Source organism: Equus caballus, chromosome 3 (genome assembly GCF_041296265.1).
Source record: "Equus caballus isolate H_3958 breed thoroughbred chromosome 3, TB-T2T, whole genome shotgun sequence".
Taxonomy (NCBI): Eukaryota; Metazoa; Chordata; class Mammalia; order Perissodactyla; family Equidae; genus Equus; species Equus caballus.
Window position 1 is genome coordinate 33,794,770 of NC_091686.1, and position 143,578 is coordinate 33,938,347.

At 52.1% G+C, this 143,578-nt stretch overlaps 2 long non-coding RNA genes across 9 annotated transcripts; one reads left to right on the forward strand and one right to left on the reverse strand.

The window, feature by feature from the left end:
* Window positions 1-22,697: 22,697 nt before the first annotated feature.
* Window positions 22,698-116,199, reverse strand: LOC106782976 (uncharacterized). Of its 8 annotated transcripts, none has more exons than XR_011436965.1 (8): window positions 35,001-37,215; window positions 34,702-34,838; window positions 34,020-34,123; window positions 32,876-32,936; window positions 31,638-32,477; window positions 26,354-26,520; window positions 25,049-25,542; window positions 22,698-24,215 (listed from the first exon to the last, which is right to left on the reverse strand). It is a non-coding gene; the product is annotated as an uncharacterized lncRNA (long non-coding RNA). The 8 variants fall into 8 exon arrangements; XR_011436964.1 differs by having other exon boundaries at window positions 22,698-25,542; window positions 31,638-31,747; window positions 32,201-32,477; window positions 35,001-37,211; XR_001380425.3 differs by having other exon boundaries at window positions 22,698-23,687; window positions 23,999-25,542; window positions 35,001-36,440.
* On the forward strand, window positions 108,702-114,998 carry LOC138923407 (uncharacterized). The gene is made up of 2 exons (XR_011436968.1): window positions 108,702-108,846; window positions 111,482-114,998. It is a non-coding gene; the product is annotated as an uncharacterized lncRNA (long non-coding RNA).
* Window positions 116,200-143,578: the final 27,379 nt, after the last annotated feature.

Here is a 143,578-nt window from a genome sequence, read left to right on the forward strand (position 1 = left end):
GGCCCAGAGAGGTTGAGTGACCAGCCCAAGGCCCCACAGCTGTTTGACAGCAAATGTAGCCCTGGACCCAGGTCTACCAGGGAGCTCCCCTCTACCAGGCTCGTGGGCCGCTCGATGCATCGGGTAGGAGACACAAAGTCGGGGCTGAGGCCTGTGCCTTCTGCCGGCCGTGGTTTATTTCTGGAGGAGTGAACCAGCTCCGGCTGAGGAGGGAATCATAAATTCCGCTGGGAAGGAGGCTGGAGCTCCTGAGCCACGGCCAGGGCTGCCCCTGGGGAGCACAAGGCTGGCCGGGGAGAAATCGCAGCCAGTGCCCCTTCCGCCTCCCCACGCCTGCGCCCGGCATTTTTAGGCAGTGACATCACAGTGCAGGGAGCAGAGACCACCCTTGAAAGGAAAAACAAGTCACAAAGAGGGCGGGTGGGGGGGTGCGGTGGCGGGAGGGGGTGGGGCCGGCCCTCCTTTGCCTTGGCAAAGGCAGTCAACTCAAGAATAAAAATATTCTCTACTTAGAAAAGGGCGTTGCTTTTTAAGCCCATTGCTGGGTACCCGGCCCCGGACTGACCATGAAAGGCATGAGATCATTTAAGCCCTTCCGAGGAAGGTGTTATTTTATTCCCATTTTACACCTGAGGGGACTGAGGCTAAGAGAGGTTCTATGATTTGCCCAAAGTCTGTCACTCAGTGATGGAGCCAGGATTCAAAGGCAGGCTGCCAGAATTCCCCAACACCCTCGTGAGCGGATGGGCGATGACTCCAATTGAAGGATCCCCATCTTCTGACCATAGGAGGCCCCAGCATCTGTGACAGAAGTCACCGTCATGTTCCCCAAGCCCCAGACTCCAAGAGTCCCAACACCCCAAACCCCCGTCCCTCCAAGGGGGTGGCCCGTCCCCGCCTCCCACGGGCCCCTCTCTTCTCTCCCTCTTGCTCCCCACCTCCTGCCCATCAGGCTCCCAGACGCCCCTCCTTTCCCAGATTCTTTTACCAAATCATTTGAAATATCCGGTGGCTGGGTCTGTGCTCCAAGCTTGCACCCTTCGTGCCAGAAAGAAGTTGGCCCCGAGTGGATGAAACTCAAGATAGATGTGTCCACCCACGTGTGAGATTCCTGCAGAGTTATGTGCATTTTTTGGTGGGGAGAGGGGGGCTCAAATATTTCTGACCCCAGGCTGGCTGGAACTGTGCTCTGAATGGGCTATCCACCCAGACGCTCCAGCTCAGCACTTCTCAATTAACCGTCAGCGAGGAACCCACAGCATGGCTCAGCCAAGAAGCGCACCGCCTCGAGAACGGACGCAGGAGCGCTTTCCACAGCCGGAGAAGCAGCCTTCCCGCTGCGAAGCCCATTTCCTCCAGCTCAGACCAGGTGGAAAATCTGCTAAACTCAAAAGGTCAAACCCAGTTGAATTTTATACCCTTTTGTTAAGAATGTTCCCTAAAAAAAAAAAAAAACACCTCATGTTTCTTTCCAACTTTTCAAAAGTTAATTCATGTGGAAGAAAAAAAAAAAGATTAGGATAAAATTTCAAATATTAAATTCAAATGCAGGATTAATGACTTTTATTTCTAAGCCCCAGAGGTTGTCTGGAATTTAGGACATTTTTGGAGCAGTCGAGACCAGACATAACCAGATGCGGTTGTGTTTTGGACCAAGTCAGCACAAATTTCATACCTTGAAAGACTATATCCATGTCCGTCTTAATTCACACAGTTCCCCATTTTCCAAAACTCTCCTTCCAAAGCGAATTCAGAGCCACCAGCTTAAAGACAAAGACTAAGCAGTTTTCAAATGTGAGCGAAAGCAGCTGACAAGCGTAAAGCTTTATCAAATGCTCCCTGGGCCCCGGGCCCCTTTCTCCCCATCCCGTCGCATGCTCCACACCCACACAGAGGCCAGAGGGATGGGCAGAAACGACCCGTTTGAAAGAAGAAAGAAAAACCCTTTCAGTAATGTACAATTTCTCTGGAGTTGCTACCTACCGTGATCACACACGTGGCGAGGTGTCTCAAGTTCTGCTGAACCCAAAAGTCCCAAAAATTGCACGCGAGGGCCCTCGCTGGGGAATCCTCCAGCCCAAGGTGGTTCAGATTCCTTAGGGTCAAGCCTGGAGCCTAGATGACTCGTCTCAGTCCAGGGGCCAGCGTCATAAAACACTATCCCAGCAGGCGGGGACGTCGACACAGACAGGGTGGACATGAAACAGTGCGAAGGCGCCCAACTGAGCACCAAGGGTTGTTGGAAAGAAGAGTGTGATCTGCGGGACGTGAGCACTTCTTGAAAAAAGAACTCCACGTTCCAATACATTTGGAAAAAACTCCATCTCCAAGACGGGGCCAGCAAACTACGGCCTGTAGGCCAACTCTGGCCTGCTGCTTGTTTTTGTAAATAAAGTTTTATTAGAACAGGGCCACACATTCACTTACATGTTGTCCACGGCTCCTCTCAGGTTACGACAGCAGGGTTGAGTAGTGCAATGGAGATCACGTGACCCACAAAGCCTGAAATACTTGGTAGCCAGTGCTTTACAGATAAAGTTTGCCGACCCCTGCTCTAATGCCATCTGAGAGATTCACACGTCACATAGCGTATTAGAGATTCCAAGAAATCCTGCAGCAAGGAAGTCTATTCTATATTGTTTACGTAATACTTCACAACCGTATTTGGTTGAAAAAAAACCTCCCTCCATGGGATGCACATTAATTGCTCTCATAGGATGTGCTCCATACGCATTTTGGGAAATACTGGGTGGGGGGGGGGGTGGGTGTGTTTGCACGTGCGAGGAAGGAGCCCTTGAGAGCCACCACCACGAGGGAAAAGCCGCATGTCTGTTGTCAGAGCCTCCTGGTCTCACCCACGGTGGACACAAGAACATCATCGCAGTGGTTCTTCAGCCAGCTCCGGCGCGGATCCCGCACCGCACCCACACAACCAGGACGAGCGGTTCTGTTTGTTCAGAGGGAGAGACGGTTTGATTGCAAATGATTTGATTGTTTCCAACACAGACGTCTCCTTATTGTTAAAACAGGATAAGAAATAGATTCATGGGAGCTCCCCAGGGTGAGGAGGAAGAGAGAGAAAGCAGATGTCACAGGCTGGGTTGCTTCATGCGTTGAAGTCCTAACCCCCTGACCCTCAGAACGTGACCGTGTTTGGAGACAGGGTCTTTAAAGAGATAAGAAGTTAAGACGAGGTCAGGCGGGCCCTAAGCCACTAGGACTGGGGTTCTTATAAGGAGGCGAGATCAGGACACAGACACGCACAGAGGGACGACCGCGCGAGGACACCGGGCGAAGGCAGCCGTCCACACGCCGAGGAGAGAGGCCTCAGGAGAAACCCACCCTCCCCACACCTTGATCTCTGACTTCCCGGCGTCTACAATCGTGAGAAAACAAACTTCTGCTGTTAGAACCCTGCAAGCTGTGGTTCTTTGTCACGGCAGCCCTCGCAGACTGATACAGCACGTAAGGCCGTTAGCAGCGCGCTCCTGAAAAACGCCTGACGTTTCATAGCTACATTTTACGAAAAATTCTTCATTGCTCGTGTTTAAGCATTCAGCCCACAGCAGATCTGAGTTGAAATTCAAAATCGACCACTTCCTAGCTGTGTGAGTTTGGGGAAGCTACTTACCCTCTCTGATTGTACGCTTCCCCACCTGTAACATGGAAACCACACCTGCTCACCCATGAGCCCTCCCCGCAGGTGTTCGTGAAGGTTGAGTGAGAAAACGGCCATTAAAGCAGCACAGAGAGGGCCACCAATGGGTAGTGGTCCTCGTGAGTACGTATTTCATCCATCCTAGGGCAACGCCAGTTGTGACCCATCCCCAATTTACCAAGAGTTTTTAAGGGAGAAAAGAGACTGGCTATTCGTGCTCCTCGGTGACAAGATGCGTTCCGATTACAGGGACACTCGGACGGAGGGGACACAGAAATGTGTTTCTCGGCTTTGAGAAGATGTGACCCTCCTCTTGGTTTTGTACATAGAGAGGCGCACAGCTTGCCAGGATGGAGAAGGGACCAGGACAGACTCTGCAGGGCTCTGCCGCGTGGCCTTGGACAGAGAAGCCCTGAGTCTGGGGCTGGTGTGACACACAGCAATAGGCGAGGGAGCAGGGAGCTGTTCCCAGTGTGACTGCCCTGCCCGGGGACAGGGTTCTAACAGGATCTATTGGTTGCCGGTAACCAGGGCAGCCACAGTTCCTGCCTTCCAGGAGCTCACAGAGCACGCAGGTGCCCAGCAGAGTGGGGCGTGAAAGTGGGGGACTGAACCCCATACTGGGGGTCAGAGAAGGCGTCTCTGAGGAAGGGGCATTCGAGCGGAGGTCCAGAGGATGAGCACTACAGTGTGGATGTGGGGGAAGAGAGAGCTGAGCAGCTGGAACAGCCTGTGCAAAGGCCCTGAGGCAGGAGAGAGCCGTCTGGATGGGAGGGACTGAGAGGAACCCCTTCAATCAGAGAGAAGGAGTGGGGGAGAGGAGGACTGAGATGTGGCTGGAGAAGTAAACACTGCTTCCCCCGCTTCCTGGATCCCATTGTTATTTTCAGTTAAATATCAACAAAACCGAACGGCACAGACTCTGCAGCCGGGAAGGGGTCTGAGATCTTCCTTCTCGCACGCACCAAGGTGCTGGGTGGTTTCGTCAGCCGGGACAGGCGACGTGCTCTGACGACTCTGAGTCTTGGCACGGGGAGAGCTGACTTCTTGCTCACCTCATGTCCTGTGGGATCAGGGCAGTGCTCTGCTCCAAGGAGTCATTCGGGGCCCGCACTCCTTCCATCCTGTGGATCTGCCCTCCTCCGCCTCCTGGGGGCCTCACCAGCACACTTCACTTGCAGATGTGAGTCAGTCAATGGCCACATCCAGACCCCAGGAGGCCAGGCTGTGCAGACTGACTTGTCCCAGGAGGAAGAGAGCTTCTGTTTCTGCTCACGTGGCACCGATGGCCTCTCCCGACCCCTGCCGGTGGGGCAGGCGGGATCCGCGTCTTTCCTCTCCGTCAGGGAGTGAGTCTTCAGGGCACGGTGGCAGGCCCTGGGAAACAGCCCCCCGGGGAGGGGTCCGCCAGGCCCGCCCACCCCAGCCCACAAGTCGCACCCCACACAGCGGGTGCCCTCTTCCTGCTGACAAAGTCAGCCCCTGGTCCAGGCTGGCAGACTCTCTGCAGACGGGGCTCCGAGTGCCCCTGGATCCCAATCCTGGACCCACTAATCGTACCTACTAGGTGGCCTTGGGCAGGCGAGCTCACCTCCCGTTAAACAGGTGCTGGTGAGTTGATACTCGTGAAGCACTTAACACAGCACCCCACACAGAGTAAGTGCTGGATAAGCACCTGATGCGCTAAGTAGTAGGATGTAAATCCACCAACGTCATCTAATGGTCTGACGGGAGGATCGTTTTTTGTTTTTCTTGTTTTTGCTTAAATCTAAAGGCAGGCTATGGGGTTTTCCCATCTCGCCATTGGCCCCAGGAAGCCTCCCGGTGAATACGCTCTTTTCCCATCTGAGCACCAGCCTCTAGTAATAAGATCCACAGCATGGTCTTGCCCCAAATGTTGCTTGAATGCTGCAGACACGGAAAAGGTTAGTGGTTAAAGTATGAACTCTGGATGGAGACTGACCAGGTGAAATTCTAGCTCTGGACACACACCAGCTGTGTGACCTTGGGCAAGTCACTTAACCCCTCTGAGGCCCATTTCCTCATCTGCAAAGTGAGGATGATTAAGTATCTCCCTCGTAGGGCTGTCACTGGGGTTGAGAGTCACTCCATGTCAGGCTCCTGGAAGAGGCACAGAGGAGGCGTGGGGCGTTTTATTGCTATTATTCCATGGAGCTGTTAGGAAATTTGCTTAGATAATATACATACAGCGCCTGGCACAGAATGAGGTCTCCAAGAGCAAGCACCAGTGTCGTATTTATCACAGTTACAGGTGTCCCTTGCTACCTGAATCGGTTTCATTTCTGAGTTTGGACAGTGAGGGTGGATAGCAGATAACCACCATTTTATCATCATTATCAGGAAGGAGGGACCCAGCCTGGCTCCTCTGAGCATCAGCAAGTAGATGGTAAAGAAACAGCCATTCTTCTCGATGGACCAGTCAGGGGCCAGGGGACCACATGCCCACCCGCAGGGGTCTTTCGCATCCTGGGCACCGGAGGAAGAAGCGGCCTGTTCCCCATGTGCTTCAGCCAGCTGTGGGCCCGGCAGCCTGCCAACTGGATGACACGCTCCCCTGGGACCCATGAGGCCAAACAGGCTCTCAGGGCAGGAGAGATGGGCCTGGGCTCCTCTGCGGGGGGTGACATTCCCACAGGCGCCGCCAGCAGGTGGAGGCCGGGGGCCCTGGAGTCAGGCCAGGCCAGGGCAGGGGAAGTCTGCGACGTGTCCATCTGCTCTCCTGCCTCGGGGTCACAGGAGCTGGAACCAGCCGGCACGCCTCGAGCCATAGACCCTCAATCTGTCATGACGCCCCAGGAAAAAATACAGTGAAATACTGTTTTTTCATCCCATTTATTACCTTAACGAGACTTAACCTGGAAGCACCCTTGGCACCGAGTGGCAGCGCGCAGAGAGCACGAAAATGCCCACAGTGCCCCAGGCTCGCCCACGGCACGAGAGTGGTCACCACGGACCCCAAGGTCACGGAGGCCCAGGCCTCGCAGGTGAGACCACAGGGACAAGCGTGAGGGGGCCATGGAGAGATGTCTGCTGCGATGACAGCTTTACGCCCCACACCCGCTCCCACGAAAATCGCCGCTGTCACAGTGATGTCAGCCGGCCTCCCTGGCCTGACGTCACCGGGCTGGACTGCCGCCCGCTCTGGAACCCAGAACCAGGAATCAGCTGTTTCTGGTTACAAGGGGTTGTGACCCTTGGGAGTCCTTGGGCAGGATTCAAGGGGGACTGTCCAAAAGCTGTGCCGCCTTCCCACCTCGGGCGGATCTCCACCATTACAGAGTCACGTCTCTGGACACTGTGGACTCAGGATCCTGGGCGGAAACGCAAAGGTCCCCGGAGTGGACAAACAACGCTCATCACCAGCCATTGACCTCCAGGTATCCGAGGGGTCCTGCCTCTTCCTGGGCTCTCCGTGGGCCGTGACGTAAGCATTCCAGGGACTCCAGCGAGTGTAAGATGGCACACAGCGCCCCGCTCGGAGGGACCCCACACCTGGCTCGATGCGCTGCTGCTGCCAACTTGAAATTCTTCGTGATTTTTGAACAAGGGGCCCCATTTCCATCTTGCACCAGGCCCCCCAGGTAACACAGCCAGCACTGCCCACGCCCCACACCTGGTCCTGCCCCAGCGCCGACCCTTCCCAGGCCCACGGACGCCCTGCAGGACCTCCTCTCTGCCCACATCTCCCGACATCCTCCAGACCACCCCAGCTGTGGGGGGCTAGCTTTGATCCCCCTCTTACACACATGGACACCGGGATGCGGGGATAGTAAGCGACTCCTGACCCTCACCACCTGTAAGCCACAGACCCGAGGACCCTGGGCACGCTTTTCTAAACCCAGAGCCCACTGTCCTCCCCCACATCTTTCCTGCCCCGAGTGGGGAGGAAGACCCAGACGAGCAGAGAGGGGGTCCCAGGCCAGCTCAGCGGTGCTGGGAGAGGCCTCGTAGGGGAAGGAGGAACCGAGTCATTGTCCCAGAAGAGAAATTCCGGGCGAGGCCCCCGTGGGGAGCATCAGTGGGGCAGGAGGCTGAGGCACAGACACCCCACGGCTCTGCAAGTGTTGGGGGTTCTCCTCTCACCTGTCCTCCTAATTTCCACTTTTCCCCCCTCAAGATGTGCCCCATGAGGTCAGGTCCTGTGGCCCTGGGCCATTGCCCAGGGTCACCAGGCCCCCCAGGAGCCTCTGATTTCCAAAGGGGTTGGCCTCACAAGGATGAGGAACAGCGAGCTCCCGGCCCTGCACCACTCGGGCCTGTGCCACGTGCTCCCAGACTCTGCGGCCCCGGTAACTGGATCAGGTCTCCATGGGAAGGAGGAGCAGCCCGACTCCAGCCTGTGCCTTGCCGGGCAGCATCAGAAACACAGCCAAGAACCCCAAGCAAACGGGGCGGGGGGCCTCATGCAGAGGCAGTGGGGTCATATGCAAAGGACGAGGAAGTCAGGAGCGTCCATTCCGAGGGGCTGTGAAGATCGGAAGAGCACCCAGTGAGGACGGCTGGCCCGCAGCCGCCCGGGTAAGGCTCTCCAGGGGCGAGCAGCAGGAACCCGGATGGAAACTGGCATGAGGACTGATCCCAGGAGAGGCCAGTGTGCAGGAGGGTCGTGAGGAGAGCTCAGCAAAGGCCTTCGGGACCTTCCTTCCTCCCACTCTGCCGAGCAGGACGCCAGCCTCCCGCTCTCGCCGGGTGCAGATCCCCAGGCCGCTGCCAGCAGGACGGCCAGGAAGGTGGGGAGAAGAGAGTGGAGCATCTGCAGCTTGGCAGGAGCATCTCTGCCGACCCACGCCCTCCTCAGCACAGGCAGGACTCCCGCGAGAGGACCAGGGCCTCGCGCTCACCTCCAAGCCCTGGCTCTGCCCTTCGCGGCCCGTGGGACCGTCAGCTGGTCCCCCAGCCTCTCGTCGGCTTCCAGTGGGTCTCAGGGAAAATATCAGAGTTTGTGTCCTGACCCAGAAGGCTGTATCAGACAAGAGTATTATTGCCACATAACTGGAGATCCCTTGGGCCGAATTAAGTAAAAGAGCCACTTAAGAGGATGCTGCATGGCTCGCACTGTCTCCAGGAGCGCTGGGGTGGGCCTGGAGGCTCAGTGGCCAGGAGGAATTCCCAGAGCAGGCCACAGAGCGGTGTGGGGGGATTCCCGGCCCGGCCTCCAGCCCCACCAGCAGAGCCTGCCCTGGGCTACGAGATGCCTCGGCTGCACCCAACAGAAGCCAAGATGTCAGTGGCGGAAACCAGATGTTCATAGAATTTGTTTCTCACATGCAGCTCTGAGTTCCGCCCTCTAAACCGCCGGGGTTCTTTCTGTCCTGTAAGTTGCGGGGTCCACCCACGGGGGCTGTGACAATCCATCACCCTGTCTGCATGGAGCCACTGGGAGGACACAAAAGGGAGCAGAGGAAGGCCGCCCATCCCTTTATGGAGACACACGTGTCCCCTCTCACATCACATTGGCGGGGGCTTGTCCCATGCCCATCACAGCTGCAGCAGAGGCCGGGAAAAGCAGTGCACATTCCGAGTTCCTGTGGACCTCATTAAACATTTCATTACTATGTGGGGGGGAGTCGATGGTGGGAGACGATCAGCAGCGGCGTCTCCCTCCCTCTCTGCATCCCAGCTGCCTTACAAGCGCCCCCCTTTTATTTCTCTGGACAGGATAAGTTCTTCCCATAGGCTGTTCCCTCTGCCTGGGATACTGTTCCTCTCCTTTTTCCCAGCCAACTCCTACACAGCCCTCAGATCCCATCATTTGGTCTCCAACAGGCTTCCTGCTATATGCTCTCCTCTCCCTGGTCTCGCCCGTCCTGGAAGCTTCCGGATTTTGCGATTATCTGTCTGCATGATCATTTGACTGACGGCTGCCCCCTCGGGAGATGGAGAACTTCAAAAGGGCAGGAATCTTGTTTTGTTTCCTGTCAGGCACCACTGCCTGGTCCAGAGCTGGAACTAGTGGCTGCAGGACTGAATAAGAGATGCGCTTGCCTGAGCGCCACGTCCCCACCTGCAAGTGGAGACGGCTCAGAGTGGTCATCAGAAAAGCAGTTCCCATCATAAAAAGAGCCTCGTAACTAAGCGGCAGTTGCTGTTACCTCTTTAACTTGTTTAATCCTCCCGGCAGCTCTGTAAAGCAGGCTATGCTATTACCCCATTTTACAGAAGAGGAAACTGAGGCACACAAGCTTATCAGCCACGTGGCAGGCGGGGAGTGAACCCAGGGCTCTGGTGCCCACAGGAGGGGCCCAGACCCACTGCCGCTGTCCTCAGGACCCAGTGTCCTACAGCAGGTCCCCAAGGCCCCACCAGCCCGGACCCACGCTTCCACAACACCAGCGCCTCGAGAGAGGCCGTGTGGCCCAGTCCCCTGCAGTGGCTTCCAGAGACACACAGCTGAGTGACACACACCCGTCCTCTCCAGGGCCACAGGCCAGAAACAGGCAGGCGTGTGCTCCCCGGGCGAGGCAGAGGGGCGTCCAGCCCTCCCGGGCCGCAGGACGTCCAGGCAGTGTTAAAACCTGCCCCAGGGAAGCATCTGCCTGCGGTGACTCAGCCAACGTTTATATCATTCTTCAAAAACAAATAACTGTATGGGGCTAGCTGATGGTGCAGCGGTTAAGTTTGAGTGCTCTGCTTCAGCAGCCCGGGGTTTGTGGGTTCGGATCCCGGGCACAGACCTACACAACGCTCATCAAGTCACGCTGTGGCAGGCGTCCCACGTGTAGAGGAAGACGGGCACAGAGGTTAGCTCAGGGCCAGTCTTCCTCAGCACAAAGGGGAGGACCGGCGGCAGCTGTTAGCTCAGGGCTGATCTTTCTCAAAAAAATAAATTAAAAAAAATTTTAAAAACCGACTATGTTTTATCACAAAAGGGGCACACATTCGGGGCAGGAGGAAAAGGGGGAAGACACACAATACAGGACAACACGAGGCTCATCTGCCAGCCGGCCAGCACCCACGCAGGCCAGTGCCACCCCGCGCCTCGCGCTCCTCCTCTTTCTCCACTGAGAAAACCATGTTGCGATGACACCACAGATGCTGTGCGCATCCCCCTATGACTTCCAGACCCCAGTGTCATGGTTTACCTGTGATCAGAACGAGTCGAGGTCGGGATGCCCCTCATGGGGGTGGGGGGGGGCGCTGGCAGTGGACACCTTGGACCGAGGGTGCTCTGTCCCTCCCACAGAAATTCCCTGAGGCCCCTCTGTGCCCTGGGGAGACACTGAGCTCACTCAGACTCAGCCTCTGTCTCCCACCCCTACCCCCACCCAGCATCTCCCCACCTGGGGGTAAATATACAAGACAGTTACTTTATTTCTAACAGACACTTTTTTCACACCCTTCATGTGCCAGGTATTGTTCTAAGGACTTTACAAACGTTAGCTCGGTTAATAACAATCTTAGCAGGTAGGTCCTCTCATTATCCACATTTTACACGAGAAAACTGAGGCCCAGAGAGGTCGAGTGATTTTCCTGAGGTTACACAGCAAGCGCGTGGTGGAGTCTGGATTTGAACCCAGGCCTGTGTTGGGAGTCCCATAAACACAAGCTCATTGACAGTGGATGTGAGGGTCACCTTGGAGCAGGCTCCTCCAGGGGAAAGGTGGGAAGATGGGAGGTGACACAGGAGCCCTGAGCCCCTGCTAAGCCATCACTTTTTTCAAAAAGAATTCCAGCAAGTGGAATTGTGTAGAAAGCAGTGGTCTGGAACCCTGACTCTCTGTGAAAGTCACCTGGGGCCCCTTGAAAACTGCGGCCTGGGTTCTCATCCCCTTGGGTTGGGGTGCTTTTTAAGACTTCCTAAGCGATTCCACTGTGCAGCCAGGTTTGAGAGCCCAGCTCTCAGACACAGGCTCCCTCCACACATTCCAGCCGTGGGATCCTGGGCTATTTGCTCAGCCTCTCTGGGCCTCAGTTTCGACATCTGTGAAGTGGGAAGTCTGTTGCTTTGGTGAGCACAAGGAGCCATACACAATGTACACACCTCGCAGGGACCTGGCACGGACCATCCACCCCGGCACTGTCAGTGCTTAATATAAGCACATGCCGCTCTCTGCACACGGGCAGACCTAGGGGACCGGCCAGCTCGGGCCGCCGTGACAAAGGCCCACAGGCTGGGGGCTTAGCAGAGATTTCTCTCCTCCTGGTCCTGGAGGCTGGAGGTCTGAGGTCGAGGTGTCAGCGGGTGGGTTTCTCCTGAGGCCTCTCCTTGGCGGGTGGACGCCCCGCCGTCTTCTCCGTGGGTCCTCACGTGCTCGTCCCTCTGTGCGTTTCTGCGTCCTGATCTCCTCTTCCTATTAGGACGGCAGTCCTAGTGGATCGGGGCCAGCCCAGTGCCCTCGTTTAACGGAATCGCCTCGTTAGAGGCCCCATCTCCAAACAGAGTCCCATTCCAGGTCGTGGGGGTCAGGGCATCAGCGTGAGAACATGGGAGGACACAGCTCCGCCCGGAGGGGTCAGGAAGCGCAGCCCGCACGCACCTGTTTGGAAGGGCTTGCTGGCCTTGATGCTGAGAATCCAGATGCCCTCACTTAAGTGCCCTAATCAGGGCACAGCGAGGCGGCTCCTGGCACTTAGTGGTGGGAGCCCTTGACAGTCCCAAGCGCGGGCTCCTGCCCGGGCCTCGCCTCCAGGCTCTCACCTCCAGGCCCTCACCCGCACCCCCGCTGGCCCCGCGAGGGTTAAGCAGAGGCCTCCGGAGCTGGGTGGATTTACTGCCCCAGACCTTTATCATCTCCCCTGACGCGAGGGCTCACATTCCCCACTTAATTACTCGTCTGGCAATCAGCAGAGATGCCCCTTCTCTGTGGAGCTGCCTGCAGCTGTCAACTGTTTATTTACTTTTCCTCGGCCCCGGGAATGGCTGTAATTTAAAGGTTCAGATCTCAGCTACCCTGCCTGGTGCAAACCCCGCTTAAACACTTCCATATTGCTCGGGTGGAATGCTGCTGGGAGCCGCCCCACCTCCCTTCCCGGCCGGGGGCGCTGGGGAGCAGGTGTTCCTGGTTATCGGGGCTGAGGGCCGGGCGAGGGCTGCCCGCCGGGGATGCCCGCTGCCGCCGTCTGTGCGGAGAGCTCGGCGCAGAGCCTCCAGCCACGGTGGGGGTGAGGACCACGACGTGCTAGGATGGGACGGCCCCCGAACCACCCCCCTGCCACAGTTCAAGCCACGGTTCTCGCTAATTCCTGCGCCAAACGGTGTAATTGCCACTTAAGTTGTCAAATGGCATCCAGATGGTCTTACCTTTCACACCAGCGGTTTAATAAGCTTTTAGGCGTGACCTTTGCCGCTTGTCCTCCACCTGCCCAGCCCCCCGGTTTGTGAAATCTGAGCCCACAATTAGATCTGATAATGAGTGCCCGGGCGACCAGCCTTGAACTCTGCGAGCTCGCTTCAAGGGGTGCCCAGCGAGTCACCCCACGCCACTGACAAATGGCATGCGTCCCACTGCAAACGGAGGGGCCTCCCGCGCACAGCCCCCCTGGAGGACTGCCTGGGGAGATCACAGAGGCCCTGAGAGGCCCGGGAGTGCATCTGGGGGGGGGCCAGGCAGCTCGAAAGCTCAGGTGGGCTGTTTCAGGAGCCAAATTCTGGCAAACCGGAGGCTCAAAGCCGACCGTGTCCCCCAAGGCTGCTGTTTAGGGCTGTCTGCCCCCAGGCAGCCCCCCAGGGAGGAGCTGTTTCTAGTGCTGCCCCCCGAAACAGCACCGACAGGTGGGCACCAGTGTGGGGATCACCGTGCTGCCACGAGGCTGCATGCAGCCCTATATCAACTCAGACCCTTCGAACACACTCGAGCTGGAATAACTCCTTGGTGAAGGTTTTGCTAGAGGGAAGAACCATCTAGAACTGCAGAGGATCAAACTGCACCGTCTGTTTTGAAAAGTTAAATGATTCTTTCCCAGCACGGGGCAACTCCTCCCACAGTCCTGGAGCTAACATACATCTACCATTGCGCATGTTAGGGACCATGCCCAGGACTTCCCAGGCATTCACTGCTCTATCCTCACGATAGCCCAGCTGCTGGTTTTATCCCCCTTTTTGTAGATTACAAAACTGGGGCCCAGAGACGCTGAGTAACTTGCCCAAGGTCCTACAGCGGGCGAGGGACAGAAATGGGATTTGAACCCAGGTAAGGGTTTGTATAAGAGTCTGGAAGATGCCGATTATTCCAAGAACAGCCCCCCACGCCAATGTTCTCAGTGCCCTGGCAAACTGAAGAAAGTGGATAGAGGCAAAGAGAAGGGCAAACCAGAAGGCTTCTCCGTGAGGGGCTGGAGCAGCCGGGGATGGAGGAGGCACCAGACACTCGAGCTCTTGGACAGGGAGAGAAGTTTCCATGGGAGAATCTTGTCCCTGATCTTTGCCAGGTTCTGGTTAGAACAGACCACAGACCAGAGAACTACGAGAGAATGCGACCCAAGAGGGAAACTGGCAAAATGTCTTTGTTCCGCCTCCTTCATTATATTTGACTCTTTTTAGGGCGTCAGTATTCCCTCTTCCTGACCCTTACAGGCATCCTGGGTTTTAACGGTCTCATCTCATGTTGTCATTGAGAACCTACTGCTAAGGTTGTGTTGCCATTCTTACTAAGGTGTGAATGACTGACATTTAGGAGCTGAGATTGCATTTCAGGCTATCTATCACCTTAAGGTCACCTTGGCTTTTCAAACGAAGAGACTATAAGAAGTCCCAAAATAAATACAATGCATGGAAAAATCACCATTTTTGCTAAAATAGTGGGAGGGGCACAATGGCTTTTTAAAATACCTCTGCCTGTAATCTGGAATGCAAAGCAAAAATGGTACGAATTTTTAATGTAAAGAGATACCAAAATGGCCCAGTTGGGGCAGGTTTCCTCTTGGTCCACACTCCCGGAAAGGGGAGCCTACTCTGTGAAAAATTCTGTGATAGAAAGTCCTGCGGAACAAGGCCTTGAATGAGGCGAGTGGTGCATTTCAATGGTGACATTATCTGGCAGGTAACAAATTTGTTTCAGCATGAGCTGGGGGTTCCTGGTGACAACTCTAGGACTCAGAAGCCACCTGTGATTTTTACAAAAAGGCCACCTGTCTTAGAACCCTCTGGGCCAGCCAAGCGTCTGCTAGCAGGGAGCTCGATGGCAGACCCATCTTGTCCCCCAGGGACCTCTTCCTACACCACGGCCACAGCTGCCACCTACAGCCCCTGATGCGCCTCACAGCTCCTGCCTCTGAGCCTTAACATCGGCCCCTCTGTAGCCTGAGGTGTCACTCTCCCTTGTTCACTGGGAGGACGCTGGCTCGGAACTGAAGGCGTCCCTCTGCACCCCCACACTGTCCTCACCTCTGCCACAGCCGCGTCCCCCTGCGACTGCCCTGGCCACGTGTCTCTGCCCATGGGGGCTGGAGCTGTCTGACTCACCCTTCTGCCCCAGGCCCAGAAAGCCACTTGGCCCCTGGTGGTCAGCACCTGGGGATGCAGGTCGCACAGCATCGTAACCGCTCATTTCCTCACTTGCTCGTACCCCCCAGAACATGGGCCCCAGGGGGCAGGGATGGGGTGTATTCTGTGCCTGGTGGGGGCAGGCGCCATCCACATGCGAACAAATGAACCTCACCAGTTCCATTCCTCAATAAGCCTTTTTCCGCAGACCTGCCGCTGAGGTCCAGGGCCCTGTTTATCCCCAAGTTAAAATGAGACCGCATTTGTTACCACAGGAGGACACAGACAGACGAAGTGACTTGCTCAACGTGTGGCTCCAGCAAAACCAGACGACCGTCAGGCTGGTGACGCGGATGAGGCTTTGGAAGAGAAGCCGGTGGGAAAGAGCAGCCGGGATGCGGCTCAGACGTGCTCACGACCTCGGGGGCCTCGGCTGGGTGGGCCACCTGTTCTCCCAGACGCTTTCCTGTCTCCACACAGCCTATGAGGTAAGGACTATTACCGTGCCCACTTTACAGAGGAGGAAACTGAGGATCAGAGACAGTCAGCAAAATGACCAAGGTCACACAGCAGTAGAACTTGAATTTCAGTGGGAACAGACCTATCGAACGCCCCTAAACACCCCTGTCCCCGAGACGAAGGAAGGACGAGCTTGGGGGTGGTGGGATGGGGAAATAGATTGACGTGCTTTCTAAGGCCCAAAGTCAGTCTCCTTCTGAGAGTGGTGTGTGTATGTGTGGGGGAGTGTGTGACCTGTGTTAACGTGTACGTGTGTACGCCTGTGTGTTGGTGCATGTGAATGAATGTGCATGTGTGCACTTACAAGTGTATGTGTGTGTGTGATGTGTGCACGTGTGTGAATGTGCGTTGGTATGTGTACATGTGTATGTGAATGGGTGGGTGCATGAGCACGTGTGTGTGTTGTGTATGCAAGTGTGTGCGTGTGAATGAACGTGTGCACGTGTGTCTATGTTCCTGCCCAAAAAACAAAAGCCTCAAGAGGGCAGAAGGAGGCCACCCGGGGGCCACCGCGTTCCCCGGGTCACTGCAGTCCTGCGTCGGGAAGACACGCCATGAGCGTCAGCCCAGCTCCAAGCCTGCAGCCTCCCGCTTCCGGTCAACAGAAACCCAGGATGAGGGGCTACTGGGGTGGGGGGGCGTCCCTGTGACAAAGTGGAAAGTTCACAAAAGACAAGGGCCCCAAACTCGGAGGGCCCCGCCGGGTTCCCCTCCATGCCGACTTTGGGAAAGGACGGCAGGAGTTGGATAAACGGAGGGGCAGACCCGTCCGAGGACCACCTCCCCCGAGAACCTGCTGGTTCGGCCCGGGAACCGGCTGCCTCCCAGGCCTCTGCCACTGTCCCCGCAGCCCTGCCCACTGCTGATATGATGGCGGTGAAGCTCTCCCGACGTGCCCAGATTGCACCACTGGTCAGCGGGGGTCCTTGGGCAAGTGAGCAATTTCTCCTCGTCTGTGAGAGACCCCACCACCGCCGTCAGCTGACTCTCAGTGCGCATCCGGCCCCGTGCGCCCTGGGCGCTTCCTACACTATATCTCACTCAGGCCTCCAAGGGCTGGTAACACCCCCATCTCCGGCAGGAGGAAACTGAGGCACAACAGGTACGTGATAGGCCCGGGGCGGAGCTGAATGAGAGCTGGAACAATGACCCCGACTCCTCAGCTCTCCTGGGCTTGCATTTTCTCTGCGTGACGAGATGCCTGAGGTCACCTCTGCAGACATTTCCAGAAGGAAGCTCATTGGTCCCGTCAGATGGGAGCGCCTCTGAGGGGTCCTGCAGGGCCCTCTCCTTGTCGTAAATTTTCTTCATGGGAAACTCAAGCATTTGTCCTAGTCCCTTTGTTACTCGCTATGTCCTGAGACAAGTCAATCCCTCTGGGGCCCCGAGGCCCTCAGCTTGAGGATCCCAGCAGCTCAGCGTTTCCTGAGGCAGGGATCCTGGACCCAGGGGCAGTGGGGAAGCTGAGTCCTTTGTATCATCTGCCAACGTGTGGCAGTTTCCACGGCAAAGAGCACTGGTACCTAAAACGAGGCTGGCCGGGTGGCACAGCGGTTAAGTGCGCACATTCCGCTTCTCGGCGGCCCCGGGTTCGCCGGTTCAGATCCCGGGTGAGGACATGGCACTGCTTGGCACGCCATGCTGTGATAGGCGTCCCACATATAAAGTAGAGGAAGATGGGCACGGATGTGAGCTCAGGGCCAGTCTTCCTCAGCAAAAAGAGGAGGATTGGCAGATGTTAGCTCAGGGTTAATCTTCCTCAAAAAATAAATAAATAAATAAACCACCCAAGGTCTCTGCTTCGGACTGCAACCTTGTCAGCTCAGTGTGGTCTGCCCAGGGTCTGCGATCATCAGAAACTTTGCCCGGGTGACATCTTTGAACGTCAGTGTTGACAGTAAGCGTTCCTCCTTTTCCGAACACCCTCTCTGTGCTTGCTGTGTGCAGAGCATCCTGGGATTCCTCCCAACAACCCTGTTAGAGAGACAACATCATCCCAGTCAGTAGAGGAGGAGGCTGAGGTTCTGAGAAGCTCCAAGATGCACAGTGACCAGGACGGGTGGCCGTGAAGGAGAAATTCGGCCTGCCTGATTCCAGAGCCTGGCCCAAGCTGCCAGGCCAGCGTTTCCCCAAACATGCCATGTCGGAAGAACTAGCCGGGTCTGGTGGAAATGAGGGACTATGGGTCCCACTCGAGTCCTAATGAGCCTGACTCTGAAACAGGTGGGCCTGAGAGTCTGCGTTTTGAAGTCACGGTCACTAGAGGTGAGATGGAGCACCACTGCCCACACTCCATCACAGAACCAGATTAATTCCCTTTCCATCCACCCGTGGCTGAGTAGAGCATCTTTCAGAAGTGGCACTGGTGGCATCGGGGAGGACAGAAGCCCAGCCCAGACAGGCAGGCCTCCCCTGCCCCGGCTGCCTGCACAGCGTCAGCACTGCCGCCCCCCCAGCCCCCTCCCCGGCCACAAAGAATGGGCGGAAAGGGCCCCGTGGGCAGGAACTCCCCCTGCCGTTTCACACCGCTGTCCTGGGATGGGCCTGCCAGCGAGGAGCCAGGGCCCGGGAGCAGCTGAAGAGGCCAGGGACACGGGGCGCCCGGCCGCGGGCGAGGGGCCTGGCAAACAACCACAGCCCCCCCAAAGCTGGACCAGAGGGCGCCAAGCAATCGCCCGCGAAATCTGCAAGCTCATCACGGCGCTTGGAAACCTCGGTGGGGACACAACACAGGCCGCATCCTGCTCGGCAGAGATAAGAGAATTCCCAGGTTCTTGCCTCCCCCTGGGGACCGCGGGGCGGGCGGGCAGGAGCTCCAGGAACGTGAGAAAGATGCCCGGGCTCGCTCGCTGCTGGGGAGCTCTCGCCCCCCTCCGCCTCCCCCACTCCGGAGGGGACCTGGGGGTAGGGGGTCTCATGCCCAGCTGGGACCCCAGTCACCTGTTTTGCCCATTCCTGCAAGCCCGCCCTCCCTCGCACTGGTTGTGGGGCCTGGGCTTCTCTGTGCCTCAGTTTCCCCACCTGCAAATGGGGCTGTGGGTGGGAACTACCTCCCGAATTCTTCCAGGATTCTTGCCGTCCTGCGTGCAGACCAACCGCTGGCGTCTGTGGAGGATCCACCGTGTCCCCAGCACGTCCCTGTGGTCCTGGGCCCCGGCGTTGGCACAAGCTCCATCATTTCAGTGAGGAAGCCAGTGTGCCGCCTGGAGAAGAAGCTGATGGAGCCAGGTGGGCCGGGCTTGGAGCCAGAGGCCACTCTCGCCACTGCCGCGGAAGGCTCCTTCTGAGAGCCCCCTGGAAGGCAGGACTCTAGTTGACTCAAATTCCATTCTCACTCTGTGGGGCTGTGCCATGAGGTTCGGTTCAACCCCAATGCTGAGTGTACATCAGAAATGATAGTGAGCTCAGGAGTGAAAGCCAGCCCCGCACAGCACGTTCCACGTGCCAGGAGCCTTCCGTGCACTTTCCATACAATGGTCCCTCACAGTGGCCCTAGGAGGGAGGTGCTGTTAGTCGCCCCATCTCGAAGGCAAGGTAATTGAGATTCAGAGAGGTTAAGTCACCTGCCCAACGTCACCCAGCGTTACTAATGGGAGTAGAGCGCCTGCACAGTGCCAGGACCTGACACTCGGGAGCTCTCTCTCTTTCTGTGAGTCCCTTTCCTTCTTGAGGGTGGGGTCTCACCATGTCCCTCTTTGTGTCCCCACAGGATGGCGGCACAGTGACCAGTGGATGGAGAGTTGAAAAGCGTAAGTCAAATGGGTTTTATTTCCCAGATTGTTTCGAGGACGTGGTGTCCAGACGGGCTGGAGGAGGCACCATGCTGTTTGAGGCATGTGGGGGTCGAGGGGCTGCCTAGTGGGTACTCAGTAGCTCCTGCCTCTACGAGGGACCCACACTGCCCCCAGATTTGTTTCCGGAACTCCAGGTCAGCTGAATGAGTTCAGGTAGAGCCGGTGTGTTTTGAGTGGAAATCAACAGTGAGGGGTCCTAGAACCCAGCCAGGAACACAGAGCTGTGTCCCGGGTTTCCAGGCAGAATACACAGGGCATTGATGTGCTAACAACCCCTAATGAGGCCACCCTGTTGGATATGTGCGTGACTCCTTTGGTAAGAACAGAACTGCCCATCAAATGGAAGCCCCCCGTGGGCAGACCCCCTTCTCCATTGCCGTGTGGAGGCCAGAACAGTTCCTGCATCTCGGGCCGGCCCGCGGCCACACCAGCCCATGGTCCCACGCCTGCCCCGGGTGGCACCTGTGCTGTACTGAGCACCCAGCAGCAACCAGACGTGCTGGGCGCCTTGCACACGGTGTCTCTCGTTCTCAAGTCAAGAAGGTGCTAGAACCCAGGACAGCCCGTTCCAAGGCCTGGAGCCTCCCCGACAGTTCCAGGGGCAGACTTTAAAGTTCCCTTGTAGGAACCCCAGAAGACCCTGGGAGTCAACTACATTCCGCTGGAAAGCTTTGCAGACGTGCCCTGGAGGCCACCGCTTCCTGCCCCCTGGGGCCCAGTCTGTGAGGATTTGCTGAAATAAGTTCGGGAGCTCAGAGGGGGCTGCAGCAGACACGGATGATGTGCCTCCTGGAGTGCTCGGTGCCCATCTTCTCCCTCACTGCCTCCTTATTTAGAGGCCAGAAGCCTACTGTGTTGCTTACCAGCCTCCCTTGCAGCTGGAGGCAGCCAAATGCCCCAGTTGTGACCCATGAGATGTAAAGGGAGTCTGCTGGGACACTTCTGGGAAGGCTTTTGCTTTCCTGACAAAAAGCACAGACCCAGCTGATATAGTCCCGGAAACCCTCTGCTCCTTTCTTCCCTTGAACGCAGACGTGATGTCTGGAGATGCAGCAGCCATCTTGAGACCATGACAGGCCAGGTAATGGCAATGTGGTGGACACAATGATGTCCTCCAAGAAGCATGCACATCCTACTCTCCAGAACCTGTGAAGTGTTAGGTTTTATAGCAAAGGGGAATTACAGTTGCAGATGGAACCAAGGTTGCTAATCAGCTGACCTTGCAATGGGGGGATTATCCTGGATTATCTGGGTGGACCCCATGTAATCAGGGGGTCCTTAACTGTGGAAGAGGGAGGTAGAGAGGAGATCAGAGAAAGAGAAGTGATGACAAAAGGAGGGCAGAGAGATGCAGCGTTGCTGGCGTGGAAGACGGAGGAAGGAGCCATGAGCCAATGACCTCTGTGTGACTTGAAGCTGAACACACTCCTGATGGGCACCTGTGTCCTCTAGGGAAGCTGTTATTTCAAAATTCCTTTCGTGACAGAGAAACAGCATCAGCAGCTAAGAACGTGAATTCAACACCTGGGACAGGAGCCTGAGGTCTGAAGATGAATTCTGGAAGGCTCTGGGCCCTCATCCGAGAAAGCAAGCTATAGGAGGGCGAGAGTTCTCGAGCAGTTCTCTGGAGAAAACGTTTTCCTCCAGATAATGCCTTAAAGCCCTCAATATGCTACAAAGAGAGCCTGATTGCTAACTCCACGTGTATCATAAAGTGGATCTAAGACAAAAAAGCTATTTCGGGGGACAGAAGAGTGCGCTTGTCTGCAGTCAAGGAGGGTCCCTGGGGTGATGGATGTGCTCCCAGCTGCCCCCGTGCAGGGCTGGGGGCGACTCTTCTCCAGGTGAAGCCCCCACGTGGGGCTGGGTTCTGGCGGGCTGTCCATCAGTGACACACTCGTTGAGAGACAGCCCTGTTTCAGGAACACAGTTTTACAGTCGCGTAATTTCTAAGTGTATTTTCCCCATCTGCTTTGTCACCCATTTTACCACTGGGTTTCTAGGAACGAGTTGCGGTACGAGGCCGGACTGCCCCTGCCCATTCACAGACGTGTGCATCAACCGTGAGCGGGGAAGGCACGGGCCGCTGGTTGGGACCCGCCTCCTGGTGCCGGGCACAGGGCACCAGGGCCAGAGAGGCTCGCTGGGCAGGAAAGAGCTGGAGAAGCTGGGCAGACATTTTTTCCTCGTGGCTCCAAGTATGGTCTGATGCCAGGACGTATGAAAGAGATGGTCCAGAGAGGTTTAGCAGAGGTCCTGGCTGATGACCAGTGCTCAGTAACTGAACTATCAAAATGGTTTTCTTTCTAGTACTCACAGTAACCCTTTGCGGGAAGTCTGGGGAACATTCTCACATACAGGCCAGGAATCCAAGGCTGAGAGGGATTAAGTGACAGCACGAGAAAGGGGCTGATCTTCCCACACCCCATAGATGCCTCCCCGTGGTACCCAAGGGTACCTGACTGTGAGTTGCCGTAGTCACCACAGATGATAACTCCCATAGATGCCTCCCCATGGTACCCAAGGGCCTGCACCTGGGCGTGCGTTGCCATGCTGACCACAGATGATAACTCTCATAGATGCCTCCTCATGGTACCCAAGGGCCTGTACCTAGGCGTGCGTTGCCATGGTGACCACAGCTCCTGTGCTCTTTCCCTGGGCCCCACTTTCCTCTTTCATTCCTCACAACATCCCTGTGAGGGGCCTTGAGCTGACCACTCACACAACGGAGGGAGACTCGGCGTCTTGCCCACCATGCTGAGACGTGTGGAGCTGGGTGTGTGTGAGCACCTGGCTGATGGCACACCTGGGGCTCTCTCCACGGCCCCACAGAGCACAGCGAGGGCAGGCGGAGGCTCTCAGCCAGAAGCACTGAGAATTCTCTCCCGGGGCCAGGCTCTGAGCTCACAGAACTGACTTGCAGGAAATCCTGGGTCACCTGGGAGCCCAGAAGAGGCATGGGGGCAGCAGGAGAGGAGGGAAGCAGTGGGCACCCCAGGGCTGTGATGCAGAGGGCCGGCACCCACCTCCTGAGCAAGCGCATGCACCCAGGGGCGCCACCCTGAGCCTTTCCCCCAGGGCGCCCTCACCACCACAGGCTGGGGTTGTAGGGCTATGGGGCGGGCGGGCGCTTGCAGTCCACACCCCACTCTGATGCTCACCCCCTGGTAACTCTGGTCAAATCCCCCAACCTTTCTGTGCCTCAGTTTCCTTCTCTGTAAAATGACAGCTATAAAAGAAGCTACCTACCTGAAGGGACGTCTTGGCCAAAAACACCGATTCCTTATTTTCCAAACTCGCAGAAACACATTAATTCATTTTATTTATAATGAGGCCGTGAGTGAAATATTCAGAATGCTAAGAGAGAAGCACCTCATCAGAAGGGTTTTTGTAAAGAGAAGTGTCACTCTCATCTTTGCATCCAGGGAGCATCGCGCAGGAGTCAGCCCTGACCCACGCCGGTCTCGGCCCTCTGCTGGTCGCCGGACCACATCTGCTCTCCACCCCATTCCTCCTTGTTGACAGGATTCCGGTTTTATTTGGCTTGGCAATGAACCCGACTGAAAATATGCAGTTTCCCAGACTCCTTTGCGGTGGAGAGTGGTCAGGTGACATGGCCCCAGCCAACGCGGTGGAGGTGAGCTGCCGAAAGACAGTCCTTGCAGAACAAGACAGTGCGTCTTCCCCCTTCACTCTATCCTTCCTGGATTGGGACATGAGCCTCCTAGCTGTGGTGCTCACCTTGTCATGTGTGCCTACAGGCACAGAGCTCAAAAGATGGATGAAGCCGGGGTCCCTGCCCGACAACCTGCCTCCAGCCTCCCCTGCCTGAGACGACCAGCCCCGCTGTCGTTTTCGGTTGAACAAGTTCCCAACTGATCTACCCACGTGCATCTGAACCTAAGGAGCTGCCACCACCCCCGCATCTTTGAGGAGCAAACACAAGGGGTTAGAGCCAGTCTCAATGGAAACAACTCCCACCCAGGCCAGGGCCCCGCCTCCCCTTTGCCTATCTGAGGTGATTGACAGCAATGCCATCCAATCACAATGTTCTCTGTCTTCTTGGCGACGCCAGAAAGTGAGCTGCCTCTACTCACTATTTATTTATTTGTTTATTTTATTTTAGTTATTTGGTTATCTCCTTGGTGAAACCAGCCTCCAGGTTTCCCAAAATGTGACACCCAGTGCAGCACCCCTGGACCTGTCCTTTCCTCCCCACGTGGTGGCTAATGGAGATGCCTCTCAGGACAGGAGAGGCTCTGGGTGTCTCCGTCTGCAGAATGGGGGCGACCAGACCTCACCTGCTTGCTCCTGCACAGTCACCCGCCCTGGCCTCTGTGCTCTGGCCTCACCAGGCCCTCCGAGCACGGCCCCTCACAGTCCACTCTCCCGTTTGGCCCACTGGGAGGTCCCAGCCCCCCTCCCCAGTGCCTGGGATACCCCTGCCCCGCCCCCCTCCAGGCTGACTCCTCACATCTCCACTCAGACGCCCACTGCCCCATCAAACAGCTCCCCCATTGCCTGCAGCGGCCCAGGCCCTGTCTGTCCTCCCGAGGGACTGTGGGCGCCACGGAATGACCTTACTGTTGTTCAGAGCTGTAAACCCAGAGCCGCCCCAGGGCCTGGCGCAGAGCAGCTGCTCCATGAAGATCCGCTGCCCGCTGAGCGGCCGGCCAGCCGAACAGTCGGTGAGTGCCGGGGCTTCCTGGCGGCCTTGTGTTTGGAGATCTGGCAGAGCAAAGTTTCGTGTTGCCACGTGAGTGTTTTTTCTGCCACAATGCTGTGGCCTTACATCTCGTACCTTCGGGGAAATGCAACCGTGAGAGTTTCATCACGTGGGCCCAGGTGTGAGAGAACTCTCACACCCCGCAACGGAGAGATGGCTAACCCAAGATGACCCAGAGTTAAAGGAAAAATATGCTCTTGCATATAACAACCCAAAAAGGACAGGAGGGAGAGTGAAATGCTCAGATAATCAACCTTCAGTTTTTCGCTGCACTTAAGTGGGGTCTTGAAGAAAGGAGGAGATTCACTAGTCGGAGGAGAAGGAATGGCATGTGCAAAGGCACTGAGGCATAAGAGTACATAGAGAGTTTGAGGAATGACAAGTTGTGGGCACGTGTCAGGGAGTGGAGAGAGGAAGTCAAAGGCTGGATTGTGGTGGTGGTTGTTTATAACAGTGTTATCATTACTTCTGCTTATAATAATGATCACATTTACTAAGTGCTAACTATGTTCTAGGTACTTTACATACATCATCTCAATCCCTACACCCCCCATGAGGTAAGTTCTATTATTATCCACATTCTAAAGAGGACAAAACCGAGGCCCAGAGAAACACCGACTGTCCCCAGGACACCCATCAGGAAGGGGCAGAGCTGGAATCCCAGTCTAGGTCTGCCTGGCTCCACACACATTGTTCTCAGTGCCAGTTTATCCCACATCTCCTGCCTCTGGAGCAATAGGAAGTGAGCTGCTCATCCCCCTGGCGATGATGCATCAGTCAGCTCTTCCCACACTCATGCTGCGTGAGAAAAGCACAAAACCTCAGGGCGTGTGAGGATGGCATTTACTGCTGGTGCATCTGGGGCGGTCAGCCAGGTGTCCCTGCTGACGTTGGCTGGGCTGACTTACTCACGCAGCCATGAGTTCCGCTGGGGTGAACGGGCGACTCCCTCTGCGTACCTCTCGTCCTTCCTCGGGCCAGCACGCGCATTTCTCACGCTGACGGCAGAGGCGCAGGATGGCTAGTGGGAACAGGTGAGTGTTTCTCCAAGCCTCTGCTCGCACGATGTCTGCACATCCCACTGCAAGTCAGATGGTGAAACCCAGACGCCGGGGACGAGGAAATCTACCCGCCTCTTGGTAGAAGGAGCAACAGAGCCCTCGGCAAAGGGCTTGACCAGGGAAGGGTGAAGACCTGAGGCCATTCATGCATTCCAGCTGCTGCGGGCCAGGACGGCCTGGGCCAGGGCCAGAGGAGGCCTCGGAGTGGGCGAGAAGGGGCCTCACTGAGCCCGGTTCCTCCCTGGGTGTCTGAAGAGTGACTTGTCCAGGGTCGCAGCACAAGTCAGCAGGACTTGTCCAAACCATGTGACTCCAAGACCCCTACCCTTTGCGGCGTGAGCCTGGGTGGAACACAAGATCCAACCAAGAAAAACAGAAACTTCGCTGAGTATTTAGAACAGAGAATTCAATACGTGGAAATTGTTGCTCTGGCAATGGAAAAGCTCAGCGGCAACCAGCAGAGCCCGGGGGACAAGCACTGTCCTGAAGCAGGTAGCGCCCCTGGGCTGGAGGGACAGAGAGCAGCCAGGGTTGGCCCGGGCCTGTCCCAGGGAGCGAGCAGCACCGTTGCTGAGAGCGAGCTGGGAGGAGGAGACGGTGGGGGGAGGGGGAGGGAGGGACCCCCCCCCCTCCTCCAGCCCTCCCTCTGGCCTCTCTCCTGTGCCTCTCAGCCCAGACCCTGCCAGAAGCGGGGTGACCCAGAGCCTCGAAATGCAGCCCCTGCGGCCAGAGCAGATGCTGGAGGATGAGGGAGGGGCTGAGGGCGGGCAGCTCGCAGAGAGGGAGCTCCAGGGCCACAGCCCCCTCAGAGACAGGTGGCCTCTGTCCCCCACTTGCTCCAGGGCATCGCATCTCCAGTGGCCAGGCCAGTGTGCGCCAGGCCCTGGTTCTGGCTCAGGAGGGCTGGTGGGGCCTGAGGCTCTGCATTTCCAACAGGCTCCCAGGCCGTGCTGACACTGCTGGTCTGTGGGCCCCGCTTCCCGTGGCAGCCATGAGCAGAGAGCGCCACAGGGATGTGGAAACGCCCTCGTGGGGCCACCGGGCGGACGTGTGCTTGGTATTTATTATGTGCCTGGCTCTCCTTCCTTCTGCCAGCCTTTGAGGCAGAAACAGAAAAGAAAACCAAGACCCAGCAAAGTCCAGAAGACTTACCCAGGGTCGCTCAGGTCGCAGGTGGCCGAGATGCGATGCCGGGCAGCCCATCTGCCCATTTATTTCCGGGCTTCCTGGAACTGGCCCAGAGACGGTGGTGACGCAGTCTTTATCCAGCACATTATATGGTCCCAGCCTCTTCATTCACAACCTTAAGGCCTCACAGTCTGAAAAAGGAAGATGACCAGCTCAATTTTATGTAGGAGGAACCGAGGCTCAGAAAATTTAAGGCATTCGCCAAGGTCACAACAAATGAGGAGTGGAGCCCTCTTTGAACCCAAATCTGCCTTGCTCTGAAAACTTCACTCCGGGCATTACACCCCACTGCCTCTCAAAGTCACCCATTCATCTAGTCACTCAACAAACACTGATTTAGCAATGCACTCGGAGGCCCTGGTTAAGAAAGTGGGGTCTGTGATCCAGCTAGCTGGATTCAGATGCCCAGTCCTCCCCACCAGGCCACATGAGCTGTGGCACTTTGGGGGTTCCACCCAACCGCCCGGGGACTCAGTTCCTGAATGTCAAATAGAGATAATGACACTCCCTACCCCAGCGACCTATTGGGAGGCGCCATCCTGTTATCCCAGGCAACACCTGTCCCATCGCAGCCTCTGGATAAATATCAACCCTTGTTGTAAGTATGCAGCGATCATGACGCCCAGATTCCAGGTGGAGGAGACAGTCAACTCACACCTCAGAAAAGTAAGGAATCTGCTAAATGACCGAGTGTCCGAGATTAGGATTCCAAGAAAGTGTGGTGCTATGGGGACATCAGGGCGTGCCACTGCCGTGTAAGAGCAGCAGGGCACTGTCTGAGCCCGTGTCCAGGCTGGGCCTCCAGCGCTGTGGAACTGGGCGAGCTCCTGCTCTGTGGACATGCGACAGCTGCCGGGACGGGGATGCGTTCCGTCTCCTCACCAAGCAGGCTCGGCCACAGCCCGGGGACAGACCTGGGTGCCCGACCCTCTCCTGGAGGAGATTCACCCTGGAATGTTTTGGGCCCTCGCATAGCTCCTGCCTGGATGCCTCCCACAGAGGCTGTGACGGCAAGGCCACTGAAAGGGTGGCCTCAAGTGCTCATTTCTCCAGACCCCTCGGAAGACGTTGGGCAAGCTCGTTTCTGAGAGACAGGCAGGCGTTTGCGTTTCTGGCGGTTGTTTGCACAAAGGATCTCAGCCTCCTTTTTCCTGACACGCAGCTTAAACACGTTAGCTGACCCTTAAACGGAATCCCCACAACTCCCCATCTCCTTCCAGGGGAATTTCACGGGAGAGGCGGGGAAACGCGTGGTGCCCGCCAGCACGACTCCCCCGCTGACGGCACTGTCTGCTCGGGATGGGAGACTGGGTACTAAATGCGTCTTCTGGTTTGTTTGGGTGTGTTTGTCTCTTCTCTTTTACCTTTTAACTAAAACACAACACAAAATAAGCACCCTGATTGCATTCAGCTGTTAAGAGAGAAATAAATATGCCCCCCATCTTCACTGGCGGAGATCAAACGTGACTTCTCAAAAAACAGAAAACGGAAAGTTTACAAATACAGGACTAGGAATTTACAATAGGGCCGTCACTCCAGCTGGTGCTGTGTGCAGTCAGTCCGACGTGCTGGCTGGTAACGCAGGCTTCCGTGCATCTCTGTAAACCCATGCGCAAAGATGGTACCCAGTCCACGTTATACCCTTCCACCAAAAACAAAACAAAGCAAAATATATATATAATATATATAGCCCAGAAGAGGCAATAATCTTTGCCTCAGCTGAGGTCCTATCAGCCTGATTGGCAAATCGAAACATAAAAATATTTTAGGCTGAAATTGGTCAAATAGGCTGGTTGAATTCATTTTCTAAAAAATCTTGCCCCGGACAAGTTTATTCATATACATGGTCTGAAAGTGCTTTTCCTTGCTGGGTTTCTGAAACCTGAAATATTTTCAACTAAATGAGAAAATGTTCGCTGTTGAATGGCCTGTTAGAGCTGTCACAAACGTGATTTCTGGAAATAAACAAGATCATAAGAAGGTTGGCCGGAGCAGAAATGTAAGTCAACATTAATGGGTGGTGTAATTAAATTATCCCGTAAGCCAAGGTGCCAAGTGACACACATTTTTTTGTGTTAATTCTAATACGATCACCTCCCTGGGCCTGCACAAGTCTGAATGGGTCTCTCTCCAGAATGACTAATTTTATTTTCTTCAGTTTCTGTGTCTCAAATGGCGCTCCCTGTTCTGCTGGGGAAACAAAGTGCTGGGGACGGGCAAGTTCAGATTTTCGTCGTATCATTTTACAGAGGTTCACTTGATACAAACATGGTTCAATAAACAGTGTTTATTTTTTATGGGTTAGTATCTTGCTCAAGAAAATTAGAACAAGTTTCAGGAAGATTTATTTTCATTTTAACTATTGTTCCCTGGTCACTGCCACTCAATACTTAAATGACTCTCTCCCCAAAGGGCAAAATCTTTAAAGCAGAACAGAATTTATTTAAACAGCTGGTTTTTTGCACGATCATTTTATTAATACGCAGACTTGAGTTATGAATAGTGGGTCACTTCCCAGTTTGGAAATACATACAGGTATAAAAGTTGGCATGTCATTCAATTAAATTTTCAAAGAACAATACATGATTAATTACTACCACACGTGCTGCAGTAAGTCGGTGTGCGGTACCCCGTTTATATATTTCTGTGTCTTAAAATAGTATTTTACATTTGGAGCCAAATGAATTCCCCTGCATCTTTTTCTTTTCCAAGGACAAATGATAGCATCATTTTTAGGAAAAGAAAGAAATCTTTTTGTTGCTGTTGCGGAATCTCAGTTTATTTAAAATAGTTGTCAACATGAGCACTATTTCTGTTTAAATTTAAAAAAATGCTATGGCAAATTATTCCATAAAACACATCGCGTTCTCCCTTGAAGGATCAAAACGTGGAAATCATGTTTTAAAATGTTTGAAAACCATTTTAGCATTAAATATGTTGACGAATGTGTTCATCATTATTTGAGATTCGCTCTAGCAAGAGATGGGGATAGAAAAATGTTTGTTTGCTTTTGAAATAAAGCAGGAACTTTTCCCAGTGGGAGCGGAGGAGGGGTTATCCTGCAGTCATTCCTGGGAGGTGGTTTAAAAGCTGTAAAAAGCTGGTGATACCATTTTAGCAGGTGCTGATACAGTGAAATACAGCATCCAGGGTGGATGTTCCCACATACGTTCACCACAACAAAAGGAGACACTTTTTTGAGAAGGGGAGACTCCAATATCATTATGTGCACATTCCTGATTTTAATTGGCCATTTGTACGCATATAAAATTCCATGAAGTACTGTAACCTGTACATCCTTCATAGCTATTATAGGAAGATCGTTAAGGATATCTTTTATTTCTTAAAACATAGACAGGCAATGGATAAAATATTGAAATAGCGGCTAAGCTTCTTCCTTCTTTATCTCGAACATTTCCGGGAAGTATTTCTTTGAACTCTAGCTGGGTGCCGTCAAGGGAGAGACACTGGTAATTAACATTTGGCTTAAATACTTAAATACTCCTGGATGGTGTGGCACGTTTCAGGCGAGGCCTCAGAAAGTTTCTCTTCTTCCCTTTAGAGCTCACTGGTCACCCTCTTAGAGAGGTGAGGGGGGACCTGACACGATTCGGGCTAAACCACCCTCCCCACCCCCACCCCCATGATCACTCTAGAAGTAACATCGCCATCTACTGGACAACAGGGGACCCTCCCTGAGAAGGAAAAGGTTTCTGTTTCGGCAATGCAAATTAGAAAGCCTAGAAAATATATTTAAGATGTACCATGACACAGCTTCACGGACCGAGAACAAGAACAAGACGCTCTTATCAAAAGTGCAGGAAAGTGGCAATAGCCTTTTTTTCACACCTCTGGTCTGGAGCAGTTTTGAAAAGTGTCTCCAGCCCATCGCCCTATCCCCGCGATAACCCCACAAAAAGGAAAAAAAGTAAGGGAAGTGCTATTTTTAATTTCTAAGAGTTTTATGTCAGTTATAAATTTCTGCAGAGAAGGGGTTTTTGCACTGGTCAGCTCTCACGTTTTTCTCCCCGCATTTCCTCAGGGCTGGGGGCGTAGAGGAGACGCACACAAACACACTCGCACAAACACACTCGCACACACATCGCGCATTTGGATTTCTTTAACCTAACAAGGCTTCTCGAACACAAGAGCACAAAACTGGGATAACCCAAATATTATTCTAAATTCTTTTTTCAGGCACTTAAGCAAAACAACTACCATTTTTGAAGTTTATGTAACTCTTCCTTATAAATATAATCACATTCCGATTATACATCTGCCTGATGTCGATTTCTGGATTTTCTTATGCAAATAAGTGTCTTGCTTCCCTCCTTCCTGCTCCTCGCTGATCACTGGATCTGCCTTGAAATTTGAGCATTAATTGCTTTCTCTTGGTAATTAAAGTCAGGGTATCTGTTTCCTGAGAGAACAACATTGTTTTACAATTTCCCATACCCCTTGGAATAGTTTCATGGAAAGGAAAGAAGTCAATTGTGGCCCAGAATATTAACATATGTTTTCTTTACAATCCTCCCTTGTAAATCCTTGACAAGATGCTCGGGAGATTTAAAAACATAGACAATTTATGTTCAATGAAAATTACAATTAAATTTTTTAAGTATCACAACTCCCCCATTTTAAAAAAGAAGCATTCTCGCTGAACCTTACTTTCCTTTATTACAGATCATAAAAATTTTTAAGCGTCCTAGGAGCCTAAAGTCAGGTTCACTGTTATGTTACAGTCACAAATTACTTCATTTCACAGATATATATTCATTTCATATATATGTGTATCTACCAAAGTATTTACATTTTGTAACTTAATTTCTCACTCAATAGAGTTTGAAAGGTCTGGACATTATAAAGGCAAACTCGTTTTCTGCTGGAATGAAATGAGAAAAGGAATATTTTAAAAATTCACTTTATTAGGCAAATTCAGTAGGGACTCACTGTTCGCCCCTGAAATAAACCAGCCTGCTCCTGTTTACTTTCTCCATCTTTCGGAGCCTTAAAATGAAAACTGAAGTCACTGCGATTGCTAAGCACGCTCGCCCGCCCTTCCTTCCCCATGTTTGTGTAGAAATTGTAGAGTCTCTTTTCCTAAGAGTGGGGAATGGCGCTGAGGGCTGACCGGAGGGGCTCCGGCGGGGAGCCCCAGGGACAGTTAACTGGTAGAGAGAGAAAGGAGAGGCAGGACAGGGCGGGCGAACGGGGTCAGAGAGGCGCAGGAGAAAGACCGGGTACTCACAATTTCCAGTGTCTGCAGCTGTCTGTCTCCTGGTCCTGATTTCAAAAGGAAATGTGGCTCTTTTGTGCAGAATCAGAAATGAACATCCAGGAAGTTGGCAAAATCACTAGCTAAACAGTCAATAGAGGAAACACCACAAATTAAAACACCAAATTTGGGGTTTTTCTCCAATAAAGGAAAAGAGAGTGCGGGAAGGAGAAGGTGGGGGGAGAGAACATATTTTAATTTTTTCCTGTGAGCTGAGCTGGGCCCCAGGTTAATCTAAGTTCGAATTTGGCTATTTCTCTCCTACAACCACAGAATATAAAGGATCATTCGACTGACTGCCACGGATGGAGGCTTATCGAAAACCCCGAAATTCCCTCTGCCAAACGGTCTGAGTTCCTGCCACGGGTCTGAATTGAGTCTTCCTATGAAAATACACTTTAAAACTCAGCGACCCCCACCTCGAACGAATGCCTTCAGTGACAGGAAATGTTAACCATTTTAAGCGATTTTTATTTGCATTTGCTCTGAAGCCGAGGGAGTGGGGGAGATTGTACATTTAATGACTGGTCGCGAACCCGAGATGGATGGAGCGAGCGTGGACGTGTGCGTGTTTCTGAGCGGGGGCGAGCATCCTCGTCCTGAATTAGCCCCAAACAAGAGTGACGCTGCCTTGAATGCCCACAGAAGCAAGACAGGGTTTGCACGTTGCTGCTGGGCCGTCTTTCAAATTCTCTCGCGTTGTTGATCCATTTAAAGGCAACACCCTTACGCTTCACAGCTGAGGAGCCTGGGGAAAAGTGCCGTCCTGCAACGTCTGTGGTGCCGAGATGTGTCTGTGAGAGTGTTTTCTCCCTGGGATCAAAAAGAGATTTAAAAAAAGGGTTTTTTCCCCCCAAATCAACTAAACACTGAAGCTCAGAAACACACAGAATGTGTATAACATTGTCCTTCAGAAATCCATCTTGAATTTTTTTTTTAAAGTCCTCTCTTTGATCAAAAGCCGACAGAGAATTACATTTTTCTCCATTCTGTTGCATTTAACATGGACTAACACGGGTGAGCTTAAACAAACAGATGGCCCGGGCGTGAATGCTCCTTTCAGTCTGCGGAGCTGGAGGTGGGCTGGACCCGAGGGGGCTGGAGGGCACTGCAGATGGAGGATTAGTTGGGGGGTGGGGGGGGGAGAAGCTGCAGAGTTAAGGGGGAAGCGGAGACAAGAATAAACTCGTGACGAAAAAAATCAAAACTACCTCTGCGCATGGAGCCTCAATCCTCTCAAAGTGTGCAGTTTAACTGTTGAAATCCTTCTGCCTAAAAGACAAATGGCCTCCTTTATTCAAGAGTGTCAAGTAGTGAAAATAAAACAAAACAAAGACCCTTCAGAGTATATTTTCAGAAGATAATCTAATGCTCAGCGAGGGCCCGGGAAGAGGGGCGTGCGGGGGAGCAGGGGAGCCCCTCGTGGGAACCTGTGCGCAGGAGCCAGGCCCCTGTCGCCTGGAGATGGGACCGGGGAGACCCCGAAAGGGCAGCCCCCGGTGGAGGGGCTTCAGGGGCGTGACCAGGCCTGCTCCCTCCGAGCCCCAATCCAAACGGCTGCTCCTGGCCTCCCGTATGCGGACTCTAAGGCACCGACACGGCCGAGAAATCCTTGGGCCTGGCGGGAACAGGCAAGAGTGTGCAAGGCTGGGGTGCAAGTTCTGGGGTGTGGGGACACTCTGAGGTCACTGCTGAGGGCAATGCAATTTACGTTGTGTCTTCCTCACGTTGAAGAACGGAGGTGCCGGCTGGTGCCAGTCTCCCCGTGGGTGAGCCAGCCACGGACGCTCCACTCGACCTCAGACACCTTCCAGAATCCTCCTCCTCCACACGTGCAAGGAGATTGCAGAAGACCGACAGCCATCCTTACCACTCCCGCATAGCCTGGGAGAGGTCTCATCGCTCCTCATCCCAGGGGTTAAAAGAAGTCCCCTAGGTCCCAGCCAACTGTTTGGATGGGGTCTGTTCACTGGCCTGGTGGCCAAGTGGGTGATTAAGCGCAGCGGACACCCCCGGGAAGGCAAGACGGCCGTCCCGTTGTCCCCCTACTGCTTGCAGAGGAAGCACCACCTCCCCTCCATGCGCCGTCCCTCCCACACTCTAGGCACGGCGGGCAGCTGGAAGGAGAGGTAGAAGCAGTTAGAGGGCGCATGGAGCCATTTATTAGCACATGCCCCGCAAGAGAGCCGTTCGTTAGAGGCGAGCTGTTTCCTGGAGGCTCCGACCAGAGAAGAGGAACCAGGACACTAATTACAAAAGCCTACAAGGCAGGGCTGTCGGGGGCACCCCAACACCCAGCGCCCGCCCCACCCACCGCCTCGCTCTGGTTCCCCGGCCGCCAGCTCATGTGGGTACCTGGAGCTCTCGGGGCTCAGTCTGGTCTTCCAACCATGTCGGGGCAGACACGGCCCCAAGCCTGGAGCAGCTGAGTCCTGACAACTCGGCGAAGGCAAGAGAGACTGCAGGGTGAAGAAAAAGAAGAATGTTCTAGAAAGACACAAGACCCAGTCCCCAGGCCCGGACGGCCAGTGACATCCACTTTTCTTCTTCACCAGTCTCTCTCTGAAACACCAAAAATGAACCAGGGAAAGCAGAAATGTATGTGTAAAAAGAATTTAGAGACTGCACACACACACACACACACACACACACCATTTTATTTTTAATTTATTTATTTTAAATACCAGACTATTTCTTCTTACTAAAAGCCTTTTTCACACTATTTTATCCCCTGTTCTGCCAGCGCTTCCCTCCTTAATGTAAACGAAGGCATTTCCCACAGCCCTTTTGCTGGAATGTTCCAAACTGCTGGCATCGACACATTTCTATTGCATTTTATTGCAGTAACATTATTTTATGGCTCGTAGTGTGTGGTGTGTGTGAGGGGCGGGCAGGGGAGGAGGGTTCCGCTGCAGAGGGGAGCTGCCCCGTGGTGCTGTCGGCCCCGTATAAATCCCGAGAAGTGACAGTTGAGCTGGCAAGAGAATTTGGGAAACCAACAGACCAAATATACAGTGCCGCCGCCCGTGGGTCTCACCTTTACGAGGCAGAGCGAACTTCTGGAATGGATGGGCTGCCGCCTCCAGGGCCACTCATTAGGAACTTGATGCACTGGACGTGGGGCTCATTGCCCTCCTGGGGCAGCGAAATGCTTGAAAACGGAGTTTTATTAACCTAATAAAGTGAAAGGGAAAAAAAGTGAGGAAAATTTCAGCTGGAAGGGCAAATGCAGGGAATATAGTAAATTAACCTATTTTTAATATTTAGAACCATTTTGGCCACCAACAGCAGCTCCCCCCACAGACCCTGCATCCCTAATGTCTGATTTCAGCTGACCTGCTAGCGACAGGCAGCCGCTGTCTGAAGAAAGCCAGGGGTGCGTGTTTTCAGGGTCTCAGGGACGAATTACGAATTCGGGCTTCTTCGTCTTACTCAACGCCAAAGCCATGGAGTGCAGGAAGGAAAAATGGCAGAGATGAATGTCTTCAAAGCACAGAGAGGTTTTGGAGAACAGTCTGGACGCTGCCCGACTGTCTCTGGGTGGGAAAGGAAGGCACCGGCACCCAGGAACCGCAGAGCCCCCGCCTCGCAGGAGAGAACTTATAATGAGTTAGAGCCGTGAGTCAGGCACACGCAGACGCGACAGGTCTCATTTACACACAAACACCACCGGGGGCCCTAAACTTTGGAAGTGGGGACTGTGGGAGTCTATTTTAGGACAGAGGCCAGCACAAGCCGAGGCTTCTTGGCTCTCCCGGAAGATGCTCCAGGAGCGGCAAGTGCCATTTCAGTGAGCCGCTGCCACGTGGACCTGAGAGCCAGCCCACCCCTCACTTCGCCTGAACCCACAGAAAGCAAGAGAGATTTGTCACCTCTCCATCCCAGAGCAAAGGCTGCTGGCGGTTCTGCGTTCGCACCGTGCCGCTGCCCGGGGAGGGAGGACACATTCCGGCAGCAGACGTGTCGCCCATGTGGCAACACGTCAACAGCAGATGCTTTGTAAACGAGAATCAGTAAGCCCCTCGCACCCCAAAAGCTCCCCTCCTAAATCCAGGAGGGCGGTGTAGCCCTCCTCCGTGGGCCAGCGCCCGCCTGCCTGAGGACGTTCCTTTCCTTTTCTTCTAAGATGAGAACATACACTAACATGATTATCTCTACGGGCCCCCATATTATTCTCCACTCCTTCCTGAGCCGGTTCCAGCCTCCGGTGGCCCCTAACACACCCTCCGGCCGGCCCCTGCTCGGCCTGTGGAGGATGGGGTCTCATGTGCGTGTTTGTCGGGTACCCAGTTCCGAGGACATTTATGTAGCTCTGAGATTGGGACAGCTCCGATTTCTTTTTTTTTAAGTTGTCTTAAAATATTGTGGGATTTTGGGGGCAGTGAAACTCATACGGCTGACACTGTAAGGGGGGGTACGTGACACCATGCGTTTGTCCAAACCCATAGAACAGACATCACCAAGAGCAAGCCCTCCAGTACACTATGGACTTGACTTTATAACTATGTATCGATCCTGCCTCGTCGTTGCACCGAATGTTCCAAACACCAACGCAGCATGTTACTGGTGGGGAAACTGAGGCAGCGGCCAGGACAGGGGTAGCAACTCCATCTCTCTGCTCGTTTTTTCTGTAACCCTAAAACCACTGCAAAAAATGAAGCCCACTGATAAACAGAAACCTCACTGCTGAAGCGCTAGGAGGAATTTTCCTTTGCCTGCTCTCCTCCCATTTGGTATTTCCTGGGAAAGGACTTTCAAAAAGTAGGAAAGTGCAAAACAAAACAACCCCCCCACACACACACACAGCTATTTGGTCTCCCCCATCGGAGGCCCTTCTGTGCTGGCTCCGGACCTGAGGGACAGGCTCTGAGACCGGATTCAGCAGACAGAGGTGGCCCGATTCTTGTGCTGCAGTCACAGCGAGAAAAGCCAGTTATTTTAATAGTCTTCTCGTTCATTTTTTATTTTCACACCAACGTCCCACTGCACTGAGTGTAGCATCATGATCTCTATAAATAAACCGAAAACCTGCTTTCCTTTCGCAGCCGGTTCTATCCAATTTACAGTCAAGTGTCAGCCTGTCCACCAGGGTCACCAGGATCACTTGGCCCTGCCCTCTGAGATCAGGCAGAAAGAAGGGCTGAGCCCACCCATGGGTCTGCAAACCCAACACAGATTACGGAGGAGGAAGCCACCTTGAGGTGCAGACTGGGAGGTGATGGCTGACCTGGGGGGGCCTGCTGCCTCAATGGGGTCCTCACTACCAGCCTTGACAAAAAAGAGGGGCCTGTCCCTGCTGAGAGACAGAGAGAGAGGTGGAGGGAGAGACGAAGAGAGAGAGACAGAGACAGAGAGAGAGAAAGAGAGATGGGAGAGTAGAGAGACAGAGAGAGGAAGAGAGAGACAGAGTGAGGAAATAGAGACAGAGAAAGAGAGAGAGAGAGAGAAAGAGATGGGGGAACAGAGACAGACAGACAGACAGAGACAGTGACAGAGAGACAGAGAGAGGTGCTCGTAAGCCAGACACGCCCTGTCCACCCGGTCCGCAAGGGTCTGCAGCCTCACGCTGGGAGGGGCCACAGTGCAGATGGCCTCATCTACACCGGCCCGCACGCCACACGCCGTGAGTCCAGGCGGCAGCAGCTGGGTCCTGCAGCCGCGGTGGCGCCACCAGGTGGCGACAGGACAAACTCAGCTTCCTGCCCTTTGGCTCCTCTGCGGGAGCTTTATGGGGGTGGCTGCCCCGTGATCTCAAACCCGCACGGAGAGAAAGACACCGTGAATCCGTGGGTTGCGCCGGTTTCCGTTCCGCCTGGAGTGAACTCACAAGCAGCCTGAGCCGCGCGCTACGGAAATCCAGCCGCAGGAGTGCAGGGAGCGAATCCACTGCCCGATGCCCCCAAGGAACTGGGCAATTAGGGGCTCCGAGCACTAGGTCTGGGGGCATCAGACCCAGCGATGTGAGTCACAGCCTCTCTCCTGGCCCTTGCTGGCTCAGACAGCACCAGCCAATCTCCAGACCTCTAAAGCTGGCTCTATCGCCTCACCCTCAGACTCATTCCTACTTCACGGGGCTAGGAGGACAGGGGAAGAGAGGATGTCTTGCAGAAAACACACGCTCCAAAGCAAAGAGGCTCGTTAACACTCAGTGCAGCTGGGGGCTTTGGGGGGCAGCAGTCAAGAGGTGCTGAGGATGAAGGATGCCCAGCACACCTGACCCCATCCCCATCCTTCCTCTGCGGTGTCCTCTAGACCGAGGCACGGATGTTTTTATGGCACTTCTTAACTGGTGGTTGGCACTGACAAATAAACTTCAGCTGGTACTAACCATGCATGAGCAGTAATTGTCACAGTTGATGTTTACCGGGGACTTCCAACAGGCCAGGCTCAGTACCTCACAGGGGTTAACACAGATGACCCGCCACACTCCGCCAGGCCCCTCTGTGGAGGTGCCATCGCACGCCCGTTTTACAGATCAGAGAGCCGAGTCTCGGTGGCTGCATGGCTAGGAAGCGGCTGAGCTGGGGTCTGAAGCCCACAGCCAGGCCCCGCCTCCACCGGCCTCCTGTCAGCCCAGGCCACATTAGGGGCGCCTCTTTCTGAGGCTGGTTATGAAAACCCAAGAGCTAAGGGGAAAAAGTTTCACTCCCTTTGTTTCTTTACCAGAACTGTTTTAGGAAACAGGAAGCCCAAGCTGAAATGCTGGAACCAGAGGAGACTGTGATGAAAATAGGCTCAGCTCAGCCAAAAATCACACAGGAGCGGGCACCAGGATGCGGGAATGCGCCGACTCCGAGGACGGGGCGGCCTCTGGCGCTGTCTTCCAGCGCCCACCCTCTCCTGGGGAGCCTGGAACAGGTTGACCCTGGAGGTGCAGTCCCTCTGTCTGGGCACTTCCATGAGAAGATGGACAGCTTTCCAGCACAATCCATGAGGAATTGTGTGAACAAGGTGGGGCAGGCACTCAGACCTCGGAGTCAGAAACGCCTGGCTTGGGCATCTGAGTTGTGCCTCTTGCTTTGCAGTGAATTGCTGACCTTGCACAGCCTCAGCTCTTTCATCAGCAAAACCAGGACCCTAACACCTGGTTTATGGCGCCTGTGTGACGGTGTGTGACGGCCTCTGCAGCGACGGGCAGAGCAGAGCAGCCGTGCCCCCACATCCTCACTCACTTCTCCTTAGCAATGAGCACTGTCCCTGCCCTGGGGTCTCGGCAGTCTCTCCCCTCGGCACGGTCCTTCCAGGATCCCAGGGGGCCTTTATCCCGACTGCCCAGCACATGTTCTCGTCAACGGGTAAAGGTGCATAAGAAAATGTTTACTGTATCAAATTTGCAACTATAAACAGTGATGCAGTTAGTAAACTCGTGCACAAGAGAGCCTGGCACCGCGGGTGAGTACACACCAGACACACCGGAGGATACAACCCACACTGCACGCCGCACCCCGTGGAGCCAGGACCAGAGCCGGGGGGAGTCGGGGTCACTTAGTTCACTTCGTTTTAAACTTCTAGGGTGACGAGGATGACAATCAGCCCGCACTGGCGGCCAGCACGACAGGCCTGGCCTCCTTGCATTCGGTCCCTTTCCTTTCCATCATCAGTCAGGGCCTCAGCTGGAGCCGCGGGACTCAGCGTAACCACCACAAACAAACGCAAAGCAGGACGAACAACACCGCGGCCTAGAAAGGGAATTCACAAGTGGAAAATGCCAGGCCCAGAAACCAACAGTGTTACCTAAACCGGATCAGGGCCACACAGCAGCAGAGCGAGTCAGGAGATGACAGTCACCCGCTGAGCTGGGACTTTGCATCTTAAGTGACCTGGCAGGCCCTACTGCCACCATCTACTAATGTCAGAGAAGACCCATGACAACTGAGACCCTTGGACGCTGTGAGCAGATGAAGGGGACGCCCCCAGGGCCTCACCCCTTCAGAACTGAGGGGCCAGACCATCACAGAACCCCCTTTTCTTCTTGCCCAACAAACTCTCTCCCCACCCAAATTATCAGCCACATTAATGTGATCAACAATATAATGACTTTCCCCGCCGTCACCTGCGTTATTCTCTTTCCTTTTTACGGGAACAAGTGTTTCTTTGCCTCTCCCCCAGCCTGCACTGTTCCGTCTGTCTCTCTCACCTCCAGCCCCACCGCACGAGGCAGGCAGGGCCCGTGGGGCAATGAGGATTCGTCCACACCTTCTTCTGACCCTGGCAACCCATCCGTGGGTCATGTATTGCTTATTTTCAAGGCCACTCAACTACTTGCTGTCTGACACACCACGTGTGCTACACCAACACGTGCAGGGCTGTTAATATTAACCCATTAACAGGAGCGCATCAGTCAATATTTTGGATGTGCCCAATCCAGCCGCCACCCCCCTAATGACAGGGACCCCCGTCGTGTCGAGCTTTGTGCCACTATGTGTACCGTGGTAGACATCCTACAGTGTCAGCACACCCTGGTGCTGTGATTGTGCAAATGAGGTTCCTCCAAGCCGGGGTGCAGGGTCACTTTTTATGTGCATTTCAAATTTCCGAGACAAATGCCAGATTTTGTTCCTTCACCAACTTGCAGCCATGTCCACAACGACAGCAACTTATGAGTGGCCGTGTCCCCACACCTCAGCCAGCCCGAGGTGTCACCATCTTTTGCATTTTCATAGGTCTGGATCAGCCCCTAATTCATATCTTAGTCACGTCTGAGCCCAGAGGCGGCACTCGCTGCCCCTGGACTAGTTTGGGCTCCGATTCCCTTCCAGCCGTGTGCAGAAGATCCCAGTGGCGGGAACGGGGCACCCGGAGGCGGCATTCCATTAATTTGGGAAATGCTGCTTCCTCCAGCACTCTTCACAGAGCTGCTTCACAGAGGGTCAAGGCTTCCGAGAGCTCTTCCTGTGAAAGCACCTGTTCACCCGTGTCCCGCGGCATCTCCGGCACAGGTCGGGCTTTTGCACTTTGGGTGGACACGAGTTTGCCGCATTAGGCAACAAGGTGCTGCACATCTTGTGAGCACTGCATGCTGCACAGTGGTGAGCAAAGCAGACCCGTCCGCTGGCCTCCTGGAATTCCGTCCAGCGACAGAAATAGATATCAATAAACTCAGACACACAGAAGTACACTTACAACTGTAGTAAGTGTTAGGATCCTAAAGTCGTCAGAGCTGACCTGACCTGAGAAATCCAGGACGGCTTCCCTGCTGAGGAAGCGATGTTGGTGGTGCAAATCAATGGAGGAGGTGGTAACTATTCAAGCCGTGGAGAGCGATACAAGCAGAGAGCTCCACGAGAGCTCAGGAGCTGGGAGGAGAGAACATGGCAGATTTGAGGACCAGCAGAGGCTGGGAAAATGGAGGCAAAGGAGTCAGGACGAGTACGGCTGGAGATGTGGCTGGAAAGGAGATGGGGCAGAGAACACGGGACTCTTAGCAACCATAGTACCCATTTTGTGCACTATTACTTTCCAGCCCCCTGTCCAGGTCCACCAGACACATGGCTACAGGCAACCATGTCGGGTTTATTAGTTTGATGAGCAAGGGAGAGCACACTGAGAGTAACTACGTGAATCTCAAACTGGGGAGTCAGGAAAGGATGCTTACAGGGTTCTGTGGGATGAGAGTTAGTAACATGATGGTCTGGGCAGGGATCTGTCACAATTTGTAAGCTACACGTGGCTGGAAGGGTCGCTGGGCAGCAGGGATGGGGTGTCACGAGATCAGACTTGCATTTGGTGGAAGGCCAGGTTATAAATATACTTTTAACTGACAAGCAGATGTTCTGGTTCTATTTCACAGTGAAATAAACCATCCCAAACTTTAATGGCTTAAAACAGTGATAATTATTCTGCTCATGAGCCTGTAATCTGGGCGAAGCTCAGCGGGGGCAGCTGTCTCTGCTCCACTTCCGCATCAGGCAGGTGGGCTGGAAGGCTGGGCCCCACACGTCTGCTGATCAGTGCTGACTGCCAGCTGGGGCCTGGCTGGCCTGCCAGTTACAACACCCATACGCGGCATCTCCACGCAGCCTGGGCTTCCTGCCTACACTGAGGCAGATTCCAAGGGCGGTTGTCCCCGGGGAAACCCAATGGAAGCCGTGTCACCTCTTGCAGGCTACACTCCGAGGTCATGCAGCATCATTTCTGCCACATTCTTCTCGCTGAGGCTGTCCCCAAGGCCAGCCCATATTCAGATGGAAGAAAATGAGATTCCACCCTTTGTTTTCACACCAGCACAGTGGAAAAGCAGGGGAGAAGGATGAGGAATCATATGAATAGACTTGCTTTACAAAGAGATGACTACGGCTGCCTTGTGGGGAACGGATGCGAAGGGAGAGCAGGGTGCCCGTGGGGACCAGGTGGGTGCTGGGACCACAGTCTAAGAAGTGAGGGTGCTCTGGACCAGGGGTGGAAACAGAGGTGAGGAGAAATGAGAGTTTTCAAGAGTCCATGATGATGAAGTTTGCTGGGGAAGAGCCAAGAGCAAAGAATAATTCGTAGGTTTCGGCTGCCCTGGTACCCGCTCTCCCCTCTTCTCTTCCTCTGGGCCTTTTCATCATGGCATGGGAGTTTCTGCTCAATTCTCACCTCCCGAAGTCCTCCCTGAAGCCTCGGTCTGATACAGCCACCCACGGACCCTAGCTGCCAGTCTACCCTCGCCAGGTGTTTGTTTTATTCATGGCACCCACCTTTCCTGACGTGAGGTGGTATGTTTGTTTCTTTGCTTGCTTAACGTTTTCTCCTCACTGGGGTATAAATTTCTTGATGACAGCAACCTTGTCCGTGGTTCGTCAGATCTTCAGTCCCTTACACAAAGTGCGTGCTCAACGAACAATTTTTTAAACGAATAAATGATGGCGGGAGTAGAATTTTCTACAATAGAGAATCCTCAAAGAAGATGAGGTTAAGGGAAGAAAGGATGACCCTTTTTTGGACATGTTGAGGTTTGAGTCACCTTTGAGATGCGCACAGGAGACAACAGTTAAGCAGTTTAGAATATGAATTAAGCTCAGAGGGGAGCTGCAGGGTGAATATACAGAGCTGTATTCTTCTGGGTAAAGGGAACGATGAAAGCTGTGGGTAGGAATGAGTTTACTTGGGGACAGAGTGTCAAGCAGAAAGTAAAATGAGCCTAGAAATGAATTTCGAAGAATCCTAACATTTCGTGGTCAAACAGAGGAGCAGAACGTGCAAAGAGAACAGAGCAGAAGTATCTAGAGAGGCAGGAGGAAAACCAGGGGAGTGCACACCATGGAAGCCGAGAGAGGGGGGTTTCAAGAAGGGTGGGATGGCCAACAGCGGCAAAAGTGGCCAGTGGTCCGAAGTCAGGTCCAAAAAATGCCTAACCGGATATGGTGACGTGAAGGTCGTTGGTGACTTCTGCAAAAGCTGTTTGATTAGAACAATGGAAGTGGAAGCCAGATTGCAATTGACTGAAGAGTCTATAGAAGGTTAGAGAATGAACACAGCAGGTAGTGAGAGGCCATACTCCTGAGAAAGGTAGCTTGAAAGGAGAGTGGGGTGATCAGGGGGTAGCTGGAGGACGGTGTGGGGCTGATGAATGTTTGTTCTTAACATGAGAGAATTGGTCAAGTTTATATATCTTTTTTAAAAAATGCAGTAGTTACCCAATATATATCTTTGTTTGATCAGAGCTTACTTTCGAATAATCTCGTATGGGTTCACGTGGAGTAAAGAGTCTTACACAGTGTACTCCCAGCCCCTCCCTCACGTTGTTTTCGCTCCTGTCGTACGTTTCACTCATATATGATATAACACACTGGACACCGTGACTGCGTTTGCTTTAGACACTCAAATATCTTTTAGAGCAATTAAACACAAGACAAAATAAAGTTCACATTTTTCTTCCTTTTTGCCGTGCCCAGTGCTTTTCACTTCTTTATTCAATCTTTTAAGATGTTTTATTTTTTTTTCCTTTTCCCCCGCAAAGTCCCCTGGTACATAGTTGTATATTTTTAGTTGTGGGTCCTTCTAGTCGTGGCATGTGGGATGCTGCCTCAGCATGGCCTGATGATTAGTGCCAAGTTCTCGCTCAGGATCCAAACAGGCGAAACCCTGGGCCACCGAAGCAGAGCACACGAACTACACCACTCAGCCACGGGGCCGGCCCCCTTTTTTTTTCAAGATTTTTAATTTTTTCCTTTATCCAATCTTTAGATCCAAGATTCTTATTGGTTTCATATACCTTCTGCCTGAAGAACTTCCTGTAATATTTCTTGTAATGCAAGTCTAGTGATGATAAATTCTGTCATTTTTTGCCTTTACTTATCCTCCATTTTTGAAAGATAATTTTCACCGGAAGTGGAATTCTAGGTTAATCCTTTTCTTCCTTTCCACCCTTTAAAGATATCACTCCATTGCCTTCTGGCTTGCACAGTTTCTGCGGAGAACTCTGCCGTCATTCTAATCTCTGCTCTTCTGTACGTGACGTGTCCTTTTTCCTTGGGTGCCTTTAAGTTTTTCTCTTTATATTCAATTCTCAGCTTTCCATGTCCTAATGAAAGTCAGGGGAGTTGGTCATGCTTAAAATGATGAGAAGGACTAGTAAATAGTAAATAGTAAAGTAAATAAAAGTACTTTACTATTTTAATTTAAAAAGTAAATAGTAAAGTAAAGTAAATAGTAAATGGTAAGGAGGTTACAAGAGAAAGAAGAGGCTCCTGATTACTAAGATTCCCAAGAAGATGAGATGCAAAGTCAAGTGGAAGGATGGGCATTAGATATGAGAACGGACCGTTCTTCGTTGTAACAGGAGGGAGTAGCAATGGAATAAATATTGGTGTGTATAGGTTGGTTTCTGTATTAGTCAAGTTTTTCTGGGATGATCAATATAGCAAACAACTCCAAAATCTCAGTGGCTTGTACCAATGGACATTTTATTTCTCACTTTTGAGTCTATGGCTTGGCTGAGTTCAGTTGGGCTCAGTTTTCAGTCTGCTCCATGTGTCCCTGATTCCAGGGAGCACCTGATACCTGGGCATGGTCTTCTCGTGGCAGACGGCAGGAGCAGAAAGGTGGAGTGAAGACTCACAGTGACTCTCACAGCCTCTTCTTGCAACTGTGCCCTGTCATTTCTGCCCACCTTCCTTTGGTCAAAGCAGGCCAGGTGACCAAGTTCAAAGTCCCTGGAGAGGGCAGTGCGCTCCAGCTGGGGGCTGGGAATGTGGAATATGAGAATTTGTGTCACAATCAAACAATCTGCCAGAACCTCTTTGGGAGCACAAGTTGAGTTTCCCACCTGATGGCTTCTGTGAAGTAGGGAACAAATCCAACTCCTGCAAATGAAGGAAGGAGGAAAGTCAAGTTTGGGGGAAAGTGACAAAGGTTTGAAATGGTGTGGAAATACTTATATCATATCCTGTGAAACACCAGCTTGAGGAATGTCACTACGGTTCACGTCCAGCGGGCTCCTCAGCAGTAGAGACGCTCACCAAGCAGACGCTCCTGGCACGATGGCTCTGGCTCCAACTCAGGCTCACATTTGTGTGTAAATCCTTTCCCAGACTTGGTGGCTCTGAGACAACACCACCTTGTCCCCCTGGGGGAGGAATGGAGCAGGAGGTGAGGACACACTTTCATCACAGTTTCCCTGCTTAGTTTCAGAAACATGAAGACTCAGTGAAATTGTGTTTTCACAATTACCTTTTGGAGTAGAAGATGTCTACCCCATCCAATCACCAAGGTAATTTTTTTCTGGTGTTGTAAAAGAGAAGCCCTTGGCCAGGTTACGCTTGGCATGAGTAGAAGCTGGAAGGTCTAGGTGGCTGATTCTATCCTGGGTTGCTTCTCGCCTGCCCCAATTTGGGTTTAGCTAGAACATTCCCAAGGTCATTTCAGAACATTTTCATTATAGCCAAACGCACTCCATGTTCACTCAGTCCCCTTCCTTGATGTTTTTAGGTGCCATGGTATCCAAGAGAAATTCAATGCCAGGGTTCCACTCACTTCGCTTAAATTGTCAAAATGCCTGTTTCTGAGCTGCACAGAGAGCTCTTTCCGCCTTCCCTTTGACCCAGGAAGTATTCCATGCCGGCTTCAAGTTGGAGTCCATCCCCAGTCCAAGTTCCAAAGGAGGGGATTCCGCTGAGAGCCCTGGAGCTGGCCGGGTTCTGTGCAATCAGAAGTTGGATGAGGGGGTTGAGTTCACTTCCAGGAGGATGAGCCATTCTTCCTCTTTCCACCAGTGCAAACACCCTTTTGGCCACTGGCTTAGTCACTCCTTCATTTGGATAAAGGAAAATTCCTGTTTTCCGGGAGGGAGCAGATGGTCACTCCCACAGCTGTGGAAGTCTGCACAACTCAGGCCCACTCTGGGACAGTGTCAGGCCCGTGAGAAGTGGCTAAGCCATCGATTATGGGATCAGATAAGTTTGTATGTAAGTGTCCCAGGAAACTGCCTCCTAGGATGCTGGCACATACAAGCCTCCAGGAGAACATGTGTTTGCTCCCTTGGGCACGACCTGCCTCTGACTTCAGGGTTCCTGATTCAGCTCAGCCAAAATGAAGGCCCCCGGTGCCAACACAGACCAAAACACAAGAGACCACAGCCAATATGGGAATGGTCAAATTCCCCTGGCGTCTTTCCCCTGGCTCCCTGGGCTGAGAAGGAGAGTTGGCAGTTCAGTGGTCTTCCTCACCCACCAATACCACCACCCACAGCCTACTCCTGAGCATTAGAACTGCCCTGGCCTCTGGCATCCGAAAGTCAGCCAGGGACCATCTCAAAATTCACATGTCCAGCTGATCATGACTAGACTCTGTGTCAGGGCTACTGCCCTGCTAGGGTGAGGAAATAGGAGTTACCATAGCTCCCTAAATGTGACATTCCGTTCTCGCTACAGGGTAAGTCAATCTGAGGTGTGCCCTGCCCACAATCTCCTAGGCAACCATGTTCTTAATCTTGCAGTCCTCTCGGCCACGACTCACTGGGCTAACCCCCTGAAAGGGTGGGGTTCAGACAGGGACAACCTGCACGTGGGATGCATTTTGAACAAGCAAGGAGCCTTTCACCACTGTCAGGTGCCTGACTAGTCCTCCAATAAGTTAACCCAGCAGGGCAACTCCTTCAGGCTCTGGGACCAGGTTGGAATGTCGTAAGAATGAGAAGTCAACAAGTACGTGGAAAACAGGAAAGGGCGAGGTACTCCTGCTAAATGGATGGGGTGAAGGGCTCGTCAGGCAAAAGACTGGATTTGGATAGAGTCAGCATGAGACTGGCTTTCCCGGCTTGAACACTGATGTCCAATCCTCGTGACTTTCTGAAATGAGCATATGTCCATTTCCACTTTGCCCAGGAAGACAGTGAGACTCAGTCACGGGACTTGTTCAAAGTTTACAGCTGATGGCAAGGGATAGAGTTGGGGTTCAAACTCAGACAGCTTCCGGATCGTGATTGCTCCCATCCAAACGCTATAATCGTTAGAATGAATATCTTTTTATTAAAATGCTTAATAATAAATAGCAAACTCAACATGTGACCTATGTGAATTCTAAGACCATGAAAATTTAGGGGGAAAATAGACAAGATAGTTTTGAGTTCCACAACATTAATTCCGTTTTTACAAGGTTAATCTCATTTCCCAAATTTTTCATCAAGACCTTTTTCATCAAGCCCCCTTCTTTTACGAATGGATTACAGATTAGGTGTAAATTGGTACAATACGTCTGTATAGCAATTTAGCAATGTGTACAAAGAACCTCAAAAAGATTCATACCAGTTGATCAGGATGACCTTATGATTCGTCCTGCAAATCAGGACACTTTTGAGAGTAACAGGGAGTACCATTACTAGTTACATCAGGAAAACAGGAGGAAACAGGATCTATATGGGCAAGCTGGAGCTGTGGACAATCTATTTTAGACCAAGCAAGTGTACATCAAGGACCCATCCTAAAGAAATTCCTTCAGTCATCCATCGTTCATTAACTCGCAAATTTTAATTGAGTATCTACTATATGCAAATACAACATTTATGTCAAAGGACCATGATGGCAGTGTTGATTTTGAGAGCAATAACTAGGAAACCATCTCCACGTCCATCGTCAGTGGGACAGTTACATTCCAGAAGATGCAGATGATGGAAGACCAGGCAGATATCAAAAATCAAGTTTTCCCATAAAAAAACAATAGAAAACATAGCAAAATATTAAATAAAAAGTATGAAACAACTGTATGTTTATACAATCTTAATTTTGTAAGGATAGATGAACATGTGTGTGTTTACGCATCAACATAGACAAAAATAGCAGGCAATATATCGAAGGGGTAATGGTAGATTTCTCTGGATAGTAACGTGATGAGTGATCTCTGTTTCCTTCTAAGTGGCTTTTTCTTTCTGTATTTTTTAATTTTCCACATGAGCATATGTTAGTTTAGCACAAGAAACAGGACACAAAATATCACCGGCGGAGTCAGGAGAGGCGCACTGCACAATGTGAAGAGCAGACGCTCCCACCTCAGTCAGACTAGACTCTGACTGCGTGACCTTGCACAAGTGTTGTTGCCCCTCTGAGCCTCTGTTCCCGAACCTACAGAGTAGGAGGGATGGCAGCACCTTCTCACTGATCCACTGGGAGGATGACTGAGCAGCGCTGGTTGCCTCCCCTCCCCAACCTGTCCTCGACCCAGTGCCGCCATCTTGGTCACTGGCTTTCTCAGATCCGGGCTTTCTGTCTCCTGGAAGAAGAAACCAAAGCTAAGGGAGTTGCTGTCTGCAGTTTCTTCAGCTTGACAATGCACGACACTTTGGTAATTCCAAGAGTGACATCTTCTTGCCAGCAACATTGGGCCCGCGGAGCCCCAGTCCAGGACTCTGCCACACATTCGCTGTCTTCAACAACAGCAACGCTTGAACAGATCTTTGTTGAGTGGACCTCTCAGTCAGATCCCAGCTGTGCAGCTCACTAGCTTTGTGACCTAGGGTGGGTTGTTTGATCTCTCTGTGCCTTGGGTTCCTCAGATGTAAAATGACAATAAAATAGAACCTTCCTTCTGGGGCGGTGATTGTGTGCGTTAAAAGAGATAATGCACCTAGACACTTAGATCCACACCTGGTGTATAGTACATAGTACTCACCGTCTGTGATCAGAGCTTTATCTTAGCATTGGGGGTGCCTCCAACGCCCCTCCTAAGTCTAAGGAACCCCGCTGTCAACAGGACGCCCACAGCAAGCAAGTCCAAACTCTGCCTTTGTCAATGGGAAATGCTCCCTTGCAGTGTCTACTATGGTAAGAATTGTTTCTTTTTAAACTTTTTTTAATTTGGAAAAATACACATAACATAAAATTTACCATTCTCACCATTTAGAACATTCATAGTGTTGTGCAATCATCACCACTATCTGGTTCCAGAACATTTCATTACCCAAAAGGAAACCCACAGCTGTCAGCAGTCACTCCCATCCCCCCCACCCCCAGCCCCTGGCAGCCACTGATCTGTTTTCTGTCTCTATCGATTGACCTATTCTGGTGAATCATACAGTATGTGGCCCCTGTGACTGGCTTTTTTAACTCTCTATGTTTTTGAGGTTCATTCACACTGCAGCATGCGTCAGTACTTTATTCCTTTTTATGGCTGTATAATATTCCATTGTGTGGATGGATCTCATGCGTTTGTCCATTCATCAGTTGATGGACATTGGGTTGTTTCCACCTTTTGCCTATTGTGAATAACGCTGCTATGGACATCCTTGTACAAGTTCGTATTTGAACACCTGTTTTCACTTCTTTGGGGATATACCCAGGAGCAGAATTGCTGGGTCAGAAGCAAACTCTGCATTGAAATGACTGAGGAACTTCTGCACCATGTTGCCTCCCTCCCAGCAATGCCTGAGGGTTCCGATTTCTCCACATCGGGACTGCCTCTTGCCCAGCTCCTCAGCTCAGGGTAGGCCCTTGTCAAGGACAGAGTTGAGCCAGTCTCCCTTCTAAAAAGTCTGTTCCCCCGCAGGGCTCGCTGCCTTAATGGCACGTGGCACAGCGCCATTTAGAAGGGCTGTGGGCAGGCGTGCACTGCTGCACTGGGAGGCTCTTTTCTGGCCTACCTGGCACTCCACATGTGAGGAAAACAGCAAATCCCACCAGCCCACAGGATGGCAAAGTCCCAGCCCCTGGGACGCCAGGAGCAGCAAAGACACAAATGCCACAGGCTCTTTGGAGACGGTCCCTGAGAGCGCATGTGGTTCCCATCAGGCATGCCCTGTGCAGCGTCCATCTGTCGACATTGATCGTTACTGACAAAGCGCCCTCCCTCCCGATCTCGGGGAGCACTCCCCCGCCTGCCTATTAAACCTGATTGGAAACAGGGTTTGACGGAATCAGCCTGGGGCCCTGTCATAAGCCGCGACAGCTCCATTTTGTGGGGAAATGTGTGAGATGTGTGAAAATAGTGTCTCCCTCGGCGCCCTGGGATCCCCCAAGTCAGAAGTGGGTTTATAAACTCACAGAAGCAGAGAGTAGAATGGCGGCTGCCAGGGGCTGGGGGTGAGGGAAATGGGAAGACATTGGCCAAAGGTATAAACTTCAGTTTTAAGAAGAATAAGTTCTGGGATCTAATGTGCAGCGTGGTGACTGAAGTTAGCAATACTGTGTAGTACACTCAGAAGTTGCTGAGAAAGTGGGTTTTAAATGTTCTCACCACACACACAAAAATGGTAGCTATGTGAGGTGATGGAAGTGTTAACCGACTTTATTGTGGCGATCCTTTATACATACCCATGTATCAAATCATCACATTTCACACCTTAAACCGACACAATGTTGTATGTCAATTACATTTCAATAAAGCTGGAAAAAATAATAGAAATGGGTTTTATGACATGAAGGAAACCCAGGTTTGTCCTGGGGACTGATTTCCCCAGAATGGGCTGGAAGGTGGTCCCCTGGAATGTAAACCTCAGTCTGAGAGGTTGTCAGAAACGCGTGTTCTCGGGCCCACCCCGCCCTGCAGACTGGGAAGCTGCGTTTGGTCCCCGGGGAGCCCAGTGCGTGTTGGGGTCCAAGAGCTCTGCTCAGGAGGATGCGCGGGCTCAGGAGGGGGCGCTGACCCCGAACCCAGCCCTGCAGATCGTTCGCTGTGTGAGAAGAGCAGCGTCCTTACCCTCTCCCAGCTCCACTTTTCCCATCTGGTAAAAGGCATCCCAAAGCAGGCGACTGTTTTGTAACCTTCCGCTTCAGAAGCCTCGCACGGTAGGTGTTTAGTTCTTATTGCTGCAAAGCAACTTACCTCCCGATTCAGCAGCTTGCAGTGCTGAATTGTCCTGGGTCCCACAGAACTTTCAAATACACCCTGGACTGTTGCGAATTTTAAAATCCCATTCATAATTATCTGAGTCCATGTAACCTGGTTTTACGCATAAATACAATGTTCCAATGTGCATTAAATTTCTCGGAAATGTAACTATTGTGCACATCAAGGGAGGCTTGTACTTTGCTCCTTCCGAACTTTCCCAAGGATAATCACCCCGTGAGAAAATCACACTGCTAACAACAATCCTTCTGGTGGCATTTGAGTCACCAACAGACACCCCTGTGCTCAACCCTCCCCTGTAGCTGCTGCGTTCTCGGTGCCTCTGTGCAAGCACGCAACATCCAGTTCTAAGTTTCTCATCAGGAGTTAAGCAGTTGTTCTCTTCAGCATAGTGTGTACCATATGTTTCATCAAAACCGTAGAGCTGCAAGCGTATGGAGCTGATTCAACGTAAGGGAAATGCCGGCCGTGCGTTAGAAGGACAGAGCTAGTCCTCCAGTCAACCACTCAAATCAGTCGTCCTTTCCAACTGAAAACCAAATCGTCTCTGTTTTGTCCATTCAAATACATGTGTTAATAGATGCCGCCAAGAACAATCATCTCATATGGGAATTCTAATTCTAAGATAAATAGAAGACAGATATTAGTTAAATAGAAATGTAGAAGGACAAATGGATGGATGGATAGAAAGACACATTATGGATGGATGGATGGATGGGTGGATAGATGGAAAGAGTTGATGGATAGATGGATGGATGGTTGGGTGGATAGATGGAAAGAGATGATGGATGGACAGATAGCCTGATGGATCGATGGATGGATGGATGGGTGGATAGATAGAAAGAGATGATGGATGGGTAGATTGACAGTTGGGTGGATAGATGGAAAGAGATGATGGATGGACAGATAGCCTGATGGATGGATGGATGGATGGATGGATGGGTGGGTGGATAGATAGAAAGAGATGATGGATGGGTAGATTGACAGTTGGGTGGATAGATGGAAAGAGATGATGGATGGACAGATAGCCTGATGGATAGATGGATGGATGGATGGATGGGTGGATAGATAGAAAGAGATGACGGAGGGGTAGATTGACAGTTGGGTGGATAGATGGAAAGAGATGATGGATGGATGGATGGATGGATAGAAAGAAATGATGGATGGGTAAATAGATGGATGGATCCATGGATGAATGGACGGATGGATGGATGGATAGAAAGAGATGATGGATGGATATATGGATGGATGGAAAGGCAAGGAATACAGACTTCCCTTGATTTTGTCGCCTGGATAAAATAAGGCTTAAAAATGTCGTAGGAAAGCTCTCTTCACTTTGCCTCCCTGAGGATCACCCTCAGAGATCATGTACTCCTGAAGCCCCCTTTTGTCTTAAACCTTGGGAGTAATTTATCATAGTAAAATTCTATATTTTTCACCAATAAAATATGGGAAGAGCATTGCGAAGGGGGAGGTGAAAAAAATGAGGAGAAGAGGAAAGCAGGCAAGTTCAATTCTCTGAAAGTTGATTCTCTTAAAACTACCCATATTCATGTAACTCCTAGAAAGCTTCCGTGGACCCCTAGAGGAACTAGACCCATTCACAACACCCTATTATGGGTTTGTAATCCTTTGCACTTCATGGGACGTGGTTGGACAAGCCGTCAGTCCAGTTCAACCACATTAGTTTACAGAGGCCAGAGAGAGCAGGCGGCTGGTCCAAGGGCACAGAGCAAGTGGTTGAGCTGGTCCTAGAAAAACCCCAGGCCCTTTTCCCTTGGCAAACTCAGCTGAGACATCGAAGGCGTACTCCTAGCCACAGACACCTCAGACGCCTAGCCTCCCCGACATCCGTCAATCACCTGGGAGGCAGATATAGAGCCGTCCATCCCCCAATACACTGGAAGCTGACTTCCTGAGGAGCCCCAGTGCTGACTCCTGAGCCGGCCTCTCCACTGCAGAGGCCCGAGCCAGGGCAGGGGAGTCAGCACCCAGGAAGGAAAAGCAGAAGCGGGTGCAGCTGAGAGAGGGATCTCGAAGCTGATCGCAGCCGTCCCAGGTCCACATCCCTGGTAACCTGAACCTCTTTCTAAGGCGTTTCCAAATATGTAGCTGCTCCTGGAAGCCCACGCACAACAGGATGGCGCACCCCGCGGTTACAGCGCCTGCCGGTGGCCCGTCTCCCTGCCAGGCTCAGGAACAGACACAGCCGCTCTCTCTGGGTGCTCATGGCAGAGGACATTGTGTTCGGGCTTCATTTCAAGGCCCAGGCACAGGTGTCTTTTGCTCTGGGGCTGCCTGGCTGTCGAAGGTTGCAGGCTGCAGCCGGGGTCTCAGCCTTTCACAAGGACCGCCTTAGAAACTCAACAGACCTCTCAGGGGGCTGTTTATTCTGCCCGAGATACAACAAATAGACAGCCAGCGACAACAACGGGCACTTGGAGAAACTCTGACTGCAGGATGGCAAGAACCAAACAGAACTCACCAGTAAACCTCACCAGAAGGGGCAGGGGGAGGGCAGAACAAAGAAAAGAACCGGGTCCGAGAGATTGTTGAGTTACAAGAGCGTTTGGTGAAGGAGGAAGTCAGAATGTGTTCTCATGGGCTCCGTTTACGAGAGGAACCTGCACGTTTATAGGCCCCTGTGTGGTACTTGCTGAATCTCATGATTTGTTTTGCTTTCCCAGCTAAACTGTAACGCGCTTTATTTGGTGGAATATCTGGACGCAGTTTATTTGCTGGTGGGCACGGCACCCTCAAAGGAGAAGCGGGGAGAGCTGTTCCTGGCTGCAGGACTGAGCAGTGCTGCACCCACCTCAAGCCCATGCACACCCCCCGCTTCATAACACACCCCGCTTCGTTACCGGGTGTGTGCTTTGTCTTTTTTTTTAAAGATTTTATTTTCGAAAATGTCAAACCTGCAGGAAAGTTGCAAGTCAAGTACGAACCACATGCCTTTCACCTGGATTCACCTGTTAACACGTTGCCACGTTAGGGTTCTCTCTCCCTCCCTCACACTCGCTCACACTCACGCATTATGGCTGAGCTTTTTGAGAGTTGTTTGCAGACACCATATCTCCACACCCCTTCAGTACGCAACTCCTGAGAACAACGACATTCTCCTACAAACCATGACACGATGATGACACTCTGGAAGGTTGTCACTAATAGGCTGCTGTCTCACATGGACAGTTCATATCCCAACGTCCCCACGAGTCCCCACTATGTCCTCTACAGCAACGTTTCCCAACCCAGGTGATGTGACATCTCTTGGTTTGTCCCATCTCATCAGTCTCCTTAAATCTGGGACATGCTCTGGTCTTTTCTGATGACACTGGCATTTTTGGAGGGTACGGGCCAATTGTCGTGTAGAATGTCCCTCAGTGTGGCTTAGTCTGATGTTTCCTCATCCTCAGACTCAGGCTGTGCATTTTGGGCAGGAACACTCCAGAAGTGACGTTGTGTCCTTCTTGGGGCATCCTTCCAGGGGCCCATGGTGTCATCTATCCCATGAATGGTGCTGTGATTTTGGTCACTTGGCCAAGGTGGGGGCCCCCAGGACTCTCCTCTGTATGAGCACCTGTTCTTTCCTTTGTAATTAAGAAGTGACCCCCGGGGCATCCACTGAGCAGGGCCGAGGCCCTTCCCAACAAACTCACTCCTGCCGGCAGCATCCATCGGTGATTTTTGCCTGAGTCAACTTGATGTTTTCTCTAAATCGACTCACTTTTTGCTTAACTATTTTAAGAGGAAATACCATACCCCTGCCACAAATGAAACACTAGTATCATTTTCCTATAAAAATAAGCTAATATAAATACAAAAAAACCAAGTTAGCTACAATTGCCTTCTGATGACTCTGAGCTGAGCCTTGCTCTCACGTGTTTGAGAGCTGTGAGGGACCCGTGAGCACCCAGCAAAGGTTTTCTCCACCCTGCCTCCAAGAACTAACCCTGTAAGTGGATACTTGGTGGCACCAAGAGGTAAATGCAAAGACTGCCTTGTGACACCCCCCGGACACGGCTCAGCCGACCCCCTGCTTACCGCCCCTCTTTCACTCCTTCTGAGAGTAACCGAAACCCTGCAACTTGCTGATTTTCCAACTTCGGTGTCTTGGCGCTCAGAGAACATGTTAACCCTGCAGCTTCAGTCCATAACCCAGAACGGGTCATTTTCATCCAATAAAATCTCTCCCAGCGTGTGAAACAGATCTTCCAACCAGAGCCGCCCCGGCGGGGTGAGAAACCTTCAGCCCACAGGCCCGCAGCCCCATGCTCTCTGAGACGACCCCAGGTCCCTGCCGCAGAACCCCGAGTCTGCATAGGAAGCACACAGTCTGAGAATCACCATTCTAGAACATAAAGACGATTGCCCTCTAGAGCTTAGAAAGGGTGCATTCCCGAGGACAACAAAGATGAGTCCCAGCGTGCAGAGAGTGTGTGTTCTAGAACACAAAGAGGGGAACCCTGTGTGGTGTGGGGCACAGAGAGGCCAGCACCCTTGCCCAAGGTCATCTATATTTATTCCTGCTGATGTATTAACCATTTAGAAGGAAAAGTATTCATTAAGCAGTTGTCCACCGTGTGCCAACCTCTTGGAACCCTCTAGATTTCACTCAATGCTCACAACGGCTGTGTCACACAGTGTTAAGATGGCGATTAGCCCCGTGTCACAGGTGAGGGTGCTCAGGTCGTAGAAGCGAGGTTTGCCAGGCTGCTCAACCATCCGGAGGCAGCGCCAGATTCACAGGCGGGCGCCTCTGCCCCCACAGCAGCGCTCACAGGGCTGTGACCACCGACCGGGAGGGGGCGCCCAGCAGCGTGGTGCCGCCTTCCTCCCGCTCTATCAGGACCCCCGGGACAGCTGTCAGGACTGGCTTTCCCTGAGCTTAACTCACAGGAAGGCAAATCGGGACGAGGGCACAGACTGCAGCCCCCTGGGCCTGAGTTCTTCGGAGTTTGGTTCTCGTTTTCTGTTTTGTTCGAACACGCCCGCCTGCACAGAGGGCTCTGTGAAGGTGGCGATCTCTGGGGAAGCTCACAGCAAGCATTTCCCAGGCATCACGCGCCCTGAGGAAGAGCCACAGGCCTTGATGGCCACCCCGGGACGTCGTCCTTCAGGCTGCTCCAGAGCTTCACCGGGTAGGCGGGGGCCAGCCTGGTGCCACTCTCACCTTCACGGTCAGAGCCCTGTGGGCCCAGGGCAATACTTCACGAGTGACCATAGTTGGGTGGGGGGTGGGGGTGAAGGCTCCATGTCCCACAGATGTGGCAGAGGCGGCCAGCACTTTCCCCTTCCTCTGGAACTCAAGCAGGGAGCACGGCACACAGCGACAACAATTCTGTCCTTTCAGCTGGAGCCAGGAGCTTGCAAGTCAGACAGACTTTGTTCAAGTCTCAGTTCTGCCAATAACTAGCTGTGTGACCTTGGGCAAGTGACCTATCTTCTCTGAGCCTTTGAGTGCTGCAAGAGCAACTGCAAAGGTTTCTGGGAAAGAATAAACAAGATAACAGAGGTAAAAAGCGTAGAAGAGTAACTAACACATAGTCAGCCCTCAATCAATGTCAATTACTATTAAAACAATCAGAAATTCGGGGGCAAGCTTGCACTGGAAAGGAACTGTCATGCTTCAGTTATACTGTGCACACGCTCTCTGTGCACACATATCGTGTGGGCGTGTCCAGATGCACTTGTATCACTGACCGCCCAGCTGGCCCTTGAATCAGGCAACAGTGTTCATACACGTACATCGTCTACATATGTAGCGTCAGGTACATTGAGTCGCTGGAGACCCAGCTCTCCTAAGATCTAGCGAGAAGTTTCCATAGAAAAACATCGTACACATATGTTCATATTTACATCGTATCCTGAACCCCCAGCTCTCCTGGGATGTAGGAAGAAGCTTTCCTACATAAATATTATTTCCATAGGTCCAGATATACATTTTATCACTGACTCCCCCCGCAGCTGTCCGATGATCTGAAAAGTACTTTTCATACATAGTCTTTGTATACATGTGGCCATACACAATGCATCGCTGAATACCCCCAAGCTATCCTATGAGCTAGGAAGCATTTTCATACGTGTACCTTATTTCTCTATGTCCAGGGTAGAGACATAGGCTCTTTCCACTTATTTAGGTCTTCACTAATATCGTTCAACAATGTTTTCTAGTTTTCATGGTAGAAGTTTTGTGGTTCCTCAGTTAACTTATTCATAAGTATTTTATTCTTTGTGATGCTATTGTCAGTGCAACTATTTTATTAACTTCATTTTCAGACTGTTCATTGCTAGTGTATAAAAGCACAACTGACTTTTGTAGATGGATCTTGTATTCTGCAAACCTGCTGACCTCTTTATTATCATTGCGGCTGAGCCCAAGAGCAAGGGAGCCTGGGTTCCTGAACCACCGCGTGGGAAGATGCCTGGGAAATCCACAATGGAGTGTCACACGGGCAAGAAATAGACACCTGTTGTGTTGGGCACTGACACTGGGGGGTTATCTGCGCGACGGCTGCCATCACCTTGGCCAACACCATCTCCAGCTTATACGCCACTGCCTGTCTCGATTATACCCTCTCTAAATTAGGAGCCTGTCCTTGATTCTCCTGCTTCTCATTTGTTTCCTTCTTACCTTATTAAAAATTATAATTCTTCAGTTATTTGTGTCGCTGATAAAATGCCTTTCTTCTCCCAGATGCAGAGACTGTTTGCCTCACTCCTCCCTCTGCTGCCCGTTAGTGCGGTGGACAGCCCAGCAGGCAGGCGCCCGTCAGTAGTTGGTGGCTCTGCAAGTCCATATTTCTCTCTTTTGCTCGGCTTCTGCTGCCGTGCTTTGAGCACTCACTGCGTGCTAGGCAGTGGCTGAGGGCTCTGTGTGTGTGGCATCTCATCGAGCCCTCCCAGCACTCTTCTAAGAGAACCGTTCTCATCCTGTTCCACCATCCAGGAAAGGCAGCATCAGAGAAGTGAGGGCGGCTCCCCAGAGTTGGCACGTAGCCAACAAGAGATAGAGTCGGGTTTGAACGCATTCTTCCAAGAGACGTCCTCTCAGTCCTGCTGCAAATCAGACTTCCTGACGTGCCCATAAGAAGATGCAGTCCCGCGGGCAGCCCATTAGCTGTTCCAACTGCTTCGGGGCAAAGCGCAGGTCTGAGAATTTGAGGGTCCCCTTCGCTGCTGCGATCCAGCCAGGGACCACCCAGTGGAAAAGATTGTGGCTGGACTCTGGAGAGGGGGCCTGAGGGCTTTGGGAGCTTTCCCTCCTTGCCTGCCTCCCCTTTGAACGTTGGTTTAGCTGACAGATGAGGGAACTGAGGCTCAGAGAGGTGAAATATCATGGCCCAGGTCACACAGTCAGTGGATGGCAGAACTTGGACCGGACCCCGGGCCTGATCTGACTTTTCTCTCCTCTGCCTACAACCCAGCACAAACAGGTGTGCCGGCTGTGACATATCTCTTGGAGACAGAGGAACAACCTCACTCAGAATGTCCTCAGGATTTGTTGGCTGCCGGTCTGGAAAATGCCTCTTGCAAATATATATTTAAAGTTTTGCACAAGAGCAGAATATAAAACACCTATATATGAGTATGTCCCTCTCTCCTCTGTCTCCAGTGCCACATTTGCCCTGATTTGTGGAAGCATTTCCCTACAATAGGATATTCTTTTTTCTGGAGCCTGGCTCCGGAAAAAGGGGAGTATGTTAATTTCCAGGCAAGTTAATTAAAATGCTATCCAAGCTCTTTGGAAGACACACAGGCACAGCTTTCAACGCTCGGTGTCCGTCCAGAGACAAGCAGACCCTCCTGCCCGCGGCCAGCATGGAGGTGACCACGTTCTTCTCATTTTCATCTCGGACTTTTGATTTCATCATTCAAGGAGTTCAGCTTTGGGTATCACCTAGCCCTTTAGTCGTTAGTATTCTAGTCTTTTCCCCTTTTCAATAAATGTTAAACAGAGAGTGCTGAGTCAGCTCGTGTTTCACTCAGGGTCCCATCAAGATTCAGATGGTACATAAACGGAGGGAATTTGAGGGGCCAGCTCAGTGACACAGCTGTTAAGTGTGCACATTCCGCTTTGGCAGCCCGGGGTTCGCTGGTTCGGATCCCGGGTGTGGACATGGTACCACTTGGCAAGCCATGCTGTGGCGGGCGTTCCACATATAAAGTAGAGGAAGACGGGCACGGATGTTAGCTCAGGGCCAGTCTTCCTCAGCAAAAAGAGGAGGATTGGCAGCAGATGTTAGCTCAGGGTTAATCTTCCTCAAAAAAAAAAAAAAAGGAGGAGGGAATTTGAGGAAAGTTTAACAAAGGGACTGCCAAAGGTGTAGGCAGAATTTAAGGAAACCGACAACGAGGGATCGCGCAGAAGCCCCAGGTAGTGAGACAGGGGTGGTGCCACCTGCAGGGCTGCAGAGAGAGGAGGAGGAACAGGCACCAGAGTGCAGAGGAGGCAGCCGCAGATTCGGGGTCACCTGACTGGGGCCGCAGCCACCGCTGGAGGGGCTTGGCGGGAAGAGTGCTGAGGGAACAAATCCTCCGACCTGGCTCCTCTTGCCCTCTGGGCCCTGCCATGCCTCCTGTTGGCCAAACCGAAGCAGGAGCCGGAGAGTAAGGAGGCCATTGATGCAGCGTGTAGAAGTCAGGCTCCTGGGGCAGAGAGCAGGTGGGGAAGGCGGGCGAATAGAAGACGTCCAGCACAGGTGGTCTCGTCTCCTCTCTTTCTAGATGTGTGCCCTGAACAGAGCACTTACCTCTCTGTGCCTCGGTCTCCTCTTCTGGAAAATGGAGACAACCGTGGTCCTGGCACGGGTAACTTTGTTGTGAGGCTTCCCAGCCAGCCCTCAGCCGATCGTGGCTGCTGCCTGTACCTGTCCTGTCATTCACAGGACACAGTGGGCTGGAGGCACGCAGGACTCAGCTACGTAAACAGAGCTCGGGTGTCGGTCCCTCTTCCCCATGCTCACCTGAGAACACGCTGAGCCCTCACAGCCACACACCCAAACACCTGGGGCTGATAGAGACAACAGCATCAGCAACACAGCTGCCCAAGAGGATGACCGAAGGAGGAAACGTGTCTTAAGCACTTAGAACAGCGTGTGAACCAAGGTAAATGTGACAGACGGACAAAAGTGGCCCAGGGTCTTCATGGCCTCAGACATGAGATGTTGCCACCCCCGCCTCAAAGAAAAGTCTGTGTCCCCACCCCCTGAACGCGGGCTGATATGTCACTTGCTTTGGCCCATAGAGTGTAGCAGGAGTTGTGGTGCAACAGTTTTGAATCCAGGCCTCGAGAGCTCTCGCAGCGTCCCTGTGGAGCCTGGCACGCACATGCAGATCAGCCCAGGCAGTCTGCGGAAGGATGGGGACCACACAGGCCGCCAGGGCCACCACGCTGAGCTCGCCCCAGCACAGACCAGCCAGCCCTGTGCTGACCCAGCAGACAGCCACCGATGCCTGAATGAGCCCAGCCAGGCCCAGCAGAAACACCCAGCGGAGCCGGGCCCTAACTGCCGGAGAATCACGAGCCAAGAAAACGGTGCTTTCAGCTGCTGTGTTTTGGGACTGCTTGTTATGCAGTAAGAGCTGACTGAAACAGTGAGCATTCAGCAACTGGTGGCAGTCGTTATTATCGCTATTATTTACTAGTAGTAATAGGATTCATCTGGCTGATTGGCCCCTAAGTCATCTCTTCCCCGCAAATACTTCTTCAGCTCTCCGAGCCATGAACCTTCCAAGCATTTTCTCATCCAATCTTCGAAATGACCCTTCTAGGGGGTGCTGTGGTCTCCGTTTCACAGCTGAAGAAACGACGTCAGAAAGTGACTTGATCCTAACCCAGGAGGCGGAGAGCCAGACCCAGGCAGAGTCCACCGCTGCCCCACTGTCATCGCCGACCTCTTGGGATGGTCCCGTACATTGCCTGGGTTTTCTCTAAAGCGTGGCATTCCCTGCACTTTAAATTTCATTTTAAGAACTTTGTTATTGCAGGATAGACGGTGACAGGAAGTTCTGCGTGGTGTTCTTTCTAGCCTCGGCTCAACTATCCAGGTCAAACCCAGTACTGGCCTGGACTCCTTCAGCGACAGGGGCTCACACGATGTCATCAAGGCTCGGCCTTTCACTTTTGCCACCTTGTGGCCCAGCTCTTCTGTGTTGGTGACATCCCCAATACCTCCAGCCAAAATGCTGTAGCCAGCCTTGTTGATGACCATGGGTCATGTGTGCATCCCTGAGATGACACATGCTTTCACGGGGCTGAACACTGGTTATCGATAGGTCTTGGGGAAGTGGCTGACCCGGGAATGTGAGGAGTGAGGACAGCCTGACTCAACTGCAAGGAAGGAAACTGGGGAAGAAGGCTCAGGATGCATTACCCAAAGAAGAAGAACCGGCAGTGGGGCCCAGGCAGAGAGATTACGTAATCCCAGCTCTGATCTGTGGACCCTCCCCAGTCCAAGGAGGGTCCTGAAACTCCCAGAAGAGGAGCAAGCCTTGCACTCTGATCACATCTCATCCTGGAAGTTTCTAGAAGGTCAGAAGACCTTACATACCAAAAGATCTGGTTTCTAGATTTACTTAGGTAAATCACAAGATATGTTGGCAACTTCCCACCAGGCCATCCTTAAATGGCTGTGGGTTCTTCAGTAAGTCCTGTAACTTCTCTCAGTCGTTTCTTCATCCATAAACTGAAGATATTAATATTTATAATCAGGCCATTGATACAAAATGTCCTACAAAAATGCTTTAGCCAGATTCTTCCTTTCTTTCCTACCTCTATTTTATATATAGCATTTCACAAAACGGAACTGAAAAGAAACAACGTTTTTCTCATTTGTTTACATTCTTAAAAGGGAATCCTACTCAGGCCTCGGTCTGTCTGGTGTCGGCACCTACTCACTGGCCACTTCTCAACACTTTTCCTGCTTTTGGATGTTGGTGTTTCTTGGAAGACAGTTTGACTGCTGGAAAGAGTCATAAGCAGGTGGCTGTGGTTCATTTCTATAGATGAAAAGTAGTTCCAAGAATCAAATAGGAAAATGTCAAGTCAAACGTCAGCCTCAGGATTAGTCACAAAACTCCAAGATAAAGAGTTAATTTTCTTGTGACAAATCAAATCTCTATAGCGTGTAATTTGAAAAGGTGCCCCCAAAAAAGGTGTAACAAAATAGAGTTCACCCGTTCTTGAGTTGAAGATACAACAGTAATGGTGACAATGACAACTGGCATTTCTTGGACGCCACTCTGTGCTGGGCACGGCTCTCAGCCTTCATGGACCAACTCGGCCATTCCTCCAGCAACCCTGTGAGATGACAGCATTATCATCCCCATTGTAAAGATGAGGAAACTGAGGCCAGAGGCCAAAGGACGTTACTCAGTGAGGATGGAACAGGTGGAGAGAGCAAAACAAGAGGAAAACAAGGAGGGAGAGCGGGGAGGAAGACAATAAATGGCCTCTGGGCTTTCTGCAGTTTCTTTCCTCCTTTCCTTTTCTCTTTTGAAGCCTGAGGGTGCGTCACTGAGAAGGAGGCATAGACCCTTCTTCCACCAACCCCAGCTCTATGGTTAGAGAACTCTGGGTTCTTACATAGCAAACTTTTCTTCTCCTTAAAAAAGCTGTCGCTGGGATAACCTTGGGAGGGCTGCCGTCTAAACATGGCCCTGTTTTCACAAGACGGGTGGCTTTGGGTTTCCTTCTCTCATTTTTGCATAGCAATGAAATACAAAGAATGCCAGCGGCCCCCTCCCGGCAAAGGAGCACATTAAAATTCATTCTCCCCTTTCGTCTTTTCACTGTTTATTTTACAAACAGAGACACAGTGTCTGAAAACTCCAGTAGCTCAAAGACATACTTTTCTAGTGAAACCTAACTACTTTCCACTTTTGTATCTGAAAATGAAGCAAAACCTCTCCTCAAAAGAATTTTCATCCAAATGGATGTACTTTCCAGCCGAGGTGGGAATCTCACCCACTCATCCAAAACCCAGAAGCTACGCCTCTTCCCCAAGGCCTCATCCCAGGAGGGCTCCCTCTGAGGACACTGCAAGTGAGAATCCATGGTGAGCACTGGGGCCAGCGAATAAGCAAGCTATTCTATTCTTCGCGAATGCCGACCGCACTCACACTCTCAAGGAAAAGGCCAGGCGTTTCGGCACCTTTGCTTTAAAAATCAATGGACTGGCAAAGATTTCTTAAGCAGGATGCAAAAAGCACTAACCAAAAAGGAAACTGGTAAATTGGACTTTGTCAAAATTAAACACTTCTGTTCATCAAAAGATAACCATTAAAAAGTAAAATAGGAAGTCACAAATGGGAGGAGATATTTGCCATGCACATTCTGAGAAAGGACTTATATCCAGAATGTATAAAGAACTTCTACAAATCAATAAGAAAAAGAAAAAATAGCCAACTAAAAAATAAACAAAAGCCTGAAAGAGGCAATTCACAAAAGATGGAAATGGTCAAAAAGCATATGAAAAAGTGCTAAACATCACATTTCATTAGGAAAATGCAAATACTGAGATAACACTACACTCATCAGAATGACTAAAATCCAAAAAGACTGATGGTATCAATTGGGGCCACTGGACCTGTCTGCACTACCAGGGTCCATGGTGCCACTGTTTTGGTTAACTGCACGTCATTTTCCACAAAACTAAATATATAGCTACCTTGTAGCCTAACAATTCTCTTCCTACGTACATATCCATGAGAAATGAAGGCATCTAAGTCCTTGTCTCAGGGTCTGCTCCTGTAGGAACCCCAAGAGAGACGCCTCATTTCGGAATAGACTAGCAGTTCGGGAAAAGGGCTGGGGAATCACGCAGACCTAAAATTCCATTTGAGTTCTTCCCATATCGGCTGCGTGATCTCAGAGAAGGGGTTTAAACTTTAGTTTCTTCATCTGTAAAATGAGGAGAGTATTGGAACCAGCGTGCAAGATTTCTGCAAGGCTGTAACGAGCTAATGCACGTGCAGCACTTTTCACAATGCTTGGCGTATAGTCAGCACTTAAAAATAGTATTATTGTCATCAAGTCTGTCTGGAATCAAGTTATGCTCAGTCCACAACACAGAGAAATCAAACTATTTCTAATATTTTATGTCTGTGGCTCTTTTTTTTTTTTTTTTTTTGAGTGTTTAAAAGAAATTCATCCGTGATTCTGCTTGGAACCGAGGATGTTGGAGAAGGTAGTTCTCGCGACATCTGATTGTACCAACAACAGAAGAAAATGCTGAAACACTGGCTGAAAAGATTCCCTTTCATTCATCTGTTTCTCTACAGAGACCACACACTGCGAAAGATGCTTGTAAGATTAGGTTATTTTCTGGAGGAGCAAATTCACCTCCTCTCTCTGAAGAACACTGATTTCTTCCACAAGCTTATCCCAGGCCAGACCCAATTTGAGCAGACTCATTTAAAGCTAAGTTCCAGCAGAACGAAGCTCCTTTCCACGAACACTTTTCGCCTTTTCTGATGAGTGCGTTTTATGTTGGAAGGTTGGTCGGCCGGTCTTTACTGTGACCTTCTTGCCTCCTTTGTTTATTGTTCACAAGGGAGAGATTATGAACCTGCTGGATATTTTTTCTTTTTTGTGTCTTTCATGTGTTATTTTCAGATCAAGAACGTGATTTGTCCATTTAGCAACTGCCTACCTGCAGGAGAGAAAAGCTTACAACAGCTGACGAATGAACAGTAGGTAGCCCGCCTGGGAGAGCGGAAGAGACGTGTCTTTTGAGAAATGGCACTTCAGGTCTTCTCTCTGTTTTCTTTATTTTTTTTTCACAGTTTCATTGGAATTACTTGGAGAGGAGCTAGGCTTGGGGTATGTGGCGGCCTCGTTACAAACGAAAGACACACACGCAGCTCAGGTCAAGTGCGCATGAGAGCTGGGCTCAGACTTGAGTTCCCACGGCTCAGTCCCGGCCCCGTGACTCCGGACACATGACGTCACCCTCTCAAGCCACAGTTTTCTCCTCTGTAAAGGAGAGGTGGTAAGAGCGCCTGCTCACAGAGTTGTCAGGACACTTAAATGAGACATTGCTGATCACCTGCCACCAGGCCTGGCCCTAGCTGCTGAGACTGTTCAAGTGAGGTTGGTCAACACTTTGTGAAGGCGAGAACACCCATTTCTGGTTTCGTGGTAGGGTTAATTTACACTGCATATTTTAGTTGTTGAGTGAGTTCTTTCTCTGTGGGATAATGTGGGGAGCATACGAATTGGGAGGCATTCTGGTGCAAGGAACAGAATGCTCAGCTAAGGATGGTTTAAACGATAGAAACACGAAGCTGTATCATATTTTAATAAGTCCCTAAGTAGGTAGCCATGGGATTGGCTTGGCAACACAATCAAGTCATCCTTCATATGATTCTTTCCATCTTTCTGCTCTGCCATCCTCAACTTTTCTCCCTTAGGGTACCACTTCATGGTCCCAAGACAGCTGCTGTGACGCCGGTCACCTCAACCACATTCAATGGCAGGAAGCAGAGCAGAGCCAGGGCAGTAAAAACAAGAATCTCTCCACATGATCCTTCACATGACTTCCTTTTCTTTACCAAGGAAGAAAACTCTTCCCTGAAACTCTCTGTTGACTTTCTTCTGGCTTATTGACCAGAATGGAGTCACTTCACACCCTTGGCTTCATGAAAGGCTAAGCACGAATCTGGCTCATCCAGGCCTTTGTAGCTGGAGAAAGGCATCGGTGGGGGCTTTGGTGTTTCTATAGTAGTTTCTGCTATGGGACGTTGGACTGTGGGAAAGAATGGGGACATGCAGCCCCATGCAGCTGAAGGAACTGAGAGCTGGGAAGAAGTTTGGCACAACGGGGCTTCTGGCCTTCCCGCCAACTTCCAGCGCCAGCCTGAGCAAGTGCCTCACCCTCCCAGCCTCCCCTGAACGACGAGAGGCTGCGAGCAACATCCTGAAGAAACAACAAACAGCCCTGTCACTGCTGCTTTTAACTACTTAAGAGAATAAAGAGTACTGGGGACTGAAGCATCGATTTATCATGTTAATTATTGACAGAGTGAGCTTGTTAAGACTTTCAAGAAGCAGAGATTATCTGTGGATCTGGGTGGAGGATGCGGCATGGAGAATGCTCTCCCCAGTAGAGGTTGGAGCTGTGTGTTGTAGGGTGGGCTGGCTTGGAACCGTCAAGAGAAGTGGGAATTCCCAGCAGAACGGGGTCAACCGAAGGGTGGAGGCGGGAAGGGCCAGTGTTTCTTTGGTGGTCAGTAAAGAGAAAAACTTTTCCTAAAGCAGTGTTTTCAGCAGCCTGTTTTGCCCAAAATTAGTCACCCAAGACGTTATGGGAAGGACAGGCTTCCGTGGTCTATCACATTAGCAGTCACTTTATACTTTAGCCCAATGCATCCCATAAAAATACAATGCGAGCCACATGAATAATTTTCAGTTTGTAATAGACACATTAAAAAAGTAAAAAGAAACAAATGTATTTATTTGACCAATATACCCAAAATATTATTTCTTTATGTAATCAATAGAAATAATGAGTGAGATGCTTTGCATTCGTCTTTTTTGAAAGCCAGGGTCTTTAACACACACGAGACACCGTGATTCCAACCGGCCCTGTTTCTAGTCTGAGGCTGCACGCTGCGGGGGCTGAGGCAGCAGCTCCAACTGCTGGAGGAGACTGACTTGCAACAACCTCCTCCCGTCGTCTTCTTCCTCTCTCTCTTTTCTCAGCACTTCTTGCCCGAGGGAGTGAGCGTTGGCGAGAGCTCGCAGTAGGAGCGGCCAGCTGGCACCCCGCTTCTCGGCTCGGCCCCCAAACGCCCCCCAGCGCAGAGAGAGTAGGCTCGGACCTCGGAGGGCTGGACGGGAGGCATCTGTGGTCCTCGCTCCAGCCAGGCTGCTGCCAGTATGGAATTTCTTTGAAGTCTTCTGTTTTATCCTAAAAATACATGGAGATTTTACATTCTACTCCAAAACATACCCATGTTTGTTTGAATATTGAAAATGTTTTGGATTACTTGGCGTCTCGGAAAAATCAAAGCTTGGTGTGTTTCCGCTGTAGCTCTCTGCCCACCCTGTCTACCTGGGGGTGCGCACGCCCCAGTTTAGGATGCGCAGGATTACCTGGTGCCCAGGCTTCCTTCCAGCTCTGACGCCCACGGCTTTTTTAGAAAATGAAGGTGGATAGTATGCTCCTTTGCCTTTAGGCAATCCATGAGCCTGTGTAAAGTTGTTTTCTCTCTTAACCGTTCTAACCTGGAATAACTCATTGGCCGGGTGACTTCGGCTGTCACATCTTCCAACTGCTCCTTTTTCGCTGCCAGTAACTCTTCCCGTTTGTGCTGAAATATCCCCCAAAAGTATCCCCAGCAAATGCTCCCTCTCGGAAGAGGCGGAGTTCTCACTGAAAAGCCAACACGTAGACAGATGCTCCCAATAGGATTACTAGAGGCGCTATATTACTAACTAAAGTGGTAAGTTTTATAATTACTACAAAATGTTTATATACAAATAGATATAGTTTACATTTATAAATAGGATTATAGTTATGATATACAAGTTGTTCTATACAAAATATTAAAACTGTTATAGAAAATTATAAATAAAAATATAATTTTATAAAATATTTTTAAGATTGGGGCTGGCCCCGTGGCCGAGTGGTTAAGTTCGCGCGCTCCGCTGCAGGCGGCCCAGTGTTTCGTTAGTTCGAATCCTGGGCGCAGACATGGCACTGCTCATCAGACCACGCTGAGGCAGCATCCCACATGCCACAACTAGAAGAACCTACAACGAAGAATACACAACTATGTACCGGGGGGCTTTGGGGAGAAAAAGGAAAAAATAAAATCTTTAAAAAAAATATATATATATTTTTAAGATAAAAATAAATATATAACATATAGATATGAAAATTTTATTCTAAATAAGTAATAAAATATAATTATATGAAATTAATATCCATGTTTACAAATCAATATATTATAAAATTATATTTAAAATATTTTTTGAGGATTACCGCTAATAAGGCGGCCACTAAGTCTCTGTAGCCTAAATGTCCTGAGGCTAGCAACGACCACCGGTTCTTGGGCAGCAAATGGCGGTCGGCGCCTCAGCAGGAGAGACGTTAAGACTCAGGGGACCTGACAGTCTCCCAGGGGAGCCAGGAGGCCGTCTGAGGCAGGCAACAGAGCTCCTGTGGCGGGCTGTGTCTTCCAGCGACAGCCGCCACAACTTGCTCCATGCCACACGCTCTTCTTGTGGATGCAACGTTGACCCACCCAGTGGCGGGTTCTGTGTCCCCTCCTCTTGAATGTGGGGGAACTTTGTCTATACCAGGAAAGTATGGTGGAAATGACCACCAAGCATAAGCCATAAAAACACCATTCACTTCCACCTTGTACACCTCGAAGGCGGCCTGCAGGCTGGGGGAGCGCAGGCAGCCACAGGGGACACTGAGCACTGACTGTCCAGCCAACAAAGCCCCACGGAGGTCCCCGCTGACAGCCAGCATCCCCCGCCAGAGCCGGGAGGGGACGAGCCTTCAGGTGACTCCAGCACCCACCCGTCTGCTCACCTCCAGCTTCCGAGCCGCCCCGGCTGTCCCCACACAGCCCTGCCCAACTTGCAGACTCACGAGCAAAGACAAACAAACAGTGTTGTTTTAATCCACTAAGTTGGGGTGGTTTGTCACACAGCAATTGATGACCGGAACTCACAGGGGTTACGAGCAGCCCTCGGAGCTGGGCAGACCCGAGTCTGAGTCAGGGCTGCCACTTACTGTGCAGTCTCACCACACACCCCCACAGTCACACCCACACCACACACACTCACAAAACACACACATCCGCAGTCACGCCCACATCCCATACACCACACACACTTGTATCACACACACACACAGTCACGCCCACATCATACACACACACCACGCACACACTCAGACCACATATACACACACACCACACGTGCACACACGCACACACCCAGTGCTGAGAGTGTGCGGCTGAACTTGCAGGTGGTGGGGCACATTCGATGAGGCCCCCCCACATCTAAGTGAGCACCCAGTAGGTGGGGGCCAGGAATGAGCAGCACCAGGATTCGTATGAGCAAGGATGACCACACCACGGGTATGGAGGGCACCTCCAGAGGGTCTGCTCCAGGGGGCTCTGCCCCAAGCACATCTCTGAGACTAACTCATCCACCTCACAGCCACGAGGACTGCACCACCCCGGGGCCCCGGCGGGGATGTGTTGCCCATGGCCACACAGGACAGGAGGGGAGGTGTCCCAGCCTCTCATCACCAGTTCCCAGATCACAAAAGTGCCCCCCACACACACAGTTTGCAGCAGGCTCACTTGGCAGGAGAGCCAAGCAGAGTGGAGCAGGGGGCTGTCCTAGCCGCGTCCCACATCGTCGGCTGCAGAAACTGCACCAAGTTGCAGTACCCAGCTCCCAGGATCCCACAGGGCTGCTAATGAGATACAATATAAGCAATGATTTAACATTCTGAAATCCAACAGATTCTGAATTCCGAAACAGAGCTGGGCCCCAGGGGCTCAGATAAGGAACTCAGATAACAGACCTGGGGGATAGATTGCTCAGACCATGAGCCCCCATTCTGGACAATTAGAAACAATAAGCCAGCTCACATTCGCTGGGGCTGTGCTGGCGTTTCACATGGATTATCTCATTATTGCTCACAGCCCCGGGGGTCAGCCACCCAGGCCCACGCGGCCGCCGTGAGGCCATCCAGCCTCCGCCACGCTCAGCTGGGAGCTCAGCGGGCCGACTGCCTCTCGAGGGCCAGATGCGCGCTCCCAGCCTTGGCACCGGTCGTCTTTCCCAAAGCCGGCGCCCTCGCTGGCTGCGGTCGACGTCAGGCTCCACATTAAACACCAGATTAGGGCTGTTTGTCACAGGATTTGCAGGGCTTTGCCCCTGCAGCCCCCAGAGCCTGCGTTTCCCTGGAACATTTAATACAGCTGTCAGGGGCTCCCTCGGGCCTGAGCTCACAGCTGGGCCTGGGCGGGCCAGAGAGGAGGGGGAGTGGGGAACAGGCCAGGTGCCCCTCTGCCAGGGGGAGGAGGGGGACCCTCAGCCCGGACAAGCCTCCCGAGCTTCGCAGCTCTGGGGTCCTCAGCCACTTTGCCCCTGAAAGGCCATGTCTTCTGCTAAGAGCTTGGGTCTCAAGCCTGTGGATCTGGTTGGAGTCCCGACCTTGCTCTTCACTCTGGAACTGTGGACAAGGCACTAGGACTTGTCAAGCCCAGGTTTCCCCGTCTGTGAGGTGAGGATGTTCAGAACCGTGTGTGTGCTGGGTGGAGGAGTTATCGTGACACTGCGACATGGGTAAAGAGCTGAGCCGCCAGAGGACCTTCACGAGAAGGCTCGTGGCAGCTTTATTCAAAGTGTCCAAAAGCTGGAAACGACCCACATGTGCATCTGCAGGGGGCGTGTAAACACACCGGGGCTCGCTCACACAATGGAATTCCGTCCAGCGATAGAAAAGAGCCAACTGCCATGGCCCGCCACACGGATGGATGTCACAAGCCAACGACGCCAACACGGGATGGGGCGTGCTGGGTGGCTCCACGGATATGACGTTCCAGAGCAGAAAAACCACCCTCGGCAGAAATGGGTCTCCTGATGCTGGGGAGGGGGCACTGACCAGGAGGGAGGATGTGGGGGCCTGGGGAGGCCTGAGAATGCTCTGTGTGTCTCATGGGGACACCCATGTAATGATAACTAACCGAGCTGTGTGCTTCGTGTCAGTGCACGTGGTTATATTTAAGCTATGCCTCAATAAAAAGAAAGTGCTGGGACATTGTAACTACTCAAACGATTGTCGCTTAAAAAATGTGTGTGTGGCCCCCAGAGCATGACCGCCTGCCTTTAACCAGAGACAGACGAGCGTCCACAAAGCTCCTGGCGATTTCACCCGCTAAGGGTTTGCCATTTTTCTTGAGTAAGTACGGGTCTTTCCAGTCGATTTGGTTGTACCTTCAGGGCTCTCTCTCGGGTTGTGATATTTTTTTCGTTTGAGGGAGGAGAGAAGTTGGGGAGCGCAGGGCAGGGCAGAGGGGAGAGGGAGAGTGTTGGGACCCAGCCAAGGTAACCAGCTGCCTTCCAGGACGCGTCCGTCAGCAAACGCTCCCTGGAATTTCCTCTGTGAGCTCCTGGGCTCGATTTTTCCATGAAGCCCTGTGCTCTGGGAGGGGACCCATGGCCTCCCCAAATGCAGCTCCAAGGTCGAGGGCCACCTCCCCTTGCAAGACCTTGGCAGGACCGAAAATGGCACGGAGATGCGGTGGATGATGGCCTTAATTTGTCCTGGGGTTGGGTAGGTCCTGACTCGGCTCAGAGTGAGGCCCGAAACGCCCCTCCCTCCAGGCCAGAACCCCTCCCTGTGGATTCTTTGCACACTGCTGTGTTTATCTGAAGGCCCCTGAGGCTTTGCTGAGGCTGACGTTTCAGTCAACTTGCTTTTCACCTCCCAAGTCTGCAGGTGGCCTTGGCAGGGGGACAGCCGGGGTCTGGGGGGATGCTGGGCTTGCTGCTCCCAGCCTGAGCTCACTGGCCCTCCTGGGTGGGGGATGACCATCTGGACATGGCTGACTGGGGCCAGCTCATCAGTGTGCAGGCCTGGACACCAGGCCTCCAACGGGTCCGATTACAGCATGAGCATCTTTTTTTTTTTCCCTGCTATTTCTCCCCAAGTCCCCCCAGTACATAGTTGCATATTCTAGCTGTGGGTCCTTCCAGTTGTGGCATGTGGGATGCCGCCTCAGTGTGGCTTGATGAGCAGTGCCATGTCCGCACCCAGGATCCAAACCAGCGAAACCCTGGCCTGCCAAAGCGGAGTGCACGAACTTCACCACTTGGCCACTGGGCCGGCCCCAGCATGAGCATCTTAATCAGGGAGTCAGGCCCTTTGCTGGCACTCTGCCCATGCTGAGGAGACAAAGGAACCCTTTCAGATCTCCTGGGACCACCAATTCAGGCCAGGTCACCCTCCCTGTGACAGGGTGGCCTAGGGCAGAGACAGGGGTCTCACCCTCATCCACACCACTGCGCCGTGCACAGAGCTCCCCACCTGGGGTGTGAACTTCCATGGCCAGATCTGAACGTTCCCGGGATGGGAGGGCAGGCCGCACCTCTGATCCGCTCCCCAGGGGCTCCCATGGGCCTCCCAGCTCAACCGCACATGGGCTCCAGCGAGGCCCCTCCTCCTCCTCCTGGACATGAAACCTCGGGCTGCTCAGCTCTCGGTGGTGCGTTAGCATCACAGATCCGGATGGAACGCTCTTCCATCCCCGCCCCCAACTCCCACCCTTCCCACCACAGGCGGCTTCACGACTTGAAGGCGTCCTTGAAAGGTGTGTGTCCCTGTTTTGTTTATATGGATTATACAAAACTCTTAATTGAAGGATAATATTCATACTGAGAAGTGCAGGCCTGATGAGTTGTCACGAACTGAACACGGCCGGGCACCCAGCAGCTGGACTGAAACACGAAGTGTTCCAGCATCCGTGCAGAGCCCCGGGGCCCCCTCCCAGGCGCTGCTCAACCCAGAGACCCGCACTGTCCCGACTTCTCAGAACGTGCTTGTGTTTTTCATTTGTCCTTCATGTGGCCTTACTTTCCCGCTCAGCACTGTGGGTCCCCCCTGCAGTCTCCTGTCCCCAAGCCCTGTGGCCTGCTCCACAGAGGGCCTCCCCCTTGCCCACCGCTCCCCAAGGGTCTCACCAACTGTCTCTGGCTCCCTCCGCAACCGGTGATCCAGGGAGCGCCCTCATCCACGCCCCGGTAGGGGCCTCCAGAGACTGGCTTCAAATAGATACACAGAAGCAGAACTGCTGGCTACTTTAGCTTCCTGCAGCTGCTGCAACAAAGTATCTCAAAATTAGCAGCTTCACACGCCGCAAGTTTATCACCCCCAAATTTATTCTGGAGGTTGGAAGTCCAAAACGGGTCTCCCTGGGCTAAGATCAAGGTGTGGGCAAGGCTGGTTCCTTCTGGAGGCTCCGGGGGAGAATGTGTTTCTGCCATTCTCGGTTCTAGAGGCGCCAGCATCCCTTGGCTGGTGGCCGCATCCCTCTAACCACTTCCATGGTCACAGCTCTTTCTCTCCCTCTAACTCCTATCACACCTCCTCTAAGGACCCTGTGGTGACATGGGGCCCACCCGGGTAATCCAAGATAGTCTCCTCACCTCAGGGGCTGAACCTGATCACATATGCAGAGTCCCCTTTGCTCTGTGGGGTGACATATTCATAGGTTTGGGGGATTAGTGGATGTCTTTGAGGGCGGGGCAGCATCCTGCCGACCACACTGAGCATGCACGGGCTCAATGTGCACAAGCAGAAAGGACCAGCCTGAGCTTCAAAAGGTTTCACCAGTCTACACCGCAGCTAGCAGAGCATGAGGGCGACTGTTGTCCCACACTCTGCCTCCCCTGCCTTCTCTTTCACCCCTCTGCCTTCCCTCCCGGAGCCCTGCTCAGCCAGACCTCACCTCTGCGCCCGAGACCTGGGAGCGCTCAGTCTGTTCATCTCGGAGGATAACCACCTGTGAGATGAACAGGTCTCCCAAGCGTTCATCTTTTAAAACACAGTGACTTCTAACACCCAGTGCTGGTGAGGATGTGGTAAAAACAGCGGCCTTGTGCCCTACCCATGGGAGTAGAAAGCAGATTGGCAACCAGCCCAAAAGCCTTGACAACACTCGGACATTTTGATTCTGTAATTTGTTCTGGCCAAGTCTCCCAGGGAAAGAATCCTAAACACTTCACGTGGGAGGTGCTGAGTAAATAGGCACTCAGTTGGACTGAGCTGGGCCTCGAGGCAGCAAGGGGGCTGGAAGAAGAGGAGGACAGAAAGAGGTGAGCTTCGGTCTGACTCACACGCCCTGAAGGGAAATAAGCAAATGTGAGAGCCAGAGCCCCAGGAGGGAGAGCAAGCCCAGGGCTGAGGAGGGACATTCCTTCCTGTCTTGTGGGTGGCCGCCCTGTCACCCCTCCTCCTTCCTCCGGAGCCCCCGCCCCCAGGTCTCCTCTTCCCGCAGGGTGGAAGGGTCACTGCCAGGACTTTCCAGCAGAGCAAACCATAAACACCCAAGAGAGAGAGAGGGCAAGGGAGAGAGAGCCTGAGTCAGAGACGGGAGAGGGAGGAGAGGGAGTGTGGGAACGAGCGAGGCAGAGCCCTCTGGGGATTCGGAAGCACAAGGCTGCCTCAAGAGCGGGGAGCGCAGGCTCTCCTGCAGACGGCTGAGATCGTGTGTATTCTGACAGAGCAATCGAATCAGACCCTCGCAAAGTGGACTTGATCGAGTTTAATTGCCCGTTTAATTAAAAATGATGCAGGGGCCAGCCCGGTGGTGCTTCAGCAGCCTGGAGTTCATGAGTTCAGATCCTGGGTGTGGACCTACACACCTCTCATCAAGCCATGCTGTGGCAGCATCCCACATACAAAATAGAGGAAGATGGGCATAGATGTTAGCTCAGTGACAATCTTCCTCAAGCAAAAAAAGGAAGATTGGCAACAGATGTTAGCTTAGGGTCAATCTTCTTCACCAAAAACAAAAACGAAAAAAACAATGCAGAGTGTACCACTCTGGCAGAGGAACAAAAGAGCATTTTCCTCCATCCTACTGTCTGGAACATGGACGTGAGGGCCACCATCTTGGTCCACAAGACCCACGTCCTTGGATAGCAGAGTGGTGAGTGGGAAGGAGCCTTGATCCCTGAAGACTGTGGAGCAGAGGCACCCACCAGCCCACTCCAGGACTCCCAGCACGTGAGAGAGGAATCAACATCTGCCATGTCTAAGCTGCCATTTTTCCAGTTTTCTACCGCTCATACCTGAGTCTAACCCAACTAATATAGTGACCAGCAAATAACAAAGACGTTCCTTAATGTCCTAAACATCAGAGTTCAAGTCATATCATTTTTAATGATATACACTTATAACATCACATCATTCTTACACCTGAACAGGCAGGGTCCCTACCCTGGGACCCACACCTCAGAGGGCCCCACACTCTGGAGCACCCTCCTCAGAATCTTCTAAACTCCCTCCAGTGGTTGGGACCAGCCAGGTGGGCAGTGCCATTCACGTGGGACACCCGAGTGGGGCCCTCGGTCCCCGTTCCCTCCCCCTCTCCAGCCCTCCACCCTGTGCGAGAGGTGGACCAGATGCCCTGAGGAGTTTTGGGACTTGCACCTATGGTCATCCCGGGTTCTAGGGCCAGGCCTGGCACTGCCGCCTGACGCAGTCTATTTCACACAGGATAGCGTAAGACTAAGACCAGGCCACTAGAAAGGTGCTGACAGTCTGATTCAGAGTCGTTCAGATCGTTAAGATAAGAGCCCTGCAAAAAATATCTGCCTGGAGCCCCGCACATCCTAGGCGCAGCCCCGTCATCATTATTATTAAACGATAATAATTGCTGCTAATGACAAAGAGTCCACGTCAGTCGGAAACTCCACAGTCGTGAGGCTAACCCCGGCTCCAAAGGATGAGGGAGTTTGCAACCAACTTCCTGCAGCCAAGCGGGGGCTGCCCCATGGACGCCCACTCCTGAGGAGGTAGAAACCCCTGCATTTCCCGCTTTGCCTCCCTCCTTCCTGCCCAAGCTGCCATCCTAAAGGTTTCTCACAAAGAGAAGCAGCTGCTGCCACATCCTCTGCTGTGCTCACGCTCCCTCACTCTCTCTCCATCTCTCCATCTCGGCTTGAACTGGCCGCCTGCAGCTTCCAAGCCCAGCCAACACCAAGGAAGCTTGTTCCAGGAGCAACCTGGTGACAAGGTAGCCTGGGCTCTGCCAGGCGCCAAGGGCCCTACATTTACTCATTTAGTCACAAAGCCACCCTGTGAGTTAGGTTGCTGAGTGTAGCCAGTTTACAGGTGAAGAAACTGAGGCACAGAGGGCCCCCCATCAGGACATGGAAAAGCCCAGATTCAACCCAAGGCTGTGCCTGGAGCCAAAGCCCCACAGAGATGGAGGACGGGGGAGGAAGAAGAAGCGGGGGTCAGACGGTGCAGGGACAGCGGTGAGCAAACAAAACTGCGATGAAATTGTTACGATGTTTGAGTCCTAAACCAAAAAGCAAGAAGATGCCCTCAAACTGCCTTGCATTAGAGCCGCGGAGGGAGGTTATCAGCGTCCAGCCTCAGATCCCGCCTGGAGGCTTCCCAAGCTAGTCCATCGGGAGCCAGGGTATCGTGTTGCCTCCCAGGGGTTTCAGCTGTGGAATCAAGGGAGGGACTGCCAGCTCGCACTCTCCCTGAATGTCTCCCCCTCCAGCATTCTGCCCTCCATCACCTCTCGGGGAGACAGTCCCCTCCCTGCCCCCGAATGGAACCCCAGCACGGCTTCTGTACCTTGTTTTCATATTACAGGTAGGGAACCTGAGACCCAGAGTACACGGGGAGTGCCGAGGCCAGGGCCACGCGGGGGTTACTGACGAAGCCTGGGACAGGACCAGGCTCACTTCCTGAGGCCCCTTTTCTACTGAGTTCCAGCTCCAGCCTGAACCCACTTGGAGCTGTTTTCCACTGCCACAGAGAGCAGCCTCTGCTACTAACATGAATGTCAACACCTGCAAACAGGCGAGAAGGAAAAGGGCTCCACATGGTGGGTGCCCTGTCCTCCCAGGTGAGCTGACCTGACAAGCAGCCTCATCATTAAAAGCATCCTGGTCCTCGCCAGCCTGGCAGTGGGGACGTGCTCTCAGTCACCTCCCAGGGAAGGTGATGGCAGCGGTGCCTGTCCGGGGCCCAGGGAGGGGCCACCTGGGACACGTGGGCCCATCCAGCCGTCTGTTTCCAATTCCCCGACACAGGGGGCGAGCTCTCCTCCTCAGCAGCTGCCGCGGGCTCTGTGTGCCGCGGGGATCACACACTGAGTGAACTCTGTCGGGGCGGCCAAGGCAGCGGGAGGCAGGACAACGAGTTCCATTGTCCCTGCCCGCCTTCCCAATGTCCTGATAGGCAAGAAATAGCTCCTAGAGACGGATGGAAAGAAGACATTCCCCAGGCCGGGGTCTCCCCACCAGCTGGTGAGCCACCACCACCGAGACGTCTCTCTGCGGGGCTGGTGGGCTGGGGTATTTTCTGTTACCAAACAGAGCTTTCTTCTCCCTCGTGGGTCCCTGTTCCTCGGGAAATTAGCCTCAAAATGGGGGGGAGCTCAGAGGACTGCTCCCCCAGACTTCCCAGGGCAGGCCAAATTGAGAATACTCCACCTACCAGCATTTATTAACACAGTTGTTACTAGCACAATTTACGATGTGTCGAGTCCTGTGCTAAAACCTCATGGCTCCACGACAACAGAGGATGCGGACAAGGCGCTTCCTCCTTGCCTGTGCTGTGACCCGGGCCTTCTTTCTCATCTGATTCTGGCGACACACTCTGAGGGTGCTGCTGCGGGCAGGCCCACTTTACAGAAGTGACCAGTGGGCAGCCGCTCTGGTCTCCCTTTGGTGACCAGCACGGTGCTGAATCTGAGGATGGACATGCGCCACTGCGTGTATGCCATCACATTGGATAAACGATGTCACAGACGTGACAGCATTGCCAAGGACGAGCACCAGGGCCATGCAGGATGCTTTCCCTTGTGGGAAGGGTCCAGAGAGTCCACCAGCGGAGGCATCAGGGAGGAGGCAGAACTGAAACTGCCAAGGGAAATGGGGCTGCAAGAGATGGAAGGGTCGAGGGGAAGACGTGTGAGCCTGGGGAAGAGCCGAGGCAGAGAGGAGAGGTTAAAAGAGCAAACTGAGAGGCTAGGGTATGAAACTATTCCTCGTCTCCTGTGCTCGCACTTGGAGCTCTCCTTGTGAAAGGGGCAACAGCCCACCTCTCCAGCTACAGAGAATGTTGCAAAAACCTCACTCACACCAGTGAGAAATCTCCTTTCAAGAAGGACAGTCATGGGGCAGGCCCTGGGGCCAAGTGATTAAGTTCGAGCGCTCCGCTTCGGCAGCCTGGGGTTTCACCGGTTCGGATCCCGGTCTTGGACATGGCACCGCTCATCAGGCCACACTGAGGCGGCATCCCACATAAAACAGCCAGAAGAACCTACAACTAGAATTCACAACTATGTACTGGGGGGCTTTGGGGAGAAGAAGGGGGGAAAAAATGAAGAAGATTGGCACCAGTTGTTAGCTCAAGTGCCAGTCTTAAAAAAAAAAAAGAATGACAATCATGGGGGCCAGCCCAGTGACTGAGTGGTTAAGTTTGTGCACTCTGCTTTGTCGGCCCAGGGTTTGCTGGTTCGGAACTTGGTCACAGACCTACACACCGCTCATCAAGCCATGCTGTGGCAGCATCCCACACAGAGGAACTAGAAGGACTTACAACTAGGATATTCAACTATTTACTGGGGCTTTGGGGAGAAAAAAAAAAAGAGGAAGATTGGCAACAGATGTTAGCTCAGGGCCAATCTTCCTCACCAAAAAAAGCATACCTTTAACAAAAAAGAATGACAATCACTTACCATTCATTCTTCCCATTGTGTGTCCTCATCAGACATCACTAGTCAATCATGGGCCTCTGGAAAGTCTCTACCAATCAATCAGAGTTTGTGCAAGAAAACGAAACCCGTTTGCTATACCTGCTCCACTCAGTGCTTTTTCCCCTCTTAATTCCCTCTTATGTTCTTTATGGTCATAATTTTCCATCCTTTGGGCCACCAAACTTGGTTCCCTGGCCTCCTGCAGCAGCCTCCAGGCTGAGCTCCAGGCACTGGGGTAACACTTTCCATAATTCGGGTTATTTTCTCTGAATTACGCAGTTGGAACCCTGGAAGCACCAGTCGTATTTGAGAGTTTTCAGCCTTGAGCTTTTGGACCAAACGCTGCCTTCCCCATGACCCATTTCTTTCTATTAGAAACGTACACGTGGGGCCACCCCGTGGCCAAGTGGTTAAGTTCACACGTTCCGCTTCGGCGGCCCAGGGTTTCACCAGTTTGGATCCTGGGTGCAGACGTGGCACTGCTCATCAGGCCACGCTCAAACAGCATCCCACATGCCACAACTAGAAGGACCCACCACTAGAATATACAACTATGTACCGGGGGGCTTTGGGGAGAAGAAGAAAAAGGGAAAAAAAAGGAAGATTGGGCAATAGTTGTTAGGTCAGGTACCCATCTTTTAAAAAACAAAAACAAAAAAGAAAGATACACTGTCTCACTAAAAACCGGAAACTGAGGCATAGTGGTCTAGAGGCTGGAAGGGCCCCCGGCCGCAGGGTGGGAGCAGGACCCTCAGACCCTCGGGCCAGACACGGAGCTGCCTGGCGGTTCACTCGCACAAGGGCTCCTGAGAGGGGCCTTCCTGAAGCTCCCGCCATCAGAGTCGCTTTGGGGTTTTCCCCCAGCAGCTCCACTGAAACAGAAAATGCCGCCAGGAGGGGACCTCTGAACTACTCACACCTGCCTGCTGTGCAACAAAACCCACTCAACCAGCTGAAGCCAAGACTCATAAAAATAAAAGAACAATGAAAACTAACAAGCAAGCAGAATAATGGTAAGAAAAGATGGCGGGGACCCCACTGCATCCTGCGCAGTCGCCCAGGGCCGGCTGCTCAGAAGGGCCCCGTACTTGGTTGAATGCTCTGCTGTCACCCTCTTGGAATTCTTAACCATTTCATCTTTGACCGGCTCAGTCCTGCCGGGGACTTCGAGGCGATGGTGTGGAACACGCCTTGGTGTATCCCCCTCAAGGAGTAAGGGTGGGGTATTTATCCTCCAATTCTGTCCCTCGCTGACTGAGGACCCCCAGCATCTCTGGTCCGCCCAGGTGTGGGCTGAGAGATGCTGTCAGGTGGGAAATCCAGGGCACTTGCAGACAGTCACCAGCATGGACCGGGAGGTGAGTGCCGAGGGCTGGGCAGTGGCAGCCTCCAGTGCTGTGAACCACAGAAGCAGAGTCTGGACAACTAGGTGGTTTCTACCTAGAACATCACCAGGGAGAAAGTGATACCTAGCTGCAGCCTTCTGCTTCCAGGCAGGGTTTGGTGCTGACAAGCTGGAATCCTAGAAGCTCAGGGGTCCATCCTCCCGCCCCACAGAAGCACGGACACACAGACACAGCGCCCCTCCCCGCGGCTCTCCAGCCTGCATTAGGCCACAGCCCTGCTTGGAACTTAGAATGAAATGCAAACTCGCCCCCATGGCCTAGGAGGCCAGGCACTCCATGACCCCTGACCCCTGCCCACCTCCCTCCATGCACCTCGCTCACTGTGCTCCAGCTGTGCTGGACTCTCCTCACACCCAGTCCCTTCTCACCTTTGGGCCCTTCTAGAAGCTTTGCCCTCTACCTGCAAAGTCCACCTCTCCTTCTCCCCTTCATCTCTGGATCCTTGTCACCCTTCAGGGCACAGCTCTGATGTCACCTGCTCGAAGAGGCCTTCCCGGATGGCGCCAGCTCCCCTTCCAGTAACTTCTAGCACGGCCCCCTGTCTTTCCTCTAGAGCACTTATCAGACTTGAGCGTGAAGTTTTTGTTTCCTTTCCCATCCTTTCTCAGCACTAACTTCAAACTCCACAAGGCAGGCGCTGCATCTGCTTCACTCGCGGTGCGTTCCCAGAGCCCGACGCCATGCCTGAGCCTCAGCATTTGGCAAACGAGTGAATGACTTTGGCTTCCTGAAGTCCCCTGCCTTCAGGGGAGCCCCCAGTGGTCGCCACTAAAATGGGAAACATTTTAGGCGTAACAGTCACGCACTGGCCCCCAAAGACATCACAGGTTTGGGGGTTTACTGACTCCCCCAAAGACGTCCACATCCCTGGAAACTGTGAACATGTTACCTTACACGGCAAAGGAGAATTAAGGTTGCTAAGCAGCTGACCCTAACACGGGGAGAGCATCCTGGATTATCCAGATGGACCCAATTCAATCACAAGGGTCCTTAAACACAGGAGAGGGGGGCAAAAGAGAGTCAGAGACTGAGACGTGATGACAGATGCAGGAGTCAGAGACATGCAACACTGTTGGCTTTGAGGACGGAGGAGGGGCCCCAAGCCAAGGAATGCAGGCACCTTCTAGAAGCTAGAAGAAGCAAGGGAACAGGTTCTCGCCTGGACCCTCCAGAAGAAGCAGCCTTGCCGACACTGTGAGTTTAGCCCCGTGAGACCCATTTTGGACTTTTGACTTCCAGAACTGTAAGAGATTCATTCGTGCTCTTCTCAGCCACCAAACTGTACTTTGTCACAGCACCAGAAGACGCTAACACGCTGTGACCACGCTTCCTCTAAGCATCTCATCTGAGTCCTACAGGAACCCTGTGCAGGCTGGTGTCCCCATTTTATGGATCAGGAAACCGAGGCGCAGAGGACTAAGTCGTTGCCTGGGTTCCACAGCTAATAAGTGGCAGAGTGGGGCTGTGGACCAGGAGGTGAGCCTGGAGTCCGTGCTAGTGCCCACGGCGCCCTGCCTCCACGGAGCAGCTTCAGCGATGGAACTCTCAAGATGACGGGTGCGAACGCTTAGCACAGGGCCTGGCATGCAGAAAACTCTCAACACACGGGCCTGGCCATGGGCAATAGGGAGATTCCTGCTTAGAGAGCCACTAGCGGTCTGCTTTTGGAGTGATCCTGCCTTGCTTTCCATTGCTCTCCTGGACCTCTGGGCTGGGCACTGGTGAGCACACTAGCTGGTTCCTGCACAACAGCAGTTATGCTATAACAGAGAAGCCACAGGCTTGGGGCTGGTGGCAGAAAACCTGGGTAAGAATTTCCGCTGGCATAAAGCATCCAGTGCCCTCGTGTGGGTGTGTCGTGGACACACACGGGAAGGCGCTGCCCCTCCCGGCACAGAGGAGGTGTATGCAGCAGCGCGGTGTCTGTTCCTCCACGCCTCTCTGACCTGCCACCTTGTAAACTCACAGAGCCCACGAGGCTTCTGCTCATCCCCACCAGCAGCAAAGAGGCGGGCGAATCGCCTCATGAATGTGGGGGAGCTGGGCTTTTCCTTGTCCTGTCGGTGTTGGGGGGGGGGGGGCGCTGCCCATACTCCATCCCGCCCATGTTCGAGGGCAACAGGACACGTGCACGTGGGATGGATCGTCTCCTGGAATGATCCCTCCGGGAGGGCAGGCTCAGCACTGTGAAAACCAGCTGTGTACTCATCTAAGAAAAGGGCAGGCAGCCATCGAAAATAGCCCTGCCCAGCTCCCTCTGCGGCAGACACATCCCAAGCTCTTCGCTTCCTGCTGCCTCTCTCCCCAGCCCCTGGCGCCGGGTGTGCGTTTGGCCCTGAAAATTGAGAAAGGGCTCGGCTGGGAAGCCAGAGGCGATCGAGCCCTGCAAAGGGGCCCTCATTTTTAAAAAATTAAAAATTAAAAGTAAATTATCAGTGACTTGGAGAAAATCATTTCTCTCTGATGCAGAAGTTCTTAACCTTAGGGGGAAGTAAGACCCCTTTGGAAGTCTTACGAAACCAACGAGCCCCTTCTTAGGATGCTTTTAAATACATCAAATTTGCAGGACTACAAAAGAAACACTTCTATTGAAGTACAGCTGTCAAACTATTTTTAACTGTGATATAGTCGTCTATGTGCTTTTTGGGAAAGATGGATCTCACAGACAGTCCCAGAGCTTCTTTAACTTGAAGGAACACAGAGCTCAAATTACATTTCAAAGTAGCAGCCATGACTGCACCATGATGAGAAAACACCTGGGATTTTATTGCAACAAAGTCACAGATTCTGTTAGTGCTACTGGCTCTTTACCTTTGTCCATAATGGAGGAAATGCCAAATCCCAGTTAGAGATTAGAGAAAAGAAAGAAGCCAGATTTCTCCATCCAGGTTCACCGAGCCCCTGAACCCTCTCCACAGATGACTTGGGAACCATGGCATCTGTCCTAAGACCCCTGGCTGCCATTCGGATCCCACTCAGAGCGCCAGCAAAGAGAAAGCCACAGCAAGCAGCCTTCCACAGCCTCGGGCGAGCACACGACCTGTAAGAAATTCCAAACTTTATGTTTGAAAAAAAGGAGAACACCCTCGGGGAGGGGGACAAATTTGCAATAGATTTGGTGGTCCTGTCTAAGTATAGGATTTAAGGCAAATTTTTTTCCCCTTTTTTTGCCCATCTGTCTTCTATATGCAAATACTATTTATGATTATTATTAAACTTGTATAATAAAAGGAAGCATTCACTGGATAGAGATGCCTGCAAACAGAGAGCTTCATGTCAGCATTCTACAATTTAGGACTGGTGGCGTTTTCCACAATGGACTCATATTACACTTTAAATTAAAAGTTACTAAAAAATCACTGAATTGTACACTTTAAGTGGATGAATCATACGGCATGTGAATTATATCTCAATAAAGATGCTCAGATTTTTAATTAACTAGTTTTTGGAGACTCAACTTGGACACACATGTTGACTTGGACAACTAGTTAATTAATTAAGTTAATCAATCAAACTTGAAAAGTTATAAGCCCTTTGAGAAATGTAGACATTGTAAGGCTATTGGACGATACTAGGTAATCATCATTAAATATTTTAGGTGTGATAATGTTTTGGTTATGTTTAACAGAAGAGATCCTGAGCGTACAAGGAATCTCTTTGTGTTATTTTTTACAATGTGTGTGAATCTACAGTTATCTCAACAAAAACATTTTAATAAGGGGGCCAGCCTGGCGGTGCAGTGGTTAGGTTGCATGCTCCACTTCCGCTGCCTGGGGTTCCCAGGTTCAGATCCCAGACACGGACCTACACACCACTCATCAAGCCCTGCTGTGGTGGTGTCCCACATACAAAATAGATGAGGATTGGCACAGATGTTAGCTCAGGGCTAATCTTTCTCAAGCAAAAAGAGGAAGATTGGCAACAGATGTTAGCTCAGGGCCAATCTTCCTCATCCAAAAAAAAAAAGTTAATAAAAAAAGAGAGATCCTTATCTTTCAGAGATACGTAGCTACAGAAATAATTACAGATGAAAAGATACAGCGTCAGGCATTTGCTTCAAAGCCACCCTGGCTTGGGGGTAGTGGGTTGAAGTACAGGAAATAAGATCAGTGAGCTGCTGGTTGTAAATGTTGGGTGACAGTCACAGAACTTTGTTCTCCTTTTGTACACATCTGAAATTTTCCATAATAACATTTTTTAAAGCTAGCCTTTTTAAAAAATTAATTGGATAGGTAGCAATAATGAAAATTACACAAGATAATCAGGTTTCTAGAAAAATTGTTTTGTGTTTTTAAAACTCAGGAAAAGAAGAACCATTCTGTTTGTCACTGTTTCCCTTTTATTTTAAAAATGAGGGGATTTTAAGTAACAAGCCTATCGTCCGCCCTCCCCACCGACATACACCAGGAAAGGCAGCCGTGCCCAGCGCTCCACTTGCAGGTGGTCAGGTGGTCCCTGGGTGGGTGAAGGAGCCCTGGAATCAGGGTCAGACCTGGAGTCCCAGGCCCGCCTCAGCTGCGGGCGAGCACCTCCCCACTCCGAGCCTCGGTTTCCCCACTGTCCAAGTGAGGGATTTTGCACTACAGGAATCTCTAGGCTTCTTTCCAGCTGGGGCGCTCTGTGATCATCGCAGCCGTGATTCCTTGGGCTCCGGTTGAGCAGGGGTGGGGCCTGCAGGCCGCCCTCCATCACGCAGGCTCTGACATGCCCCTTGCAGGGACCCCGGGGAACTCACAGGCCCCCGCGGCTTCCCAAAACACGGACGTTCCATGCCCCGCTGTGGGCCCAGCATGTAAGGCTGGGCGGAGGTGTCCATGCATGTACTCATCCTGATTGCAAAGGGCAGGCCCAGGGTGTTTACAGGGACCCTGGAGGCGAGGGCGGGGGGTGTGAGCAGAGAGCCTCTCTCCGGCCTGGCCCGTGGACATGCCCCTCCCTTCGGGCCCTCACCCTGCCCCACCTTCCAGCACCTCCTGAGCACACACTAGTCTTGCCAGCTGCTCCCCGGGTGTGACCCGGGCAATTGCAAACATGTGGGACCTGGCAGTAGCCAAGAGTGACAAGGGCTTCCTGGCATCACTGGCTGGCAATGAGGCATAGACGAGGTATGGGCTCCCTTCAGGGTGCCCTTGACTCTCTCATGGGGTGCAAATTCACAGCCAAACCCTTCAGGCCCCGACTTCTGAGCGGCCACTCGGATGGCATAGCTTACCCTCTCAGACCCCGCAGGGCCCCCTGCCCGACCTTCGGGGACCCCAACCCACTCTGCTGTTCAGCCTCTGGACCCCCTGGTCCCAAACCACCATTCATCCTCATCTCCAAACCCCTCCTGAAAGTGTCCTCCTTATGAGTGAACACTCTCCAAAGTGGGTTCCATGGAGACGCGTCCTGCGGGGTGTTTGCGGGCATCACGGTACTAAAAGGCTGCATGGCCGAACAAGTGTGGAAGGGCCGGGTTAAACAAATTTAAACGCGTCTTCTGCGGGCCTTCTCAGTGACTTTACCAGGCCGAGGGGCCCTGTAAATGTGAACGACCGAGAGGGGCACAGGGTTGTCGCATTTTGCCTGCTGATTTGACCCCAGAACTTGTGGATTAATGGGCATCTTGGTGACTGACAGTCGGTGGACTTCAGGGAACTTCACGTCAGGCAGGCTAGTCTTGCCGTCGTCAGTGCGACCAGGGCCGCCATAAGGTCCCAGCATCTTGCTCTTCATTCATCTGAAGTTTGCAGTTTCTTCACAATCAAGCCCAGTCCCCCTCATCTCGTGCTCTGGCAACTGGCCTTTTAACCCAAACGCAGGACTTTGTATGGACCCGCATCCATCTGCTTGGACTCTTGTCCTGGTGACGCTCCAGTGGCCACAGCTGGGGCCACACTTGTTCTTACAGATTATATTTTCTGACCTTGCAAACTTTCAACCAGTCATGAAAATTTTATTGAGCATCTACTGTATGCACAACACTGGGGCGGAGGCACTGGGACCAGGCAGAGAAAGCGGCCAGTGAGGGGTAGGCTCTCTCCCGCTGTTCATACCTCGCTGCCATCCCAGCCAGCGGTGCCACCGTTTGGAAATTACCGGAAGATGTTTCCCTTAAGTCAGGAGTTTGATCCTACAAGTCCACGATCAGGGCAAGCACACAGAGGCAGTGAGAAGCTGCTAGAGTTCTCAGCTACAGAGACAGCAGCCATCCCAGTGTGGGGATAGGATGGTGATGACCTGACCCCGACGCATTTCCACATTAAGCCCCTAATTTTTGGTCACGTGTTATGGCAGCCCCAGGACACCCAGATGCACCTCTGAAGCATTTTCAGCTTTAGGCCCCTGAAGCTGACCACCAGGGAGCCCGTGGTCCCTTCCTGGGCCTTTGACTGGCCCTTCCACTCCTAGGGAGGGCACAGGCCCTGCCCCTGTAGAATGGTCATCAGGAAGGAGTTCCAGATGTGCTACAAGGAGCCAACATGGTGAAACTCAGCTGCCCACTGGGAGCTGGTCCTAGGTCCTACCTCTGGCTGAGGAATGAACCCTAACCCAAGAGAGGCTGGGAAAGGTCAGCGGCCTTAAAAGCCACGTGGCCCAGTGTCACTACATGAGCAGACCAGGGCCCACAGCAGAGTGAAGAGACTGGCAAATTCTCACTGGACAAAACAAGTGTAAAACTGGACACAATTATTACAAACAACCAGGTCAGGGCTCTGGGCATTGACCAAAGGCAGACCACAAACTGAGAAGAATCTATTCTTGAAAAACGGCTTTGGTTTGGGGTAAGAAGGGTGGCATCTGCAGCCTTCTTGCCCAGAGCTGCTGCCATCCCACACCCCCACCCCCTTCATGGGCAAGAAATGTGGCTTTCCCTGCGTGGGTCTGGCTCTGGGAACCAGCACTGGGCTGCTAGAGGGGCACACTCGATTTGGGGGTGGGGGTCAGCTAACAGTGGTGAGCTGGACACACGCAGGGGAACCCCAGCTCCAGTGGCCAGAGGCTGTGAGCTCATGGGGACAAGCAGCAAGGCAGCCAGCAGTTTGCTCAGGATCCGGGAAATGAGAGCAGCATAGGTCAGGACAAGATGTCCCCGCATCCCTGCCTGTCTGGGAAACGAAACCCAGAAGCCCACTGGCCAGTGAAAGCAAAGGACTCTTGAGGATTGACGGAGCCACGAACGTGCTCCCCAGCCACAGAGATCCACCCGCACACCACGGAAGCCTTCTGGCTCCAGGCTTTGTCACCACCTCAGCCAAATTCACTAACTGAACCCTAAGCTGTGCAGATACTAGAGGGCGACCAGGGGGCCAGGCTGAAAAGTAAAAGTAAGACTCCAGAAAGTCGGGCAGAGACGTCCATGGCTGCACACTGCGGGGGAGAGAGATTTCACAGTTTATGTCCAGAAAAGTTACTTAAAAAAAAAAAAAAGCAAAACTCAGAAATACAATTCCCAATCCAGATTGGCTGCAACATTGTACCTAAAATGCCCAGCACTGGAGGGGCCCGTGGGGCCGGCGAGGAGCTGAGAACTCTTGCCTACAGCCATGTGAGGGGCTGTCCTGGAAGTGGGTCTCCAGGTCCCAGTCAAGACTTCAGGTGACACAGCAGCCCTCACCGCCCTCTTGATTGCAGCCTCGTGAGAGACCCCGAACCAGAGGCCCCCAGCTCAGCTGCTCCTGAATTCCTGACCCTCAGGAACTGTGAGACAGTAACCATTTACTGTTGTCGTAAGTGGCTAAGTTTAGGGATAACTTGTTACACAGCCATGGATGATGAATACTGACGAATACCTGCAGCTGTGCTTGCCCCTGCAGCGCGGGAGGGATGGAATCTCCGGAGGAAATTTAAATTCGGCTCCTGGACCCACAGAGATAGTACATAGGTGAGCATAATATTCTAAACATTATATAAAAGTCTCCCATCGGTAACTCAGTTTGGCTCTTTCAAGTTTGAAGGACTTTTTTTCCCTTTCTCCACAAAGCAATAATGGCAGGATCCCCTGGAATTCTCTCCCCATCGCTGGGAACGGCGGGGTTACGGATGTAAAGTGTAGCAGTGAAATGAACACAGCCCAGCCCGGAGGGACTCCATGCTTGGGTGGCAACAAGAATATCAAATTAAACAGCACATGTTCTGAAAAGTGGGCTGCCACGGAAAATGTGGTGCTAACTAGCTCCCTTGTGCGATCATCCCAGGAGCGAGCAGGGAAGGAGGGAAAGAGAATTTGGGCTGTGCTAGGCAAATATTTAGAAGGCCTACACAAGCACAGCTGCGAAGAACCGAGAAAGACCCAAATACGGCGGCTGAGTGAGCTGATGGCTGGGGAAGGAGGGTTGTTCTGGACCAGAAGATAAGAGCACAGCAGGAGGCCACCAGGACGGCACCCTGCTTCAGATGAGAACATCAGGGCCAGAGTGTCACTTCCACACTCTGTGCCCTGTCCAAGCATGAGACCCAAGGGGCATTTTGTTTAGATACCAAAGAGAAATCCCACCTTCAGGGAGATGGGGATGAGCATAGCAACGGGTCTGATTGTGGCAGTCATTGTCATCAACATCAGCAACCACGTCCCACGGCAACGCTAGGAGGCTGCCACTATTCTTCTTCCCACATTACCTTTGAAGACACTGGGATCAGAAATGTGGATTCACTTCTCTAGGGTCACACAGCTAGTGAGTCTGTTAGAACCAGCCTCCAAACCTAGGTTGGTCTGACTCCATAGCCCCCTGACTTAGCTACTCCGATATACTTTCCACAACAGCTCATGAATAACGTGCCAGTACAAATTCCCTCTTCAGTATTTCAATGGTACCAGCCCCCCGAACTCTGAGGCCAAGTCCTTAGCTGTTGGGTGTCATGTTGCAGCCCATTAAAAAGTCCTTAGGAAAACAGAGTGCTGGAGACTTCTGTGCTGTAGGAGAGAGACTAAGAAGGAGAGTTCTGTTTTTCCTTTGCTTTCTTTCTTTCTTCTCTTTTTTTTAACATCACCTAATTCCACTTAGGGGAAAACAGTTTGACTTGAAAGGGAAAGTGGCTGACAGAGATCACAGCTTGCTGAGGATAATTGCTTTTTTTATGGTTCCCTCCAAAGTAATAGTTCATTCAGTGGTCCTTACTTGATTTCTTTCATTTTAATTAGATTTGTTTTAATAGGTAGAAGTTTTACGTGACACAAAATGCAAAAGGAACAACCAAGTATCCAGTAAAATTGCCCGCCACCATTCCACCTTTCCCCGATCACCCCCTCCAACCCCCCGTCTCTATATCTCCTTCTGGAGACATTTTCTGGAAAGTTATTTTCTACCAAATGGTAGGAGATCATTCACGAATCCTACATCTTGCTTTGTCCGCTTTACAACATATCTTAGATAAACGAGTTGCCACGATAAAGTGCCTAACACTGTTCCAAGCACATAGTAGGTACTGTTATTGGTATCATCCTCATCATCCTCACCATCATCTCCATCTTCATCAGCAAGTCATTCCACGCTGGTACATAAAGGATGTTCTCTTTCTTTTTTTTGCTGCACATTCCTTCCTTGTGTGGATATATTATAATTCAATTTTTTAATTGACATAATTTTAATTGATTTAGGTTATTTCCAATCTTTTAAGGTTACAAGCGATGCTTCATTGATAGCTCTGTGCATGTGCCATTTTGCATGTGTACAAGTCTAGTCTTAGGGTAAAAGTCCTACAGGTAGGATTGCTGGGAACAGGGCATGTGCATCTGTAATTTTGATCAATAGACCAAATTTCCCCCACGGAGGGTATGTCACCCCCAACAGCAACATAGGATGCGAGTGGTGCCTGCACGCAGCTGTATCACAGGCCTGAGCACCCTCGTGAGCAACTCATCCAGCACCCCTCTTTCCTCCTGGCCGCCCCACAGCTCACACGCTGAAGGGCCTGCTCTGCCTCAGCCCGGCTCCCTTCAAGCCAGCTCCTCCTGGCCCCATTCTTGTTCTGAACACCAGCGTCTCCCACACCGAAGGCTCGCAGGCAGCCACTGTCTGCAATTCTTCCTCCACAGTCTCTCTCCTTCCCCTTTGCCTCCTGTTGGCCATGTCAGGTCCTACCTCTGTCCGTCTTGCCTGCACCACGCCAACACACCGCACACCCTCAGCCATGCAGGGCCGCGGGGAAGTCTAAAGGGAGGAGGCACTGGAGGGTCTTTGCAGAAGCAGGTTCAGGAAGGGGGAGATCAGGCCCCCTGACAGAGTGCAGAGCTCTTGCTTTGGGGCTGGGGCCCTGATGTGGACTCTGGAGGCAGCAGCTAGCAGAGTTGTCTGGAGTGGAGGGAGCGAGGTGCCCAGGGCGCAGAGTCTAAGGGGCTGCCACCCTCGGGGTCGTGGGATGCGAGCTCAACACCTCCGAGTGGCCTGCTTTAGCTTTGTGCTCCGGGCGCCTCTCTGGCCTCACTCTAGTCCCCACCCTGGGATCCACACCCCAGTGAGGTTTCAAGATTGTGGGTGTGACGAGGCCAGGTCGCCCCCACACGATGCCTGGGCACATCCTCAGCTCACCTGGTGGGGCCTGGCCACTCCGGGGTGGGGAGCTGGCTCCTCTCTGGGGTGGGCGGCAGTGGGGGCTCTTTCCCTCCCTGCAGCCCCAAGGCTGTGAACGCTGGAGGCTGGCCCTGCTCCTGAGGATCCCAGAAGGACTGTGTGGAAGGTTCTAGGCAAAGGGGGCCCCTCAGGCCGTTCCATGCATTTCTTCAGAGGAGGCGGGCAGCATTGTGGACTGGAGCACACATGGGATGGAGCATGTGCAGACGCTGGCCGCCCACCAGCTGTGCGATCTTGCATGAGGTGCTTCCTCTCCCTGAGTCTCAGTCTCCCCGTCCACGGAGGGGGGTGGCTCTGCTTACCTTACCTCCCTGGGGCATCTTCCTCCTTCCTACAGACCCGCAGCCTCCCCCGACTCCCTGGATGTTCACCCCTTGTGGCTGCTGTAACAAATCATCACAGACACAGCGGCTTAACACAACACAAACTTATTCTTGTGCAGTTCTGGAGGCCGGAAGTTCAAAACCAGCCCCACTGGGCTAAAATCAAGGTGTCGGCAGGGCTAGTTCCTTCTAGAGGCTCCAGGGAAGAACTATTTCCTGGCCTGGTCCAGCTTCGAGAGGCGCCGGGTTCCCTGGCTTGTGCCTGCGGCTCCCATCTCCGCTCCCACATGGCCTTCTTGTCTTCTGCATCAGATTTCCCTCTCCCTCCTTCCCTCTTAAAAAGACATTTGTGATGACATTTCGGGTCTACTTGGGTAACCCAGGACCATCTCCCCTCTCAAGATCCTTGACTTAACCACATCTGCAAAGTCACTTGTGCCAGATAAGCTCACATTCACGGCGTCGGGGGATCCTGACGTCTTTGGGGGAGACTACGCCCTCCTCACCACAGGCTTCAGTTAGCCGTTCTGCAGAAAGGAGCCGCTTAAAGTCATTTTCTAGGATGTTAAAATAAAACCTCCCAGGCTGGGATACGTTCCGTTATTAGGAGGCTCAAATTCAGGGGCTGGCCCCGTGGCGGAGTGGTTAAAGTTCTGCACGCTCCACTTCGGTGGCCTGAGTTCACGGGTTCAGATCCCGGGTGTGGACCTACTCCACTCATCAACCTCACTGTGGAGGAGTCCCACATGCAAAGTGAAGGAAGATTGGTGCAGACGTTAGGTCAGGGCTAATCTTCTTCCCCAAAGGAAAAAAAAAGGCTCAAACTCTTGGCCAGTAGAGAAGACTGCAGTCTGGTCCAGATGCAGTGGGGCCGTTGGAGGGAGAGAGAGACTGTGCCCCTCTCCGGCCCCAGCGGGAGCTGGCAGCTTACAGTTTGTCACAGGAGAAGCTGTTCTTGCTCAGACTCTGTCCCTCACAGGACACCCTCGGGGCAAACTGGAGCTCAGGCCTTCTACAAGTGAGGGTCTCCGGGCCATGCTCTCCGCCTCCCCCAGACCAGCCCTCATTTTCTAAAGGTGGGAACTGAGTCTCAAAATATCCAAGACTTTTGGCCCCTGGATTTCACCAGGGGGCCTGGGGGCCGAGGGCAGAGAGAAGAGGTCTCCGGGCCTCCGCTGCTCCAGAGGCGCCGAGAAGACGGCGAGAATGAGCAGCCCCGCCTTCCCGGGCCGGAGCCCAGGTGACTGATGATGTGAACCGTCCTGCAGGCGGCCCTGCCCCCGGCGGCTCCAGAGGCAGAGGGCTCCCCTCGCCAAGCCACCTCCAGGACAGACGACCAGGGCGTCCCCCAGACCCCACCCGGGAGGTCTGCTCCCCCTCCCTGGTGACACGGAGGGATGTACCCATGGGGACTCGGTCTGCTGGGAGAAGGGGAAGGCTGACAACAGCAGCAGGGGCTGTCATGCGTGCAGGGTCCTGGCCACCAGCCTCGCTGAGCTGTCGCTCCCAGGGCCCAGCATCCCAAACCTCCGGGGCCACGCAGGTCAGGACTCGGCCCCTGAATCCTCGCCTCTGTTCGCCTTTTCCGTCAGTGGGGACTCACAGGCAGCTGGTCGGGCATTTGAAGCCCAAATTCTACCTGTCCCGAAACGGCCACAGCTCTGGAGCAGAAAACCATGCTCCGTGGGAGAGGCGGGGATGCTGGTCTCTCTGAGAGCCATTCTTGAGTTAGCTGGGCGTGTGTCTCAGACCCTCCACTGTGCCTTGAGTGCGCAGGTGGGAAAGATGCTGAGAGGGTAACTGGAGGAGACGCCGAGCCTGGGGCAGGGCAACCGTGGAAGCTTCTGGATGCCACGTGGACGCCCTTCCGCCTTCTGGATTCAGGGCCCACCTCTCCTCAGCAGTCGCTCCCTCCATCAACCCCTTCTCGCGCTAGTACATCATAACCGCCTCTGGCCATCCGCGGCGGGAGAGATGCTAACGGAACTGCCCAATGCGGCGCTCTTTCCCTCGGGAAGATTAACTGAGCCTCGGAGACCACGGCTGCACCCCGGAGCCCGGGGCTCTGGTCTCCGCCTCAGAGAGCAGAGCGAGGCCGGCTTCGCGACGTCTCAGGGTCCTGAGCGCCAAGTCCCTCTGTGCTTAAAGTGTGTCACCGTGTCCTCAACTTCCTCAGAAGCTATTTGCCAGCTTCACTGAACAGAATACGTAGTTGACAGATGAACTTAAGCCCTAAAGCTGAGGATTAATCTCCATGTATCATGCTTGAAATTCAGGCAAAAAAGACAAATCTCTGCAAAACCCAGTGCAGGAGACTCGAGGAGACCGCTGCCAAGTTTTGTGAGAAAGCAGCTGAAGAAAGAAATTTTTCACCACAGAGTCATAGTTCACCAAAAATAGAACTCAGACTCAATTGAAATACGTACTGAGATTCTATTTTATTTCTAGGACTTAAGTAATGAGACATCTTGAGACTGGGGAGAAAATATTTCTCTGGATTCTTACATTAGGGGAACACGAACAGTCAGGAATGTTTGCGATACAGGAACACTCGGGAAAAAAATTAAAATAAAACCGAAAGCAGGCTGTTTAAAAAAGACCCATAGGGGCCCGCTCAGTGGCACAGCGGTTGAGTTTGCATGCCTTGCTTCGGCAGCCCGGGGTTTGCAGGTTTGGATCCGGGGTGTGGACCTAAACACCATTTGTCAAGCCATGCTGTGGCAGGCATCCCACATATAAAGTAGAGGAAGATGGGCACAGATGTTAGCTCAGGGCCAGTCTTCCTCAGCAAAAAGAGGAGGATTGGCAGCAGATATTAGCTCAGGGCTAATCTTTCTCAAAAAAAAAAAAGGTTAAAATAGACACATACTCTTGGTAAGTATAATCAATGAAAAGAGAAGGGAAAGCACAAATTAAAAAGATTGAGAACAAGAAAGGTACGTACACCACGCAACAGGGGGAGGCTTTACAAGTCATAAGAGACTCCTCCACACAACTTTTAACACAAGCTCAAATGTGTGGAAGAATTGGACATTCCCATGGAAAATGTAAATTACCAACACTGACTGAAGATGCCGCAATGAGGAAGAGACCCCTAAACTGGTTGCTTTCGCCTCCATCAAAATGGCCGTCCACCTGCCAAGCCCCAAGGCTGTTGTGAGGTGAGAGGACATGTGTCCTCACAGCCCTTGAATGTGAAGGCAGACACGCCGGCCTCAGTCAGCAGGTCCCACTCTGGAATCCCCTGATGGAGATTCCGGAAGGTTCAGAAGCCCTGGAATGTATTGTGCGAATTGAAGAGCGTATTTGTTCCCCATTGCTGCTGTAACAAGTAACCACAAACTTAGTGGCTTCGATGAGGGCCCTAGAGGGGTCAGATCACAGGGACAGAAAGAAGGACGGGGAGGCCAGGCCTGGGGGAGGGGGTGGGGAGTTGCTATCTAACAGGGGCAGAGTTTCAGCTTTACAAGATGCAAAGAGCTCTGGAGACAGACAGTGGTGACGGCCGCACAATGTGAGTGTACTTGACGCCACTGAACTGCACACCTAAAAATGGTTATAATGATGAATTTTATGTCATATGTATTTTCCACAATTTTTTTTTAAAAAGAAGAATTTCTGGAGCAGAGGAAAGTGCAGGCCCTTCCCAGCCTACGACCCCCCCCCCACCCCCGCCTCCTAGTGCACGACACCCTGACCAGGGAGGGCCACGAAGCAGCTCGCAGTGCTCCCTGACAAGATGCAGTAACCAGAAGCTGGGTTATGGGGTCACATTCTGGGCTCACAGCTCACCTCTGCTACCAGCCAGCTGTGTGACCTCAGGCAGGTTGCTTAACCACTCTGAGTGTCAGCTCTCCCTGCGTAGAAAGAGGATAAAGACATGCACTTCTTAGGATCACCGTACCTGGCGCCCAGCTGTGCTGTTCTTGTGCTTCCCCTGAACGGCCCCTCTGTGTTTATAAGTTGCCGTCACCTAGAGAAGGAGACAGGAGCTCAGCAGCCCCTCTCTGTTCTACTTCCCTCATCGACTCCTCTCCTTTCCCAGACTCACTTTGTGTTTCCAAGTTCGCTCCTGTCCTCGACGGCGCAGCGACGCCATCCCAGAGCTGCTCTTTAGCTGACGCAGCTGAAAGGGCCACATTTTCCTTGACCCCCAAGATGGGCACACAAACCCAGCCTGACCCTTGGGAGCCCATCCGAAGCCTGTAATGAGCGGGGTGATTATTCCAGAAACAGCCTGCCTGACGCCCCTGCTGCTGAGCACAGCAAACCCCTCTGGCGACATGGGTCACAGTGGCGACGTGGGTCACTCGGTCGTTCCTGCTCACCACAGGCTCCAGGAACACGGATCCCGAGCGGGGGCCAGATTCCCTCTGGGAGGCCACCACTTCAATTACATGTGAACCTCAGGGCCCCAGGGGCACAGGGTCGGGCGGCCCCGCCAGGGCCCTCTCCCAGGGAATGTTTCTCCCTGACCGACAGGCACCGGGGCCTCCTCGGGGTTGGAAGAGCGTCTCTCCCTCTTCCCAGAGCCTCCTGGACCTCTCGCTGCTTCAAAAGGAACCAGAGCTCCCGTCTGGCGGCCACATCACAACACAGTGTCACTTGGGGTTGGTCCAGCAGGGCAGTGACGCTGCTCCCCGGAGGCGATTTCCTGGAGGAGGAGAGGGCTGTGACATCTGTTTTTATTGCTTCTGAACCCACTCTTTACTCCCCCTCTTTGAGGGAATAACAACTTTAATTGAGCTGAGGCCGCCCTGGTGGTCTGGCCCCGGGGGGCCCGGGCCGCGCCCCTCTCCGCGTGCAGAGCCTAAATTGCAGGTTGGGAAAGTGACTGCCGGCAGGGCCTGTCTGAGAAGGCAGAAGCAGCTCCGGCTCTTTGCCATCCGTGTCGTCTCCGTTAAAGCCACTGACCCCCTGGGAGGGAGGCAGGCAGAGAATGTCCAGAAGGACAGAGTCCATCCAGCCTAGCCAACGGTGGAAGCAGCCCAGGCTCCATGGGCCGGCAAAGGATCGACAAAACATGGGGAGCCACACAGTGGAACATCATTCATCCATGAAAAGGAGTGCAGCACTATCGTGCTGCAGTGTGGGCCTTGCAAACCTCGTGCGAGCGACAGAAGCCAGACGCGAAGACCACATCGTGTCTGATTCCGTGTACATGAAATGTCCAGAATAGGCAAATCCATGGAGACAGAAACTTGATTAGTCTTGCTTGAGACTGGGGGTGGGGGGAGGGAGGAAGGGGACATAGGAGTGACAGCTAGAGGGGACAGGGTTTCTTTGTGAGGTGATGAGAATGTTCTAAAAGTGACTGTGCTGATGGGTGCACTTATCTGTGAATACACTAAAAACCGTTGAATTGTACACTTTAAATGGATGAGCTGTATGGTATGTGAATTCTATCTCAATAAAGCTGTTTAACAAAAGAGAGAAAGACAGACGGAGCTGGGACAAACCCAATGTCACCACTCCCCAGCTGTGTGACCTGGACAGTTGGCTAACCTCTCTGTGCCTTAATTTTCTTGCCCTAAAAGAACGGCCACAATTACACCAACTGCTCTGTCATCTAAGGACTAATTCGATAAGGTGTGTGAACAGGAAGCGTGGTGCCTAGGGCTCAATAAACAGTCCCCTTTCTCCCACTCCAAGCATGGACCATAGAGAGATTGGCACATACACCAGGTAACTGCGATGGACGTGTCACTTTTATTACTGATCGAGCTGATGTGAGAACCTCACTCTAGCTCAGTCGGTTTATGGATGAGCAAATTACATCGATGTTTGCTGCCAGGCCTCCTTTGGGGGAGTCTGTCCCCACACGGCATATGGCATGGAGGGTCAGGACGGGGTGCCTCCTACCCGTGGGGTCCCTCGGTGGGGGAGGGGACGTGTCTAAGCTGACCGCAGGGAAGAGCTGGTGAAGACGAGGAGGCCAGAGCCCTGGAAGGCTACCTCCACCTCGAAAACGGTGAAGGGAACACGTTCCCCCAACGACAGTCGATGGGTGCGTTTACGACGAGCCTAAGCGATGAAGAGCGCAGTCAGCGCCGGGCAGGCGGCAGGGGCTCGGCGACTTTTTGTTAGTGTGTTAACCATCCCGCATTTATTTAAGGGTGAGTATTGGGGAAAACTGGAAAGTGTGGCACCAAACATTAGCAGAGCACACCTCTGGGAGGTGCAACCACAGAAGATCCGCACTTTCCTCTTTGCACTTCTCTGTGTCTTCCAGGTTTTTTTCTAATAAGCATATATTTTTCTGTTATTTTTAAGGAACATTTCTTTGGGGGTTCTGAAGATTTGGGGACATGCTCCCTGCCCTCAAAAAGCTGAAAAACTCTGTTTAGGAAGATGATACTTTATAGAGCAGACCACTGGGACAGGGACTGGCATGTGGTTTAGACAAAGTGCGCGACAATAACTCAGAGGAGGGAGACGCCCCTGAGGCGGGGGCTGCTCCGCAGAGCTGGGGAGGCAGGCTGGTAATTTGCGCACCAAACGACAAAGGTTCTCTCTCTCTCTCTTCGTGGGGACAATCCCAGTCCCCACATTTTCCAGGTCCCATAACTGGTGTCAGAGGCAGACTGCCGCCACCTTTGGCCGCGGTGACAATTTCTGACCCCCGATAGCGCTTCTCCCTCTGACATCCGAGCCTCTGAAGTACGTTTCCAGCCATTTTGAGTTTTCACCTTGGTCCCGCTTGTGTGGTTTATGATTTATTTTCAAATGCCAATGGTCAAGCTTCCCACTCAGCACCAGAAGTGACGGCCACTCGGCACCTATTCCTCAGACTGCGGGGCTGGAAGATAGGGAACTACGTTTCCCAGAACCCCTTGCCACCATGCTTGTCCTAGACTGGACTCCACCAACGAAAGCCACCCACACAAGATTTGAGAAGTGGGAGAGAGCCTGAAGACATCGCTGCCTTGGCCCCAGTGGGCAGACAGGTGAGATCTGGCAGATAAAAGGGTTTGCAGCAGCTGCCTGGGGGTCCCCACCAAGCTCCCGCCTCAGTGCGCAGGCCAGGCCGCTGTGATGTCCTACCGTTCCTGTGACTTCCCGGTTTGCCAAACTTGAGCGGCAAACCTGAGCACAAGTGACAGCACCCAATGCTCTGAATTAAACCTCTCCTTTCTCTGAGTGATGGCAGAACCCTTCCATCTGCTTCCTAGATCACAGAAGCTGATGATGGCCAAGCACGTCTGCCTTCCAAGCTCAACGTTCTACCTGCGTTACGTCACCGTGCAAGATGCCTCTGATGACTGTTAGTATCTTGGATTCTGCCGTGTCTAAGTTCACAGAGAAAATGAGAGGCACAGCTGGGACTTCAGCTCAGATCCACCTTACTCCCCAGCCGGGACCTGGGATCAGCTCAGGTCCACCTTACTCCCCAGCCGGGACCCGGGATCAGCTCAGGTCCACCTTACTCCCCAGCGAGGACCCATGAACACTTTATCAAGGTGCTCCAGCTGCTCCTCGTGAAACCTCTGTCGAACTCCTCCATGAACTGGAGCTTCTTTCTCTACAAACCCAGAGAGTGTGGACGTGTCTGCAGAGACACACCACCAGGAATAAGGGTCCCAGAGGACCTGGGAGAAGACTGCATCCTTCGTTTGTTTAATTGGCATCTCCTTCCCTCCCTCCAGACCTGGAGATAGGTCAGTTGACAAAGTGCGAAGTCCGGTCCCAGCTGGGTTTAAGACAAGCCCGGGTGGTGCAGATATTGCCTGTTTATGGAGGCATTTATTTCTAAGGGAACTTGAGAATACAAGATTTGGGAAATTCTTGGCCCATTTTAAAGATAATAACCCCAAAAGAGCCATTTCCTGGGTCCCTTGGAACTCGCTTACTGTTTATGCCATCTCCAGGAGGATAAAACGTTGACTTAAGCAGTTTTAAATGAAGTAAAACTTTTGTTTTGAATCCAACTCAAGTGGAAGGTCAGAGGCTCCTGGAGCGAGTGCGGGCCGCGAGGCGTTCTCGCCCTTCTCGGCTCTGATTCTTTCACCCTACTCCGCTTCGGGAAGGAAGTGAACCAGTTCAAGAAATGAGACTAAAGTCGTTTCAGGTTTAGGATGATTATTTTTGAAATTGGTGGAAAATATGTATATATTTATTTTGGGCCCATTAGAGCTTTGAAACGTTAATGTTTAAATCGCCAGGATTATATGAATTCCCTTTCAAAATCATTGTCGTACAAAATCTGTAACGTGGTTTGGAACTGTCTCCCCACCCTGTAAGGCGATAGCACCCCTTCGTCCTCGATGCTTTTCCTTTTTAATCAAAGCAGATGTGCCTGCTCGGTGCCTCTGGCTTTGGAAAGTCCTAGAGAAGGGCTCCCCTTTCCACCGCAGGGATGGATGCTTCTGCCAGCAGTGAGGCCCGGTCTGAAGACCAGCTCAGGAGCCCCTTTTCATGGAAATGGCTCAGGCAACGAACGCTGGAACCGCACGATTTATTATGCTAAACATTTCCCTTCGGTAAGAAAATAAATTGTGGTAGAGGGAGGTTTGGAGCGCCAAGCAGGTGGTTCTAAGCAGGGAGCAGGCACATCGCAGGGCCAGCCAGGGAGGGAGGCCAAGTGGCCCTGGTTTCAAATGTCTTCAGATGTTTCCAAAGTGAGAACACAGTGAAGTTTTGAAAGTTCCCTAAAGCGTCCAGAGATCGGCTGGGTCACGTCCTAACTGGAGGATATGTAGGCCAACAACAGCCTGCGCGTGATCCCCAGAGCCCCAGGATCTACGATGGAGCCCTAGGAGCAAGGGAGCGGGGAAGAAGACATGGGGCTCTGGGCCCTCGCCTGCACCCCACCGCTGCAGCTGTCTGTTTGATGTGAAGATTGGGTTCTGCAGTGGCTCTCAACAGAAGAAGTTTATCCGGGACAAAGAAAGTTTAAAAACCTTGTCGCTTCTCCAACATTCTCATTTTTCAGATGAAGAAAATGAGGTCCAGGGAGGAGAAAGGACTGCACGTAGGTCAGAGTGTTAGACGCACAGGCCCTCTGGGCTGGAAGGACAATAACGTGACTTGTTCTATGTTGTGTTACATATGGCAGACCCGGGCAAGTTCGTCACCAGGTTTTTCCCTTTTCCTCCTGAACACACAATTAGACAGTTTCCCAGCTGTTGTTGGGTACGGCCACACGACCAGACTCTGGTCCATAAGTGCACCTACCCTCCCTCAGCTTTTCCCTTGTCTGCTGTCCAGACCCAGAGGATGTGGTGAAAGACGCAGAGCCTGCAGGAAGGAGCCCGAGTCCCCGAGTGACTGTGGAGCAGAGACCAGGAGAGCCACCCACCAAGACGCAATAACAGCAGAGGGGAGGGTGAGTGCGAAATAAACTTCCATTTATGAAGCCGTTGAAACACTGGTTGTTTATTACAGCGGTTAGCCTGTGTGACCAATTCAATACTGTGAAAGAATAGCTACTATTTTATATGTTTCATTGTGGCTTTTTGCCCACCCAGAATCCATCTTTCTTCCTTTTGGTTATTGCTTTTCTATTTTCCTCCTCCTTCATTAGTTAATCCTACTGTCAATCAAGTTGCCCCACCCTCCATAAGCCTGGGGGTGGGCACAGGACCCAACGTCAGCCAATCACAGTCTCTGTCCTGGGCCTTTGGATTCTGAGCAGAGGAAACGAAGAGAAGTGGTTGCAGGTTGCTCATCTCATCAGTGGATCCTGCTCCTTGGTTCCCAAGTAAGAGACCTGCTCTCCTTCCAGTCTTTTCCAAGACCTAGTTGTCAAGCTCCTCCTCTGTGCTCCTGCTATAGCCCTCCAATTAAATTTTCTTCTTTTGTGTCTTTGTTTTCTTGTTTGCCAAATCCATTTCTATTTCTCACAACAACAATGAAAACAACCAAAAACACCCCAAATTCATACATTATAAAAATGAAATAATAAAAGGGTTGCCTAACGTGGGGTGGTGCGTCACAACTCACCTAAGTTTCAGAAAATATCGCCTTACTTAAACCACACCCACCCTGCCAAGGAGGTGATAACGTTTTATAATCAGTGAGACTGAGACCCCAAGAAACATCATTTGCTCAAGATCACACAGGCAGCAAGTGGGGCAGCCTGATTTAGAAGGTCTGACTCCAGGTCCAGGATTCCATCTGGTGGTCACCTTCACAGGAAGTGGATGCATTTTCCACTATGCTATGAAAAAGTAATGCATGTACATATTTAAAGACCTTCAATTTCCCTTATCACCAGAACCACTTTTAATAGTAACTTGTGCATCATTCCAGAATTTTTCTATGCATATACCAGTGTAGATATGTATTTTTAAATCTAGATAAATGGGCTTATTCTAAACACAGTCTTCTGTATCTTACTTCTTAACCTTGCACCTTGGGGATCATGCTGTGCTCGAAGAACACAAACCACGCCCAATTGTTTAGTGGCTACCTAGTCTTGCTGTTAGATATGTACCAGTATTTATCGATAATCATCTACCAATAGACATTTCACTGGCTTTCAGCAGTTTCACCCTTTCAATATCCAATATTGACTTCACATATTTATTTGACTATTTCAAATGAAATATACTCATTTCAATATTCATGGGTCTTTGGGCACATGTTTGAGTTCATCTGCAGAGTGGATTCCTAGACAGAAAATTGCTGGATCAAAAGGCACATGAAATTTAAATTTTGATACATGTAATCTACTTGTCCTCCCAAGAAACAACCCTAATTCATACCCTATGCAAACACATCTCAAGAAAGTTGACAAGTGGCCTCAAACTATGAGATAGCATTGTAGACAACTGAAGGAATGTTGTTGGTTCAGAGTTGCTGGGTTCATGGCTGCCTTTTGCCCATGAAATGCCAAGATTGTGGCTTTTGACCCTTTGGGTAATGGCCTAAAGATATTTGCCCTGGGCCCGGCCTCATGGCAGAGTGGTTCAAGTTCCTTGCAGTCCACTTCAGTGGCCCAGATTTGTGGGTTCAGATCCTGGGCACAGACTTACTCCACTGACCAGTCACGCCATGGAAGTGCCCCACATACGAAAAAATAGAAGAGGATTGGCTGTAGATGTTAGCTCAGGGCGAATCGTCCTCAGGAAAAAAAAAAAAGATATTTGCCCTGAATCAATAAAACCCATGAACGCAAACAAACCAAGTTCCCTCCAACCCCGTCAGAAGAGGGAGGGTTTGATGCTCCCCAGCCAGTTCTTCATGTCATAAAGCTCTCAGCTAAACATGTAGGAGCCTCAGAGAAAGTTGCTGGTTTAGATTACGAGAAAAATAATGTGGGACTGTAAATAGGCCTTATGACTTTTTATGAGGAAGCCATGTGATGCTTTTACTGCCTTCACAGCAATAAATGTCGACATCAATTTAATTATTTGCTGCTTCCCGGCCTGCCCCCTTTCCACAGAGGGAAAAACAGCAGAGTGTTTTCACCTGGCCCACAGCGCCATCCAGGACCGCTAGATGAGCGTGCAGGATGCTGTCTTCAGATAGAGCATCCGAACCACAGAACTTCCGGCCAGAGCAAGGGTTCAAGGGGTCACCCGCGGACCCCATGGTTCCTGGGTCCACCTCCTAGACAACCTCGCTATTCACTACACGTGACCGTCAAGTGAACTGCAGTTCCCAGCGCATAACCACTGATTTCTCGTGTCAGAGTTGTAAAGGTTCTGGGAGATGGGAGTCCTTGACCTCCTGAGCCCGCTCTCCTCATCTATCAAACGGCCTGGTGCCAGAGGTCAGTGGTGGAACCCGGAGGTGGAACAGAGTATCCTGGGTTCAAGTACAGCAATCTCACGAGTTTCCAGGGTCTCAAACTGAAAGTCTTGAGAATAGTCGGCAACCCACCCTTTGATAGCTCCCTAATCTCATCTGCTCCTGCCTCCCCCTCCCCCTGCCCCTCCAGCCACTCCCAGCCACACGGACCCCCTTGCAGTTCATGGAACATTCCAGGTATGTTCCTACCTCAGGGCCTTTGCCCTGACTGTTAGTCTGGCTGCAATTCTCTCACCCAGGTTTCTACACGGCTCCCTGTCAAACCTCTTTCAAGATTTTTCTCAAATGCCACCTCCTCAGAGATGGCTCCGGACCAACCATCCTATCTAAGGTTGTAACGCCACCCACACCCTCAACACTCTCTCTTCCACATTGATGCTTTCTTTTTGCTCCATAGCTACATGTCACTAGCGGACATACATTACATTAACTGGTTTATTTGTGTATTATCTGTTTACCCCTGGAATGCAACCTCCATGAAGGCAGGGTTTGTTTCTGTAGTTTTGTTTTATTTTGTTTTTACTCTTCTCTGCTATATCCCCAGAGCCCAGAACAGTGTCTGGCATAAAATGCCAGTGAATTATTGAAAGGTGAGTGAATTGGGGTGAGGTGATGTGACCAAGACACTGTGATGGGCTCATCAAATCCTGTTCCTCTTCCTGGACACACAAGAAGACTACATTTCCCAGCCTCCCTTGCAGCTGAGTGGGGGCATGTGACTGATTTCTGACCAATGGGAAGTGGGCAGCAGTGTTCTAAGCCAATCCCAGCACTTACTCCCAGGAAACATGCCCCCAGATCCTCCAGTCTCTCCTCCACTTTATCAGTGATGATGGAGGCCACATGACAAGGGGGCGGGGCCACAGAAAGCAGCCTGGATCCCTGTGTCGCAGCACAGAGGCAGCCACCCTGGAGAGTCACCAACCTAAACTGGACTTTGTGCGAGAGAGTAGCAGACCCTTATGGGAAGAGCCATTGAGATTTCAGGGTTTATTTGTGACTGCAGCAAAGCCAAGCCAACCCTACCTGACACAGTAATGCAGGTGGAAAAACACTGGCCTAGAACGCAAGAGGCCCGGGTTACAAATACATCCAGCTCTTCTATAACACGGCGTATGTATTCCTTGAAATCCTGTGCTGGGCCAAACTGCCGAATAAAAACCGCAGGGCTTATGAGAAAAAATGGATTCAGGAGCACCAGGCTGAGAAACTTCATCAGTGACGTGTCAAAAAACAAACAATAGGAAGCTAACAAAAATGGTTCCTCGGTTTACACATGTGAAATGGTTAAGAAATACACAAATGCTACAGTAAATATGACACTTGGCTTTGAAAAAGACCTCAAGTTTGCTGGGGAAGGAGGCCCCAGAAGGGTTGCAGCTTGTGAGCTATCATGAGTGGTGGAAAGAGAGTTGTCTGAATGCCTCATCTAGAAAGTTCTGCTAGATCTGGGATCAGCAAACTTCGGTTCTCAGGCCAGTTTGGCCCGCTATCTCTTTTGGTAAATAAAGTATTATTGGAACACCGCCACACCCATTCATTTGCATATTGTCTGTGGCTGCTTTCACGCTACACGACAGAGACGAGTGGTTGTAACCCAGGCCAGCAAAGCCTAAAATATTTACTCTCTGGTGCTTTACAGAGAACATTTGCCAACACCTGTATGTGAGGGTCTCTGGGATCTCACTGGGTGTGCCATCTTCCCTACCTCGATTTGCTAAAACAGCGCTGAGTAAACCCTAGTTCTGATCCCCGACTGCATGAGCAAGGACGGGGCCTGGCACACGCTCACACACGCACACACCACAGTCAGACCGTCTCTAGGAAACCATCCGAGCCTGTGTCCAGCTCTGCCCCATCCTGGGCCCTGTGCCCCTATCTGGGGGCAGCTGTCCTCCCCACCCCCGCCCCCACAAGTGCCCTCTGGTCAGCCCACAGCCACCATGGGCTGGGCAGCACCGAGCAAACCCACCATTTCCCCTTCCTCTCGGGGGACACCTGGGAAAGCCTGTCTGTCTGGGCGGCTGATGGGCTGGAGGGAAGGCCATGAGCTTGACCTAACGAGTCAAGTGCAGCAGCCCAGACTAAACATCCTTAATTAAGCTCCCGCGAAGGTTAAATGGGCAATTAGACTGATGTTCTATGACAAGCTGGTTCACCCTCTGCATCTCACACTGGAGTGAGGCTCTGTTCACAGCTGTGTCCCCAGCACCTGAAGTAGACCCAGACATGGAATAGGTGTCCGACAAATGTGTGCTGGGTTAGTCAGTCAGTCCACGAACCGTGTGCTTCCTGGGTGCCGGGCAGAGTGCCCGATGGCTTCCTCCCCATAATTCCCCCAGCAACTAAGTACACCCATTTCACAGAAGAGGAAAGCGAGCCTCAGGCCACTAAAGGACTTACCCAAGGAAACACAGCAAGTTAAGTGGCGGGAGTCAAACCCAGGCCTGGCTGGCTCCCAGACCCAGGCTTCTAATGGCTACAAAATACAGGAATTGCATAGCAAAGCTGAGGACAGGTTCTGCGTGCGCGTCCGTGCCTGTGTATAAGACAGTCAGAGGCAGTTCTGGATAACTGGGGCAATGGCGGCTTTCTCGCTCACTGGCTTTCTCCAGGGCTAACCTGAAGGGAGGGGAAAGGGTCTCCCATGAACTGAGCCCAACCATCAGCTCTCTTACCTGTGGTGAGTGGCAGTTTCATTAAGGGGAAAAGTGGGACTTCCTGGGCTGTCAGGTGGATGAGCAGAGAGGGGCTGTTATTCATTCCTTTGGGGTGCCTCTGGGACAGCACTGGGAGTCTAGCCCTGAGCTACTCTTGTCTCCCACCTTCAAACAGAAAACAAGGTCAAAGTCCCCTGTGACTCCTTCCACACAGACACCAGGCAGCTCCCACCACCCCCTGGCCCTCCCCTGCCCAAAGCAGGGCTTCCTGCCCAGCTCTTTGCCATCTCAGCATCCATCAAACATGGTAACATTTGTGCAGCCCACAAGGGACCATCAAGAGGAGGTGGGCAACATCTATGTTGGATTTGGTGTAAAAAAAAAACTACCGTGTTTTCTTTTTATTTTCTATTTATGCTAAGGAAAAAAATAATAAAACTCAAAGCTGGGGAATATGTTTAAATATTCAAAGAGTATAAAACTTACAAATAAAGGCAGTGTCACTTTTTTAAAGTAAGCTCTTGATCTTGCTTTTGAGAACATAATTTTTTGAATTAGGTTTTATGCTTGAAATGGCTACACACCAGCCTGGGTTCTCTTAGTTTTCTTCCCAAAGCATATCTGATGTGAGGACTTGAAAGGAAGTAATTTATGAGGGGGTGACCCCGGGAAGCACAAGTCAGAAAAGAAGAGAGCGAAACAGAGGAAGGAGACAAGCAATAAGGGGTGCATCAAAAATGGGGACCACTGTGGGCACATGGGACTCAGTCCCACTGGAGATCTCTGAGAAACCAGGTGGAACGTGCTCCAGAATCGTCCCACTGCCACCAAAAGAAAACTGCAGACCAATGTCCTTGAGGAATAGTAATGCAAAAGTCCTGAAGAGAATACCAACCAACAGAATCTGACGGCATACTAAAAAGATTATACACCATTTCCAAATGGGTTTGTCCTAGGAAGGCAAGGATGGTTCAACATATGGAGTGCGATCAGTGTAATGCACCACATTAATAGAACAGGGCAGGGGGCAATACATGCTCATCTCAACTGACACAGAAAAGGCGTTTGACAAAATCCAACACCCTTTCATGAAAAAAAAAAAAAAACCCACTCAGAAAACTAGGAAGGGAAGGTAACTTCCTCAACAGGGTAAATGATGTTTATGAAAACCCCCCAGCTAACACCGTAATGGTGAAAGACTGAAATCCTTCCCCCTAAGATCAGCAGCAAACTCGGATGTCTGATTTCACCACCGCTATTCAACATCCTACTGGAAGTCGTAGCCAGAGCAATCAGACAAGAAAAAGAAAGAAAAGGCATCTAAATTTTAAAGGAAGAAGTAACACTATCTCTATTTGCAGACAACATGAACCTATACACAGAACTGCCCCTCTGGAGGGCATGGAATCAGGGGCATTTCTCCACCAACCCTCATCACTCTCCCATGCCCCGCTGCCACCCTCCCCCCTCCCATGGGAGAAAGATGTGCCATCTCTTTACTTCCAAGTCACACCTGGGTGAAAGTGAAGCAAGCTCCCGTGTGCCACAGAAAGTTCCCAAGCAGAACAGAAGAGAAACTCAGGTGCTTGAGGTGGGGGGCTGCCAGCTCCCTGAAGCTCCTCTGCCAGAGCTTCATGTGAACTGAGGGGCCGAGGGGATACCAGACAAGGTGTCCACAGCACGCACCACTGGTCGAGACATTTTAATGATGATTTCTTCAAGCTCTTAATAATCACTGTCAAAGAGACGTTTTGTTTGCAGAAGCAGGTGGTTTAAAAACACTTGCAACCAGGAGCTGGCGCAGTGGCATAGTGGTTAAGTTCACACGCTCCACTTTGGCAGCCTAGAGTTCATGGGTTCGGATCCCAGATCCAGACCTAGCACTGCTCATCAAGCCACACCGTGGCAGTGTCCCACATACAAAATAGAGGAAGATTGACACAGATGTTAGCTCAGGGCCAGTCTTCCTCACCAAAATAAATAAATAAACTTGTAACCAATTTTTATGACTATTTTAATATGCATAATAATTGAAACTGCTTTAAAGAATCTCATTGCACATCATTTTATATTGTGGACAAATACTTTAAAAAAAGAAAAAAGGTCTTCGGCTAAAAAGAATGGATTGCAAACCCAGTTGATTTTTTTCCATATCAGATCTTTCAAATTAAGGATGTAGCCTTTTCTAGAGATTTCATACGAATGGAATCATCGCACACCTGCCCTTTTGCATCTGGCTTCTTTCACTTAGCATAATGTTTTTGAGGTTTAGCCATGTAGTGGCACGTAGGTAAGCTGTTCTTTTTCGTTGCTGAGTTGAACTCCATCATACACCTAAAATGGGTGTCTTTCATCGAGTGTAAATTACAACTCAGTGAAGCCATTTAAAAGTCAATAAAGGTGAAGCTCTGACCTATAAAGTGTGCGAGTATCCCCGATCCAGGCACCCTGAGCGAGCCGGGTTTCCCCCAGGAAATATCTGTGAAGACAGAGATTCTGGCGAGTCCCTCCCCAACTAGCTTGGGGGTGTGCCATGCTCCCTGTGGTAGTGTCTGTGCTGGTACTGCTGTGAGCCACGGCACAAGGCCGGGGCACTCTGGCCTGGGAAGACCACCTCCTCTTGGTGGCCTGCAAGCCCCTCAGCCAAGCTCCTCAGCCTTGACCTTCCATGTTTCACTGTTTAGTCCCAAGAGCTTGTCTCATTCCCACAAGCACTGTAAGCTCTATCTTGCCCCAGGGCCTTTGCACATGCTATCGCCTCTGCCTGGGGTGCTTCCTTCTCTCACCTCTAAACCCCTTCTCAGTTGGCAAATCTCACCACAATGGCCATGTGCTCAGGGAAGTCCTGGTCACTCCCAGGCCAGGTCAGATGAGCTCGCAGCCCTGTGTCATATGATTTAAGTCCTCTGCGTGAGGGTGTGAAATATCTGTCCCCCACTGGACTGAAAGTGCTCGAGTTAGGGAACACACCTGCCCCACTCACCGTGGTGCCGTCGGTGTCTAGCACCCTTCATGAAATAACTGCGTAAAAGCATGAGTGAGCATACGAGCTCACAATGGTAGAGTTTGGCCAAGTTACTCAACCTCTCTGAGCCTGATCTCTTATTTCCAGGAGAGGATAGTGTATCATCTGCACTGGGGGCTGTTGTGACAATCCCGTGAGCTAATGTGTGTGCACACAGCCAGCCCCGGGCCTCACACGCACACCATGGTGACTATTCCCTGGGCCCCTTCTACAGACCTGGACCAGAGCCTGACGCGCTCTCGAACCCTGCGAGGCCTCAACACTGTCACTGTACCCATTTAACAGATGAAGAGACTGAGGCGGAACAGTGCTGAGTGACTTGGCCCACGTCTGATCACAAAGAACCATGCTTTTCATCACAAACTCTGCTGCCGAGTGAGGGAAGCAGGATGACTCGGGTCAGACACGTCTCCTGCTGGCTGCATCGGACACCAGCAGTGCGCTCCTCTGCGAGGGGCCGCTGGGCTGCGCTTCATGCTTGGCGTGCCTGTGTTCCCCCGGAGCACGAATGACGCGTGTGAGAGGGAATGTGGAAAGTAAGTGGAGGAGGGAATTGCTCAGACCCCACCCCCCAGGGCTGGGCGGCCTCTGGGTCCTTAGGGGTCCAAGGCCCTCATGTGGGGAACACCCAGTTAGATGCCCTCAAAGACCCCGGGCCCTCCTCCTACAGCCGTGACCTTCCACCCAGCTGACCAAAGGGAAGACCACCAGGGAAGCGGAGGTCAGCCAGCAAGGGGTGGTCGCAGGGAGGGCGAGAGCACCTCCAGGAGGGGAGCTTCTGGGGGGTCCCTGGGAGGGAGGGGCGGGCTGAGAGCACGGAGAGGGGAGAGAGGGGTGCAGGGAGGGGGTGCAAGCTGGGAGGTCACAGGAAGGGGCGGGCTCTGAAGGGGACGTCCTCGCAGTCGCTGTAAGCTTCCTCCTCTCTCAGGAGTCCTTTCCTTTGAGAGAAATGGGGTAGGGGGAGGTGAGAAAGACGAAGAGACGAATAGAGACAAGAACGAGAGACATGAAGATGAAGACAGGAAAGAAAGAGCGGCAGAGACGAGAGAAAGGGACAGAGAGACTCGAGTTGACCAAGAGAGAAGCAGCAGATGAGGCGACAGACCTAGAAAAACACACAACAGAGACGAGGCCGGGTGGGGGGGCCGGATCTCAGCAAGCCTCTGAGCTGGAAGGGGCCAGGGCCAGCCCCCTTCTTATGGCCAGAGACCTTCACAGGAAACCTTCCGATGGACTCCAAAGAGTACAGGATCCCAGCAAAAGCCAGGGCAAGCCAGGTGTTCGCAGAGCTCACCTTGCATCAAAGCCAAGTGAGGCGCCCAGGGCCTCCCACCCCCCCTCCTCAACCCTCCTCCGAGCCGCTGATGGCCAGCCTCGGGGGCAGGAGGGGGAGCAAGGAGGGCATGCTGGCAGGTTTGGCGGCAGAGGCCTGCTCCTCGTTAGCGCTCGCCCAGCTTCACAGCACAGCTCTAATTGTGGCTGAGTATGTCATGTTATTTTGATTCATATTTCCTGTCTGGGAAACAGACGGGAGTGCTGGGCCCCGGGCCAGGAGGGAGGGCAGGAGGGCAGGGCCAGGAGCCTGCCCCCTCGCTGACCAGAGCCCCCGCAGGAACCGGAGCTTTCCAGGGGCTGAGCTGCGGCACGGCCACCCTCCATCTGTGCTGCCCCCGAAAGTTCATGGCGGGGCATGGCTGACCTCTGACCCACGCTGAGTTCAAATCCTGCCTCGTGCTCCCCCCAGCCCAGCCTCATTTGTCTCTCTATGCAATGGGCACGTGCGGCACTGTCTGGTCTGCAGCAAAGCCTTCGACGCCAGATGGGCATGTGGGTGGCACCATGGTGTTGGGCATCATGCTTCTTCTTGTTGTTACTTCAAAGCACAGAGGCCCAGGGACAGGAGCCCCATCTCTGGAGGAGCGAGCGGGTGGGGAGGAGCCTGAGCTCTGGGCTCGCTGAGCATCCAGTCTCCCTCCCTGGACAACGGGTTCACACTGACACCCTCCTCACCAGTCCTGGGGCAGGAGAGACGGGTCGGTTCACACACAGCTCTTAGAACAGCATCTGGCACAGCCAGTGCTCGGCCAATGGAGCTCCTATCCTCGTCCTCATCGCCATCCTGGTTATGAGCAGGCCTAAGGAGCACCCACTGGACCGAGGGCCTGTTTCTGCTTCCTTCCCCACCGAGTTTCTGGGGGCTTCCAGGACTGACTCTGACCTCAAGTGGAAACTCACAGCATTGCGAAGCTGGTTCTATTGAGTCCGTTCTCCGGGAATCACCCACGTCTGCAGCACAGCCAGGCGAGGAGGCCGGGAGCCGGGTTGGGAGCTGCCGACTAGACAAAGGCCTTCTACTGCCTTCACCCGCGAAGAAGCCAAGAGCCGGCACAGGGAAAGCTCTCAGGGGCGTGCTTGGGGGCTGGGGAGTATTTTTCCTTTAATCGGTGGTGGACAAGCCCCCGAGCTCCTTCCGTGTGCCAGGCGGGCTCCTGGGTCCTGCCCTCCCGGGCTCGCCATCTGCTTGGGGTGTCATATCCACAAGACAACACTACCTCGTGTGTTACCCAGGCCAGTGAGTAGGACGGATGCTGTGTGCCCTCCCCAGGGATCAAGACAGAGGACACTTCCCTGAGCCGTGCCCACAGCTGGGCAATGCAGCATGAAATCAACATCAAAGCAGGAATGAAAGGAGAACCTTGTGTGTATTGTTAAAGGAAGCAAGCGGGATGCAAGACCATAGGTGTGCATGTATCTGTGCATGCACACACATATGTACATGTGCACATGTATCCACACACACATATGTATACATATAGATATACACACGCGTGTCTTCTTGTATATGGTCATACATAAATATAAAAATAATGCTATCCTTTGTATAAGAAAGAGAAGAAAATAAGAATCTGTTTGCAAGGAATGACCCGTGTCCATCAGCAGATGAACAGATAGACAAAATGTGGTCCATCCACACAATGGAAAATTATTCAGCCATCAGAAGGAGTGAAGCGCTGACACGCACTACAATAAGCTTGACCTTGAAAACATTGTGATAAGAAGCCAGGCACAAAAGACCACACATTGCATGATTCCATTTAGATGAAATGCCCAGAAAAGGCAAACTGGTGGAGAGAAAGTGGATTAGTGGTTGCCAGGGGCTGGGACATTAACTGCAAATGGGCATGAGGGGTCTCACTGCGGGGGGGAAGTGTTCGAAAACTGATCTCGGAAGACGTGAAGTGACTAAAATCTTTGCGTTGTATATCTGAAACGGGCAAACTCTATGATGTGTAAAATAGACCTCAATAAAGCTGTTTTTAATTAGGCTCTGCTTCCTTAAACGCTGTGTCTTGCAGGCACCTGCGGGGGCGCTGGAAGGATGCAGAGAGATGGACACTCATTCTCAAAGAGGCGGAGGGGCCAGCTGATGGACAGGGACAGGAGGCATGCGCTCGGGAATTCAACTCAGCTGGATTTTCGAACCAGGGGAGTATTTGCCTGCTCAAATGTGTTAATTTAATACAAAAATAAACCAATGTCCATTTGAGGGGTCTGCCTGCCCCCAGACTCCGGGCAGAGAAGCACTCCACTTCGCTCCTCCAGGCTGATGGAAGAGTGGACCCCGGGTCACCTGAGCCCAGGTCCAAGCCCTTCCAGGGCTCATGGCTGAGTGACCAGGAGGTGATGAAATTATGGGAACCGAGTGGCATCCTCCTGACCTTCGTCCCAGGGAGCTAACCATCACTGCCCTGGCGGCTGCTCTCCATGCACCGAGAGCCTCTACGCGGTGGGACCGTCACAGCCGCCATGGCCAGAGCACCTTGCGGGGAGGGCTTGATTCGTCTCAACTCATTACAGCCCCATGGGGGAGCATCACCATCATCATTTTCATCCCCATTTGAAAGAAGGGGAAACTGAGGCCCAGGATTTCTCCGAGCTCCTGAAAGGTGGAGCAGAGAACCAGGCTGGCAACTTGTCTCCCTGTTCACATTTTCAGCTGCTTCTGAAGGAAGCCCAGGGGTCATGGGCCTTCTTGCAGAGGCCACAGGCACAGATAACTAGACTCAGATCCCCCTACCCACGCTCTGCTCCCCACCACGGAAACAGCCAGCGGGCCCCTTTACGTAGTCCTCCTGCAGGAACCAGCAAGAGACTGGGACATCCCCAGGCTGTCCTCCTGCCCTGCACCTGGTGGGGACACTGTGGCCGGATCCCCGTGGTCAGAGGCAGCCTGCGCCTGTGTCTTCCTCCGCCACAGTAAAAGCTGGTCCCCTTTCCTTCTGCCGGCATTGCCTTCCCAGGGCCCTCGGACTCACAGTGTAAGGTTTTAACCTCCTTGCCAAGTCTTGAGAAAACACCTCGGACGTGTTTCACCAGCAAAAACAAAAGCCTCACAGTTCACACGGTGCCCAGCAAAGATTGGGGGAAGCGGGGGTGGGGGCGAGGTCAGGCTAAAATAAGAAAAACTGGATTCTGGTTTTTAAGGGAAAATTCACATACCGTAAAATTCTTTAAAATATGCAATTCAGTGGTTTGTTAGTGTATTCACAAAACTGTGCGACCATCACCACTACCTAAGGCCAGAATATTTTCAACCCCCAAAAAGAAATCCTGCACCCATTAAGCAGGCAGTTGCCAGTCCCCTCCCCCACAGCCCTTGGCAACCAGCAAGCTACTTTCTGTCTCCGTGGATTTGCCTATTCTGGACATTTCTGTGACCTTTTGTGTCTGGCTTCCTTCACTCTGTATAATGTTTGGAAGCACATCCATGCTGTGACGTGAATTGGGACTTCCTTCTTTGTCATAGTCAAATAATATTCCATCGTATGGACAGACAACACTTTGTTTCTCCATTCTTCACTAATGGGTGTCTGAGTTGCTTCCACTCTGGCCATTACGAACACCGCTGCTCGGAACATCCCTGGACGTGTCCTTGTGTGGACACGTGTTTTCATTTCTCTTGGATGTATACCTAGGCATGGAATGGCGGGGGAAATGAAGTCTCGTCTGAAGGCTGGTGTTCCCTTCTAGGAAAGACACTTTTCCACCCACATCTCAACCACAGGAAGGGGGCGGGGACTGCCCCCACCGAGATGGGCAAGGGGCACTCAGGCAGGGAGGGCTCCAGGAGTCAAGAATCCAGGTGGCATTCTGAGTGGTGGGCATCCTCTGGGCCTTGTGAGGTGGGGGCACTGGGAGAGCAGAGTCTGAGAGGTCCAGGAGCTTTCTAGAAAGGAGGCACAGTGTGAGCCAAAACCCCACGGTGGGCACCCACACAGCCCCAGACCACTGGCGACTCTGTGTGGAGGGAGGGGCTCTCAGGGCACCAGCTACAAGCGCCACTGTGCTCTACGCCCTTCCCAGCTCTCCTGCTTGATGTCCATCAACCACGACATAGCCCTGGCTATGGGGTCTGCCCGAGGAATCCTGCAACAGACCCAGGTGAACTCGCTACAGGTGAGAGGTCGGAGCCAAGACGTGTGGTTGACGGGACACCCAGAGCTTTTCCTCTTGAGTATCCACAAGAACATTCTGGGCAGCTAGAATCCAATCCAAAGATCAGCCCCATACGGAAGGGTGAGCCCCACAAACGTCCATTCATTCATTGGTTCATTCATCCAACAAATATCATGAGTCACGTGCCAGGCGGTGAAGAGGCACCAGCGGCGAAAGACAGAAATCCCTGCTTTTGCAGGGTTCACAGTCTGGCGGGGAAGCCGGATATTACACAAATAAAAACTTCTGATGCAAAGCGCTATGGATGCCACCAAGAAACTGAGTGGAGGTGAGACAGGGAAGCTCCAAGAAAGGGGAGGATTGGCCCACACAGGGCGACGAGGAAAGGCATCCTTGAAGCTGAAGCGTGAAGGATAAATTGAACCCACTGTGGGAAGAGCTGGGGCGGCATCCCAGGCAGAAGGGACGGGTGTGTGGCGGGTCCAAGGGGGGACGGAGGGCCCTGCAGAGGCTGTGGGCAAGGCGGGGGGTGCACGGGATGAAAGTGGGGAGACTGGCGGCATTTGGACTTTCTCCTAAGGGCAAGAGGAAGCCAGGGAAAGACTTTGCTGGGGTGGGAGGGTGATGTGTTCCACTATGGGTTGTAAACCTCCCCGGCCTCTCTGGCTGCCTGACGGGCCGACAGGACTGGAGGCCTTGACACGGCACAGGCTGGAAGCGGTGGTGGCCGGGGCCAGCGTGGCAGCAATGCAGGGGGACGACAGAGCCGAGAGGAGTTGGGAGCTGGAATGTCAGGATTGTCTGGGGAGGAGGAGGAAAGACGCCATCATAACTGACCACGTGATTCAATGTTCGGTGTGTCACCAAAAGTCCTGGCCTGGAAAAGCAAGCCATGTGGAGAGGCAGAGCCGACGGGGGAGGAAGCAGAGATGGCCGTGGGGGCAGGAGCTGGGAGCCAGCCTCCCAGGACCCCGTGTGCCAAAAGAACAAGCCATCTGCTCAGCGAGCACCTGGTCCCCAGCCCCAGCAGCCAGAGGGAACAGCCAGGCCGAGGGCTCCTATCCTGCGCTCGCTCCCCACTTGGAGAATTCTGTCTCCGATCTGGAACCTTCCTCATGAATATCCTGCACAGATGTGAGAAAGCAAAGTCTCAGGCCTGGACAGAGGTCACAGATTTCAGAAAGTGGTCGTCAGAAAACACTCGCTTCTATTTCTGCGAAAGCCCTGGGAGATGAGTCATGATGCCCGAGGCCTGGGGAAGGCCTGGGACCAGAAGGCCTGGGGGCGCTCTCACCTTGGGATGGAGGCCTGAGGCCTGGGAAGGGTCTACACTGGGGGGACCCAGGGCAAGAGCAGGACACTGCCTCTTCCTTATTTCGAATTACGTATTCAAACAATAAAACTTGAGGCACCTTTTCTGTATCAGAAATTCATTTCAAGCCAGTGCTGGGAAGAACGTAGGATACAGTAAAGTCTGGAGGGTAACGCAGCTGGATAAGAACACTACTGTCACAGAGCAATGTTAGTCATCACAGTCGTTAGCAACATCAGTAATCGTTACTGAACTGACAGATAATTAATACTGTAACTAACAAGCAACTGCTAATTAATAGTGAGAGCTGTTCTACATGCTCCACATTTAGTCCTCACAACCACCCTGTGAGGTAGGAACAATTCTTATCCTCACGGTACAGATGAGGAAGCTGAGGCTCAGAGAGGTTGAGTGACTTGCCCAAGGTCCCACAGCTATTGAATGGCAGGGCCGAGATTCAAATCCAGGCTGTCTGGCTTCAGAGAAGTGATTTTCTAGTGAACTGAGGGTTAATTAGAAAGCCCTCTTTGTTTCAATTGTCACTAACGCATAAAAAAGAAAAACACAAATACAACTCTCTGATCACAGGATGTAAAGGACTGGGGTAGGTACACGCATAGAGGATGGATAAAGACACACACACAGGGTCTCAGGCTGGAGGGTCTGTGGGTCCCAGCCCTGGGGAGGGAGGGCGTGCACCTTGGGAGGATTCCTCATACCCCTCGGGGCAGTGGTGGATGAGCCAGCAGGGCCAGGACGAGGTGGCCTTGGAGGAGCGGGGTCAGTCTCCCTGACCAGTGGGTGTGGAAGGGCCTCTCCAGACAGAGGCCTCCTCCAATGAGTGCCCCCTTGGCTGTCCAGGGTGAAGGCCTGACGTGATAAATGCCCACCCGTGCGGCTCCCCATGGAGGCTCGGCTGGAAAATGCCACTCACGCACCCTTGCTTCTGTCCATCCGTCTGTCCGCCCCCCCATCCATCTGCTCGCTGGTCCCGTGAAGCCGCAGGGACAAATTCGCAAGTAAATACAGCACGTGCATGACTAAGGGCTGGGCCGGCCTGAACAAGCCGTGGGATTAAGGGATCGGCAGACGCGACACTGGACGAATTTCGGGATCCGGGAACCTGGGCTCGAAGCCCGACCTCACCGCATGCTCCTTGTGCGACCTTGAGTAGCCGCCCGGTGCGCCGGTTAGTGGGTCCTTAAACGTGTGCCCGCACGGCGGTCCCCATGGCCGAGGAGTCCCGTCACACGAGGCAGTCACACAGCCCCGGTGAGCAGAGGGCAGCCCGTCCGTGGCACCTATAGTTGCTGCAAAATAAGGATATATCTGTGCTTAAAAAGAATGAAAGCTGGCAGACCAAAGCATCAACAGGATTTAGCCCTGAGTGTTGGGGTCACACACAATTTTTATTTTCTTAGAGGTAATGTTCTGAGTTGTCGAGATTTTGTACTATAAAGATGTAGTTTTGATGGGAGAAAAAGAGGCGAGTTGTTTTCTTAAGCAGAAGCTCGCCGCGTCTGGCAGTCCTCCCCATGGCTGGCCTGGAGGGGTGCGGTCAGGGCGGGCTGGATCTGCAGGCTGCCCCTCCGAGGCCCCCTGAGACCAGCAACACATGCAGGCTGCCGGCACCCCCAGCGCAAAAGCCTTCTTTCCATAACGCCTGGAAGCCCGCCCCAGGAAACCGTGTGGGGTCTTCTGGGGAAGCTTGAAGGTCAAGGCCACAAACCCATGTAAAGAGAAAGCCCCGCTATGGTTGGCACCAGGCGGGCCCACCTAGGAGGGACAGCTGACCTGGAGGCCCTGAGGAGCCAAAAGTGGGGCGGCGAGGACGGCTCTGCCAGCCGACCTGCAGCAGGGACCCTACTGGGCACCCTGGCCTCTGACCACATGGCTCCTCATTAAAAGTGTCCTGCCACGTCCAGCAAACGCCAGGGGCTAACCTCTAGGATCGTGGGGTCAAGGTTGCTGCCAGAAGGCTGGGAGCTCTGTGGCTCATGTCTCTCACGAGCCTCGCATGCCCGCCTCCCCTCTACGTTGGTGCAAAGATCCTTATTTAAGCTACAAATTGAATTAAAAACTCACATTTAATATTTAGTTATGGTGTGGTTAACGGTTTTATGGGCTGGCTGTTGCGTTCCTATTTGCTGACAATGTTGTCCTTTATGTCTGCCAAAACCACGCTGCTCGGATGACGAGGCAGACGCCAAGTTATTAACAATTATTACCTTTTACAGTCATTTTTGGCCTGGGCATGCTTTTTCGGTGGTCTCATAATTTCAAAACAGGGACCTTTGAAATCATACCCCGAGAGCAAACGGGCCTGCGGAGGACGCTTCCTCCCTCCCGGCCCGGTCCGGCCCATTGCCCATTGTGACAGGGTTTTCCACCCCACATTCGTGCGGGGCAAGCCGAGGCTCCGGGCCTGTGACACAAATCATCTTCCTGGAGAAACAGAGCCCTGTATGAGGCCAGGGGCCTCTGGGAGGGCGCCCGTGGGGGCAGGACACATCGCACTGCTCACTGGGACAGAGCATGACATCACGGCCGAGGGTAACAGACCAGCAGTGACGTGGGTGGCCTTCACTGTCGTGAGCTGAGGGCACACAGAGGCCCCACACGAAACTGCCAGCCCTGTGACACCACCATCAGCAATGCGCCTCATGGAGCTTTCTGAGCCTGGCACGTCTGGACGGATTGTCAGCTGCATCATTATTTCCCATGTGTGCGTGATCTGGACATGTGGCAGGGTCTATGTGTGCACATGGGTGTGTGTGCATGTGTGTGTGAGTGCATAAGCGTGTATATGTGTGTGTGTGAGAGAGACAGAGGACAGAGAGAGATCTCATGACCTTCTGGTTCTCAAAATAACTTTCATGAATTACATCTTCCTTTATATATACCTATATGGAAGACTAATGGGGAAAAAACCGAAATCTATATTATTCTTCCTTTTGGGGCCCACATCCTCTGAAATTAAACACTCAGTCCTGATTTTTGAACCGAGGGGCCCAGGCACAGGTTTTCATAAGTGGAGAACAGGCGGGAAATAATAAAGACTGGGTTTGCGTGCTGGTTTTTACCCCTCCCTCCATGCTTCAGGGAAAAGTGCAGAGGTATGGAGGCTGTGGTGGGCGCATGGACCACTTGGACCAGATGTCCTTTCTCACTCCTGGCCTCAGCACGTCGGCCCCACACACGGGGTCCACAGCAAGCTGGTCACCAGCACCCATTTTAGTGGCGGGTCATCCCTCAAAATGCCTCAGTCCATCATTGGATGAATGGCAGCATTTCCATATGATGGAATATTATTCAGCCATGAAAAGGAATCGAACAGTGATCCAGGCCACAACATGGAGGAACCTGAAAACATTATGCTGAGTGAAAGAAGCTGGTCACAAAAGGCTGCATATTGCACGACTCCACTTACATGAAATGTCCAGAATATGTCAATTCATAGATATAGGAGTTCGTGGCTCCTGGGGGCTGGAGTAGGGGGAATAAGGAGTAACTGCTAATGGGCACAGGGGTTTTTTTGCGGGGGTGATGAAAATGTTCTGGAATTAGATGGTGGGGATGGTTGCACAACATTGTGAACCTACTAAAATCCACTGAATTGTACATTTGAGATGGGTAAATTTTATGGTAGGTGAATTTCATCCCAGTAAAGCTGTTGAAACAAGAAAATGCCTCCTATTGTGTCGCAGCGTCTCCAGCCCCTGCCTGGGTGGCCCTGGGTCAGTGAAGCTTCCTGGGTGGCCATGACCCCATGACAGACACATCTGATTCCCAACAGAGACAACCCAAAGTGTGACAGGTTCCTGCAGAGTGACGCATGCTGGGTATTCATTTTTCAGGGGTCCCCAGGAAAGTCACCTGGACCCGGCTGGATCCCCTTGTAGCTGTCACTCTGCGGTGAGACTTGCTTTCACTGGGTGCCAGACTGGCTGCTCAGTGAGCCTGTGGGACAAAGCTGGCTGGTGCTGCCAGCTTGCAACATTGCAGTGCGAATGCATGTGTTCGGGCTTGGTTTAAAGGCAGACGTGCAGGTGGCTGTTAACTCTGTTATAAAGGATGAGCTAGAATGTGATGGCCATAGTGAGAAAATCAGCCACATGCTATAGACGAAAGCCTAAAAGGAGGGGCCGTGACCCGTCAGAGACAGATGTGGGCTTTGCTGCTCCTCCCACTGAGAGCCAGTCTAACTCCTCTCCTCCCAAATCTAGGCCAGCCCTGGGGACCTGGTTGCCAACAGGACATGGCAGGGAGACACGTTGGAAGCCCAAGCCTAGATCTAAGAAGGCTTTCTGCTACTGTGTTTTCTCTAGAGACATGCCCTCTGGGAGCCCTGAGCTCATACGACCACTCTGAGACCACCACACTGAGGAGGCCACCAGAGGTGACAGTTTCAGCTGAGCCAGCCTTCCAGCCACCCCCGCCAAGGTGCCAGACATGTGAGCAGAGCTGCCTTGGATCCCAGAACAGCCCATCCATTGGCTGAATATCACTAGGTGACCTCCACGGATGCCACACAGAGCAGAAGAACCACCCAGCTGAGCCCTTCCCGATTCCCGACCCACAAAATCATGAGATAAAATAAAACATTGTCATCTTAATTCCTGCTACCCAAATTCCTGGCACTGTGTAATATTACACCAGAAATTCTCAGTGAGGGTGAGGCTGCTGCCTTGAGGGCGTTTGAAAACTCAGGGTGTATTTGGTTGAGACGTGCATGGGGCGCTAGTAGCACTGATGGGAGGGGTGCGGGCAAGGGATGGCCGGCCTCCTGCAATGGGCCGGAAAGCCTCGTTCAACCGAGAACTGCCCCTGTCCTGTACAGCTCTGACAGTCATAGCGACAAAAGTCGATTTTATAATTTTCCCAGCCTGGAACATGACTCTTTTACATACAGATATAAGGCACTTTTTAATGGTTTTCACATCTCCTGAATCTTCCAAGAATGCAACCACCATATAAATCAAGGGAAGACTACAATGTGCATGATTCAAAACCTTACTAAAAATTATTTTAGCCGATCCCAGCGGGGGCTGGCGAGCCCAGGTGGTGTCTGAGCCATCCACACGGCCCTCAGAGCGGCTCCTTCAGGGGCTCTCGTCCTCCTGACAAGTCTTTGAGTCCGTAAGAAAACAGACTTGGTCCAGATTTCAAAAGTCTCAAGAATGAAAAGAAGAGCTTGACAACATGCCAGGGAACAGTATCTTCTCTAAAACCCAAACGCATTAATGCTAAGTGGGGAGAAGCATTGGACACTTGGTCAAGCCTTCCGGGAGAGGCGAGCCCGAGCACTCTCGTATTGGAACATGTATTTTAAATAAATAACTTCCCCTCCATCCCTCCTTTGTATAAGAGTTGCGGCATTGTTTTTGAAATTGTGTTTGTAGATGGGTTATGCGACGTGACTTCCATTTCAGGATAAGAAAGGAGGTGTTGTAGAATACTCATCATAAAAAAGGAGGCATTGGGTCTGACAGGGTGAGAACCATTGTACTAAGTGGACCTGGGTCCCTGGAGCCAGCCAGGAAGGGCAGAAGTTTCTTGAAAGAGTCATAGGACCCTGTGGCTGCTGTGATCCCTTTTGCTTGCTCCTCCTGCCAAAGGACTGTGAAGATGGCAAGGGCGACACGAAGAGATAGTTAGAAGAGGGAGAGTAGCACTTTGCTGGGTATCAAGGACAAGCAAAATGAACAGAGATGTTTATGCACAGGTCAAAATTAGCTGGCAAAATGTGTCTTTGACTCCCCCAGAGCAGACCTGGGCTGCGTTCCCTGTTGCCTAACTCCTGTGTGATCCAGGGCAAGTCAGGCTCCCTCTGTGAGCTTCAGTTTTCTTGTCTGTAAAATGAAGGAATTGAGCGAGGCCATCAAAAAATACCTTGAAGGAACACAGAGTCCCTAGCAAGAAGCGATCATGCCTCTCTGCCTGGGGACCCCCTGGAAGATGGCCCATCTGCCATGACTGGTTCTTCCGTACATGGGCCGGGTGAGGAAGGGCCTGGGGACCAGGAGGGGAAAGAAGGAACATCCGTCTTCATCCTCAGAATCAAAAAGCACCCTTTCAAACTGACCAATATGAAAGACAGAGAAGAAAAAAATCCCACAACACATTGAGGTTCTGAACACGCATAGCAAGGTCATTTCTGGAGAGAAAAAGTGAAAAAAAAATAGGGCTTTTCAGCCTGTGAATAAAAAGTGTCCTTTAACAGGCGATAATTATATACAGGAAGGCAATTAAAGTTTTAATAATTTAATTACCTTCCTGCAAACCCATCAAGGGAAAATATGGAGTGAAAACATTTTTGAGGGCCAGCAGCCACGAGGATGGCGATCAAAGCCCCCTGAGATGGCTCCATGCTCGGGCGGTTGACACATTAATTTTTACGGGCTGACCGCCGTTATTAATAGAAGAAACTAGATGGAAGTATTTTTCCACGGTGGGGGGGACCACATCATCATTTGATGCCTGATGTTACAGCAAACATGGTTCTGGCTCCTCCGTGCAAATAAATCTTGTTTGCTTTGACCTTCCTTTGGCTTGAGGCAGGGCCAGCTTTCAAGACTGGGCTTCACAGAGAGGGCTCCCCGCTCAGGGCTGCCGTGTCGGAACATCAACAAGAAACCGTGAACGGAGATCAAAGCAAGTCCAGTTAGAAACCACAGGACGGAGCTGGCACGGCCAGGCACAGCGGGGCGGGAGCATCTCGAAGCTGGCACACCCGCCAGAGATGGCCTGCCGAGTCCGCCCAACCTCAGCCGTCCTCTCACCCCACTGGGATCACACCTACACGAGCGCAGCTGTACTGCTATTTACTTAACATCTCTGAATCCACCCACCGCTTTGTTGTCGTTGCTGTTTTACTGTCGTAAAATACACATCGTATAAAATTTACCATTTTAACCATTTTAAAGTGTACAACTCAGTGGCCTTACATGCATTCATGATAGCATGCAACCATCAACTCTGTCTGGTTCCTGAGCTTTTCATCACCCCAGAAGGAAACCTTGTACCCATCAGCAGTCACCCCGTTCCCCTCTCCCAGCCCCAACCACCACCGATCTGCCTTCTGTCTCACCAGTTTGCTGCTCTGGACATTCCATATACATGGAATCAGATACAGTGTGGCCCTTTGTGTCTCACTTCTTTCACCCGTTACTTTTTAAACTGAAGTAAGTGTATCTTTTAAAAGGAAACTTTGTATGATTATCAACAACAGAAGATCTGGATCACCTGCCATAGATAAAAAATGACCATAACAACTAACACATCGCCAAACTGTGCAATTCAGCGAACTCGTGTTGAGCTCCTCCCACGACCCAGTCAGGCGGCTGGGACTCAAGGCCCCTGGGAGCTTCTGAGAAACTTTCTGAGTCACCTGAGTTACCAAAAGACAGCCGGCGAGGACTCCGGTGAGGACTGACTCCATCCCCTCTCAGGTGGAGGGACGCCTGCTAGGAGGTGATCCTCCCCCCCCTCCCCGGCTGCAGCTTTGGAGAAATCCCTGAGGCAGAATGAGGAGGCGTGCAGGGTCCTGAGAAGGAATGTAATTGGCGTACAAGGGAGCCCTCCGCCAAAATGAGAGTCTGCGGGATGCAGCACGAAGACCTCGAAGGGGGAAGATGGGGAAACCTTTCACATCGGTACATAAATTTCTGCCTCATTTTATTGCACAGCCACACAATATCCCATTGTACGGCTAGACCATCAATTATCTAATACGTTTTCTATTGACAGATATTTACAATGCTTCCCCTTTTTTTTGCCATGACAAACAATGCTGAAACTGATATATCTTTGCAGTCATTCCCTCTGTGTGTAAACACACCCTTAATACAAATTTCTAGGACTAGAATGGCTGGATCAAAGGATATGTGTTTTTCACACTTCAATTGGTATGTCCAAGATGCTTTCTCTAGAGATGGTCTCAGTTTAACCTCTCAGCAGCAATGGATGAAGATGCCCATTTCTGCACCTCATCAATATGGTGAGTTATGCCGTTTCGGGATCTTGGCCAGTCTGAGAGGTGAGAAATGCATACACTTCGCTGGGGTTTCAATTTGCTCTTGAGATGTATATTCCTACCTCCATTTTCCAGATGAGGAAATAGACTCAGAGAGGTTAAGGAACTTGCCCAGGGTTACAAAGCAAGTAAGTGCAAAACCAGGATGCGAATCCAGGCCCAGCTGACTCCGTTTCCTGGGCTTGTCCCCCTACTTTCCTGATGCCTCTTGTGGCATGTGGGGGTGGATTCTGCCACTTGCAGGTGTGGCTTGTTCCACAACTGGAGTGGAAGCTCCTAGTTGGCAGGTTCTCTATCCTTCCCATAAGCCCCACTGTGCTGGCTCAAGGCACAGAATACGAACACCCCACAAACACTTCTGCTGGAACTCCTGGGTCGAATTCTCACACCTCACACCCACAGGGCAGCCTGGCATCGAGGGGGCCACAAATGGAAAGCAGAAACCATGAGGACACAACAGCTAAAGAGTTGTCATGGGGACGCCTCTGTGGCCTCGCAGTGTCTGCTAGCTTCCCTGGGCGCCCTGCTCAGAAGGCGGTCCCAGCGGGGCTGAGGGAGGATTGGTGCCAGGGCCCACAGTCCTCTCCAGGCACCCTTCCTGAGGATGGGGTGTTAATGCCTAAATATAGAAAACTGGGAAAAATAACCAGGACCATCTCCCACCAGCTACCTGCTCAGGGCTGGTGAGTCTCATATCCCACTGGTTCTCGAAAAAGCGAGATTGTATTTTTTTTCAGGGTGTCAGGTGTCTGTTACAACTTATCGTTAGTGATAACAAACCCCTAATGATCAGAGTTCAAGAGACGATCTGAGTACTTTCCACAGCCCTAAGGAAACAGGAGAAGGCAGAGGGAGCCAAGCCATTGATTGCACTGTGCACTCGAACGGGTCCTGACAAAGCCTCTCTCAGCACACACACTCTCCATTTTGTGCTTCACAGCAACTTGCAAATGTCAGTGTTGTGGTTCCATTTTACAGACGAGAAAATGGAGTTTCAGAGCGACGATGCAGCATACTTGAGGTCCCGCAGCCGGTACTGGTAGATCCAGAAGTGGCTTTGAATGGAGTCAACGCTCAACAAGTACTCCCAAAAGGCCGTCTTCCCAACACCCCCCTCTGGGGGCCGGGAGTCCCCAGGCCCTGCTCTTCCAGGACAGCCCCGGGTCCTGACTCCCGTTCCTGCCGGAGCCTCCTCTTGCCACTTCTGCTGAAGAGCCTCTCCCCGTCCTGGAATGCTGCTCAGCAGCAGGGGGCTCAGAGGCTGCCCGGACCCCGCTCAGCGGCTCTGCTCCCCTCCCAGCGCCGAGGTCTGACCTGCACCACGGGCCGGGCGTCGATGGCTGGGTGGGGCTGCACACAACCTCCTCTCCTCCTGGGCTCAGCGGGTACCGGGCGTGGAGCTGACAGCATGGATTCCGAGAGATGCTCCAGCAGCCCCAGCCCTGACCCATGACCCAGCCGGGCGGGTCCAGGATGAGGGGCCACAGCACCACGTGGTCTCGGCTGCTACAGAATCTCACAGATCATCATGGATGCCTGGGCTGGGCTCCAGCATCCCCTTTACAGCTTGCAAGGGCAGGCTGCAATTTGAATCTACATCTGTGAGGTACTGACAGGGATGACATGACCAGGGAGAGCCCCACCCTTCCTCAGGGCACTTCTGACAAGATGGGGGGTCCAAGAGAGCCACCAATGGGAGGTGGGCCTATTAGCTGAACCAAACTCACTGAATCTGGGGTCCTCTTAAGGGCCAAGCACCTCTTCTCCTCCTTCTTCCAACCCACTGCTTCCTTTGAGGAGTGGCCCCTCCCAACAGGTGGCAGGGCTGCCAACTGTAGGACTTTGCCCCCTGGCCATTGTGATTGGTGGAGTGATGGGCGTGTGACAAAGCTGTCATGGTATTCCCCAGGATTTTTCTATGTGGGTCTGGAGAAGAGGAGAGTCCTCTTTGGTAACAAGGCTGCAGTCTCACACTGAGCCTCGTGGGGACAGCCATCCTGAGAGAATTAACCAATCCCCAGAAGCAGAAATGGGAGGGAGAGGCAGAGATCCAATGGGGGGTCGTGTCTCCAGCGCTGGGTGCCTCTAAGCCAGCTCCCCACCCGCTCTTCCCAGGAGTCAACAAATCCCCTTGCTTTGCCTTCACCGTCTCAGTAAGAATTCTCACCGCTCCCACTTCTTGAGTCCACTCGGTGTGTTCTCAGTGCTGCACTTGGTTTAACTCGTTCAGGCCCACGGGACCCCTCCTCCAAGGCCACAGGCCTGCAGAGTTCACAGCTCACCCGGGGCACAAAACCAACAACTGGCAGAGGCAGGATTTGAACCCAGGCCTCTGTGCTCCTCGACCTTCAGCTGGCTTTGCAGGTGGGCTTCACCATGGGCCAGAACTGCCTTGATGCTAAGTGTGGCCACACCGCCTGAGCTGGCCGTAAGATGGGAGTGGAAGTGATGCTGTCCCTTCTGGGTGACAGCATTTCATCTCCCCACTCCTCAGCCCTCCCTTGCCCAGCCTCAGCAGCGAGGAAGCATGTGCTGGTTTGGAGGTACCTCTGGGTCAAAGCAGCCCGGACGCTGAGCAAATTTGCAGGGGGCAGTGTCCTGGGGCGCCCCCTCCAGCCACGGTCGACTTTGCAGAGGCAGGAAATCAACACGTTGTCCTCAGCGGCCGGGAGCTCGGGGTTGTTTCTCACCGCAGCAGAGCCCAGCCTGTTCTGACCGTGGAGGCATTCGTTGCCTAACCCCTGGGCCAGCACGGACTCCTGTCTCTTCCCAATGAACTGAAATGCTGTATCCGGCTTGTTTCCTGTCGATTAAACTGGCCTTGGGAAGGGAGTCTCCCCCCAAGCCCGCCATTCGGGGGTAGACGAGGCCCCCTCAGTGCTGGCAGCATTGCTGAGCTGTGGGCCACCTTTTAGGACCCAAGCGAGGGATCCTTCGGTTTATTGTCTCTCCAAGACCATTAGCAACAGATGCCGGGACGAAGACGATGTGTTGGAAATGAAGCACCAATCATGGCTCAATTACTACAGAGAACGGCCCTTCCAAAGCCCAAAGGCCTGACATTGATGCAATTTCGGCTAGAATGGTACTTCTCAGAGCTTTGAGGTGAAAATGAAAATGAAAGAGGACCCTGGTGGGTTGGGGAGGCTTGCAAATGATGAGATATGGTTAAAATACTGGGTATTGACCGCGTGGGACCACACATGACGTTTTGCACAAAGTGAGGGGTTCCCAGGGCCCTGAGTCTCACCCTTGGGGCCACATTACTGAAAGGTCACTCCTGGGCTCAATCTCAGAAATAAACCCTCTCAGAGTCCCGAGCAGCCGCTCCAGACTTCATGGCATCAGAACTCCTCTCTCTAGACCACCTTGTCAGTCAGGATTCAGTTATTAAGCACTTCCTGTGTGCCAGGCACTGCTCTAAGCATGGGGGACACATGAGCGCATGAGACTCAGCCTGCAAAGAACTCATGCTCCCGTCAGGGAGGGGAGACAAAGGCCCATCCACACATAACTAGGACGGGTCGGTTAGCACTGTGGACACCATTGAAACGAGGCCCCTTGTTTCATATGCCCACGTGGTCCTTGAGCCAGAATCACCAGGAGGGTTTCTCGGAGGAGGAGACTTTTGAGTTGCAACCTGAATGAGAGAAGGATGCATGGATGATGACCTGAGCTGAGATGGAGGAGGAGACCCTGAGAGGGTGCTACAGCCATCTGTGATTGAGGCTTTCATCTCCTGCCTCCCCTCAGGGCCAGATCTGGGCTAAGATAGGCATAGAGGGGGCAATGAGTGGACACTAGGAGTTCAACCAGATCAGACAGACCCGCATGCCAGACTGACCTGCCATGCATTCACCGAGTGCTCTTGGGCAGGTCACCTCCCCTAATCTCAGCTCCCTCACCTGTAAGGTGGAAAGAATGATGATGTTTGCCACGTGGGTCTGTGCACTCCTGGGCAGTTATCCCAGAGAAATGCCAACAGGTTCACATACAGTCTGTCCAGGTATGTTCACAGCAGCTTTATCTGTAACAGCAAGAGGCAGAACCAGCCCAGGTGCCCTTTGACAGGTGAGTGGACAGACGGATCATGGAACACCCACGCCATGGATCACCACCCTGCGAGAGAAAAGAGGGAGCCACCGGCACAGCAACACCTGGACGGATCTCCAGGGAATTTGCTGAGTGGAAAAAGCCAATGCGATTCCATTTATGATAGAATTTTAGAAATAGAGGGCAGGGCAGTGGTTACCGGGGGCGGGACGGGGGGGGGTGGGGCAGGAGGGAGGTGGGCGCGGCTGTAAGAGGTCAACACGAGGGGTCCTGCGGTGACGGAGCCATGCGCTAACTCGTCCAGCTATGACATTTGGCCAGAACGTGTGGGGCAGCCACGCGAGGGCCACAACGAGTAAAAAGAAGCAGGCAGATTAGAGAAAAATTCAAAGTATCCCCAGACTGGCAGAAAATCTCCTGTTTTTTCCTCCAACATCCCCAGTCTGGACTCAAAGTGGCCTGACACCTGGACACAGGTACCGGGCTCAGAGAGGGAGAGCGAGACAGGGAGACAGCACAAACACCCCAGCGGGGATGGGGGACAGCTGGGAAAATCCCATTTCTCTCTTTATTTTCCTCTGTTCCCTTGCACTTGGTTCTAGGACAATCCTGTGGCTTAGGTAATGACAGCAGCCACTGGAGTGACCCACCAGCCACTAAAACTTAAGAAGGAGCAGAACCTGACTCACTGATCAAAAAAGCCATGGTCCCAGGAGATCAGGGCGAATTCCAGGAACTTTTTAACCTCTCTGTGCTGCTCCTCCTGGCCCAGACCTGGCAGTCATGAGCAGTGTGTGCAGAGCGGAGTAACTGAAGTCCCAGCTTCTGAATGCAGGGCCCGCAGGGAGCCAGGGAACCAGAAGATGCCAAGGAGATCATAGAGAGGGAAGAGGTCACGAAAGGGACCATTTAAAGCTGCTCATGAGCTCCTGGGCTCACCCCTAAACTGTGTGCCCACATATGTATCTGACCCTGAACAGCATCCCTAAGACCTTGAGGACTGGACACAGAATAAAGCACTGCCCAGGTCCAAGACGGGCCACCGGCTGGTGCACACACGGGGCAGCACTGACTGGCATGGCAGAAGCTTTGGGAACTGAACTGCCCTTAGGACCACAGTTCGCAGAGGCGGGTGGGAACTTGTGCCTGAACCCGACCAGATCGTTCGCCCAATAAAACAAAACTAGCAGAGTCATCTGTGGCATTTAAACAAGACCTGGAGCCTCATGATATAGTACTCAAAATGTCCCAGACACAAATGAAAATTACTCAGCATCAAAAAAAAAAACAGGAAAATCTCAACTTGTATCAGCACAGACAAGGAGCAGACACCCACAGCAAGATGACATAGATGCTAGCAGGATCAGAAAAAGATGCAGCAGCTATTACAATAAGGCTCCAAGGAGTAAGGGCAAAGACTCTTCGAGTGAATGGAAAGACAGGAGGTCTCAGCAAAGAAAGAAAAGGTGTAAAGAAGAACCAAACTGAAATTTGAGAACTCAAAAGTACAATAACCAAAATTTCAAAGCTCGCTGGATGGGCTCCATTACAGAATCAAGGCAGCAGAAGAGGGCGCCACTGAATGTGAGGCTAGATTAATAGAAAGCATCCTGTCTGAGAAACAAAAAGAAAAAGAAACAAAATTTTAAAAACAGAAAGAACAAATGAGCAGGGACTCAGGGACCTGTGCCAGAAGGTCTAGCAGTCATGTCCTAGGAATGGAGAAAGAAAGGAGAAAGAAGGCAGTGCAGGGAAATATCTGAGGACATAATGGCTGAAAACGTCTCACATTTGTCAAACAGCAAAACCTATGGATTCAAGAAGCTCAGTGAAACCCCAAAGGATAAACTCAAAGAAACCCATATACATTATAATCAAAATGCTCGAAGAAAAAGACAAAGAGAAAATCCAGAAAGCGGCTAGAGAAAAACAACACACGACTTACAGGAAAACAATGAAGCCAAACCTGACAGAACTGAAAGGAGAAACAAATTGGCAATTGCAGTTCAGATTGAACACTCCTCTCTCTGTTCCAGGGAAGAAACAGACCGGAAATCTGCCAGGATGCAGGGGAACTAAACAGCACCGTCAGGAATTGAATCTAATTTATAAAACTCCACCGAGAGCAGAAGGAACTTTTTTTTTGAGTGCACACAGAACACAAGGATAGACAACCATTTCCTGCATCAAAAACAAACCTTAACAAATTTAAAAGAATTGAAATCATACAAAGTATGTTCTCTGATAATAATGAAATTAAAGTGGAAATCAATTACAGAACGATAACAGGAAAATATCCAAAATCATGGAAATTAATACACAGCTAAATAATCCATGAGTCAAAGAGGAGCTCTCAAGGCAAATTAGAAAATGTTTTTAATTGAATGAGAATAAAATCAAGACATAAAGTTAGTGGAATTCAGCTAAAGCAGTGCTGAGAGAGGAATTTATAGCATTAATGCTTATATTAAAAAAAAGAAGAAAGGGCTTAAACCAGTTATCAAAGTTTCTGTCTTTAGAAACTGGAAAAAGAAGAGAAAAATAAACCAAAGCAAGCAGAAGAAAATAAATAATAAGAACAGAAATCAAGGACATTGAAAAGAGAAAAATAAGAGGGAAAAAATCAATGAAATGAAAAGCCGGTTCTCCAAAATAATAAAATTGATAAAACTCTAGCAAGAGTTATGAGGCAAAATAGAGAGAAGACACGAATCATTAATATCAGGAAGATGAGAAAGTGTGTCAGTACAGACCCTCAGACATCACAGGTGTAATAAAGGAATACTATGACAATTCTATGCCTATAAATTTGACAATTTAGATAAAATGGAAAAATTTCACAAAAACTGGAAACTACCAAAATTCTCCCAAGATGAATAGATAACATGAATAGCTTTAAAACTATTTTAAAAATTGAATTCATGGTTTAAGACCTTTCAAAAAGGGAGTCTCCTTGTCCAGGGCGTTTCACCGATGCATTTTATCAAACGTTTAAAGAAGAAATAAGACCATTCTATACAATTTATTCAAAAAAATAGAGGAGGAGGAAATATTTGCCAATTAATTTTATGAGTTTGGCATTACCTTGATATCAACATCAAAGACAACGCAAGTTAACAAGAAAAAAATCTACAGACCAATATCCTTCACGAACATAGACACAAAAATCCTTAACAAAATACTAAAAAATTGAATCAATCAATATAGAGAAGGAATAATACACCACAACTTGGTGGAGTTTACCCCAGAAATGCGAGACTGGTTCACTACTCAAAAATCAATCAATATAATCTACCTTATTAACAGTCTGAAGAAGAAAAACTATACGATCATGTGAATTGATAGAGACAAGTCATCTGACAAAATTCAAAATCTATTCATGATTTTTTAAAAACTCTCTGCAAACTAGAAATACAAGAGAACCATCTCAATTTGATAAAAGGAATCTATCTCCCTCCCCCAAAAAACAACCCTCCAGTTAGCATCGTACTTATGATGCTGAAAGACTGGGCACTTTCCTCCTGAGATTGAGAATAAGGCAACAATATCTACTCTCAACACCCATATTGAACATCGTCCTGGAAGTTTCAGCCAGTGCAATAAGACAAGATCATACAAACCAGAAAGAAAGAAAGAAAACTCACTGTATTCACAATATGGCTAAAACAAAAAGTCCAATCACGCCAAGTGTTGGCAGGAATGTGGAGAAAGGGGAGCTCTCTTGCACTGGTGGTGGGAATGCAAGATGGTGTAACTACTTTGGAAAACAGTTTGGCAGCTTCTTAAAAATATAAAGACTCGTCTACCATGTGATCCGACCACACCACTCCTAGGTAATTGCCTGAGGGAAAGGAATACGTATTTCCACGCAAAGGTGTATACACAATGTCGCCAGCATCTTCATCTGTCACAGCCCCCAGCTGTAAACAACCCAAATACTCGTCAACAGATGAGCAGACAGACAACCTGTGGTATATCCACATGCTAGAATACTGCTCAGTGATAAAGAGAGTGAACAACTGATGCACTGTACAACCAGCACCAGTCTGGAAACGATCAGGCTGAGGGCAGTAAGCCAGGCAAAAGATGAGCACGTTAACATAGAACTGGGAAATTCACACAGGTGTGTGACAGAAAGCGGATCAGTAGTTGCCTGAGGATGAGGCAGGGGGAGTGGGAGGGAGACGACAAAGGACACTAGCAAACTTTTGGGCAGGGTGGGCGGGGGAGGATGACATTTTCATTATTTTGATGGTGGTGCACTTTTCATAGGTGGAAATGTGTGTCAAAACATCAGAGTGCGCGATTTAAATGTATGCAGTTCATTGAATGTCAGCTAAACTCAAAGACATTTTTATCTTTGGAGCAAACAACCCAATCACAAATGAACAAAAGACTTTAACAGATGCTTCACTAAAGAGGACACATGGATGACAAATAGATGCGTGACAAGGTGTCTAACGTCACTAGCCACTAGGGACATGCAAATCAAGCCCACACTGAGATCCCACCTCACACTCACTAAAACAGTTAACATTCTAAACACTCACAATGCCAAGCGCCGGTGGAGACGGGGAGAATTGGGAACACGCGCCCATCGCTGGCGGGAGCGTAAAGCAGTGCTGTCACCCTGGCAGATAGTTTGGCAGTTTCTTAAAAACATAAACGTTCACCTACCGTATGCCCCAGCAATCTCACTCCCGGTGTGTACCCAAGAGAAATCAAGACATACGTCCACACGAAATCTGCACACAAATGTTCATAGCAGCTTCATTCATAATCACCAAAAACTGGACACAACCCAAATGTCCTTCAGCTGGTGAATGGATAAACCAAACGTGTCCATCCAAACAGTGGGATACTACCCAGAAAGAAGAAAGAATGAACGACTGGTACACACGACAAGTTGGTTGGACCTCAAGGGCATTACGCTGGGTGAGAGAAGCGACGCTCAAAAGGTTGCATACTCTGTGATCCCATTGACACGATGCTCTGGAGGAGACACAGTTATCATGATGGGGATGACAGGACGTCCCAGGGGCTAGTGATGCGAGGAGGGCGTGACTGCGCAGGGGTAGCAAGAGGGAGATTTTCAGAGTGATGCGGCTCTTCTGTATCCTGATTCTGATGATGTCTACACAAATCTATACGTGTGTTAGCATTCACAGAACTGGACAACAAAAACAAAGTCAATTGTAGTGGATGTTAATTTTTTAAAAATAATAAGGGAGGAAGGCGTGACCAGTGTTAGAGCTCTGTGGCCCCCCATCCTAGACCCTGTGCCAATGAAGAGAAACGTCCCCCGAGCCATGTGACTCCGACTCAGGGCAGTATGACCCTGACTGCATCAGTCGACATCCAGGGAAAGGGGAGAGATCCTCCCTGTTCAAAATGGAGACAATTCACGTTTGCTGGAAATTGCATAACCATAATTCTCCTGCTCAGCCAGTTTAGTGCTGAGCCTAGAATGTGGTAATAATTATACAGCCTGAGGAATCTTAACAGCATGGAGGAGAAACCCAAGCAAAGCCAGCGAGGGAGAAGTTCTCCCAGAAATGGGCCGCTCGAGCCTGACAGAGGCCTCAGGGCTGCCCATCTCGCGGGATTGAGAGTTCTGTGAAGCCCCTGGAGGCAGGCTCTGAGCCTCCGAGTCTGCAGCCGCGTGTGCTGCAAGGGCAGGCATTGTGGGTAAAATCCTATGGCACCCCGCCATCGTGGGTGGGACCGTCCCGGATGGTGCAGGGTTGCCACCCACATTGCAGGACATTTTCCATTCCTGGTCCCCAGCCCCTAAATGCAATAGCTCCTCCCAGTCACTGTGACAGCCGGAAACATCCACACCGTGTATGTCCAGGCAACGCTTGGGGTGGTACCAGCCCTAATTGACCGTGTTCAAGGGGTCAGGAAAAGAAAGTGATGTCTAGTTGGAAGCAACTGCCCCCTTTACCCTGACATGGAAGAGCATCCTGGAGTCCTGGGGGACAAGGCAATGCCGTGTGATGAGATACAAACTGTTCCTGTACAAACATGCTCAGTAGCTTGGATCCCCCACGTGTAAGAAGGGGTCCTGGTTCTGACCACACGGCGCCTTCCCTTTCTTGGTGCCCTCTGAGGACTGATCTGTAACCATCGGACTGAACCGCATGGGCCAAGCCTACAGGAAGGCTGCATCTGGACCTTCTAACTTGTGGTTCGGACCATCAGCAAGGCAGCCTGGGATCGCAGAGAATGCCCCAGATTTGGAAACAGAAAACCTAATTCCAGACCTGGACCTTACCACCTTACCTCTCTGAGCCTCAGTTTCCTCATCTGTGAAATGAGGATAACAGATCAACCTCTTTCCCACGTCACAGTGTTTTGCACATGCTGTTCCCTCTTCTGGGAATGCTCTTCCCAGACTCTCCCTTACGGCTGATTCCTTCCTGTCCCAGAAGTTTTCTGGAAAATGCCATCTCCTCAGAGGTGCCTTCCCACCCAAAGTAGACTCCACCCCAGTCACTTTGCATCACGGTGTCCTGCTGACTCCACCACACCTTTATCACTACCCTAGTTGTCTCTGTCCCCTTCTTGGTTGTCCTGCTGTTCCAGATGAGAATGCAAGTACCGTGAGGCCGGATGCTGGGCCCCCCGCCTCTGCTCTGTACCCCGCACCTCCACCAGGGCCACGGACATAGTACGTGGGCTGCTTCCAGGCTCAGGGCGAGCCTGGGGGAGCAAGAAGTCTGCACCGTGGAGCTGGCAGGTCTCACCAAGTAGATCTTAGCGACATGGACCAACACTCCCTGGGAAACTGAGAGCAGCAGTTTGGTGTAAAAAGCCTGAAATGACAAGATTCTGAATGCCTGCCAGAGTGCAGTGTTGCTAGGGAATAAAAAGCTACAATATTGCCACAAAATTCAGAGCCAGTACGAGCCCCAGTTTATTCGCCAGGCCAGATGCGTCTTCTCCTCCACATCAATTACGTCGCCAGCCCTTCAGGAATCACCTTTCAACATTCTCTCAATACAAGAACCAAGCCCAGGGCTCCGCACTTGAACTTCGGTTACCTCTGGACACTAAGCTTAGCACCTAAAATGCAAGTGAACTTCTCCGGGGTGTCCCAGTGCCCCACGGCCCGAGGGCGACCCGTTGGCCGCCGTTCAGGTTAGAAGAGCAGAGTCAGCACTTTGTACGGGCCGGGCCCCAGGTGTGTCCCCTTCCCTCCCAGTGCCTCAACCCTCCTCGCTGGTGAAACGGGGGTGACGCTCACCATGTGAAGAGATGCGTGAGAACCTGTCGTTACAACAGCATCTAGTGCCCGAGGTAACAATAAACAAGACTGACCGGCATTCCTCGCCGGCAGGCTCTGAGCGAGCCGTTTCCCCTTCTGAGCCCCAGCTCCTAGTCTGCAGGTAGGCACGGACATCCCTTCCTGCTTGCAAGCCTGCTGAGACAGTCAGATCAGGCCCTACCCGGGAGTGTGCTGCTTCCCCAGGGATGCGTGGTCTGGCTCTCTCCTTGCAGACCTGAGAGGAATTAGAGAGGGGCTAACGAGGTTTAGAAGCATTTTTTATTTAAGCAAAAGCTGGGGAGATGGCACCTCTCCTGAACTTTTAATCTGAGCCAAGAACCTGGAGCTGGGGCAATGCGGGGGAAGGTGCCATGGCAGTCATTGCCATGGAGTCTTGGAACAGCAAGAGGGAGAGCTGGCTGACAGTGCCAGCTCTAGGTCAGCGGGAGTAGGAAGGGGAGAAGGGGAGATGGGGCTGGGCATCTGTGGGATCCAGCTGTATAGCACCACAGCTGGCCCAGAGGGCACCCCTGTGCAAATTTGAAAACGACATTCCCTTCCCCAAGACATTTTGTTGCCATTTTCTACAAAGCTGACATAATGTGTATACAAATCTGCAATGACTAATATTTGAATGGTGTCTGGGATTGTGCAGTGCACAACCTGTGTGATTGTTTTTGGCAGCCCCAGGAGCCCACACACCCAGTAAGACTTCAGGAAATCAGCTGAGCACAGATAATGTGGATTTAAAATGGTTACAAAACAGAACATGCAAAAGGATCTCAGGAGATGTGGAGAAAGGGAACATGACTGGTGTACATTACTGGTGGGAATGTAAAATGACTTAGTCGCTGTGGAAACAGTTTGGCAGTCCCTCAGAAAGTTAAATATAGCAGTTCCACGTAATCTAGCAATTCACGCCTAGATACAGACCCAAAAAGAATTGAAAGGAAAATTGTACACGGATGTTCATGGCAGCATTACTCACAAGAGCTAAAAGGTGGCAACAGCCCAAATGTCTATTAGGAGAAGAATGGATACACAAAATGTGTTTATCCACACAGTGGAATATTAGTCAGTCATGAAAAGGAAGGAAGCACTGACACATGCTACAATGTGGAAGAGCCTCGAAAACATTATGCTAAATAACAGAAGCAGGTCACCAATCAGCACAGTTCCATTTATGTGAAATGTCCAGAATCAGTAAATCCATGGAGACAAAGCAGACCAATGATTGCCAGAGCCTGGGGAGAGGGGAAATAGGGAGTGACTGCTTAAAGGGTGCTGGGTCTCCTTTTTGGGTGACGAAATGTTCTGGAACTTGATAGAGGTAGATGCACAGCCCTGTGAATATACCAAATTCTACTGAATTAACACTTTTGAATGGTTAATTTCATGTTACGTGAATGTCATCTCAACTTTTAAAATACTTCAGCAGTTACATTTAGGAAAAGGCAACAAGGACAGAGAATGAGACACGGTCCAGGTGCCCACCTCTGATGCTAGAAGGATGCATAAGCTCTGGCAGGAACTTAGATTCCCCAGGGGAAAAGGGAAAAAAGAGAAGGGATGCAGAGGAAATGGACTCTCCAAAATGAGAATGTTGGACCAGATGTGACAGAGTTCCTTGGAACAGGCAGATCGGATCTCCAGGTGCTCAGTGGAAGTGGAGTCTCAAGAGACAAGTCTGAAGTATAGAGAAATAAGGAAAGACACAGGTGTGCACACCTGAAATAATTCATAATTGTGAATGTTAACGTCTGCACTTGGATTAGACTCCTGTTATCATCCCGCTGTGAGGACAAGGACACCCACCAAGGTGGGTGGCTAACCCACCTTCCCGGCGCACACAGCTAATACAAAATACGTGGACCTGGGCAGCCTGACCCCAGAGCCCCAGCCTGGACCTACTCCCTCCACCACCTCCCACATGAAGAGAGGTCATCAGGCTAAAGAGGCCACTGAGCAAAGGAGCAGAGAGGTGAAAGAGAATGCGTGTTTGTGGGAATATGCAAAGCCTGAATCATGGAGGTGATGATGGAGATGACAGCGATGGTGGTGGTAATGATGATGGTGATGATGGTGATGGCGGTGGTGGTGATGATGATGGTGATGATGATGATGAAGGTGTGGTGATGATGACGATGGTGGTGGTGATGACGATGGTGATGACGATGATGATGATGGTGGTGGTGATGACGATGGTGGTGGTAGTGATGGTGATGATGATGATGACGATGATGATGGCGATGGTGGTGATGATACTGCTGCTGCTGCTTATGGTGATTGTCTTAGCCAGTAAGAATGGCTATAACAAAACACCATCAGCTGGGTGGCATAGACAACATACGCCTCACAGTTCTGGAGGCTGAGAAGTCCAAGATCAGGCAGCAGCGTGGTCGGTTTCTGGTGAGGGCCCTCTTCCTGGCTTGCAGACGGCTGCCTTCTTGCTGTGTCCTCATTTGGCAGACAGAAAAAGAGCTCTGCTCTCTCTCCCTCTTCTCATAAGGACCCTAATCCCATCATGGGGGGGCCACTCTCACAACTTTATCTAAACCTAATTCTCTCCCACCTCCTGACACCATCACACTGGGGGTTACGGCTTCAACACGTGAATCTGGGGAACACAAATGTTCAGTCCTAACAGTGAGGATAACGATGATGAGGACGATGACAGAGATGGGAGTGGTGTGCACAGCACAGTAATGATCTATTCAGGAAAAACATTTAAACCCCTGTGTATAATTCCTCGCATATGATAAAGCCCTTGGGGAATGCCGGCTATTGCGACTGTTGTTGCTATTGTCATAAACTTCTGGTTTGAAATCTGACTTTTTAAAGAAATTTAAGTCGATTTGCAAGCATCCCTCAACCCGTGACCTGCATTAGTTAAGACTCTTCAGGTCACACATCACAAAGGCCCGTTTCAAGCTGGCTCGTGTCCATCACGGAATTACTTGCTTCTCCTAACTAGAGAGACCGTGCTGTGGTTCACACGGACCAAGAGGCTCAGCAGCGTCCCCAGGTCCTGCTCTCTCCTTCCCTCGGCTGTTTCCTCCGCACTGGTTCCATTTGGGGCAGGTTCTCCCACGGGGCTGGCAAGGAGCTTCGGGCAGCCTCAAGTTCACATCCTCACGGCTTGGCAATCCCAGGACACAGGGAGTGTCTCCTCCGCCATGTTCCAGCAGAAGAGCCCTCATCGAGGGCTTTCACCAGACACGTTTGTGTCACAAGACATCTCCAAATCGATCACTGTGGTCCCAAAGGATGCAGCATTCTCACCGCTGACCCCGGGTCTCGTGCCCACGGGAGCCAGGTGGGCTGGCGGTGGAGGGAAGGTGATTCCTTCAAAGGGAACAAAGGAGAGATGGAGGCAGTGTGAGCGAGATCAGCAGATGACCGCTGCATGCCCGTGACACTGAGAAGCACAGGCGTGGACAAGCCCGCTCCTTAGGGGAAGACATCTATTCAGCTGGTATCTATGGAGGGCTTGCGATGCACCAGGCCAGGCTGCAGGCTGAGCTTCTCCTGCAGGAGACCCAGGCGGAGCTGGAGAAGCTGGGCTTCTTGCCAAGCCCCCAGGAGAGAGGCTGGGGTGCACGCAGCCTTGGGTGAGAGAAGACACTCCCTCCTCGGTTCTTCCCTTACAGGAACAAGGGGTTAACAAGGACGAGCAGGAGCAGCCCGATGGGAGGGAGCCCACCCACAGGCTTCCTGCAGAGGAGGTGAACACTGGGTGGCCTGCAGGCTAGGTGCTGGGGTGAGTCTGATTCCTCAGAAAGGCCCGGAGCCGGCAAACCACGGGGTCAAAGTTGGGCCCCTGAGAGCCACTGGGTCAAGTTCATTCTTCTCAACTGATGTTATGAGGCATCTTCCAGAGGAGGCAGGAAACGATTCCCCAGGAATGTGCGTAAGGATGAGCTAGAGGGCGTTTCTGGAATTAGGCAGATGACGGGAGCTGCAGGACGGACGGTGGTGTGTGTGTGTGAATGTGTGCGTGTGCTGTAGGAGGAGAAAGAGATGAGTGTGTGTGGCATTGACGAGCGGGAGGAGAAAGAGCATAGAGACTGCAATTTGTCTCGGCAACGAATCCTGTAAAGCCGATTACAAGACCAGGAAGCCCCCACAGAGCGTGCCTCCCGCGCTGGCGCGGCCGATGCTCTCCACAGCTGTGTCCTCCGCTGGGGGCAGGTGAAGGCAGGGAGGGACAGACCACGAACGCAGCTGCCGCTTTTCAGAGGAGAGGACGGCAGCTCAGAGAAGTTGACTGACTGACACGGCCAATGTCGCGGTCTGGGTCTCAAACCCAAATCCGTCTGATTCCCAAACCATGACCTTCCCCCCAGAGCCCATGACCTCCCCACCGTGACAGGCGACCGTCTGTGTCTCCCTGTCCGGGATGAGGAAACTCACTGAATCTGAAGAACGCAGCCCTCCAGGCCGGTGGGTGCAAATGTGGGGGCCGGGGTCTGGATTCGCCCCTCGTGTGGGTTTTGTTTGGCCAAACTTTGTTCTGTAAAAATTTGGATTTGCTTATCTTCAGGCATTCCGTCACAGCTCACCACGCCGTATTTCCTCACACCCCCAATTCCAATCGTGGACGTTACCTGCCGCCAACAATAGGCAGCTGAGTGAGTCACCCACTGTCACGGTCTGACTGTCAGACGGCTCTGTGTCCGGTGAGCTCTGGCCTCGGCCCTGCTTGATGGAGTTCCACCCTCTGTACACGGAAGCTGTCCGATCCATCCTCCCATGATGGAAAGGAGGGTGGTGGTGACGACGAGAATGGTAGGGAGGATGATGGTGAGGATGATGAGGTTAAAGAAAAAACGATGCAGGACCCTTGTTAAAATGGTAAGGCAGATTTATTCAGGACTGTCACAATCGGTTAGGGCTCACTGCAAGGAGATTTTGCAGGAGGAAAGAGAGATGGGGTTCGACTCTGAATTCAACAAGGAAAAGTGAGAATTTATAGCCAAGGCGCAGGTGGGGGTCCATGGATGGAAAATTAATAGGAGAAACCTCAGGGGTGAGGGAGAGGGTCCCGGCCAAACCGACGGAACAGGGTTCCTGCTGCAGGCGGGCCGGGGGGTCAGACCGGCCGGGGTGGGGGAGCGACGAGGACTGGGCGGATGTAGAGGCAGCCTGATATGGAGGCTGGGCGATTCTGGCTAAACTGACTTAGCAGGGTTCTTGCTAAGACTTGGCTCTTGAGGGCCTGCGCAAGGTCAAAGCCCGGCTGAGAAAGAGCCCAGAGGGGCCTGACCAGAGTTTGGTCAAGGGACAGTGGGTAAGTAGCTACGTGACTGGCCCCAAGTCCCCGGCTGGAGACGTGTCTGCGATTCCGTCCTCGACACGTCTGCCATCGTGCAGCCCGCACTGCTAACGTTTGCTCATCACGTCTAGAACGGACAAGGGCAACCTTCGGCTGTGGCTTTATTTCAGGTATAAAGACATATGTTTTGCAATTTGGAAACCATTCACGGGTCTTTCTTTATCACAGAACTCCCAGGGTCCGAGGGCACAGTTAGAGAGCACTGGTCTAGAATTAAACTGCCTTCAGGTCGCCCGCTGCGGGGAGTGTGGTCAGCTAGCTGACAGCCCCTTCGAGGTCTGTCCCGGCTGCAGAGAGCCGCCTGGCCCAAGCCAGCCCTTGCCGGCATGTCTACCTGGGCATTTAGGCCGTGTGGACTCTGACGAAGCCTTCACGTCGACTGCCCCATCACACCGTCCCGGGCTGTGCCAGGCCACAGAGCAGTTCACCGTCTCCCTCTGCCCAGTCCTGCGTCCTCTGCCTTCCCGCCAAAGAATTAATCCAAAAGAAAAACCACACAAACAATCCTGTTCCCAACCTCTGTCTCAGTGTCCAGTTCCAGAAGGCCAGCCTACGACAGAGGCAGGGGAGGGTTTCGACCTTTCTCCCTCATTATGCAATCTCTAGGCTGGGGGTCACGGGCATGTCTGCTGGACACCCCAGGCCTACATCAGACACCCTGGTCTCTGAGTCAGAGCAGCGGGCTGACGACAGAGCCCGGGGGGAGGGAGGGAGCCAACACCTTACCCTCCTGGCCGAACGCACGGTGGGAAATCGAAGTTTATCGTTCCTTTCCCCACAGGAAAGGAAGGGCCTTAAAGGCTATGAAAAGACATCACACGGAGGTCTCCAGCACCACGCCTGGCCAGCGGCAGCTTTCAGCACAGCACGACGTGTTTGTCCCACCACGAGGGCTTCTCCAGATTTGTTCCCATCACTCAACAGAAACAGATCAGACGTGAAGCCTCCAATCTAGAAAGTTCCACTGGGAATGATTACCTTCTTGCACAGACAGCTCTTTCTGCGGGGGGTGGGGGTGGGGAGGCCAGTCCTCTGTCGTGGGACTTGATTTCCGAGTCCCGGCTGCTGCTGTGTCAACAAACCTGACTTTGTTCAGTAGCAACGAGACCCTTGTCCTTTCTGCCTTGTTAACCTGCTCCCTGGAAGGTCGGCATAAAAGGCCTTCAGCTTCCACACAATCTGATGAAAGAGGAAAACGTCTTAAGTCCCCCATGGCCTTGAGGCCCTGTGTCCTCTGCAGAAGGTGAATGACACAGCCACTGTCAGCCCCAAAAAGGGGTTTCAGACGGGATAGCCCCAAGCCCCCGGGGACAGGGTGGAAAGGCGGGCATGGCCCCATCAACAGGTGAGGGTCACGTGAGAGGTGGGGCGTGGTCTTGCAGCCGTGTTTCCCGAGTTCCGAGGAGAGAACCGCCCACACCAGCACTCCCCACATAATGCAGAGGCCCCGTGGCCTCTCCTTGGGCATCTCCTTGGTCAGGGGTGGCGGCTGCTCAGGAGGGCATTTCAGCTCACTTAGAAAATTGAAATCTGTCAATGGCACACACACACACACACACACACACACACACACGAGCAATTCCCGCCTCATCTTCCCTTCTGTGTCAGGCAGAGAGCGTGGGTGGGAAGGTGACTTCCAAGGCTGGAGGAGAATTGACCTGCGAAGGCAGCGAGCAAACATCTTGAAACGCCACGGACAGCCTCTGGAAGCTGACTGGAACCATTTGTGTGGTCGACAAGAATGAGGGCGGCCGAGAACTGCGCGGCCGGGACAATATCTGCTCTGTTCTGAGGCCTGGAACAGATGCCAGCGTTCCTTCTGACTTTACAGCTTTTTCTTGGCTTGTGTGGGTGAAAGAGGCTGATTAAAAATGGGGCCCGCACTGAATGTCGAACAGCCTGCCAGAATGTGGCACAAGACACGGTGGGCCGGGGCTGGAATCCTCGCTGGCTCCGGATCCCACGGAACACACGCAGCAGGCAGCCGCCGCCAGCCTCCAGGGCCCACAGGCTCCCGGGGAGCACCCTTCGCCCCCTCTCGGACCTGCTTTCCTGCCCCCACGCCCAGCCCAGGCTGAGAAGCAGAGCCACACCGACACCCCTCTGCCTTCCTCCTGCTAATAAAACCCCTCAGAAATGGATGGAAAGACTTCCATCGCCTCCAAACCCATTTCTTCCTGTAGCGGTGTCTTAGGTAAAACCGAGTAAGCCCAGGGCGTTGGGTTTCACCGGGCGAGTCACTGTGTGGTCTGTTCTGAGAGCCAAGACTTTCCAACCATACATTTCAGCGGCGGTTACTCAAGTTTGGGTAAGAAAACACTTACCCAATTTCCGAGCAGACGGTGAACCGCGGGGCCTGTAACAGAGACAGAGAGATGGAGCGCGTGCTTCCCGGCAGCGCCGGCTCCCCGGCCCCGAGCGCACGTCTGCGGGGCCCGTACGGGAGGCGACCGTGCCTGCCAGTTAGCCTCTGGCCGCTCCGGTGGGAGACGGGCGAGGGTCCCCGGAGCGTTCCAGAGAACTGCGCACAGTGCCCGCTCCCCTGCCAGAGGGGTCGAGGCTCGCGGGAGGAGGCTGGAATGCGGATTGGAAAACGAAAATACTCCGTTAATGAGCAGCCAGAAAAGGCTGGAAATGCCAGAGCTGGAAGGGGCCTTGGAGAGGGGCGAACTCAGGTCTTGGGGCCTCAGTGGCCTCGTCCATAAAATGTGGGAGCGGCGGTGGAGGGGGGGTGACTGAGGCTAGGCGTCCAAGGCCACCCAAGGTGTTAGTGGCTCAGCTGGGCTCAGACCCCTGACCCCAATCTGGGGCTCTTTCCGCCACGGCGTGCTCCCCGTCCAGGACAGGGCCCAGTGAGAGCTCTTCAGCAGAAGGCAGCGTCCCTGGAAGTATTTGTTTTGCTCCACCCAGCAGGGAATTCTCCAGACCAGAGCATCGTCTAACCTTCCTTTCGCACAAACCCTCTGAGATGGATCTGACCCTCCGAGCCACTTCTGATAAGACTCCTTCATTCATTCCATAGTGTTCTGAGTTATTCCATGTTGTGTGTGTGTGCATGCATGTGTGAATGTGTGCATGCATGTGCTGCTCCTGTTCTGGGCTCTAACTCTACAAGGACGACCAAGGTGTCACCCTCGCCTTGGGGAAGTCCCACCCAGCTGAGGAGGCAGATGCGGAACAGACAATTGGGGCCGGTGCTGTGAGCAGGACCGTGGTCCTTGCTTTCCCACAGGCCGGCAGTTCCCTGAGGATGGGACAGGGGGTTCTCTCCGTCCCAAAGCTCAGTGCTGAGCACACGACTGGTAGCAACGCATGTTGTTGCTTGGATGGTGGCTGGTTGTTAACCAGTTGGTTGGTTGGTTCACTAATTATTGATTAGTTGTGAATGGTTGTTCATTAGCTGGTTGGTTGGTTGGTTGGATGGATGGATGGTTAGTTGATTGATTAATTATTGGTTGGTTTTTATTGGTTGGGTGGATGGTTGTTCATTTGTTGATTGGTGAGCTGATTGGTTGTCTGGCGGAAAGCAAAAACCAGCATGGCGTCCTAAAGGGAACATGGACTTTGGGTGAAAGAGCATGGATCCCACTCTCAATTCTGCCACCTCCAAATTTTGTGACGTAGAGAAGTTTCCTTCTTATTGAGCTGTCCAAGCCACAAGTTCCCCATCTGTAAAGTGGGCACCAGGTGCCTACTCTGCAGTCATCACATGTAGAGCGACTAGTACATCGATGGGACTCGGCAAGCAGAAGCTGGTACCATTATCATTATTCCTCGTGGGAACGAAGGATTAGATTCTGTCACTTGTAAGGCGTCTTTCCCGCAACCCCCAACATGGTGTCACTTCAAGATTTTGCCCAGCCTATGGGACAAGTGATGAGCCCTTGATGAGTCCAGAAAGGAGGAGGGTTCATCACAGCCGTTGCATAATCTCGGCCAACCTGGAACTTAGAAAGTATACGGAACCCTTGAAGGAGTTTCAAATCCCATT